The 144,179-nt window shown below is 41.3% G+C and overlaps 1 non-coding gene and 3 pseudogenes across 1 annotated transcript; 2 read left to right on the top strand and 2 right to left on the bottom strand.

Moving 5' to 3' along the window:
- Positions 1-38,471: 38,471 nt before the first annotated feature.
- Positions 38,472-79,447, top strand: LOC120102190 (uncharacterized; annotated as a pseudogene).
- LOC134486526 (ubiquitin-like) lies at positions 66,766-67,383 on the bottom strand (annotated as a pseudogene).
- Positions 79,448-87,002: 7,555 nt separating the features above from the next.
- LOC120102591 (5.8S ribosomal RNA) lies at positions 87,003-87,155 on the top strand. The gene has a single exon (XR_005504226.1). It is a non-coding gene; the product is annotated as a 5.8S ribosomal RNA (ribosomal RNA).
- Positions 87,156-97,515: 10,360 nt separating this feature from the next.
- On the bottom strand, positions 97,516-98,452 carry Ube2v1-ps18 (ubiquitin conjugating enzyme E2 V1, pseudogene 18; annotated as a pseudogene).
- Positions 98,453-144,179: the final 45,727 nt, after the last annotated feature.

The following is a 144,179-nucleotide window of genomic DNA, read 5'->3' as shown; positions in this document are numbered from 1 at the left end:
GTCCTCTGAGAGAGAAGCCATTGCCCTTGGCTGCTCAGCCATCTCTTTGGTCCCAACCATTTTTACATGGGTTGTTCAGTAACATTAATACAGTGTGCAACAGACATTACCACCCTTTCATCTTGACCTAAGATGCTCCTGTTATTACCCCAATCCCAAAACACACTCTCCTATTTTCAGTATCTCCTAAATACTTGAAGTACCTGGTCTGAGTGGGATGGTAGAGCAGTTTACCTTTACAAGATGCTTTTCTTAGCATCTTGTTTTCATGACTATGCTGTTGCACATCCTAAATTTCCTAAGTCTAAATAATATTTCATATGTGTATGTGGCATGTTTTGTTTTTTGATATTATATCAATGTATATTTGGGATTGTTTTCACCTTTTAGCTACTATGAATGCTGCTGTTGGGAATACAGGTGTACAGATAAATGTTTCATTGTGAGCAAGTGGACCATGACATCAGACAGAAGAACTCAGAAGGTTTAGTGATCTCAAACACCATGAATCTCAGAATTGATAATGGTAGGAATGAGGCCATTGCCTGCTCTAGAACATGTAACCAGGACACCACACTGAGAAGACCAGGACTATTAGTCACGTAGGAAAAAAAACCTGGAGTCCTTCCCCATGCAAATAGAGCATCACTAGCTTCTCAAACTGATCCAGTGGGAAGCATCTTCCCTTGGATCCCACTCTACTCCTCCAAAAGTATATTTCCTATTCACATTTAATAAAGTACAGAAGCTATGTTACCTAGAGTAATCTGAGAGTGTCTGTTTTACTGATCTGTAACTCTTGGGAAAGAGCTTTCTCTCCAGAAGCTGTCATCAGAAGCTTTCATCTGGACCTTGGCGCAGCCTCCTGCCATCAGCAAAGCCTACTGCTGCTAATGCCACCCTGGCACTGGCACTGGAACTGCCACAGTAGCAGAGGAGACACAGGACCCTGGCTACCTCTCCTGTATTGTCCTCCCAAACCTCCCCGCTTTCCTTGTGAGAGCTGTTAACACTCTGCCCATTTGCTGCCAGACCAGAGACCCCGGGAATCAACTCAATCCATTTTCACCAAGGGCCACATCTACTTTGAATTTGGGTCTATACTCAGAAGTGGACATAGATAATGTAGTGCTGTAGTAATGATTTGGATTTCTGCCATGCTTTTTCCCACAGTGGGAGCATCATTATATCCTCTCACCTATTTCCTCTCTTGGGAGATGAAAGTAAGAGGATCAGGAATTCTGGCTATTTGTGTTACATAGAGTCTGACTCAAGGGAAAAAAGGGCTGAGGAAAGAGTTAAGTGGTAGAGCACTTGCTTAGGGCACACATGACACTGGATTCAATACTTAGATTATGCCCAACACACTGAACCCCAGTACCCATCTGTTTGGGTGTGAGGAGGCCTCTCCTAGGGGTTTGTATGATTGGTGACTGAGAGCATATTTTCCTGTGCTTATTGGCCATCCATACATCAAACCTGTTAGATTACTTATTCAGTGATGATAAAATTAGTTTTAAGTAGCCTATATCTTTATCTCTTATTGCATATAATTTCACATACTTTCTTCCATTTCGTAAGTTGCCTTTTCACTGCTGTGTGATTTGATGCAGTTTTAACTTAAATATTTATTTTCTTAATGTGTATGAGTGTTGTGGATTAGTTGTAATGCTATTTGTGTTCATTTGGCTCCCAAAAGCACATGGGAACCACATGTCTGCCTGTAAGACTCTGAGGGTCCTTACCCCTAGTACCCTCTGATTGGTAATAAAGTTGCTGGTGACTTGGGCATCACCATTGCCAGGGAAAGAGAAGGTCCTGGCCTGAGAAATGTAGGACAGGGAGACAAAGACACAGAGACACTGACAACATGTAAGAGTTGGAGATCAATGCGCATGAGGGCTGCAGGCCTGGGTCTGTGGCTGCCAGTATTGAAAATAGGCTTCAGTAAAAAATAATTAAAGCATATGGGAGGGGAGACTGTTTTAGTTGCAGGGATGTTTGGATGGGTCCAGACATTTCGATGTTTAAAGTATATTAAATAGAACTCTCTGAGTGTGTGTGTGTGTGTGTGTGTGTGTGTGTCTGTGTCTGTGTCTGTGTCTGTGTCTGTGTCTGTGTCTGTGTCTGTGTGTGTTTCATTTGGCGGGCGGTGAGGATTGTGATTGTTTCCTGTTGTCACCGGCGGCAGCATTTCACTGCTGATATTTATTAATTCAACATACGAATATTTGACTACATGTTTGTATGCTTACAGCATACATGTAGAGGGCAGAAAATGTTGCATATCCTGAAACTGGAGTTACAGATGGTTCCAAGTTGCCTTGTGTGCGCTGGATACTAAACCTTAGTCCTGTGCAAGAGAAGCAAGTGTTCTCAAGTGCTGAACCATCTCTTCAGCTCCAGTTTTTCCTTTTTCTCCCCAAAAGTTTAATTAAGAGTTTTAGTTGGCACACAAAATCATGGGATTTATTCTTGTCATGGACCTCCTTCTGCTTTCATAGTATTACGTCTGAGTATTTTCTAGTTTATCTACTTTGTTGTGAGTATATGTTCATATCATATCCAAGAAATCATTAACAAATCCACTGTCAAAATATTTACCTATTTTCTTTTTCTTGAGTTCAGTAGTTTTGGTCTTATGTTTAAGTCCATTTTAAAATCTATTATGAATTAATATTCATATATAGTGTAAGCTAATGGTCCATCTTCTTTTGCATGTGATATCCCAGTTTCTCTAACTCTCTTCATTTAAAAGACTGTCCCATTGATTTTTTTACAGAGAAGCCCCTTTAAATACAGATGTCCCTGGATTGCACTATACCTTAAGGTCCTCAGTTGTAAGTAACTGCTAAGTAGGAAACTGATGGCTAATGTAAGGGGGAAAGGTACTGAGAAGAGAGATAAGTGTGGGCCCAAACCCAGCTTATCTCTCCTTGTCTAAGAGTGGCCCCAGGTTGCTTTCTCTACATTTGTGGCACATTGTGTGTTATGACATACAACTAAAATGGGCACAACAGTGAACTCATTGTACATTTGTTTTAGTTAACAAATATTTCTTGTAACTATTAAGTGAGGGTAAGGTAGCACTTTGTATCTGTATATGACCACAGCAATGAGACTGAATAAAGTCACTCAAAGCAGTTGCACTTACTTGTTTTTGGTTATTGGATTGTTTGAGATAGGATCTAACTACATAGCTATCTAGCCTCTGTTGGCTTGAACTCAGAATGCTCTTGCCTTAGCTTCTTCCTGTGTTCTGGGATTACAGGTGTGACTTACTGTACCTGGCTTGTTCTTCTTATATCTCCTCCCCACAACACTGCCATTACCATTCCTAGGTAGCCCAAACCAGCTATAACTGTTCAGCCTCAGTCTTCTGAATGTTGAAATGACGGGGGGGGGGCAGGCAAGCTTCAGTTTCTTTCATTAATACTTCATATTTTTAGGAGTTACAAATGCCATTAGCTGTATTTGGGAGCATTTTGTCAGGGTGTGATAAATGAACTCTTCATTATTTATTGTATAAGCAATTTTCTTAGTAAATATGTAAAATGCCACTTTTGCAAAACCTGATTGTTCCTAATGAAAGTTCCTTTGACAAATATTAAAATTAAGAATCAAATGTGGTAGTGTATGCCAAGACCCAGTCTGAGTCAGTAGGATAACTTTGAGTTCTAGGCCATCCTTGGCTATAGAGACCCTATGTCAGAAAAACCAAAAAGTAAGCAAAATTAAGTAAAGCTTAACAATGCCCACATTCCTTCAAAGACAAATTCAAAATTTTCTAACCAAAAAGTCAAACAGTTCCTTTTACACAACTATCAAGTGGGCCCGGATGGTGAAAGTCAGCTACACCCCAAAACTGATAATGCTCCTAGACAGCAGGGAGCAGTTTAAGAGGTCAAAAGCCTCTATTTCCCATTTAGCATTGGCCTCCCCTGTTTCCCTTTTTTCTTCTCTCTAGGATAAGAAAAAGGGAGGTATGTTATCATCAGAAGTGATTTACAGCTAGCCTCTGAATCCAGCAATGACATCATCCTTAGGTAACAAAGACCTGCTTGCTTCTGTTGCCATGGAAACCGCCACACTCTCAAGGCACATGGCTCACTCACATTAAAATTACACACACACACACACACACACACACACACACACACACACACACACACATATTCACACACACACAAATGAGTATTTGCAAACAGATAAGTAAGATAGAGTACACTATTCTTTGTATTATTTTATACTGTCATATGTATTTATAACTATGCTCACATAAAGAAAAACTATTGTAAGTAACTAAACATCATTTAAAAGATGGTAAGAAGTAATACGTATCTATGTAAGCAATGGAAATGGAGAAAAGTACACAATTACAGTGAGAAATTATCTCTTTTTAAATTGTTTTTAATGAGTTTTTAAATAACCATACCACTAACTTTCATTTTAAATCCCCAGGAATTAAATTCCTAAAGCATATTGTACCATAACTAACATGGATAAATCCTACCTCATAGTAACTAGTACTTTTTTAAATAGGCAAAGACATATTTGTATCCATGAAAATACATTGTTTCAGGTAGCACAATTTAAATTTTCAATCTCCTCCGTCCTCTCCAGCCTGTCAACAGCCTTATTTTCAAATGTTTTCCTATTTCCCATCCTTTCCTTTTCACTTCCTCAGTCAGGTTCTTCCAATGAAATTTAGGTCTTATACACAGTATTCCTGCTTAGCATAATCTTCTGTGAATATGTAAGAGATATACTCCTTTCCATGGTCCTTCCTTTTATGTTCATTAATGGACCTGGTGAAATTCAATAAAAACACACTAAGAAGTGAAATAAATGGTATAGTGACTTGTTTTCATATAAATCAAGGATGTAAGTACAAAATATTAATTTTAAATTAATAGGCTAAATAACAGTTTTGTGCTACAACAAATAAAAGCAGTTTTTCAAAAAACAAAACAAAACAAACAAACAAAAAGCAAAGACAGGGTATGTTGCAAAACAAAGCAGATGAGCCCTAAACTATGACATTTAGGAAGCAGATTTCTTTCTGAAAATATTTCTGCCTATAGTAATGGAACCCAGTGACACCATCAATAATGATCCAAGACAAGGAAGGCATCCCACCGACCAGCAGAGCTGATATTCGCTGGCAAACATTTGGAGGATGGCCACACCCTGTTCAACTACAACATCCAGAAAGAGTCCTGGTGCTGCATCTGCACAGTGGCATCATCGAGTCATCCCTTTGTCACCTTGTCCAGAATTGCAATTGTGACAAGATGATCTGCCACAAGTGCTACTCATGCCTGCACACAGTGTAGTCAACTGCTACAAGAAGTTCGGCCACTCCAACAACCTTAGCCGCAAAGAAGAAGGTCAAATAAGGCTGGGGCCATACCTGGCCTGTGACCCTGTGACCAAATAAAATCCATTAACTGGGGCAAAGAGAGAGAGAGAGAGAGAGAGAGAGAAAGAGAGAGAGAGAGAGAGAGAGAGAGAATGAAAAGAAAAATATCAAGCTGGGCACAGGACAAACCCTAGCATTCAGAGACAAAGGGTAGGCACATCTCTGTAAATCTGAAGGCAGCCTGGTCTACAATGTGAGTTCCAGGACAGCCAGGGCTATACAGAAAACCCTGACTCAAAAACAAAACAAAATTTTGACAATTAGCTTTCCTGTGTGAAACCATTATACCTCTTTAGCATATCCAACAAAAATTCATGTATTGGTGGCAAGAAAATACACTGTTAACTATGAATACTCTATGCTGGTACAGCACACGAGACAAACCCACATTTGGAAAACAGCTGTGTAAGAAATATAGTAAGACACACATTTAAACAACTAACATTATTGGATTTTGTACTAAAAACTGAGATCTTACGAGTAAACTGTAGTGGTTTGGCTTGACGCTGCTTGTATATTATTGTTCATATTGGTTCCTCAAGAGGGGTTGACCCCACCCCACAAGCACAGCATCATGCACTTAGGTGATGCTATGTGAACCTTCTCTCCACTTTAATAGGTCAATAAAAGGTTAGAGCCTATGACTGGGTAGTGGATAGGAAAGGTGGGACTGAAGGCTCAGGAGGGGGTGGCAGGTAGAAGGAGAAAAAGAATGAAGGAATAGGAGAGAAGGAAGCCACTATGCACCAGAATCATGTGGCTGGGAGAAACCAGAAGTAATAAGGAGTCTTAGAATTGGGAAATAAGTTAGTATTGTATTAGATATGCCCAATCAAGGCATATAACTTATAATTAAAATATTTGGATTGTGTGTCTTTTACATGGGCTGTTAGGGTTGGAAGTTTTAGTAACAAATTGACAAACCCATGTCTGGCTTAGAACCAAAGTAACCCAATATGGAAATCCACCCCATCCACTGAATATTAACAACTAGGGCTTCACTCTAAAGCTGCTTCAGGGTGGAAATTAAGCATGAGTCTAAAAGGTGTACAGAGAGCTAACTGAGATGCTCCCTGCCCAAGCCCCAAGCAAACCTAGGCAACCAGAGGTACCACACCAGCCCTGAGCTGGGACACAAGGTGGCGCCAATGTCACAACATAGTTGGGGTTTCCTAAGTCTGAGAGAAAAAAAAGGAGGACAGGAAGTCAAGGTTGCCTGAGATGAGGCCTTAGCAACTGAAAATTAGCAACTGAAAACACAGCAGGTATCTTTCCAAAGCTTTCTCACAGATAACAATGCGCTGATCTAGGCAGCTCTCTCCCAAGTCAACCTTCCTGTGCACACTTTGATTTCCAACATCCCTCCACTTCTAAACAGGGCACAGGACACAGGTAGCAAGACCAGCTCTCTCAACTGCTTACACTGCAGGCTGTGTAAGATCAATACACAGGCTGAAGGCTATACAGGACAGGCAAAAGACCTAAAGGGCTCAAAACACAAAAGCCAAGGGTCTTTGTACAGTCAGCCCCTCACTACTAGTGAAAGAACCCGAAAGGACCTTAATGTCCTAAAACAAACACCAGAAGGAAACAAAGATAAAAGAAACCAGACCAAATATAAGAATTAAAATAGTACCACTGCACTCTTTTCCTCCTTCGCTTTTTCCTACATAAGGTGCGATAGAGAATTGAGGAATTTCTTAAGTAGTGAATATGAAAAGCAGTGATTTTGTTTTTAACATTCTTAGCATCTCAGAGTATATATGACCAAAGTCTAAGAAATTAAATTTGCCAAGGTATGTTGAAGAGAATTTTTGCATTTTCTACAGGCTAACACGAAAAGCTGTACCAGGATCAACTCTGACATAACACTTTACCAGGAAAACTTGTAATTATAAACAGTATGATCTACTCTCCTTAAGCAAATATCTTGATTGATTAGTACTTAACGTTAACTCAACGAATAAATAAAATAGTTAGATTCAGTCATCACAGAGACAACAACAGTACAATTAATACAGTGATGAAAATGTAGCTTTACCTTGTGTCTATATAACAAGGAAATATAGTAAGGACTAAAGAGGGCTAATATTGAACATACCTTAAGAGGCATGGACCTGGGCAGGAGAGATAGCTCAGTGGATAAGAGGTCATGAGTTTAATTCCCAACAACCACATGGTGGCTCACAACCATTTGTAAAGGGATCTGATGCCCTATCCTGATGTGTCTGAAGACAGCTACAATGTACTCATGTTAATTGATTAATTAATTAATTAATTAGCCATGGACCCAGAGAAACAAGGTGAAATCATCTAAACCAGTATGAAGACAACCAGGCAATCAAGCACATTCATATATGAAGAGATCTTAAATGACAAATATGTATCTGCCAACTGCACGGGTTAAAAAAAATGACACTGACATACATATTGACAGCAATTTGCTGTCAATTGTGGGCAAACATACACAACTATGACCATCAAGAAGACTCAAAATTAAGAAAAATTTGGGTAGTAATACTCAATAAAGAAAGACAAGTGCTAAAATGATCAGAAAGGAATAAATCTATATTGGGTAAATGAAAACTCAGAAAGAAATTATTTGTATTAAAAAAAATAAAATTAATTAAATAAATAAATAATTGGGGGCCAGAAACAGATGGAACAATCTCACTGGGCAAAAAAAGTAGGTGAATAGGTGTCTTACAGTTTTATTGCTGTGAAGAGACACTGTTACTGAGTCAACTTTGATAAGAAAAACTGACATTGGGCTGGCTTACACTCTCAGAAGTTTAGTCCGTTATCGCCATGGTGGGAAGCATGGCAGCATTTAGGGAGGCATCGTGCTGGAGAAGGAGCTGAGAGTTCTACATCTTCATCTGAAGGCAGGAGCAGGAGACTGTGTCGACACTGGTCATAGCTTGAATATAAAGACCTCACAGCCCACTTTCCCAGTGACCCACTTCCTCCAACATGGCCACACATACTCCAACAAGGCCCCACCTCCTAATAGTGCCACTCCTTATACGACAAGCATTCAAGCAAATGAGCCTATGGTGGTCATTCCTATTCAAATCATCACAGCAGATAAGTCTTCAGACAGGGAGTTCATAGCTAAAACCATATAAAAATTAAAATTTCAAACCCACAAGACAAACTACTCATTCATTCCAGAGACTAGACCCAGGAAGAGTAGATAGAGCTGGTAGAAGACGCAACCAATAAAAAGGAGTAACTAGGTGATACCCTTTCTAGACTGACAATTATGGCCCTTTCCTGACCTTCTTTGACAAATCTAAAAATGTTCTCTGCTATGTATATACCCTTTCTCAAGCAAGAATAAACAGATAATTCTCTAGGAAAACACAAGCATGCACCCCAAAGGACCTCAGGGCCAACCCTAATCCTGAGTTCCTACATGAAGACCCTGAGAGATGAAGTGAAACCTGTGATACTTGTATAGACTCCAAGGTGTTGGAAGCGCCAAAGCTGTGATTTCTGCCAGGGAGAGTTGCTTACATGGGATAGAATCAGCCTGGAAGAGATATATTTTACAGGCAGAAAGATGGAGGGATGGTGCCATCTAAGCCTCTGATATCAGATATTAAGCTAGAGCACTGGTTCTCAACCTTCCTAATGCTGTGACCCTTAAATGCAATTCCTTGTGTTGTGGAGAACCCCAACCATAAAATTATCTTTGTTGCTACTTCATAACTGTAATTTTGCTACTGTCATGAATCATAATGTAAATATATGTTTACAGATGGACGTAGGGAGCCCCTGTAAATGGGCCATGACCCACAGGTGGGAAGTCTGACCTAGGGGACTTGATGTTTACATGCTACCTTATCAGTCTTTCTTCGTCCAGCGTTTTCTGTCTATGCCCCCATTCCTCCTTTTAGGAAATAGTACTATATATTTTTTCCATTGTATGTTGAAATTAATTCACTTTTCAAATTCACAGGGTTTTATTGAGACTGTGGGAGACCATGGGATCTTCTGAAGTAGGATTAAATATACTTCATATTATAACAATGGCCTGTGGAGCCTGGGAGGAAATGTGGTGGTTTGAATGAGAATATCACCCATAGGCTCAAATGTCTGAACCCTGTTGGTGACTTTACAGGCTATACCTTGCTAGGGGCTATCTCTGAGGCTAGTATATAGACTAGCCCCAATTCCTGTTCACTCTCTCTGCTTCATATTTGGGGTTTAACATGTGATCTCTCAGCGCCCTGCCATGATGGTCTCATGGAAGCCCAACAAAAATAAACTCTTCCAAAGACTGACTTTATCATGGTATTTTATTATAGCCACAGAAAAGCAAATAAGTCAGACTATAAGTAATTGAAGATTAAAACAATTTTTCTTAATCTTAAAAAGTTCATGATAAAATTGGGCACAAAACCAGTAAAAAGCACTCAACATCTCTAAGCATTAATATAGATAGCAATTCCTCTAAATATTGCAGTGTCACATCCTCCTGCTTAACAGAACAAACGGTTCCTGCAGCTTCTGGAACAAGGCAGCCAGGTGCTCATCCTACAACCAAGAAAAGACATTCCAATAAACAGTAGGTACAACTCCCTGCCACAAAAATAACTTTAAAGTCCCAGCACACTTACAAATAAAATTTCATGTTTTTTTACACTAGTTTGATTAGTTTGCCTTTTTTTCCTCCATCTTTATTAATTTGTGTATTTCTTATTTACATTTTAATTGTTATTCCCTCTCCTGGTTTCCAGAACAAAATCCCCCTAACCCCTCCCCCTCAACTTTTATATGGGTGTTCCCCTCCCCATCCTCCCCCCATTACGACCCTCCCCCCAACAATCACATTCACTGGGGTTCAGCCTTGGCAGGACTAAGGACTTCCCCTTCCACTGGTGCTCTTACTAGACTATTCATTGCTACCTATGCAGTTGGAGCACAGGGTCAGTCCATGTATATTCTTTGGGTACTGGCTTAGTCCCTGGAAGCTCTCGTTGGTTGGCACTGTTGTTCATATTGGATCTCAAGCCCCTTCAATCTTTTTAAGTCCTTTCTCAGATTCCTTCAATGGGAGTCCCATTCTCAGATCAGTGGTTTGCTGCTGGCATTCGCCTATGTATTTGCTGTATTCTGGGTTTGTCTCTCAGGAGAGATCTACATCCAGTTCCTGTCAGCCTGCACTTCTTTGCTTCAACCATCTTATCAAGTTTGTGGCTGTATATGTATGGGCCACATGTGGGGCAGGCTCTGAATGGGTGTTTCTTCAGTTTCTATTCTCAACTTTGCCTCCCTATTCCCTCCCAAGGGTTGTCTTGTGCCCCTTTTAAGAAGGAGTGAAGCATTCGTATTTTGGTCATCCTTCTTGGGTTTCATGTGTTCTGTGCATCTAGAGTAATTCAAACATTTGGGTTAATATCCACTTATCAATGAGTACATACCATGTGTGTTTTTCTGTGATTGGCTTACCTCACTCAGGATGATATTTTCGAGTTCCATCCATTTGCCTATGAATTTCATAAAGTCATTGTTTTTGATAGCTGAGTAGTATTCCATTGGGTAGATGTACCACATTTTTTGTATCCATTCCTCTGTTGAAGGGCATCTGGGATCTTTCCAGCTTCTGGTTATTATAAATGAGGCTGCTTTAAACAGAGTGGAGGAAGTGTCTTTGTTATATGTTAGGGTCTCTTTTTTGTATCTGCCCACGAGAGGTATAGCTGGGTCCTAAGGTAGTTCAATGTCCAAGTTTCTGAGAAACCTCCAGACTGATTTCCAGAATGGTTGTAACAGTCTGTAATCCCACCAAGAATGGAGGAGTGTTCCTCTTTCTCCACATCCTCACCAGCATTTGCTGTCACCTGAGTTTTTGATCTTAGCCAGTCACTGGTGTGAGGTGGAATCTCAGGGTTGTTTTGATATCATTTCCCTTATGACTAAAGATGTTGAACATTTCTTTAGGTGTTTCCCAGCCATTCAGCATTCCTCAGGTGTGAATTCTTTGTTTAGCTCTGAGCCCTATTTTTTAATATGGTTATTTGTCTCCCTGCAGTCTAATTTCATCAATTCTTTGTATATTTTGGATATAAGCCCTCTATTGGTTGTAGGATTAGTAAAGATCTTTTCCCAATCTGTTGGTTGCCATTTTGTCCTTACAACTTTGTCCTTTGCCTTACAGAGGCTTTGCAGATTTATGAGATCCCATTTGTTGATTCTTGATCTTAGAGCATAAGCTATTGGTATTTTGTTCAGGAAATTTTCTCCAGTGCCCACATGTTCGAGGTATTTCCCCACTCCTTCTTCTATAAGTTTGAGTGTATCTGGTTTGATCCACTTGGACTTAAGCTTTGTACAGGGTGATAAGAATGGATAGATCTACATTCTTCTACATGATTACCTCCCTTTGAACCAGCATCATGTGCTGAAAATGCTATCTTTTTTCCTTGGCTCCATTGTCAAAACTCAAGTGAGCATAGGTGTGTGGGTTCATTTCTGGATCTTCAATTCTATTCCACTGGTCTATCTGTCTGTCTCTATACCAATACCATACAGTTTTTATCACTATTACTCTCTAATACTGTTTGAGTTCAGGGATAATGATTTCCCCGGAAGGCTTTTTATTGTTGAGGATAGTTTTAGCTACCCTGGCTTTTTTGTTATTCCGGACGAATTTGTAAATTGTTCTGTCTAACTCAATGAAGAATTGGCTTGGAATTTTGATGGGGACTGCATTGAATCTGAAGCAGTCATTACAAGTCTCCCAACCAAAAAGAGCCCAGGTCCAGATTGGTTCAGTGCAGAATTCTATCAGACCTTCATAGAAGACCTCATACCAATACTATCCAAACTATTCCATGAAATTGAAACAGATGGAGCACTACCGAATTCCTTCTATGAAGCCACAATTACTCTTATACCTAAACCATACAATGACTCAACAAAAAAAGAGAACTTCAGACCAATTTCCCTTATGAATATCAACAGAAAATAATCAATAAAATTCTTGCTAACCGAATCCAGGAGCATATCAAAACAATCATCCATCATCATCAAGTAGGCTTCATTCCAGCGATTAAGGGATGGTTTAACACACAGAAAACCATCGACGTAATCCACTATATAAACAAACTGAAAGATAAAAACAACATGATTATTTCAGTAGAGGCTGAGAAAGACTTTGACAAAATACAACACCCCTTCATGATAAAGTTCCTGGGAAGAACAGGAATTCAAGGCCCATACCTAAAGATAGTAAAAGCCATATACAGCAAACCAGTAGCTAGTATTAAACTAAATGGAGAGCAACTTGAAGCAATCCCACTAAAATCAGGTACTAGACAAGGCTGCCCACTCTCTCCCTACTTATTCAATATAGTTCTTGAAGTTCTAGCCAGAGCAATCAGACAACAAAAGAGATCAAACGGATACAGATTGGAAAGGAAGAAGTCAAAATATTACGATTTGGAGACGATATGATTGTATACTTAAGTGATCCCAAACGTTCCACCAGAGAACTACTAAACCAGATAAACACCTTCAGCAAAGTGGCTGGGTATAAAATTAACTCAAACAAATCAGTAGCCTTCCTCTACACAAACGAAAAACAAGCAGAGAAAGAAATTAGGGAAATGACACCCTTCATAATTGTCCCAAATAATATAAAATACCTCGGTGTGACTTTAACCATGCAAGAGAAAGACCTATATGATACGAACTTCAAGTCTCTGAAGAAAGAAATTGAAGAAGATCTCAGAAGATGGAAAGATCTCCCAAGTTCATGGATTGGCAAGATTAATACAGTAAAGATTAGTTTGCCTTTAAAGTGAAGCTATAGGTGACAACTCGTGGTATACTTTGTCCAAACTGCAAACAACTTACTTTTACTGATTAGTAAATTTTTTTATATTCTTTGTATTTTTCAAAAATTAGAAACATAAAAAGAAAATGTTTTGCTATATACAGATGATTAACTAACTTTAAAGGTTAGAATTTTTGAGCAGTGAAAATATATTCTACCTGAAGCCATATTATAAACTAAAATGAACAAAAATTATCTGGATATGTAAATACCTTTATTCATTAAAACATAGCCTTTTTCCCAGCCATGATTTTCAGATTTCATCCTCCAACAACACCTCCTCATGGTAGGCAGAGATTCTGTATGGAGAGAAAAAAAATAAGTCAGTTTTATACCATAACCTACTCTTCATTGATAGTTTATCAAGGGAAATGGGAAAATTGAAAACTCAAATGTCCAATTAACAAAAGACAAAAGTATAATCCCAAGTAAACCTTATCAAAATGTGTTCTTTTCAGGTTGCTTTATCAGTGCAGTCTGTCCAGAGAACATCCTCCCTACACTTTTAGTCTCATATTTAAACACTTTCCAACTTTCTACTTGTAAGAGGGGTCAATGGGGAATCTATGCGCTCCTGAATAACACTTAATATCCTCTTTGCATAAAACTTCAATAAATCCAACTGTCACTTACTCGTTACCATTAATTAGTTAAACAATCTATTAAAATATTTCCTTCATCATCTGACCTAAAATGACTCTTAAAGTGTGTCATACAAACAACTCAAGAAAACACACATAGTATCTACTAAGCAAAATGCACCCCCAAGAACTTCATTAAAAGATCTACATAAGGGACTTCTTAGTGTGATAACAAATTTAATACATGAGGTTGAAACAAAATACATTAAGGGAGTATTACTTACTGCAGACCCATGCCAAGATGTGCTCTTGAGAAATGATTACATGCAAGAGATCAGGGGTAAGAAGGTGTGTGGGGGGGTGAGGGCCTGGAGACTGGGTAGAATCAGGCAGACAAGAGCAGAGCCATGAGGGCAGAGAAGGGAAGACAAGGTCAGAGGACAGAAAACACTGGCATTCTTAATGCAACACTTAACTGTACTATACAACACCAAGATTACCAGATCCTGGCATGTCTCAAGCTCCCAGCCTAGGGACTAACTAGTTAAGTCATTGTTGGATCAAAAGAGGCACAAAGTTAAATTTTCCAGGTACAAGTTAGGCCACCACTGTATTAACTTTCATAAATTAATGCAATATTTACATTGCTTTCTGTAATTCTCTAAGATTATATCAAAGACTATTATATGAAGCCTTCACTATCAAATCAAACTAGCTTTGGTAAGATTTGTAAGAATCTTTAATCTTAAAACATATTTTTCCACCCACATGATTCTTAGTTTTTGAAATGCCTTTTGATTTGGTTTCTCTTTCTGACATTTGTATTAACAACATATTATATACATGAAAAATGGCTAAAGACACACGGACGTTTTCAGCTAAGTCCCTAGAGTGAGAAAGACAATTTAAATGTTTTAGGGGCCTATGTAAAAGGCCCTGAAAATAAATTTCTAATTCTGTGGACTTTGCTCTTAAATTTGCTCTAGGCTGGTACCAGGGTGTCCCATGGTGTGTTCCATATCAAGCCCAGAATTGCCAGATGTATCTCATAAATTCTCCTTAAGAGGTTTATTTGCTAGTCTTCATCCCTTAAGAGCAAAAGAAATTCCTATTGCATAATGACTGGTTCAAAGAAACTCTGAATCTATACACGTACTTTTAAGAGCAAATGACTTGAACATTCTGCTAATGTGTATGTGGCAGTCATTAAATGTAACAACATGTAGTCATATGCATGAGAATGTCCTCACAGACACAGATATTTAGAAACTTAGCTGGTGGTGCTGTTTGGAAGGGATTAAGAGGTATGGCCTTGCTGGAAGAAGCATGTCCCAGGAGGGAAGCTTTGAGAGGTAAAGAATGTTGTTTATCCAGTCTGCTCTCTCTGCTTCTGCTCACCACCATGCTTCCCATCAAGATGTCTATTAAACTATAAACAAAGTTACTTTCTCATGGGAAAAGCAACAGGAAGGTCTCTTCCTCAGGTTTGCAGCTTAATTGGCAGAGCACCAGGATTCTTTGCTTGAGAAAGTCTGCTTCCTTGGTCTCAGTTTGCTTAGAATGACAAACACCCTAAGTTGCCTGCAAGCTGGCAAGCTGGGAACAGTGTCCTCTTGCGATTTCTCTACAAATAATAAAATATATCTTCAAACTTAAAGCCAGGTATGGTGTATTACACCTTTAATTTCAGTGTCTGGGAGGTGCAATGAGGAGAATCAGAAGTTCAAGGCCAGCCCTATCTATATAATGAACTCAGGACCAGCCTCAACTACAGAAGCCTAGTCTCAGTTCTTTAAGAAAATGAACAAATAAAAGAAAAATAAATGAGAAATAAAAAATAATAACAATTCATCTGATTATTCATTTAAGAGCACGGTATGCTCACAAAAATTTCTGCTGTGAAAAGCCAGTGAGAAAATCCTTATTGATGGTGTAACAAGGAGGGTATCAAGTCTGACACTGAGAAAGATATGGATATGCATGAGGGGTGCAGCACTCACCTGTCATTGAAGAGGCTGTCAGTTTAGTGTCAATAATTAAGGAAAAACGCAAAACCAAGCAAGCCCCACAAGAAGCTAAAACTGTGTTTTCTATAAAAAATTGTCCCAAGGCAAAGTCACTTCCCAAGTAGTGGAAATTAGTGAAATAAATATCTGAAGAGAATAAAACTTACAAATACCTGCTACTTCTCCCCAATGGGATTCTTTCCTCTCTGAGAATAATCTGTCAACTCCAGCGGAGTGGCTGAAGAGCAGCCATCATTTTAACAAACCCCACATGGAAGGAATGAGAACTGGAGTTGAAGAATCTTCCAAATATACTGATCTCTATATTACCAATAAGAACTGAGGCTGGAGAGAAGTCTCAGTGGGTAAGAGCCCTGACTGCTCTTCCAGAGGTCCTGAGTTCAATTCCCAGCAACCACATGGTAGCTCAGATCAGCTCTGTACTGAGATCTGATGCCCTCTTCTGCTGTGTCTGAAGAGAGTGACAGTGTACTCATATAAATAAGATAAATAAATTAATTTTAAAAAAAGAAATAAGAACAAACTAGAAGTAAACAAATCAAGTTTTCCGCAAATTAAACCCCCGACAACTTCTACTAAAAGGCCAAATACAAGGCAAGTGATACATTTCTCCACACTTGCATTGATACTCATTGCCCTAGTTAGGGTTATTATCACTGTGATGAAACACTGAAGCAAGTTGCAGAGGAAAGAGTGTATTTGCCTTACACTTCCACTTGGCAATCCATCACTGAAGGAACTTGGGACAGGAACCCAAACATGGTAACAACCTAGAAGCAGGAACTGGTACAGTGGTCAACCAGTGGTGCTGCTTACTGGCTTCCTCAGCTTGCTTTCTTATACAGCCCAGCACCAACAGGCCAGGGGTGGCCACACCCACAACAGCCTGAGCCCTCCTGTATTAATCACTGAAATAACACCCTATAAGCTTGATTACAACCTGATCTTATGGGGAAGCATTTTCTCAATTGAGGTTCCCTCCTTTATGATGACTATAGCCTAGATTGAGCTGACATAAACATGGAGAGCATATTCATATGTACATGTTCATATTTCACTGAAACCAACAAGAATCTTGTTTCACATACTCAAATGCTATCATGAAAATATATTAAATTGCCATTAACTGTACATGTGATTGGGTAGCAAAGAGTGTTTCAGTCCAGCTAGGACTACATAATGTTGGGGTAGAAATCTCATTTCACGTCCAGAGAAACCACAATGGGACAACAAGGTTCCATGTGGAAATGTTTAATGAGAGAAGAGTAGAAGAGGAGAGGAGTAAAGACCGGCCATGAGCATGTGGAGGGACGGGGGAAGGATAATGGGGAGAGAAGGGACAAAGGGGAAGAGGGGAAGCATGGCAAGAACAAGAAGCAAGAAAGGAAGAAAGTAAGGGAATGAGGAGGGGACAAGCATCCCCTTTTACAGTGCCAGGCATACCTGGCTGTTACCAAGTAACTGTGGGAGTGGAGCTTAGACAGAAAATTAACATATAGTGAGAACCTGTTTCCAAGAAAAAAAAAACAAAAACAAAAAACAAACAAGGAAAATGAACAAAAAATTTTTTTCCAGGCCTGAAGAGATGCTTCAGTAGAGAAGAGAATATAATACTCTAGCAGAGGATCAGAGATTGGCCAAAGCAAAAACATCTAGCAGCTCACAACCACCTGACTCAGCTCCAAGGGCTCAGACACACTCTCTGGATGCCAGCACCTTCATTCCCATGTGTGTATACCCACCATCACCACCAAGCAGCTACTACATACACATGCATATTATTAAAATAAAATAAAACATTTTTAATAGAAAAACTTCTGAAAATTCAGACTCAAACTCTGAACATATATATCACAAATTCTCTCCTAAAAGTAGTATATGGAAAAACTCCAGCATTTGAACCTAATTGATAGCAACAAGAACCATGTAGTATGTGGAAAATTACTACAAATCATTTATAGGATTATACTCTATGAGGTGTCATGGTATAAAAGCATAAATTTCTGCTAATCCATAACGATCACCAGAAAAGAAATAGTTTATCGATGTCTCTGTGGTCTTATCTATAGAGAGGTTCCCCACTCCACAAGACTTGTCTGTTTATTTAAATAAGACTTTGTCTAAAGGGAAGAGGGCAATGGATTAGGATACAAATAACATGATGAGGCATAGTTCAAAAACTGAGGTTTTTCTTCCTGTTCCAAGCAACTTTTGCAATTACAATGTGTCCTCTTTACTATGTTGACTCATTAGGAAGCAGTGGTTCTGTATTGACAAGTCATCAATTATAAAGCTAGACTTGTAGGTAAAAAACCACCTTGTTTGAGGTGATTGGGTTTCCAAAGCTAATTGTATGGTGTTTGCTCATCTCAGGTGAGCATCAGTGATAAACAGTGTCTAAAATACAATGCACAAAATAAATCAGCCCACAACTTCTCTATATTCTGCAACATTAACAGAGAAACTATCAAATGATGTCAAAAACTTAAGTTTAAAAGTAAATTAGACATGAACTCATAAATCTACAACACATTATGCCCATCATTTGGGGAATGTCCTCAAAACACTTTAGTGATTTATCACAGGATTCTATCCTGCCAGTGCAGAGCAAAAAGCATATTGGAACAGACTTAGAATCCCTTTGAAAACTATACAAAACATAAAGTCACTTAAAGCCAACATCCAACCGCTACAGAGAGACACAACGGAAAGGATTTACTAATGAAAGACCTCAGCTCAGATCTTAGTCAAAGGACTACCACCTTAGCTATTATACAGGGTATATTCAAGACCTGTGAGCCTCAGATCTCTTCACCTATTAACAAGAAATGTGACTGACTAGTGATCAGAAAATCCCCATGTGGGCCATATGTGGATATTAGGTAGAGATGTGACCAGAGTAAAGAGAACTGAACGTAAATATGTCAAGCAAGGAGGGTTCCATTGTTTAATCCTGTCTTTAGAAGTCTTTTCCTTACTTAAGTTTTAGATTTAAGTTCTGAATAGAGTCTCCTCAAGGTTTAAAAGTAAAAGAGTTTTGAACAGATGAGACGGATTTAAACAAGTCAGATAAAAATAGTGTAAAATTCCTCAGTGTAGGGTTGCGTGAGTCCCATGTCCTTTCTGCCACAGGGCAAGGCTACAATAGGCGGGATGTGGGAGATGACTGCACTTACCCCATCGACCAGTGGTTGTATGGGAAGTCAAGGGACACTGCTCTGGGGATGATGAAATGTAGTCTGAGGCACAGGACCACTGGAGCTGCCTGAGGGATTGGGGAGGTTCCTTGGGCCTGCAACAAGGCAGAGGCTGTCTGGTTCTTATGCTCTTAGGCATCCAGGTGCCCCTGAATGCCACAGAAGAGTTGAGAATGGAGTTGGGGCCCATGGAACTGGATCTAGTCCCGGGCTGTAGGGGAAATAAGGGGGCCTCTAGCTGGTCCTTTGAGGAGAGGCTTTGGCTTGGTGAGGGGGTGCTTGGTTTGGCTTGGTTGTGGTGGTTGCTGTGGTTCGGAGAGCAGGGAAGCCTTCTGCAGGAGATTAGATGCTGGCTCTGTAGTCTAAGGCCTTCTCTGTGGCTCGCCACGGCGAATCCCAATAAAATGAGACAGTCCATGGTTTTACGATATTTATCGGCATGGTGAAAAGTGAATGATTAAAACCGTACCCCACTTCTTAGGGTGGACTTGCGATTAAGTACCTTTTGAAGGGTGAAATATCTACGAAGGAAAGGTTATTGGCTAAGCCTCCAGGCCTTTGGTAACTCATTAAAATGGAGATCTGCCTTGAGTCTATGAGACCACAGGCCATGTCCTCTACCTGTGGAGGGACTTGAAGCATTACCCTTCTGTGACTGATGGCCATGAATCTATGAAAGGCTGTGGGCTTGTGATCTGCCTAGTTTCCCAGGAGTCAGGCGAAATGCCTACTGTCTCTTCAGTGTCACCGGGATTTCTAGCCTTAGTTCAACCAGGAACCAGGCTCTCTTTCATGGTACCACACAGTTCTTACGTCTTGTTTTCATATGACTCTATGAAAGTTGCCCAAAGTGCCTCAACCACTGAAAGGTTCTGTAAGCTAAAACTGTAAAGAAATATTAAGGCAAAAATATTAAATGTCAGCCAATCAGTGACTATAAAGTATAACACTGCCCTGTTCCATTCAACATACCAGAACAGTCAGCCAGCTGGCTTCCCTTCAATGGAAGGGGAGTGGTAGAGCAGCATGGATTTAGAATGTTTACAATAGGCTTCTTGACTTACAGGATTACTAAAGCATGTGTCCTTCTTGATGGGCACAGCAATAAGCAGCTCATTCTGGACTTCCATGTACATGTTAAGAGGCCTCTCACACCCCATCAAAAAACTTCCTTTTGTCTCCTTACGTGGGCATTGGTAAGCTTTACTTAATTTTGCTTATTTTTTGGTTTTTCTGACATAGGGTCTCTATAGCCAAGGATGGCCTAGAACTCAAAGTTATCCTACTGACTCAGACTAGGTCTTGGCATACACTACCATATTTGATTCTTAATTTTAATATTTGTCAAAGGAACTATCTTCATTAGGAACAATCAGGTTTTGCAAAAGTGGCATTTTACATATTTACTAAGAAAATTACTTATCCAATAAATAATAAAGAGCTCATTTATCACACCCTGACAAAATGCTCCCAAATACAGCTAATGGCATTTGTAACTCCTAAAGATATGAAGTATTAATGAAAGAAACTGAAGCTTGCCTGCCCGCCCCCCCACACCCCGTAATTTCAACATTCAGAAGACTGAGGCTGAACAGTTATGGCTGGTTTGGGCTACCTAGGAGTGGTAATGGCGGTGTTGTGGGGAGGAGACATAAGAAGAGCAAGCCAGGTACAGTAAGTCACACCTGTAATCCCAAAACACAGGAGGAAGCTAAGGCAAGAGCATTCTGAGTTCAAGCCAACAGAGGCTAGATAGCTATGTAGTTAGATCCTATCTCAAAAAAACCAATAACCAAAACAAGTAAGTGCAGCTGCTTTGAGTGACCTTATTCAGTCTCATTGCTGTGGTCATATACAGATACAAAGTGCTAACTTACCTTCACTTAATAGTTACAAGAAATATTTGTTAACTAAAACAAATGTACAATGAGTTCACTGTTGTGCCCATTTTAGTTGTATGACATAACACATAATGTGCCACAAATGTAGAGAAAGCAACCTGGGGCCACTCTTAGACAAGGAGAGATAAGCTGGGTTTGGGCCCACACTTATCTCTCTTCTCAGTACCTTTCCCCCTTACCTTAGCCATCAGTTTCCTACTTAGGCAGTTACTTACAACTGAGGACCTTAAGGTATAGTGCAATCCAGGGACATCTGTATTTAAAGGGGCTTCTCTGTAAGAAATCAATTGGACAGTCTTTTAAATGAAGAGAATTAGTGAAACTGGGATATCACATGCAAAAGAAGATGGACCATTAGCTTACACTATATATGAATATTAATTCACAATAGATTTTAAAATGGACTTAAACATAACACCAAAACTACTGAACTCAAGAAAAAGAAAATAGGTAAATATTTTGACAGTGGATTTGTTAATGATTTCTTGGATATGATATGAGCATATACTCACAACAAAGTAGATAAACTAGAAAATAGATGTAATACTATGAAAGCAGAAGGGGGTCCATGACTAGAATAAATCCCATGATTTTGTGTGCCAACTAAAACTCTTAATTAAACTTTTGGGGAGAAAAAGGAAAAACTGGAGCTGAAGAGATGGTTCAGTACTTGAGAACACTTGCTTCTCTTGCACAGGACTAAGGTTTAGTATCCAGCGCACACAAGGCAACGTGGAACCATCTGTAACTCCAGTTTCAGGATATGCAACATTTTCTGGCCTCTACAAAACATGTAGTCAAATATTCGTATGTTGAATTAATAAATACCAGCACTCAAATGCTGCCGCCGGTGGCAACAGCACACAATCACAATCCTCACCGCCCGCCAAAATGCTCTGGATTCTCGAATGAAACACACACAGACAGACACAGACACAGACACAGACACAGACACACACACACACACACACACACAAACACACACACACACACACTCAGAGCCTTCTATTTAATGTACTTTAAACATCGAAATGTCTGGACCCATCCAAACATCCCTGCAACTAAAACAGTCTCCCCTCCCATATGCTTTAATTATTTTTTACTGAAGCTTATTTTCAATACTGGCAGCCACAGTCCCAACCCTGCAGCCCTCATGCGCCTTGATCTCCAACTCTTACATGTTGTCAGTGTCTCTGTGTCTTTGTCTCCCTGTCCTACATTTCTCAGGCCAGGACCTTCTCTTTCCCTGGCAATGGTGATTCCTAAGTCCCGCCTCTGTCTCCCTGCCTAGCCATTGGCCACCAGCAACTTTATTACCAATCAGAGACTACTAGGGGTAAGGACCCTCAAAGTCTTACAGGCAGACATGTGGTTCCCATGTGCTTTTGGGAGCCAAATGAACACAAATAGCATTACAACCAATCCACAACACTCATACACATTAAGAAAATAAATATTTAAGTTAAAACTGCATCAAATCACACAGCAGTGAAAAGGCAACTTATGAAATGGACGAAAGTATGTGAAATTATATGCAATAAGCGATAAAGATATAGGCTACTTAAAACTAATTTTATCATCACTGAAAAAGTAATCTAACAGATTTGATGTATGGATGGCCAATAAGCACAGGAAAATATGTTCCCAGTCACCAATCATACAAAACCCCTAGGAGAGGCCTCCTCACACCCAAATGGATACAGGGGTTCAGGGTGTTGGCATAATCTAAGTATTGAATCAAGTGTCATGTGTGCCCTAAGCAAGTGTTCTACCACTTAACTCTATCCTCAGCCCTTTTTTCCCTTGAGTCAGACTCTATGTAACCCAAATAGCCAGAATTCCTGATCCTCTTACTTTCATCTCCCAAGAGAGGAAATAGGTGAGAGGATATAATGATGCTCCCACTGTGGGAAAAAGCATGGCAGAAATCCAAATCATTATTACAGCACTACATCATCTATGTGCACTTCTGAGTATAGACCCAAACTCAAAGTAGATGTGGCCCTTGGTGAAAATGGATTGAGTTGATTCCCGGGGTCTCTGGTCTGGCAGCAAATGGGCAGAGTGTTAACAGCTCTCACAAGGAAAGCGGGGAGGTTTGGGAGGACAATACAGGAGAGGTAGCCAGGGTCCTGTGTCTCCTCTGCTACTGTGGCAGTTCCAGTGCCAGTGCCAGGGTGGCATTAGCAGCAGTAGGCTTTGCTGATGGCAGGAGGCTGCACCAAGGTCCAGATGAAAGCTTCTGATGACAGCTTCTGGAGAGAAAGCTCTTTCCCAAGAGTTACAGATCAGTAAAACAGACACTCTCAGATTACTCTAGGTAACATAGCTTCTGTACTTTATTAAATGTGAATAGGAAATATACTTTTGGAGGAGTAGAATGGGATCCAAGGGAAGATGCTTCCCACTGGATCAGTTTGAGAAGCTAGTGATGCTCTATTTGCATGGGGAAGGACTCCAGGTTTTTTTTCCTACGTGACTAATAGTCCTGGTCTTCTCAGTGTGGTGTCCTGGTTACATGTTCTAGAGCAGGCAATGGCCTCATTCCTACCATTATCAATTCTGAGATTCATGGTGTTTGAGATCACTAAACCTTCTGAGTTCTTCTGTCTGATGTCATGGTCCACTTGCTCATAATGAAACATTTATCTGTACACCTGTATTCCCAACAGCAGCATTCATAGTAGCTAAAAGGTGAAAGCAATCCCAAATATACATTGATATAATATCAAAAAACAAAACATGCCACATACACATATGAAATATTATTTAGACTTAGGAAATTTAGGATGTGCAACAGCATAGTCATGAAAACAAGATGCTAAGAAAAGCATCTTGTAAAGGTAAACTGCTCTACCATCCCACTCAGACCAGATACTTCAAGTATTTAGGAGATACTGAAAATAGGAGAGTGTGTTTTGGGATTGGGATAATAACAGGAGCATCTTAGGTCAAGATGAAAGGGATTTACTGACGAATGGTGGTAATGTCTGTTGCACACTGTATTAATGTTACTGAACAACCCATGTAAAAATGGTTGGGACCAAAGAGATGGCTGAGCAGCCAAGGGCAATGGCTTCTCTCTCAGAGGACTATGGTGGGCTCCACTGGCAGCACCCACATGGTGATTCACAGCTGTCTTTAATCTAGTACTGGGAGTACCCAATGCTGTCTTCTAGCCTCTGTGGTTACCAGGCAAGAATGTGGTCTAGAGACATACAAGCAAGCAAAAATACCTTTACACATAAAACGATAACTAAAAAAGGATCATCAAAATGTTACATTTTTATGTTTTAAGCATTTTAGCACTTCACCACAGTTTTAAATGCTGTATTTAATGGCCTGAAGATAAAAATGTGGATCAGAGAATGGCCACTAAAAGAATACAGAGCATTCAGGAATGCTTAAATAAATGGAATACAAACCCAGAGGTCTAAGAGAATTTTGAGAGAGTCTGTACTGTTATGTCTATCTTCCTTTCACATTTCCTATATCTTTAATAGGGTACAGAGTATGGAACTATGAATTATATTTCCTAGGTGACTATCAAATCAAGAGTGTGCATGTGACTAAGTTCTAGCCAGCAACATATGAACCGAGGCCACAGTCAAAATGTCTGCCATTTCTTTCTTTATGTTTACCCTCCCTAGTACTAAGGATCAAATTCCAATATTTTTAAAGAAAGTTGCTTAATTTAATATCAAGAATGTATGTGTGAAGAGTCAACATCTGGTGTTGAGCATTGTCTTATTTTGGCTCCCCAAAATACCACACTTCCAGGCCTGAGGCTCCTGGAGTCCTTTAATTGAAAATAAAGAGTTGCCATATAAGCAATGACTGGGTAGAAAGACAGAAAGACAGGGCAAGGGTTTGAGAGAGGGGAGAATAAAGAGAATCACCATGATCCATATTTAGAAGGATCAGATTTAAGAGCTGCAAGAGAGATAGCAGCCTACAATATAGGTGGAAGAGAATAGGACCCCATAGGGAAAGTGGAGACTTTCCCAGAATGTAACAGAGCAACAAAGATAAAACACAGATTTAATCATAGATCCCTCCTGGGATACCAGAGGGAAATGTATGCTAGATGTCAGGAGGATTAGAAATGTCCAGCCATTGGGCTTACTCGAGGCATATCAAAATTAACTGATGTGCGTGCATGTGCGTAAGTGTGAGTGTGTGTGTGTGTGTGTGTGCGCGCGCGCGCACGCGCATGTGCATATGCATGTCTGGGCACGTGTGTGCTTAATTCAGAGAAGTCTTGAGCAGTGCTATGACTAACTATGGAGCCAAAGCAGAAAAATGGATTCAATGCTACAGTCTAGTACATTGAGGTCTCAAGGGAGGTGTGCATTAATCTGGATATGGGGCTTCACAGCCCAGTCAGCCACTGCACAGTTTACTCAGTTTCAACTTCTTTTAAAGGCAAAGCAGGATAAAAGTTTCCCACAATTTATAGTTCTCACCAGCTGCTGCTTCCCTACCAATAGCATATCTTGGATCAAAGTGATGCAAACCTCTTTGCAAACTGAGAAACTTGTCAGCAGTCCAACTCTTCGATCTGTTAGATGAGCTGTTGTCTAACTAACCTATAAACAAAGTAACTTTCTCACGAGAGAATGAACATGAAGGCCACGTCCTCAGGTTTGCAGCTTACTTGGCAGTAAGAGTTACCAGAATCCTCTGCTTAAGGAACTGTGCCTCCTCGGTATCTCAGTATGCTTGGAGTGACCAAACCATGCTAGTGTGCCCTGCAGCTGGCAAGCTAGGAGCAGTTGCTTCCTGTCATTTCTCTACAGTAGACTAAAATAGTGTCAAATGAAATCCGTAGAGAATGGCTAGGCAGACAGAGTGACCCGTGGTCCTTAATAGCCAGAAAATGCTGCCCTCTGTGGATTAGCTGCCTACCTTTGGGCCAGCACAGGCAATAGAAAAGTCTCAGTACTTGCATCAGATCCAGTTTTTCCAATCTCTTGGCCTGTGCCCTAGTGAACTTAAGAACACTTAGTAATTTTAGTATTAGTAATTTATTCCACATTTCAGCTACAAAATTGAGATTGTGCCAAACGGGAAAAAATGAAACAAAGTACATAATTAGTAGTCTTAGATGTAAGAATCATGGAGTTAAGAGAATTATATAACCCTTGTCCTATAATTAAACCTGCAAGAAGACCCTCTTGGAAGGGTGGGAGAGTGAATGGACAGGAAACCGGGAAGGGGAATAACATGGAAATGTAAATAAAAAATATACCTAATAAAAAACTAAAAAAAAAAAAAGAAGTTCCTCTTAAACTTGAGTGTGATCAAACAAGACTAAGCCAGAAAGGAACATTCTGTTCAGTTTTATGCTAGACTCAAGAACAATCATATACAATACACGCATCTATCACAGACATTTTTTGTCCTCTCCTGCACACACAGAAAGCCATGGGACCAGAAACTCAGAAAATAAACTTCACTCCAAACACAAGAAACAAATTAAAATAACAACAACAAAAAAGAAACCTGGTTTGGTGGCACACACTTGTGCTGGGGAGACAGAGACTCCATATCCTCCCTAGCCAGATGGCCAAGTCGACCTGTCCTATTTATGGCACCTGAAGAGTAACACCCAAAGTTGTCCGCTGGCCTCCAGACATGCAAGCTCACATATGCAGAGCCACCAGGCCAAAGGAGCCTGTAAAAGGTTTTTCATGAGCCAATAAGATAGCTCAATGGGTAAAGGTTCTTGTGTCGCCAAGCCTGATGTAACCTGGGACCTACACTGAAACCTGACCCCCACCAGATGCTCCTGACCTCCTTGTTTTGTGGTTTGGTCTGTTGCTCTGCATTGTAATGCTAACTGCAGACCCCCAAGGCCTGATTGTACCAGAGACAAGAGTCCACAAGTAACCCAAGTGATGAGATGTGATCTTTTCCCCAAATTATTTCTGATAAGTGAATAAAGATGCCAACAGTCAACAACTGGGCAGAAGACACAGAGTCAGGGTTTAGCATTCCAGGACTTCTGGCATCAGAGAAGAACTATGAGGGGAAAAGAATGTGAAGGGAGGAGGAAGCCTCCATGGGTCAGGTAGGTTGGCTAATTGGAATTAAGAGAAGCCCAGACATAGGAAATTTAATTTTATAGTGGGATTATTGGCTGTGAAACAGACATACCATCAAGAGGATCCATATCTGCCCAGCTCCTTTGCTGATTAATGTAAATATAAAGCTTGTGGGTGTCTTTTATCTAGGAACTAAGTAGTCAGAGGAAGGGGAGAAACCCTGTGTGAGGATTAAACAATTTCTACAACATTCACACATACAAATCCTGCCACACACACACACACACACACACACACACACACACAAATAAAAATAAAAATTGTCACTTTTAAAAGGGGGTAAAGGAACTTGTCATCACCCATGAGGATCCAAGTTCTGTAACTACAATCCATGGGGTAGGAGGATGACATCCCCACTCATTTGTCCTCTGGTCTCCATACACACACAGTAACATGTATACACATATGGACACAGAATACGTTAATGAGTTAATTAATTAATTAATTAAAAGTTTTTCTAATTATCTGCTCTTGGCCACAGCTCACTCTGTCTTTGCTTTTCACAGCTCAACTCCCCACATCTGCCTCCCCTTCTCTCATGCCTGTCATGCTTTCATGTGTGTTTCTCCTCACTTAGTGTCCATGTTTAAATCTATATTCGCATCCTTATAAACTATAGCTCTGGTGATTAGACAGATACTTCCCAGGTTGAAAGAACTTGCTGTGCGATCATGAGGCCTTCAGTCCAAATCACAGCATCCTGCAAACACCAATCACTACAGCTGCCAGGAATCAGACAACATCTTCTTAGGCAAAAATAATGAAATACTGCCAGTAATTTGGATGAACATACACTTATGAATATATGGCAAAATGCAAAACTTTGTCCTTTTAAGATGTAGCCCACAAAAAGAGTGAGTCAAAGGGAAGTAAACATACTGATTTCTTTTATACCATGTGAACCAAACAAGTACTCTTATCTCTACAAATCTGTTCCTTTCTCATAAGCCAAATTTAAACAATGCTTTGGAAAACTATCCACCTGGACCTGGATCATCCTGCTCTGTTGTCTCCATCTTGATTTTCCTCACCTCTCTTTCTCCTCCATCCTTCCTAGAGATTTCCCCACCTGCCCTTCCTTCTCATCCAATGATAGGGTATGCCTTATCCCGGACTAGCCTTGCTCCATAATGGCATCACCTTACACAGAGCAGTGCCACAGATTTCAGCAGAATACAGGAGAGGGATGGACTGGGGAAATAGGATGCTCAATGTTCAACACAATGATGTGAAGGGTCAACATCTAGTCGAAATTCTGTTCTCAGACAGAACAAGGCCTACATTAAACTCCTGGGCTTGGCTATTTCTGTAGATTTCTAATTTCTCAAAGCCTAGCTGAGGAGACACCCATTTAGTTGAATGCTCACCTTGTTCAATCATTAATGTTTAGGAGGGTTTTTTTACCCTTTTACATCAATATGGGAAAGTTCGCCAACAGTAATAATAGTCTTGAATATAAGATCTGTTTGTCAAGTCCATTTTCCTCATGAAGAACTAGTATAAAAATTGAGGACCAGCATGAAGGCTCAGCAAAAGGCTTTTGCCACAAAGCTTGATGATTTGAATTCAATACCTGGATCACATATGGTAGAAGGAGCTACCACCCACAAGTTGGCCTCTGACCTCCGCACCCATACATGTATATACATACATACACACAAAAATGCGATGAAAATTAAAAACGGAAAGCCTAACAAAATTAATTATAATTCAGCCAAGGTACCTTTAGTGCAATCCAAGTTGCTTTATCTTCTGCTGACTTAACAATACAGAGGGGGAATGGAAAGAAATGGCCTATTGTTTTGACTGTGCCTAAAACCTCAAGCATGCCCAAGAGAAGGCAAGCCTGTAGGATGGGCAAGGTCCTAGAGGGATAGTACCAAAATATCATGACACAGTAGAGAACACATGTAGTCAGAAACTACTTAAACAGAATGTGTAAGTCCTCAATACACAGGACACAGTTGATGGTGCTTGGGGTGCAATTCTTCGGGGCCCTGCAGCGTGTAAAATACATGACACTTGTGTTATATAACTGTCTGGGATTCAGTGAATCTATATGCTTCAGTTCTAGCTTTGGATAACCTCAGCGGACCTTTGTGGAGTTTTTTATCAGTAGAGTAGCTCTTTACCTCCTCATAACCTTATTATGCTTTAGGCTTTTATTGTTTTATTTTTCCCTCCCACTATTTAAATTTGACCAGAAGAAAAGGGTTGTGTTGAGGCTAAGTTGGTTGGTCTGGTTTTCTTCTTGGAGGTAGGCTTCTGAACATCGAAATATCTGAATGGACCACCTCACCTCTAGATCCCAATGAGGGCTTTTCAATAGAACCCAACTGAAATTGTCTGATTGTTTCTTCTCATAGATCAGGAAAAAACAACAGTGCCATTTCAGGCCTCTTATAGAGGGAGGGGCATGTGGCTGCCTCAGTATTCTGTTGCTCGTGATTTTTGTAAGAACCGAATTTTTAAAGTCTGTTAATGTTTCACAAAGAAGAAAGCACAGTTTGTGGTATCCTATAATTTTACAGCTTTACATTGTGTGTTTCTTTTAGGAGAAACCCTACCCAGTACAAGCCATCACATGCACAGAATGTCCAATGAGTGGGTTGGTTCTCCACAGTCCTTGGTGTAGTATTTAGTTTAGTCATTTACATTCTTTTGTATATGAACCCCAATAGGCTTATATGTTTGAATACTCAGTCATCAGGGAGTTGAATTATTTGAGAAGGATTAGGAGGTGTGGCCTTTGGGAATAGGCATGGCCTTATTGGTGGAGGCATGTTATTGCAGGAGTGGGTTTAGAGGTTGCAAAGTCCAGTGTATCATTCTTGGATATATTAGGATGTACAGCTCTCAGTTACTGCCCCAGCACCTTCTTATTTGCTTCTGGCCATGATAACGTGTACTGATTTTCTAAAACTGTAAGCAAGCCCCCAATTAAATGTTTTCTTTTACAAGAGTTGCTTTAGTCATGGTATCTCCTCATAGCAATAGAATAGTGACAAACACAGAGTTTATTTGACTTACAATTTCAAGTAACAGTCCATTATTTCAGGAAAATCATAGGAATTGTAGGAATTTGAGGCAGATGGCTGACAAATATTCACAGTCAAGAGTAAAGAGAGCATATCTGCACGGATAGTTACTTAGAAGCTTTTTTTCACCTCTATATATAGTTCAGGGCCCAACCTAGGGAATGGTGCTGCCCATAGTGAACTAGGACTTCTTACTACCTATTCAAACATATGAACCTTTGGCAGCCATTCTCATTCAAGCCACCATAATCCCTTGTTCCCTAAGTTGATTCTTGCCGGGATATGTAATGACAGACAAATAAGACTAGAACAAAAATTGGTACCAAGAGTAAGATAGTCGTTGGGTGCTGAGATTAAAAAAAAAAAATTCAAGATATCTACCACCACCACCACCACCACCACAACCACGAAAACGTGCCTATAGTCCAACATGATCGAAACAATTCCTAAGTAAGACTCTCTTCCCAGGTGATTCTAGATTGTGTAAAAATGACAGTTAAAAATAGCCAACACAATGACCAAAACAAAGAGGAAAAGCAGCCTTAGAATATAGCCCCTTTTTCCATCACTGAGAAAGTGAGAACTCACTACTGCCCAGGATAATCTTGACAATAGTATTTCAGTAGGAAGAGACATGCAGTGTGTGACATGACATTCTACTACCAGTAAACGATACCATCTCAGTGGAACCCACTCTTCATTTAGTATTTTATGTTGTGGTATAATGTGTGATGCTCATTCTCCGAAGAATTCTGAGAACTTTGCAGTAATTCTGTATGGCTTACAATCCCTGTTCCTGCTGCTGGATTAATGAAGCATAGCTATATTTATGGGTGAGGTTGCTTTTCAGGCCATTCAGATTTTCATTTAGCTACTGTTATCTGTTGGAGCATGAGTAAGCCACTTAAAATTTCAAAATCTCAATTTTTTTATCTCATACGATGTGATGAAGATTGCAAATCCATTGCAATGTCTATTATGTAATAAATTTTCAATAAATTATGAGAACATCATCAACAAATCTAGACTGTAAGCTTTTAAAGGGCATTGTGTCATATTTTTTCAGTCTAAAGAATTCAGATATTTAAAGTCCTCTAATTTTATGAGGTATGTCCAGTTGAGCACATATAATTCTAGCTTCATGAAAATCTGGAACACAAGAACTGGCTGGCAGAATTAGAGATTCAGCTGTTGCCCATGTTTTGAGGGAGGTCAGAGGTCAGATAGCGTGGGCTTGAAGTTTGGTTTTCACTCTTGCTGAGTGGGTTCTTGGTTAAGGCAGGTAATCCCTCTACACTCCATTTCTGTATCTGAAAATGAGGCACGATTACCGGATAAACAAAACAGTGGAAAGAGTGCCCAGGCCAAGCCCTGTACGTTATAGATGGCTCAGTTAAGGCTTGCTATTGTTATCATTGACTTCAGGAACATCGTTCTGGCTCAAATACCAAGTTCTAGAGGACGTGCTGGTGGCCAGCAGGTCACATGTAACAATAACAGGTGATTTGATTTGGGGAAAAGCACAGCATATCTAGGCAAACAGCACAAAGAAAGCCAAAGACAACTGGAAACATGGCTGCTTTCACTACCCAGTGGAGACAGCTCACACTGATGTTCTATTTGGGCAGCCATGAGCTCTTTCTGCATCATCAGAAGTACACCAGCATTTATTTACAGAACACTGTGTTAGGGCAACTGGGAAAGTCTTAAAGGAAATGAAAAGTAGAACCTAAGAGAAAGAGAGTCTGGGGAGGGGAAGACTTCTGTGTGGAGGACATAGAGACTGATAGAATATACTTAAGTATAATTTGTGTGTGGGTTTGCTTCTTTTTTTTCTTTGTTTTTTAACTCAAGTCTCATGTATTCCTAGTAACAATCAAGAATGCAGCAAGAATGCAAAGGATCAGGGAGTGGATTATACAGGAGAAAGTGTGGGAGTTAGGAAAGCCATTCTAGTAGTATTTTTTCCTATTCATGTCAGCAAGGGTTTACTGAACATCCCTGTGTAGCACGTCTGTGCTGTGAAAAATAAGATAAAGAGATACTATGCATCTCTGACCACATTCCAATGACTATGCAAAGCCAGCCAGGAATACATTTGTAAAGCTATCTCTTGTCCTGTGATCAGAGAAACAAGCATTCTTAAGTGACTACATAAGGTAGATAAGAGAGGACAGAGACAGAGACAGACAGAGTGGGTCAAAGATATACCATGACATGAAACTATAGTTTACACCCTGGGGCCTTTGAGTATGACAGACCTAACTAGAATACTGGAGAGTTTAGATGAAAGGCTGAGAAACATATGCCCAAGTATTAGGCACGCAGAAAGAGCAGGTTTTTTGGAACATCTGCAGGTGGGAATGGCAAGGAGCAGCATCCGCTGAGGTATACCAGGATCCAGCTGTTTTTGCAGATGGGGTACTGGAGAGAAACAGTTCAGTATTCTGGTGATGTAAGGCTGGAAAGAACAGGATATATCAGAGGAGATACAGAACAGCATTAGCTTTCCAGGAAGGTGGGGAAGCTCCACCCAAGCATGTCAGACAGAGATATACCATAGATTTGTTTAAATTTTATGGACAGTGCAGAGGTAAGTGTAGAGTGTATTAATAAGGCATAGGAATGCCTACACATAAGAAAATCTTATGCCAGCAGCGGTGTGTTTTCTCTCACAGTGAAGGGGTGGTGAGAGGAGGGCAGTGACTGATTCAGGTACTCTGCTCTCTGCAGTTTGGCTTTGTCATGCTTTGCTCTCCTAGAGGCCATTCTGCCATAAGAAGATGATTGGTTGAGCACAGGACCTTGCAATTGTGTTTAATAATACAAGAGTGGGATATAAGCCAACAGTTACTTTATCATCCATCATAAAGGCCCTTCCAGAGACCAACAGCCTCAGTAGATTTCTGCAAGTCAGGTACATACCATCTCCAATGGCCACCTTTGGTTGTAAGAAAAGCTAAGCAAGCAGTAATTCTCCTTGTATAAAAGGTCTTGGTATGGGAAACTGGGAATAAACAACGAATAAGTTAAGCTACCATTTCTTCTACCATAGGGAGCAGGTGAGATACAATGAGGACCTGCAGCAGGCTAATGGTAACAATACATGCCTTTAGAAGAAACGTGGAATTTAGAAATTCTTCTAGTTCTTGATGTGGAGTCTCAGGGGAAACTCAGAAAAAGGCTGGATATAAGTTTAAAAGCCAAAGGCTCAGGGCTGGGTCTGAGACTCTAGCTGTGATGAGGGGCCATTAGAAGAGTCCAGACACTCCAGGATGGCATGGAGCAGAAAGAGAATCAGGTCTCAGAAATGACATGCTTTTAGAGCAGAGGCATAAAACAAAGACCTTAAGGAAGAATATAAGGAGATGCTCAGAGAGGAGAGCCGGGCAGAGAATTTCTAGAAAGAGACTCCAGAAGGGCGAGAAATACCAAAGAGGTCTAAAGGTAAAAGGCTGGAAATTGCATAGAGAATTTTGTCATATGATTTCATAGCTGGTCTCGATCTGAGCCATCTATTGGTGGAAATGGAACAGTCCATTTCCCTGTATTGTAAAGGAAGGCAGCTGGCTTTTTTAAATTCCTTCTCAGCAGAGACTCTAAAAATGCAGAGGAAGGAAATCAATGCAGTAGGAAGTAGAGAAAAACATTAATGGCTTGACTGGGGTATAGTTAGGGATTAGGAGAAAGGCCAATAGAAAGGGAATGGTAGAAGACACAGGAGACACTTGTAGGAATGAGAAAAGGCATTCAGGCATCACCCTTTATCCATGGGTTTGTATTTTATTGCCTTAGTTATTCATGGCCAACTACCTGCAGCCCCCAAACTTCCAGAAATAAATAATGCATAGGTCTTTTTCAGTAAGTCTTATTAAAGCATCTTGTTCCATTCTGTTTTTAAATGCCTCTATGGCTTACTTTTATTATGATTTTTAACTACGTGTAGGTATGTGTTTCTGCATGTCTCTGGTTTCCACATTCCCTAGAGTATGAGACAGTCCTGAGTTGCATGAAGTAGGTGCTCAGTACCAAACTCAGGGGCTCCATGAGAGCAGCAAATTCTTTTAACTGCTGAGCAGTCTCCAGCCCCTTCAGCTGCACCCAATTGACAACTCAATGCTGTCCTAGGGGTGCATAGAAAAAGCCCTAACACTCAGTTTCAGACATCCAGGGGATGTGTTCTGCAATGGAAGAGGTAGCAACTGTAATCATGACTGCAGGACCAATTTTAGTTGTCTGTCAGAATGGGGGCCACCATTCCTAGCTTTGCTGCACACAGAATCTGAACAGTATGAAGCTTTTGAGTCCAAAGAAAAGAAGAGGAAGGCTGTTGGGAAAGAATATGAATGCCCCCCATACCATCTCTGTATTTAAAATTGTAGGAAACCTACATGCTCAGTAACACAGACGACAAGACTGCAAGACTCACAGTCGTTATACACCGTACATCTTACATCAAATACTATCTTGCGCGTGGTATTTCTTAGGCACAACATAATTCCCCGTGAGCCTCAGTCTGAGAAGACGTGCTAATTTGCCCTATTCTATTTTTTCACAGGCCATCACACCAACCTTGGAATATAGTTGGATAGCAAAGTTATGCAAAGAGTCCCTGAGTACTACAAGAGCTGGTCTACACAGAGAGTGTGGTCCTCTGACTTTTCATGGGGCATGCTTGTCTGACAGTCTATGGAGCATATACTTCTGGCCTATCCTTGGGGCATGCTCGTCTGACTCACCATGGAGCATGCTCATCTGACTCACCATTGAGCATGCTCCCCCACCTATGCATAGAATGTGCTCTTGAGAACTTGCATCTATCTGCACACAGAGAACAGATGTGCTTTCATTTTCCTAAGCAAAATAACAGGAAGTATCATCATTCTTGAGGTCACAGTATTCATAACAGGAATGTGTGGAGAGTCAAGTGAGATCTATTGGGAAGCATGGTGTCTGGTTCAGTCCCTATCTTGAGGGAGAAAAAATAATCTCAATTCTCAAATGGTGTCAGTCACCGTAAGGACCCAATCCAAGAGGACTAAACACTTCTGTAGTCCCTTATAATCTGAGCTTGAAAGGGGCCTCTGCCTCTTCAGCCAGCTGGGCAGCTCACAGAAATTCTATCCTTGCAAACGGAGATATAGGTACCAGAGAAGCAGTTCTTCCCTCTGATTAGTGGAACAGCTATGACAGAAATTGCCTTTTCCCAAAGACACAAAGTGACATATTAAAGGAGAAGCCTCTCTTTTGGTGCCATGGAGTCATTTAAAAATAAATGTAGAAACTCCAAAGAATGTCTGTTTAAGCACAGCTGTAATTCAGGGACACAAGACAATTCACTTCAGCCAACTCTGCCGGATTCACTTCTTGATCCTCAGATTATGTAGGAATCAAATCCAGTACTATCTTTACTTTCAAAGTCAGTTTGCCTGTTTTGCTGGTGACTACATGGTATGTTAGAGCCTTGTACTTATGCTTCAGTTTCCAAACCTGATTGTGATCATGGGCCGGTAAGGTTGAGGACCAGGTCATGAAAGCCCTCATAGCTTACCCACCTGGGTAAGCTTGCAGGAATATTGCCAAATGAATGAGAGACTGATGAAAACTGGAGTACAGTAGTGGGTGGGTTGCTAAGCAGCCTGGTAAAGAGGATTACAAATTAGGTCCCATTAGTAGAAAAGGTGGGGTGGACAGTGAGAAAGACCGCTGTTCTGGGCCAGCAAAACTGGGTCCTAGTCCCAGGACGGCTTGCTTGGCTTTACTCACTCAACAAATACTCCTCGAATTTCTAGGCATTTGACAGGCTCAGAATAAGACAACATTTCTTCTCCCAAAACATACTGAAGGTGTCTAATTGGATCACAAGAGAGATATGGGAAGACATTCCACCTTGCTAAGTAAACGTGGGGTATGTGCTGAGCAAGAGGCTTCTAAATCAAGTTGTTGTCCAGGAAAGCATTCTGAAGACTATTGCTTCATGCCTTGAGGGATACAAAGGGTCATTTGTAGACTGGTGGAAAAATTTGCCCACCACAGGGAACGGGACTAGTGTTCTACATCATGAAATGTAGGAGGTGGCATTTGACAGCTGGTAGCATAGCCAGAGGTGAATCTAACCTAAGTTACGTTGGAAAGTAAAAATGCCATTGAGTCAGTACAATTTGCAGTTGAAGGTAGAAGTCTAGAGACAAGACAAAACTGGGTTTAAAGATAAACTTTGACATACACCAGTCACGTGACAGTAATCACTTAAAAAACAAACAAACAAACAAACCAAAAAAAAAATACTCCTCAAGTTTAGTTTCCTTAGGAGAGTGTTCTCCTGATTTGGTTATCTATTTATGTCCAGCAACTCCTCTCAAATGAAATGCCTTAAGACAACACATATTTAGTACTTCTCAGGGTCATTATGAATTAAGAATGTGTTATGGCTTAAATGAGGCCCTTGCTTCAAGGGTCTATCACATGGCTGCAACCAAAGTCAACCATGGTTGTGGTGCTATCTCAAGACTCCAGAAGCTCAATTACAGGTCTCTTGGCAGAGTTTGATTCTTGCTGGCTGGTGACCAGAGGCTCTCTGGAGTTCTTTACTATGTGTTGCCCTCCTAAGGCAGTATATAGCTTCCTCAGAACCAGTGGAGATATGGTGTTGACTGGCAAGACAGAAAGGCCATTGAAGTGAATTCTGATCCCTATGGCCCCATTCTGTTGGTCAGAATTCACAAGCTAGCCTACCTTTCTCAGGTTGGCAGGGGTGGGTTGTTGGAGAGTAGGAGTGCATGGGAGGATGGGCATTTATACAAGAAAGAGAACACTAGGAAATCAAGCTGTGGGGATTCCATCTTTGATTTTGGTTTGCCTCTAATTTGTAGGCTAGACCTCCAGTCAAAGTTAGAGCTATTGTTATGCTGAATGGAGGAATGCTTAGCCAGAGGAGAAATGTTGAGCCAGAGGCAGAATGTACGGTGGGTGGAAGAGTAAATAAGGTTAAATAAATAACTAAGAGTAAATAATTTGGACAAGTCAAATTGCCTCCTGCCTCTGAGACACCATTTTGTCCTCAGCAAAATGTAAATACTTGGTCACAGGGGGGCAAATGAGGCAAAAAAAGTGCAAGCTTCAGTTTGTTTTCAGAGGGAGAAAACAGCTCTCTCCAGCTTGCAGGGACAAACTGCTCTGGGCCTTTTCTGTTGTGTTGATTAGGAGTCTGTCAGTCTGGTATCTTCAAGGATTTTAGTATTTGGCCCCTTGGAGCCAAATATTAAAGAAATATATTAAATAATATATAAATAATTAAGAATTACATGGCTGGGAAAAACACAACGAGAAAGCTGGTTTTGGGAGTCCTTTAAAGTATGTCTAAGGCTTTTTTAAAAACTACCTTTGCTTCTAAGGAGCCCGTGGCGGGTGGGCCTAGCTGAGAGAAAATTGGCTATACGTGGGAAATTTCACGCTCCTGATAATAAAATGGTAATAAAATCTCATCCAGCTCCCGAGGCTTAGAGCAGAGGGGATGTTTATGGTTGAGGGGGTTCCCCAACACAGGTGCACCTCACAGGTTGTGAGGTTTCCAGCCCTACAGGGCAGCTGGGGTTATGGACTCTGTGGCCTCCTGCTAGGGCAGTTCCTTCACTTTGGGAGAAAACACTCAGTTGTCCCGCCCTGGCGCCAGGCAGCTTCACTCCAGGCTCCAATTGAATGGTGTCACACAAAGTGGGATTCACAGTCTGCGCTGGGGTGGTTTGCCCCAGGGAAGTAAACACCTGGGGAGGACAATTCAGAGGGTGGCAGTGTCCTCCCAAAGGTTAGCCAGTGATTGGGGATAGAACTTGGGAGTCAGCCTTTCACAAAGGCAAGCTTCTCAGCAGGAAATGTGGGTGGGGCGGAGCAGTCCCGGGATAGAGACAAAGCTTCTTTGAATCTTTATCAGATGGCCTGGCCTCTTGCGAGAGGGGTACCTGGGACGCCAGGGCAGGGAGAAAACTCCAGTGTGTAATCTCATTACCCTCCCTCGCTCTGCCAACCTAGAGCGCACAGTCGCTTACAGCTTACAGCTGCCCGCGCACCGAGTGTCCCTCCAGCCCAGGAGATCACCTCCTGCAGCGTCATTACCCATACTGGAGAATCGTGGGTAGCCCAGGAGTACTTGGGACAGCCCAGACCAGATCTGGCCAACAGTCTCACCTTGCCAGGCTGGCTGCTCCACCAAACTACAGCAGTCTTAGGAAACCTAATGAGAACCAGTTGATGTGGCCGCTGGCATACTTTCTCAGAGTCGCTGATTGGTCAGTGGCTGAGAGCTGTAGCCAATCAGCGCGGTTTTTGGGCCCGCATTGCGGACCAAAGGTCCCAGTGGGCATCTGGCAGGCACAGTGGCCTGCAGGACTCGAGGTGTGGAGGGCAGAGGCAGGGAGGAATGAGCATGTCTTGGGACCCTACAGCCAGGCGCCATCACCGCCTATCGCTGCTCCTGGTGCTCGTGCTGCTGTCACGAGCTGGGGGTCTGCGTCCTGTGGAGCTCTTTCCTTATGGGGAGTTGTGGGGAGATCGGCTGCCACAGGAGGGCAACGTTGAAAGCTCCCCGGCTGTGAAGCTAGCAGTACCTCTCTGCTTCTACAGTGACCAGTTCAGCAACCTCTATGTAAGTTCAGCTCCCAGAGGTGCATGGCTTGGTGTGGGGTTGTAGTTTCTTCCCAGGGTGTGGAGCAACTAACCTCAACGTTTAACTGTCATCGCCGCTGGGGACCGGGCTTAGCAGTGGCGCTGCAGCTTCTTGATCCCTACTGTGGAGGAATAAGGATCATTTCAAGGGAGAGCTGGAACCGTCCCCCTCTACTTCGACTTCCCAGGCAGGAAGATGAAGTTGAGGCTGCTAGTGCAGTTTGTGTTTAGGGGCGGTGGGAGGCTGTGCACGCAGGCATAGCAATCTAATTAAGGACACGGCGCCCAAGGTGTGCAGTGGTGGAGAAAGATGAGTGGGTTCAAGAGTGGCCGCACCTGTGGGTCGCAGTGCACTTGAGCACTGTCGCCAAAGTTGAGTTTGTTACCCTGAATGTGTCTCTACCTGCAAAGAGGAGGGGGTCTTCTTGACCCGAGTAGAACTCAGACCTTAGGTGCATTCGACTGGTGGTTGCTCACCACCAGTTTGAGCGACCACCGTTTTGCCCTTTAAAAATGTTTATGTGGGGCGGGATTCACGTGCCACTTCATGCAGAGCAGAGAACAACCAGTTTTTTTTTTTTTTTTATCCCACCCTCTGTCGGGTCCTAAAACTCAAGTCATCAGGTTTGACAGCAGAGTGCCCTTACCTGCTGAACTGTCTCACCGCCCTGTGGTCTTATTGTAGGTGGGCACCAATGGCATCATCACCACCCAGGACTTACCCAGGGAGACTTAATATGTCATTGATGATTTACCTACTGACTTACCAACCATCGCCCCATTCCTGGCTGACATCCAATCGAGTCACAGCAGTGGCTGGATCCTGTATGGAGGACACCTCCTGGGCTGTGCTGTGTCTGGCTGCTTGCTACCTGTGCACAGGCTTCCCATTGACCGGGTCCAGCTTCCCCACTACCCACTTCTTCCTGGCCACCTGGGAGCAAGTGGGCGCCTAGGAGGAGGACAGGCTTGGGGCTGCATGGTCTGGAGAGGTAAGTGAGGGGTACCCTGCAGCTGAATAAACAGAAGGGTTGGGCTTGAACAGGAAACTAAGACATTGGCTAAGAGGCATTCCCTTGATTCTGCTCCTCAACAATAAGAAAATCGCTTAGTAAAATGAGGGACTAAGGTGCAGATACCAAAGACTCTGAGGGAACTTAAGGCCCTTTACAGGTTTTTTTTTCTTTTTTCTTTTTTCTTTTTTCTGGAATAACCTTTTGTTGTGGTAATATGGTAGACTCTCCAGCTAGAGCTTCCTCCTGACCCATCTTGATTCAGGGATTCCATTTGGGTAGGTTTCAGTGAGCAAGCGATTTCTCCAGGATAGAAGGCAGAGCATGTATCAGCCTGTGCGCTGGAGGTTAATGTACTAGGGGCATGGCAGGCACAGTGTCTTTCAGAAGAGCAGGGTTCTGGGATCTGATGCAGGAGCACTCAAGGGTAGAGAAGTTGTCCCCTCTGAGGACTGCAATTGGTTCCTGGAAGTAGGCAGCCTTGAACGATTTGAAGTGGGGAGTCTGACGTTTATGTTGTTCCTTTTGTTTTGCTTTTGATCACCCCCCCCCATGCATCTCAGGTTGGCCTCAAACCTCATAATGGAGGATGATCTTGAATCTCTGATCCTTTTGACCTGACTGACCTGTGCTGAGATAGTGGGTGTGCAGCATCACACCCTACCCATTTGATGGGAACTGAACTGAGAGTGCAGGCTGACCAGGCACTCTACTAGCTCAGCCACAGTCTTTCTGGTGACCTTAGTTAGTAAGGGTCGAAGGGCAAACTACTTAGACAACTGTTAAATAGTCTGTTTGTTTACACCATCAGACTTCTCTTTAAATTTTTAAAATTGTGTTTATGCACATGTGTCATATGCCTACAAACCGTTGTATGCAGTGCCCATGGAATACCCTGGACCGGATTACCTGCAGTTGTGAGCTGTCATGTGAGTGCTGGGAAATGAACATGGGTCCTCTGGAGGAAGAGCCAATGATCTCAACCAGGGAGCCATCCCTCTGCTCCCCTCTCCTTACCTTCTTTCAGGAGTGTTTTATACTGTCTTCTCGACACAGTCCCACAGGATAAGTACAGTAATAACTGTTTATATCACAGAAGAGAAAATAATTTCCAAATCTGCCTTAAGTGAGGCAAAGTCACCTTAGAAGACATACTTTTCCCCTTTCTTACACTTTTCATGCAAGACCCATTTTCTGTACACGAATCATATAAGTAGTTACAGTACCAATCGCTGCGCTTTTTCTGAAGACATCTAATAAATAAGGTTAGTGTTTTAGTGTTCATTGTGGCTTTGGTGCTGGGACAGTTCTTGAAGCCATATTCAGAGGAAGTGTGAACTGGAGTGAAGTTGCTGTGAAGGATGCTTCTGATGATAACCTCACTATGAAATTACTGTTCTGTTGCTCCCAAGGAAAATTCAGCTGAATTAGCTAGCCACTGGCAACAGAAAAAACAAACAAACAAACAAACAAAAATTAGAGCAAGAAGCATTTGCACTGAGGCTCCGGGGTCTTGAGGCTGCGGTGGGTCCCAAGTGTTTTAGTGTTTATTTGACGTGAAGGTTACAGCCCCAGAGAGATGAGTTTACTACTTAGGATTCGCATTTCATTAGCAACATTTCATTAGAAACAGTCTTTGACAGTTTCCTTTTGGTGTCCGTGCATGCGGTACCTGTGTCTCTGTGTGTGCCTGCGCATGTGTGCGCATGTGCAGGCACACACAGACATTCATGCATGGCTCACATTTGTGTGGAGATGCATGTGTGTGCAGACCAGAGAAGAACTTTGAGTGTCATTCCTTAGGCACTATCCACCTTTTCAAAATTATTTATTTGTTCTGCATATGTGTGCATGCTTTGACACTGTGGTAGTCACAGCACAACTTCAGAGTCAGCTCTCTGCTAATCCCCCTTGATGGGGTCTGGGAATTGAGCTCTGGTCATCAGGCTTCGGAGGTAAGTGCCTTTAACCTGCTGAGCACTCTATCCAGCTCCCTTTCAAATCATTTTCAGGCACACCTCCCCCTGACCCAGTACTCAGCAGCTAAGCCAGGATTGATTGCTGGGTGACGAGGCTCGAGGAGTTGCCTTCCTTCTTATGGGACTACAGATCTGGGACTGACAGACACCATGACTGTTTTTGTTCAGTGTGTATTCTAGGGATCAAACTCAGGTGCTTATGCTTGAATAGCAACTCCTCACACTGAACCATATTCCCAGCTCTTCCTTCAATTTTGCAGTTCTGGGAGTTGAACACAAGTCCTCATGAAGGTTAGCTAAGTAAGTCCTTCATGAATGAGCAACACCCATAGGCACAGTAATTCTTTCATTACACCTTCCAGGTACTTGTGTAGTCAGGAACAAGGCAGAAAACACTTGCAGCAGTGGTCTTGGAAGACACAAGCCCTCGGTCTTCATTTTCTAAGCTGCAGATTGTGGTAGTGCTGACTTTTTAGGGTTGTCATGAGAATTAACCAAGGCGATGTGTTGTTCCTGCCATGTAACGATCTTGTGGTAGAACTCCTTTATGTAAGGACTTGGTTGCTTTATTTCATTTTATTCTCTCTCTGTGTGTGCATGTATGTGTACGTATATGTTTACATGCTACATGTGAATATGTATGTCTATGTATGGTGTGTGTGTATGTAAATAATCTATGTTTATGCTGTATATGAAATTGTGTGTCTGCATGTTCATGATGTGTATGTATGTCTGCATTTGCACATTATGTGTGTGTTTGTATATGTTTGTGTGTGATGTGTGTGTTTGTGTATGGTATGTGTGTACGATGTGTGTATGTGCATGATGTGTGTGCTTGTGTGTGTCTGTATGGTGTGTTTATATGCATATGGTGTATGCATGTTGTGTGTGACTATGTGGTGTTTGTATGGTATGTGAATACTGCATTGAGGCCACTTGTGTGTGCATGATATTTATGTGGGGTGTGTGTATGGTATGTGTGTAGGACATGTATGGTATGTGTTTTTGTATGATTTATGTGTGCACGTAGCAGGGTGCACATGCAGAGATTGGGAGGAGATCCTCCCAGTACCAGTTCTCTCCTTTTACATGGGTTCCTGAAACTGAACTCGGATTTCAAGGCAAGGGATTTATTTACCTTTCGAGCCTTCTCTGGACCTCTTTATAAGTACTTTTTAAATGGAGGGTTTTCCAAATTACTGTTTTGGGTTTTTTCCCCTTTGTTTTTCTTATCTTTTTCTAGGGGAATTTGGTGGGGAAAATTCTGTAGCTTTCTTGTTTTTTAACTTTTCCAAACATCCATATTGTTCTTCATATATTGCCATAGGCTGAATGGGCTTCAGGACTTGTTCCATTCGATGAGGTTTTGAGCACAAGATGTGTTTTCAATTACTCCTGTGGAAGGCTCTTCTGAATACTTTGAAGACCCTGGAATTGAACTCTTGCTTTGATAGATTTTTTTTTTATTTCTGAGGTAGATTTTGGCACACACGAATCTCCTTTGCCTGGATGATTCTGTGATCTCTACATAGTTTTCTTACATCTGTTATAGTAATATTAATATTAGTCACTGGAAATGATATCAGAGGAATAATATCTTTACAGTGTGAAATATTTCTGCTTTCTTCATTCCCTCCAGGATGTTCACACTGGGTGTGACAGAGTGTTCTACCTGGCATGCAAGAATGGCATGGTGCAACTGCATTACTAAAATGAACAAATGTACATTTAGTTAATCTGAGATTTTTAAATTGTCACTTCATAGAGCAAAGAGGTTATGGCCGGAAGATCTGAGTAATGATGGGTACCATTTTTTGTTGTTGTTGCTGTTGTTAGGGTTGTTGTTGTCCTCATCGTGGTCGTTGTTGCTCTGTGTGTTTTTGGTGTCAGGGGAAGGCTGTTGTGTTCTCACTGGGGAGGAGGGTGTTATCTATAACTGAGTTAGATAGTATGTCGAAGGTTTTTGTTGATGAGGAATTTCCTCTGGGTTGGAAGGACCACAGGAATGGAAAGTGAGTGTGAGTGGTAGGAGAGCTTGCCCTAGTCTGGGCTGCATCCTGGGAGAGGGATGGGAGCGTGGAAGTTGCTTCAGAAAAGGATGGAAACATTGTATCTGTAGCCAGGAAGCAGAGAAAGATGGGTGTTGCTTCTAAGCTTTCTTTCTTCTTTGTATGCAGTGCAAGCCTGAGCCCAGGGAATGGTGGTGTCTATATTTAGGGTGGGTCTTCCCTCCTTAATTAATCTAATCAAGATACTTTATCAGAGACATGCCTGGTGACTGTTTCCTGGATGGTTATAGAGAGCATCACAGCTGGTCCCTGGATGCTTTAACATGGAATGGTGTGTGTTGATTTGGTGCAGAGGTGACAGTTGTTGATCAAGAACTTTGGATTTAGCTGGAGCTTTTAATTTATGGAGCTAGAGTCCACAGGAACAGTACGTGTGTAATTTACCACATGTCAGTGAAGACAGCGAGGATAGAGAATAAGTAGATATATGAAAATGGGTTGAAGAAAACTGCTTAGGTGTCCTTGAAGACTACATATGAAGGAGGATACACTATGCCATCGTGAAAGCATTAGGCGTTCTCTTAAGTCTGCAGTACAGGGGTGAATTTGGAATACCCCAAGCACATCAGTGTCCCCATGGGAATGGGGAAAAAGTAACATACAACCAAAAATCGGAGGCCAGAATCAGTGGCCTTACACTTTCAGAGAATGTGTCCTTAAGGAAGACTGAGCATTGAACTTTGTCCCCCCAGGAAGGAATCACCTCATTTCTTATTTTGTTATCATTTTGGTAAGGCTGAATAGTCAAATCCCTTGTTGTAAAGATATCATTCTGCTGGTTGATGTTTTACCCTTGTTGGATGGTATGTTTGAGAAGCCTTCTGGTTTTCTGTCTGAACAGGAAACTGGAGACCTTGCAGCTGGGCAACACTGACCTGATCCTCTTTGTACTGCTCCCCAACCTGTGGAGAGATCCTCTCCTAGCTGGCACTCTCTCTTTCTCTTTGGGGAGGTTGGGAGGCCATGACTCTTGTACAGGTTTTGGCAGTGCAACTGAGGGCTTACCTTCAGAACCAGTGTGGAGGACTCTTGGAAAACTTGTCTCTGGGAATGTGAGGGCCTTTCCCTTTGGAAAAGAGTCAGACAGAGGGGATCTCTAAGGAGAGGCTCTTCAGGGCCTATGAAGTGGCCTCTTAGTAATTCTGTGTGGAATTCTGTAGCCCTGACAAGGGGTTCATGTGTGGCAGATTTCAAGCAGCTCAACTCTTCCGGAATGTACTTTGGGATCATAAACTATATTAAAAGGAAGTTTTTGTCGTTTTCTCCCCTGTTATTTGCCTCTTTTAGTGGGGATGAGGAAATTAAAAACTCTCCATCTGAAGTGAGTGCTTCGCCAAAAGGTGACACAGAAAAGACATAGAGCAAGTAAGGCACTACATGTGCAGATCTCCAGGTTAAAAGTCAGGATCTCCCATCACAGCCTCCTCACTTCTCCCCAGACCTCCTCCCCACTGCCTTCTGATCTCCACATGTAGACATCCCTTATCATATGGAATTTCTCTATATTTAGAGCCTTGGTTCTCCCTTATCTTGTGAAGCTGACTGTGGCCACCATACCAGGAGATTCCACAGTTGGTTATTTAAGGAGGGATTATTAGTTCGGCTTTTTATCTCCTACTTGAACTTTGTTGTGACTGAAATAAAGCTTTGGCAGCCTCTGGCCCTACCCTGACTGATGATGGATGACGCATGTTCTTCATGTACCTGAGTTGGAAACTTAGAGGTTTTGACCTTTCTGGGGAGGGTCAAGCCCCGCAGATGACATACTTGAGGACTACAGCTGCAACAAATGTAGAATGTGGGGACTGAATTCATGAACTTTTTTTTGAAAAACAAGGAAGGTAAGCAGACTCTTCCATTTAGAGAATACAGAGGAGCTACAGAGTTTTTTTTTCTTGAAACCATATTAATATCTGCATTTCTTTGTCTTATTACCCAAACCTCAAAGCTGTACTTTAGCATTACGTGTCAGAAAGGTAAAAGTAACATTTGAGATGTTCTAGAACAAGGCAGAAAAAAACACAAGGACACATTCGTTCCTTGTATTCAGTTTTGAGGTTCTTGCTGTGTCAGTTTGTCTTGTTTAGCAAAATGAAGAGGTAATGATACCAATAAGTGACTTCTTTTTCTTCTTGTCAACAACCTTCTTTATAAAGCGAGTATTCGTAAGAGAACTGTCTCCCCAGTTCCCTATTAAATTGTAAAGCATATATGATCTAGTGAGAGAAGCCAACTACAGCGTCTAAGCCAGTGGAGCATCCCTTAACTAATTCTTTGGTGGAAGAAGGTGGTAATGGCAGAAAAGGTCCCTTTGAAACTCGGTAAATGAAATATCAGGGAGTAATTGCACAGTCACCCTGGTGTTAATTCAGACTCCAACTCTCATCTAGGTCTGCTTTGGCTCCCACAGTGTTTATCTTCATTCATTGGCTGCCACTGTGATGCTACCCTACCCCACTCTGATGTCCTGGACACTCTCCTTTTTCTGTGGCCTCTGCCACCATGCCTGTCCCCAGTCACTCTCCTAAAATTCCAGTCCTGGCTGTTTCTCTCTCCTATAATTCAGGCTCTTGGGGCATAGTTTTTTGGCTCTGTCCTGACTGCAGCATCAAACATAATGTGGTTTAGAGGGTAGACAACCCCGATGAATTAATATTCAGATGGGTTAGTGAGTGGAGGCCAAAGCCAAACCAGACAACCAACAGGAGCCAAATACATACTGGAAAACCAACATAGTAGGTGCTGAAGGATGGAAGGGGTTCCGCAGGGAATCACAGTCCTCAACCCCCTAAAGGCAGTGCTTGCTGGTAAGGATTTTCTTGGGGCAGGGAAATATGGACACAGCATCAAAGCACTTAGTAGGAGTGGGGACCCTTAAACACTGTGTAGAGGGCTTAGTGGAGCTGAGCCTGGGAAAGGAGATTGGGTCAGAGCAGGTGTCCTGGAATGGCTTGTTTGGTAGAGTTCAGTTGACTGTCTATTGCAGGGTATGAGCTGTTGGGTCTGGCTGGCTTCCACCATTAATCATTGCCTGACCTTAAGCAAGCCCTTGGGTCTCTTTCTTCATCTGCAATGTGACAAGATAGTTCGGGTAGTAAAGAGATTGAAAAGGAAAGGGAGTTTGGCTGTGAAATCAGTAAGGATGCCTTTTGATCAGCTGCTTCCTTACTGAGTGTTGCCTGCAGTAGGCAATGGGTGGATGCATAGATGGATGGATGCATGTCTTGCTGGATGCACGAATGTTGGATTCATGGATGGATGGATGGATGCATTGCTGACTGGCTGGATGTATGCTGGATGAATGCATAGATGGATGGATAGATGCATGCTGGATGGATGCATAGATGGATGGATAGATGCATGCTGGATGGATGCACAGATGGATGGATGGATGGATGCATAGATGGATGGATGCATAGATGGATGGATGCATGGCTTGCTGGATGCATGCTGGATGGATGCATAGATGGATGGATGCATACATGGATGCATAGATGGATGGACATATGGATGTTGGATGCATGGATGGACAGATGGATGCATGGATTGCTAGATGCATGGGTTGGTGCATGCATGGATGCTAATATGATATATGGATGCGAAAGCCATTCAGACACAAAATAAAACCTGAGGGTATAGGAATGAGCAAGTCAATTTTGGTCCTTGTCCAGAACTCTCAAAGAGTTTGGACTGGAGAAGCTTACAACCTTACCACTTTTAAATACACTGTTATAATGTTATTTGTTGAGAATTTCATACATTGATACAGTATATTTCAGTATATCCACTTGAATAATCCCTTGAATACAGAGAAGCCTACTCATGAGTGAGGGGCCACCACTGCAGTATGGTCCACTCACTAGGGACCATACCCCTAAAGAAAACCCTCCCCTAACAGTTCTCAAGTTACAGAATCTTCTCAGCTGCAGGCAGGGGCTTCAGTGCCCTACCACATCCGTGCGGGAATGTTGAGTGGTTTGCTCTTCTGCTGGACACCAACTGTACTGAGTTTGTAAGTTCAACGACCATATCATGAGAACATGTCATTGTTTTGATCCAACTCCTTCCAACCTTTGGCTCTTAAACTCTTTCCACCTCTTTTCTTTCCAATATTCCCTGAGCCTTGAGGTAACTTGATACGGTGGGAGCTTCTGTGGCTGAGCTCTCCACAGAGAGTTCATTCTCAATACTCAGACTAGTTACGAATGAGTATTAACTACCATCCACTGTATGAAGATGCTCCCCCAATGACCACCGAGAGCTGTGTTAATCTTTGAGCTTGTAACTGGTATAGTTTGATACTATATATCCATTTAAGAAAATAGTAGTTATGGTTCACTCCCAGGGCTTATGAGCCTCTCTGCCATGGTTTCCTGACCAGATTTACAATGCCAGGCAAAAGTTTCCTCTTGTAGTGCAGACCTTGAATCCACCCAGAAAATGATTGGTGATCCTCAATGCATTCCTGCCATTTATGGAGCACCCATGACTACATCTTGACAGGGCTTTTGTTATGTAGCCCTGAGTAGTCACAGTGGAGTGAGAATAGTCTGCATAACAACTTCTAGCATCATAAAGCTAGCAGGGGTGGAAGCTTCCTGCTTAAGTACTGTGCAGGCAGGTCTGTGTGATGTCTTCAAGTTCTTTGAACTACTTGTGTGGTGTTATCAACTATAGGATCTTACCATCACATTCTGATGGGTAGCCCTGAGCAATGAGAATTGACAACTCTGGTATCATCTCTGTGACATCCTCGACCAACAACTTGAGAGCAAGGTGTCCTACATCTAGCTCTGGACTTTTTGAGAACTTGTAGCCAATGGAAGGAGAATTAACCACCTTGTAACGTTCCTTGTAAGTTGGCAAGTAGCTTTTCATATGGCTTTTGTATTTTAATGTTCGTGGACCTTTTACCTACTTGTATGTCTGTGTGAGGCTGTCAGAAGTCCTGCAACTGAAGTTACAAGCAGGGGTGAGTTACCATGGGCGAGTAGGTGCTGGGAATTGAACCCAGGACCTCTTGAAGAGCAGCCTGTGCCCTTAACTGTCCGTCTCTCTGGCCCTTCATATGGCTTTTTCAAATATCCTTAGTGTTAGTTAGTTCTTCTTAATCCTCTTCCCTGCCATCTTAAAGATTTTAAACCAGTGTTTCATTTATGCATTATTTAACTATTGATCCAAATTGGTAGAAAAGATTTAAAAAAAAGCATGGTTTACAAAATTATATTTGTAATTTGAAGACAGAATTCTAAAGGCGATTATGTTCAAAACCAACATGGGAAAATCCTAAAAAGGATCTGGCCTCCGCCCCCTTGTTGGAACACCTTACCTGTGTTCTGATTTTCTTCTTTTGTTTATTTCTTTGTTTAAGGGTGTCTGCAATTCCTTTTTGTCCACAGCTGAACACTTCCCAGGCCGTTCTGGCATCCGATGAATGTGATTCCTATGCCCTCTTTCTCTATCCTCCCAATGGTCTTCAGTTTTTGGAACTCACCCCAAAGAATCCTACAGTGTCCAGCCGCAGCTTCCTGCTAAGGTGGGATTCGGCCAAGGGGAAGCAGATGATGTGAAGAGAAAAGCCCTGTATTTCAGCCTGACTAACAGTGAGCAGTCGGTGAAGAATCTCTACCAGTGAGTAATGTGGAGTGTGTGACTGTGCTATGCACTGGAAGGACATTTAGGAGGGACACTATCTCTAGTGGCCAGAAACCATTTGATAATAACCTCTGGTGGCTTCTAAGAAAGTCGCTGGTTGAAAACCAAGAGCTAAGCTGGACCTCTGGAGCTTCAGGCTGTCCAATATTTAAAAGATTCCTTCTTTTTCCTGCACTATCTGTCAGGCATAGAAACCAGAACCAGCAGTGATTATATGTTTTTGCAGAACTACTGGAGCTTGCTGTGAAAAACATTGTTCTTGGGGCTACATAAAAATATCCAGGCATAACTAACTGCCTCAGTGGGCACTTTTCAGGTTAATGATTTCTGGAGAGGAGGCATCATGATTCAGTCTTTCAAACAGGTATTGTTAAGGATTAAATTATGAGTAGTATAATGGGGCGGAGGTAGATGAGTCTTTTATTCATCTCAGGTTTCTTTTGGCACCATCACCAGAAATCATGCTGACTGGTTTACCCACAGCGTTGCCAGAGACAAATCCACTTCTTAGTCTCCCCAGTGGGTTATTCTGCTAGTGGTGCAATAGGTTATTCTGCAGGTGTCTGTCCAGTTGGTGCTCCTAAGAGACTATTGACTTCAGGTGGACACTTTTGTCTTTGTATTTTGCAATACTAGCTTAGCCCACAGTAGTTACGTTGTGGCTTCCCATAGTTGCTTCTCAGTCAAACTAGATCATGAGCAGATAGAGTGACAGAGCAAAAATTTGCCGATCACTTTATCTGCAGAGCATTGTGATAAAACCCTTGCAGATATTATCTTAATTAAAACTTTCTCAACTTGTAGGCGGTAAGTATAACTATCTTCCCAGTTTTACCAATAGTCTTACCAAAATTATGAAAGGTGCTTATGTCAGAAGTAAATGGCCGAGCCATAGTCAATACATCTCTGAAGTATGGATACAGGGGTGATCTCTTATGCAGAGTAGATAGGGTGTTTCTTTCTTGGATTTCACGTTATCTGGTTGTTTGTATTTTGGTTCATTTTATCAGTCACTCCGGTTACACTCACTCTGCCCCTCTCCTGCAATTTTGATATTTCTGGAAAGCATCAAAGGAGGCAGTGAAGAACCGGAGTGAATGGATGATAGTGTGTGTGTGTGTGTGTGTGTGGTGTGTGTGTGTGTGTGTGTGTGCAAGCGCGCTTGCACGTGCGTGCATGTGCATGCATGTGTGTGTGAGCAGGTGTATGAAGGCCTTTATGGCTCTAGTAGGGAAACACAACTTTCTCCTCACATGCTTTTTGCACACACACACACACAGGCACAGACACACGGGCACACACGTGCACACGCACAGCTTCTTATGGCTATGCAGGTACCAATTCTCATTGTAATACTCTGTGATTTTTGGTCCTTCCCAGATGCTGTTGGTGTCCAGGTGCTCTGCCTTTAAAAATCATAGTATTTCAAGCACTCAGCCCTATTTCCAAGGGCTCTACATACAAGTGTCCCCTCCTGTTCTGTGATCCGTACTGAGTCTTGGTTTCCATCTCACCTGCTCTGTAGTGTAGACTCTAGAACAGACTTAGCAGTTGGCCTCTATCCTTTCTCCTCTAACCTCTTACCCTCTAGCTTAAAGACTCTTTCTCCCCAGGTTGTACCTAGAGCCCCTTGGAAGGAGGGCTGAGTGCTTGAAATACTACAATTTTTAAGACACAGGCGTGCGCCAGAAAGGAGCAGCGTGAGACATGACCAGAGTGATTGACAGATTTGGTGTGCCTCACCCTTAATAAAATGAGACAAACTACAGACAATGGAATAACATAAAATGCAAGTCAGAATTATCCTACCACTACTCTGAGTGACAACTCTGCTACCTCCCCTTTCAGCGTGGGCTTTGCCTCCCATTCAGTGTTTCCATACTTAACACTGTCTCTTAGGCTTTTTTTCCTGTCAGTATCGTTGTCTTAAGGGTTGAAACATTGCATCACACATGCCCAGAGGACAACATTTGTAAACTAAAGTAGCTCAGGATCATGGTCCTAGCTCCCTCTGGATGCTTTGCTGTGCCCCTCCAAGGAGAACATTTTCCTAGTCCTGGAATCTCTTCCTCCAACAGAGGTCATACATTATTCATGTTTGCAGGCCTCTTCTGAAACATATGCATATTCAGGTAGGGAAGAGAGTAGTTCCTGGGAGGGATTAGTCACAGGCAGGCCAGCATGTCTGTTCTGTTTTGTGATACAGTTTTTCTTTCTAGGAGACAAATTCAATCTGTGAGCATTCATAAACGACCTCAGTGTGGAGGGTAAATTAACTGTTTAGATTCCCACCAGGCGATGTGGCAAATGCCAGGATATTGATTTATGTCTCATTAGAAGGCATTTATTTTGCTCCACTCTTCCATGTTTTGTATTTTCTTACTCTTTGAAGCTTTGAAGCTGTCCACTTCCAAACTCAAGAGGTTTCCCAGCTGCAATACCCTGCTGTGGGATGGGCTGGGGTTCCAGGGTCTCTTCTTACTGATTGGTTTCAGTTTTTAAAATTACATTACTGTGTGGGAGTTGGGGGTTGGAGCCAGCTGGTGGGGAGGTGTCTGGGTCGGAATCCAGTTTGTCAGAGTTTGTGCTCTCCCCCACCACGTGGATTCTGGGTATAGCTCTAAGCTCTTGTAGGTAAGTGGCTTTCCCTGCTAAGTCATTTTTTCAGCCTGGAGTTTTGTCTTCTGTGGTGTGTTTTATTTGCAACCCTAATTTCTATATGCACCAACTGAGGGCAAGAGTTGAAGCTCTGCTGGTAGAACATTGCCTTGAGGACACAAAGCCCAGAGTTTTGACCTTGGTGCCACACAAACAGGGTTTAGTATCATACCTGGTATCCCAGTGTTTGGGAGGTGCAGGCAGGAGGAATAGAAGCTCAAGGTTATCATCAGCTACATGAGACTGTGTCTCAAAAAATGAAAAGAAACCTTAGCAATTGAATATAACAAATCACAGAAGGGACGAACACTGACCTGATTGGGGAGGAGAGGGTTTATTTGGTTTACTGTCCTGGGTCACACAGTGCATTAGGGGAGCCAAGGCAGGAACTAAAGCAAGACAGGAACCTAGAAGGAGGCAGGAACTGGAGCAGAAGCCATGGAGGAACATTATTATTGGTTGGTTCCTCTGTCTTACTCAGCCTGATTTCTTACACAACCAGAGATGGTACCCTAGGGTGGTATCACCCATAGTGAACTGCTCTTCCTCCCACCAATCATTAACCAAGAAGACGCCCCTCCCCCAGACTTGCCTTCAGGCCTGTGTGATTGAGGCAATCTCTTCTCAGGTCTGCATCAGGGTAGCAGAATCCAGCCAGTACAGCAGAGTATCATGAATACACTTGGGTACAGGTAGTGGCTAGTGGACAGTGCAAAGAATGAAAGAGAGATAGAGAACTGAAGAAAACCTCAACTCTCTTCATTATTGCAGTAGAAACCTAGACTAGAATGATGAATACTTGCCCCAGTGAACAAAGATCTCGTTATATGATTCAGTGAATCTTAATACCTCTTTTTATCCATTCCCTCTTATTCTTGATTGTTGACTTTTGAGGAAATTACATAGTCTGGAATAATTTGAGCTTTAGTATTTCGTGCAAACACAGGATTGATATCATTGGCTAGGTCCCGTTTTCCAGAGTCATTTTTTTCTCCATCTTTATTAAATTGGGTATTTTTTATTTACATTTCAATTGTTATTCCCTTTCCTGGTTTCTAGGCCAACATCCCCCTAACACCTTTCCCCTCCCACTCTATATGTGTGTTCCCCTCCCTATCCTCCCCCCATTACCACCCTCCCCACAACAATAACGATCACTGAAGGTACAGTCTTGGCAGGATGAAGGGCTTCCCCTTCCACTGGTGCCCTTACTAGGCTATTCATTGTTACCTATGCGGTTGGAGCCCAGGGCCAGTCTTTGAGTAGTGACTTAGTCACCTGAAGCTCTGGTTGGTTGGCATTGTTGTTCATATGGGGTTTCAAGCCCCTTCAAGCTCTTTCAGTCCTTTCTCTGATTCCTTCAATGGGGGTCCCATTCTCGGTTCAGTGGTTTGCTGCTGGCCTTCACCTATGCATTTGCCATATTCTGGCTGTGTCACTCAGGAGAGATCTACATCCAGTTCCTGTCAGCCTGTACTTCTTTGTTTCATCCATCTTATCTAGTTCGGTGGGTGTGTATATATGGGCCACATGTGGGGCAGGCTCTGAATGGGCGTTCCTTCATCCTTCCAGAGCCTTCCTAACCCGAGCTTTTTCTTAGGGTTAGGAGTCATCTTACACATGGCTGTCCTCTTCACAGCAAGCGTACCATTGACACTGAGATAGTAGGTGACTGAGCTGGCAAGAGTAGTGCCACATCCCAGCAGAAGATCTTAAGTTTCAGGATAGCTGGGACTATCTGGTGAGACTCCTCTAAGAAAAGAGATTCTTGGGAACTAACAGGGTTTCATGGTCTACTCTACAGAGAAAATGAAGATCTGTTCCCAAATACTGAGCCTCATTTTGATTAATACATTTGTATCTTACCTATGTTGAACTTTTGCTCAAAAATTGTTTTAGACTTGGTCATTAAAAAGTACTGATAGATCTATCATCCTCTGTCATTAATAAATTAGGCCATGTGAATCAGAGTACACAGCGATGTTTGGAAGACAAAGTTTCATGTTACCATGAAATTCTTGCCGTGGCTTTGCCAACTTTTGGCTGTATGATCTGAAGATTAGCTAACCTCTCAAAACCAACTTTTTCCTCACTAAGAACTAGCACAGCTACCACCCCTATCTTGCAGAGCACAGTGAAGACTGATAAGCACTGGTGTAGGCTCGGCTTGTAGAAATCAGTACTATTTAAGTGTTTTAGGAATTTTAAGCTTAAGTAAGCTTGAGTCTGATTTAAGTTTTCATTCACGTCGAGAAAGCATAAAATATTCTTGCATTCCATGTTTGCTCTCAAGACAGCCAGGTTTTTGACAGAATATTTGATTTGGGCTTCTGGAGCAGACATGTAACCTGATGGCTTAGTGTTCCATACACAATGCCAGACAAAAGGCAGCTTATAACAAAGTTCCTGTACGGTATTTATCTCAGTTACTTAGAAGCTTTGCTTCTGTTTGACATAGCATGGAAAGTTTGACTTTGATCGTTAAAGTCTTTTGATTTCAATATGAATTCTGAAGGAGGATGAATGGACTGGTTACAATCCACTCTTTCCTCTGTTCTTAGACTAAGCAACCCTGGGATTCTTGGGGCGTGGGCTTTTCACATCAGCAGCAGGCTGGCCCTCGACAATGTCTGGCCAGTCACGGTCAGAGGTGACCATTCCACAGCCTGCTCCTCAGCGCTGGAGCACTCCTTCAACCATGCTGCAGCCCTGGAGATCTGTACTGAGGACAGTTGCAGTTATCACAAGGAGAATGGAGAGGATGTAGAATACCCACCAATTGAACCGGGGAAGGCCCTGGAAGACCACAGCAGAATCGATGTATTGATGTGTCTTTCAAATCAAAGGATAATTCGAGCTTTGTGGATGTTGGCACCACGTCTCCAGATTCTGATCACGCTTCTCCTTTGCCACACCCAGCACCTGGTAACTGGGCATCCTACCGGGAAACAGAATTGGCTTCTTCAGTCTGTCAAATCAAACAGGGGCCACCTGTGGGAGAGGTAGAGGTCGTGGATTTCAAGGACCCAGCATTGGTTTTGGATCCAATGGGCACCAGAACCCCAGCTCCTCCACAGGCAGATGCAGGCTTTCCTAACTCTCTTGGGAACAGAAACACCAGGTTCTATCCAGAGGCATGGCCAGTGCTTTCACAGCCAGATGTTCCTGTCACTCCTTTGGAAGGTGAAATCCTTCCTAATTACCCCGATTCTGGTACATGCCACCCCTGAGTGGAGGGAGGTATGTGGTAGGACTGGATGACCACGTGAGTTCTAAAGCTCAAGGCAAGTGCATTGAAAAACTGGGCATTTGAGGTTTTGTTTAAAGAAAATATAGCAGAGTTGACAAACTAGATATGGTCATTCACCTGGGCCCATCCCTGTACCGGGCAGGCTGGAACAGGCTGGGGCAGGCTAGGGCAGGCAAGGGCAGGCTGAGACAGAAAGATTGTGTAGGTTCAAGAGTAGCCTGGGCCATATAGAGAATTCTAGGCCAGCCTGGATTATACAGCCAGCTCTCCTCCCAAGTGTAATAAAAATTTTGGTTTGCAAGTTCAGAGAAGGTGAGCCATGTCGAGGCTTCATAGGCATTGCAGGATGGAGGGTACAGCCATTTAGCTTTGTCTGTGGTAGTTAGCTGTGCAGGCTTAGGGAAACATGCTGAAGAGCCTTAGGGAGAGAACATGGTATAGACACCTGTGTCTGCTATTAGTTCTGGTTCTTGTCCCCATTGCTGTGGCCTTCACCTCCCCTGAACCACCTTAACCTGGTTCTGTGACTCACTAGCACTAAAGGTAGCAGGAAGAAGGGAGGGGAATGCCCAGAGGGAACAACTTTTCATCCACCCTGATGGACTGGGAAACTGGTCCTAGATTCATCCTCCCCCACACCTATCTCCCGCTCTCCCTGCTCAATGATCTCTGCCAGGAGGACATGTCAGAGGTCACACCTCTCTCCATAGCATTTCAACTTCACAGTTTTTCTGTCCGTTTATTGACCAAAACATTAACCTAGCAAAGAGGACCTTCTGTTCTGCTGGGACATTTTCTGCAGGTTCAGGAGTTGTTTAGAGAAATAGTTCAGGAGGGAAGAAAACACTTTGTGTTTAACAGAGTATAGAGTAATAGTTAGGGTAGGACCGTTGTTGTCAAGTTTGAAGCTTGTCCATGCTAAGGCAACTTATTTCACCCTCAGGTCTCTGATTTTCATTTACAAACGTATTGCCAGGATTTGTTGTTAGTATATGTTATGTTTTGAGTGCCTGCATTAGTCTGTTCCTCAGAAGACAGTTAAGAGCATCATTATTAATCTTTAGAGGATTTAAAACATAGCAAACTGGAGGATGGGGGTGGGGGAGTGAAAAGCTGGGCTGGAAAACAGAGAAACTGAAAACAGAAAGTCTCATTAAAAAGCTTTTGCCTCCTGTCTCCTTTTCTGCTTGATGAAGTTTGATGAGTATTTGTTTTTGTTAAAGCCAAAGGCATGGATTTCTTTTAAACGTTAGAACTTTCAAATTCTTCTAACAATCTCCTAAAATATTCAGTGTGAGTTCTTTCTATCTAGAGAGATTTAAAGGTACGAATCAAAAGTTTCCTCAAAGGGATTTTGTGTTACAGATGTGCTTTTGAGTGGCCTTTTGTTGGGGGTTGTATTTTCCTGGCCCAGGAAGAGCACACAGTTGTTGGAAAGTGGGTGTATGTACAGTTGTCTGAAACCTGAGGAGCGGGCTATGGCCCAGCACAAAACTGTAAACTGATCTAAAACCTTCAGAGAGTTTTCTTTTGCAATCGGTCATGGTTCTTGAAGCGTGAACTTTGTAGATGATAATGTGTCACAGTGTCAAAGGTTGTGCGTGGTTGTTTAAGAAAGGCCTGAAATGGAACCAGTCACTGGGAACTGAGGGTAACAGCATAACCCAGGAGGGACATGATCTGTGGTGTTTAATCAGCTGCCAAATGTAGTCAGTGCTGACATCTAAATGCTAGAATGTTTATGAAAAAGACATTCAGGGGGAGATTGTCCAACTGGAAGCTTTTAAGTCTTAGAGGAGAAAAATACTTTTAAATTTTATTTAAAAAAATATTTATGTGTGTTCATGTGTACAAGTTCATGTGTGGGAAAGCCTAGCCCTTAAGAAAGAATGTTTGGTGAGCTGTGTGAATCATAGAAACATATAATTGTTATTATTTATGTTCAGAGGAAACACTGGTGTCCCAGAGGTTTATCCAACAGCTGTGGGCTTACTCTGGGCAGCTGTTGAAATGGGGCTGAGACCTTCTAGTACCAGCTCAAGGTAGGAAATGCACAGCTTCTGGTAGTGGATGGACTTGAGTTCCCCCGCAGCTCTGTTGTGTAGTTTGAAGACAGATGCTGTTTGAACCTTATTTTCTGAATAGAGAGCACCCTTCTCAGTAAGTTTTAACTTCCCCTTTAAGCATATAGGATTTGGTTTGCTGAGTCAGGGAATTAGGATTTTGTTAAAGGCTCAGAAATTTCTCTTTTTTTTTAGTATTGTTTTCATTAGGGTGTGTGTGTGTGTGTGTGTGTGTGTGTGTGTGTGTGTGTGTGTGTATGTGTTTGTGTGTGTGTCTGTGCATGCCTGCCTGCCTGCCTGCCTGTGCATATGTATATGTGTTGTATCTGCCCCATAGGAATAGGAATAGGAGAGGTGCTCTGAAGTGGCCCCAGGGCAGCTTATGCAGCATGATGGTATAGACAGGTTCCATGCTGCCACCCTGAGCAGTGTTTCTTTGTCCTGAGAGCTGGCTGCAGCCCTGCTCATATTGGGAGCTTTCAATTCCAGGCTGCAGTAGGTTTTTGGTTGTCACAGCAGAGAGTATCTGCATTCTCACTGCCAGGGAGTAGGACTCCATTTGCAGAGAGAGAGATTCATGGGGAAAGACTGCAGTGCATTTGTTAGTCTCAGTAGACTGAGCAGCTGTGAACTTTCCCTTCACTAAGGCCATCCCTAACTCAAGCCTTGGAAACTGTTCCCTACAGCTTTTACTCTGGACTGAGCTCACCCTCCCTGTTGCCTGCCCTGATCCTCAGCTTCTACCTGGTTCCCAGCAGCTACACAAACAGACCAGTTCTTTCAGTCTGGGGCAGGGATTTTGTTGTAGCTTTCAACCTGGAGTAGCAAGCGCTGCTGAGGTGCTGGGGTCCTCGCAGCTGGGAGAACTGAAGTAGAGGAGGAAGGTGCGGCCCAAGGTCGCAAGCTCTGGGCCAGGGTGTGGTGGTCTCACAGGCGGCCATTTCTGAGCACCATCTCCACTGCTGTTTCTCACCTCCTGGCTTCTGATACTCGCAGGCTGCTTCTGACATTCCCATAGCGACGCAGGATGGGGAGGGTTCTGTGGGCAGCAAGTAGACAGACCACCCAATCTGGATCAGGTGACCCAAGGGTGTCTGTTAGCCCCGCCTCTGTCCTCTCCCCCATGTCCCACCCCCAGACTGCTGCCAAGCCATTCAAGTGGTTCTAGCTGTTGGTGGGGTCCTGCAGCTGTGATAGGCTCCTCCTCTCCGGCCCCTCCTCCCCAACCACCTCTCAGGCCCTCCTTGGATAGCTGTCCTCCTCTGGGACCCTGCACTTGCTCCCAGCCATGGTGGCTAGGCTCACTGCTCTCCTCCTTTACCTCGTTTTCTCCTTGGCCATCCTGGTCCAGACAGGTAAGGTGAGTGAGGGCTGGGGCACCAGGGCACCCCACCCTGGTGCCTGGGGGTCGCTTGTGCATGAGCGACTTTGTCTATACCTGGCTGCCTGAGGTATGGCGTCAGGGTAGGAATAGGGAGACCTGGCTGCTCTGGGCCTAGGGGTAGGGTCTAAGATTTCCTGGAACTGAACCAACTCTGAATTGAAGATGAGGGATGGGACCTTCTTAGGGCTGGTATGAAAACACTAGGATGTTAAAATCCTAGCCATGTATTAGTGATAACAGCTGTCCCCAGTAGTGTACCTTGGGAAAAACCTTGGAAAAAGCAGTCATTTTGAAAATTGACCTTGAGGACACCTGCAGCAAAAACATCTGGAGAGCTTCCCAGGAGACTCTCTGGCCACTTTCATCAGGAACTCGGAGGGTTAGTAGAGAGACAAAGGGAAATTAGGGTGGGGGCGACTTGTACCTCTTAACAGCATCCTGCGTGCTTTTGGTGTCTGTCCCTAAACTTCTAGAGACTCTGGTCATATTTTGTGGAGGAGGTGGACACAGAAATTGTGCTGAATCAAGGGAACACGTTGCTTTCACCTTGTGAAACTCAATTTGTAGACCAGGCCTAAGTGGCTTTTGCAGTTCTCTGGTGGAACTTTTGGGATCACTTAAGTATACTATCATATTGTCTGCAAATCATGATATTTTGACTTCTTCCTTTCCAATCTGTATCCCTTTGATCTCCTTTTGTTGTCTGATTGCTCTGGAACTATATTGAACTCTCAAGAAGTATATTGAATAGGTAGGGAGAGAGTGGGCAGCCTTGTCTAGTCCCCGATTTTAGTGGGATTGCTTCAAGTTGCTCTCCGTTTAGTTTAATACTAGCTACTGGTTTGCTGTATATGGCTTTTACTATCTTTAGGTATGGGCCTTGAATTCCTGTTCTTTCAGGAACTTTATCACGAAGGGGTGTTGTATTTTGTCATAGACTTTCTCAGCCTCTACTGAAATGATCATGTGGTTTTTATCTTTCAGTTTGTTTATATAGTGGATTACGTTGATGGTTTTCTGTGTGTTAAACCATCCCTGCATCCCTGGGATGAAGCCTACTTGATGATGATGGGTGATTGTTTTGTTATGCTCCTGGATTCGGTTTGCAAGAATTTTATTGAGTATTTTCTGTTGATATTCATAAGGGAAATTGGTCTGAAGTTCTCTTTCTTTTTTGGGTCTTTGTATGGTTTAGGAATAAGAGTAATTGTGGCTTCATAGAAGGAATTCGGTAGTGCTCCACCTATTTCAATTTCATGGAATAGTTTGGATAGTATTGGTATGAGGTCTTCTATGAAGGTCTGATAGAATTCTGCACTGAACCAATCTGGACCTGGGCTCTTTTTGGTTGGGAGACTTTTAATGACTGCTTCAGATTCAATGCAATCCCCATCAAAATTCCAAGCCAATTCTTCATAGAGTTAGACAGAACAACTTGCAAATTCGTCCGGAATAACAAAAAACCCCGGGTAGCTAAAACTATCCTCAACAATAAAAAGACTTCCGGGGAAATCACTATCCCTGAACTCAAGCAGTGTTACAGAGCAATAGTGATAAAAACTGTATGGTATTGGTGTAGAGACAGACAGATAGACCGGTGGAATAGAATTGAAGACCCAGAAATGAACCCACACAGCTATGGTCACTTAAGTTTTGACAAAGGAGCCAAGGAAAAAAGATAGCATTTTCAGAAAATGGTGCTGGTTCAAATGGAGGTAAGCATGTAGAAGAATGCAGATCTGTCCATTCTTATCAACCTGTACAAAGCTTAAGTCCAAGTGCATCAAGGGCCGCCGCATCAAACCAGATACACTCCAACTTATAGAAGAAGAAGTGGGGAAAAACCTCGAACACATAGGCACTGGAGAAAATTTCTTGAAGAAAACACCAATAGCTTATGCTCTAAGATCAAGAATCAACAAATGGGATCTCAAAAATCTGCAAAGCTTCTATAAGGCAAAGAACACAGTTGTAAGGACAAAATGGCAACCAACAGATTGGGAAAAGATCTTTACTAATCCTACAACCAATAGAGGGCTTATATCCAAAATATACAAAGAACTCATGAAATTAGACTGCAGGGAGACAAATAACCGTATTAAAAAATAGGGCTCAGACGTAAACAAAGAATTCACAACTGAGGAATGCCGAATGACTGAGACACACCTAAAGAAATGTTCAACATCTTTAGTCATAAGGGAAATGAAATCAAAACAACCCTGAGATTCCACCTCACACCAGTGACTGGCTAAGATCAAAAACTCAGGTGACTCAGATGCTGGCGAGAATGTGGAGAAAGAGGAACACTCCTCCATTGTCGGTGGGATTGCAGACTGGTACAACCATTCTGGAAATCAGTCTGGAGGTTCCTCATAAAATTAGACATTGAACTACCTGTGGACCCAGCTCTACCTCTCTTGGGCAGATACCCAAAAGATACCCTAACATATAACAAAGACACTTGCTCCACTCTGTTCAAAGCAGCCTTATTTATAATAGCCAGAAGCTGGAAAGAACCCAGATGCCCTTCAACAGAGGAATGGATACAAAAAAAGTGGTACATCTACACAATGGAATATTACTCAGCTATCAAAAACAATGACTTTATGAAATTCATAGGCAAATGGATGGAACTGGAAAATATCATCCTGAGTGAGGTAAGCCAATCACAGAAAAACACACATGGTAGGCACTCATTGATAAGTGGACATTAGCCCAAATGCTTGAATTACCCTAGATGCACAGAACACAAGAACCCCAAGAAGGATGACCAAAATACGAATGCATCATTCCTTCTTAAAAGGGGAATAAGAATACCCTTGGGAGGGAGTAGGGAGGCAAAATTTAGAACAGAGGCAGAAGGAACACCCATTCAAAGCCTGCCCCACATGTGGCCCATACATATACAGCCACCAAACTAGATAAGATGGATGAAACAAAGAAGTGCAAGCTGACAGGAACCGAATGTAGATCTCTGCTGAGAGACACACCCAGAATACAGCAAATACATAGGCAAATGCCAGCAGCAAACCACTGAACTGAGAATGGGATCCCCATTGAAGGAATCTTAGAAAAGACTTAAAACTCTTGAAGGGGCTTGAGATCCCATATGAACAACAATTCCAACCAACCAGAGCTTCCAGGGACTAAGCCAGTACCCAAAGAGTATACATGGACTGACCCTGTGCTCCAACTGCATAGGTAGCACCAGTGGAAGGGGAAGCCCTTGGTCCTGACAAGGCTGAATCCCCAGTGAATGTGATTGTTGGGGGGAGGGTCGTAATGGGGGGAGGATGGGGAGGGAAACACCCATAATGAAAGTGAGGGGGAGGGGTTAGGGGGATTTTGTCCTGGAAACTGGGAAAGGGAATAACAATTGAAATGTAATAAGAAATACCCAAGTTAATAAAGATGGAGAAAAAGAAGCAAACTAATCAAAACAGTGTAAAATACATGAAATTGTATTTGTAAGTGTATTGGTATTTTAAAGTTATTTTTGTGGCAGGGAGCTGTACCTGCTGTTTATTGGAATGTCTTTTCTTGGTTGTAGGATGAGCACCTGGCTGCCTTGTTCCAGAAGCTGGAGGAATCTGTTTGTTCTGGTAAGCAGGAGGATGGGACACAGCAATATTTAGGGGAATTGCTATCTGTATTAATGGTTAGAGATGTTGAGTGCTTTTTACTGGTTTTGTGCCCAATTATCATGAACTTTTTAAGATTAAGAAAAAATTGTTTTAATCTTCAATTACTTATAGCCTGACTTATTTGCTTTTCTGTTGCTATAATGAAATACCATGACCAAGTCAGTTTATGGAAGAGTTTATTTTGGTTGGGCTTCCATGAGACCATCATGGCAGGGCGCTGAGAGATCACATGTTAAACCCCAAATATGAAGCAGAGAGAGTGAACAGGAATTGGGGCTAGTCAATATATACTAGCCTCAGAGCTAGCCCCTAGCAAGGTATAGCCTGTAAAGTCACCACCAGGGTTCAGACATTTGAGCCTATGGGAGATATTCTCATTCAAACCACCACATTTCCCTCCCAGGCTCCAAAGGCCATTGTTATAATGCAAAGTATATTTAATCCTACTTCAGAAGTCCCCATGGTCTCCCACAGTCTCGATAAAACCCTGTGAATTTGAAAACTGAATTAATTTCAACAAACAATGGAAAAGATATATATTACTATTTCCTAAAAGGAGGAATGGGGGCATAGTCAGAAAACGCTGGACCAAGCAAGACTGATAAGGCAGCATGTAAACATCAAGTCCCCTAGGTCAGACTTCCCACCTGTGGGTCATGGCCCATTTACAGTGGCTCCCTAAGTCCATCTGTAAACATATGTTTACATTATGATTCATGACAGTAGCAAAATTACAGTTATGAAGTAGCAACAAATATAATTTTATGGTTGGGGTTCACCACAACACAAGGAATTGTATTGAAGGGTCACAGCATTAGGAAGGTTGAGATCCAGGGCTCTAGCTTAATATCTGATATCAGAGGCTTATATGGCACCATCCCTCCATCTTTCTGCTTATAAAATATATCTCTTCCAGGCTGGTTCTATCCCATGTAAGCAACTCTCCCTGGCAGAAATCACAGCTTTGGCGCTTCCAACACCTTGGAGTCTGTACAAGTATCCCAGGCTTCACTTCATCTCTCAGGGTCTTCATGCAGGAACTCAGGATTAGGGTTGGCCCTGAGGTCCTTTGGGGTGCATGCTTGTGTTTTCCTAGAGAAAGATCTGTTTTTCTTGCTTGTGAAAGGGTACATTCATAGCAGAGAATATTTTTAGATTTGTAAAAGAAGGTCAGGAAAGGGCCATAATTGTCAGTCTAGAAAGGGTATCACCGAGTTACTCCTTTGTGTTGGTTGCCTCTTCTACCAGCTCTATCTACTCTTCCTGGGTCTAGTCTCTGGAATGAATGAGTAGTTTGCCTTGTGGGTTGGTGAAGATATCTGGAAATTTTAATTTTTATATAGTTTTAGCTATGAACTCCCTGTCTGAAGACTTATCTGCTGTGGTGATTTGAATAGGAATGACCACCATAGACTCATATGCTTGAATGCTTGTCGTATAAGGAGTGGCACTATTAGGAGGTGGGGCCTTGTTGGAGTATGTGTGGCCATGTTGGAGGAAGTGGGTCACTGGGAAAGTGGGCTGTGAAGTCTTTATATTCAAGCTATGACCAGTGTCGACACAGTCTTCTGCTCCTGCCTTCAGATGAAGATGTAGAACTCTCAGCTCCTTATCCAGCACGATGCCTCCCTAAATGCTGCCGTGCTTCCCGCCATGGCGATAACGGACTAAAGTTCTGAGAGTGTAAGCCAGCCCAATGTCAGTTTTCCTTATCAAAGTTGACTCAGTAACAGCGTCTCTTCACAGCAATAAAACTGTAAGACACCTACTCACCTACTTTTTTTTGCCCAGTGAGATTGTTCCATCAGTTTCTGGCCCCCAATTATTTATTTATTTATTTAATTTTATTTTCTTTTTTTTATTCCAAATAATTTCTTTCTGAGCTTTCATTTACCCAATCTAGATTTATTCCTTTCTGATCATTTTAGCACTTGTCTTTCTTTATTGAGTGTTACTACCCAAATTTTTCTTAATTTTGAGTCTTCTTGATGGTCATAGTTGTGTATGTTTGCCCACAATTGACAGCAAATTGCTGTCAATATGTATGTCAGTGTCATTTTTTTTAACCCGTGCAGTTGACAGATACATATTTGTCATTTGAGATCTCTTCATATATCACTGTGCTTGATTGCCTGGTTGTCTTCATACTGGTTTAGATGATTTCACCTTGTTTCTCTGGGTCCATGGCTAATTAATTAATTAATTAGTTAATTAATCAATTAACATGAGTACACTGTAGCTGTCTTCAGACACATCAGGATAGGGCATCAGATCCCATTACAGATGGTTGTGAGCCACCGTGTGGTTGTTGGGAATTGAACTCAGGACCTCTTATCCACTGAGCTCTCTCTCCTGCCCAGATCCATGCCTCTTAAGGTATGTGCAATATTAGCCCTCTTTAGTCCTTATTATAGTTCCTTGTTATATAGACATAAGGTAGAGTTACATTTTCATTACTGTATTAATTGTACTGTTGTTGTCTCTGTGATGACTGAATTTAACTATTTTATCTTTTCGTTGAGTTAAAGTTAAGTACTAATAAATCAATATATTTGATTAACGAGAGCAGATCACACTGTTTATAATTACAAGTTTTGCTGGTAAAGTGTTACGTCAGAGTGGATTCTGGTACAGCTTTTAGTGTTAGCCTGTTGAAAATGCAAAAATTTTCTTCAACATACCTTGGCAAATTTAATTTCTTAGACTTTGGTCATACATACTCTGAGAAGCTAAGAATGTTAAAAACAAAATCACTGCTTTTTATATTCACTACTTAAGAAACTCCTCAATTCTCTATCGCACCTTATGTAGGAAAAAGCGAAGGAGGAAAAGAGTGCAGTGGTACTATTTTAATTCTTATATTTGGTCTGAAGTTTCTTTTATCTTTGTTTCCTTCTGGTGTTTGATTTAGGACATTAAGGTCCTTTAAGGTTCTTTCACTAGTAGTGAGGGGCTGACTGTACAAAGACCCTTGGCTTTTGTGTTTTGAGCCCTTTAGGTCTTTTGACTGTCCTGTATAGCCTTCAGCCTGTGTATTGATCTTACACAGCCTGCAGTGTAAGCAGTTGAGATAGCTGGTCTTGCTACCTGTGTCCTGTGCCCTGTTTAGAAGTGGAGGGATGTTGGAAATTCAAAGTGTGCATGGGAAGGTTGACTTGGGAGAGAGCTGCCTCGATCAGCGCATTGTTATCTGTGAGAAAGCTTTGGAAAGATACCTGCTGTGTTTTCAGTTGCTAATTTTCAGTTGTGAAGGCCTCATCTCAGGCAACCTTGACTTCCTGTCCTTTTTTTTCTCTCAGATTCAGGAAACCCCAACTATGTTGTGGTATTGGCGCCACCTTGTGTCCCAGCTCAGGGCTGTTGTGTCACCTCTGGTTGCCTAGGTTTGCTTGGGGCTTGGGCAGGGAGCATCTCAGTTAGCTCTCTGTACACCCTTTAGATTCATGCTTAATTTCCACCCTGAAGCCGCTTTAGAGTGAAGCCCTAGTTGTTAATATTCAGTGGTTGGGGGTGGATTTCCGTATCGGGTTACGTTGGTTCTAAACCAGACATGGCTTTGTCAATTTGTTACTAAAATTTCCAACCCTAATAGCCCATGTAAAGGACACACAATCCAAATATTTTAATAATAAGTTATATGCCTAGATTGGGCATATCTAATACAATACTAACTTATTTCCCAATTCTAAGACTCCTTATTACTTCTGGTTTCTCCCAGCCACAGGATTCTGGTGCATAGTGGCTTCCTTCACTCCTCTTCCTTCATTCTTTTTCTCCTTCTACCTGCCACCCCCTCCTGAGCCTACAGTCCCACCTTTCGTATCCACTACCCAATCATAGGCTCTAACCTTTTATTGACCTATTAAAGTGGAGAGAAGGTTCACATAGCATCACCTAAGTACATGATGCTCTGCTTGTGGGGTGGGAGCAACCTCTCTTGAGGAACCAATATGAACAATAATATACAAGCAGCATCAAGCCAAACCACTACAGTTTACTCGTAAGATCTCAGTTTTTAGTACAAAATCCAATAATGTTAGTTGTTTAAATGTGTGTCTTACTATATTTCTTACACAGCTGTTTTCCAAATGTGGGTTTGTCTGGTGTTCTGTACCAGCATAGAGTATTCATCATTAACAGTGTATTTTCTTGCCACCAATACATGAATTTTTGTTGGATATGCTAAATAGTCATAATGGTTTTACACAGGAAAGCTAATTGTCAGGATTTTGTTTTGTTTTTGAGTCAGGGTTTTCTGTATAGCCCTGGCTGTCCTGGAACTCACTTTGTAGACCAGGCTGCCTTCAGACTTACAGAGATGTGCCTGCCCTCTGTCTCTGAATGCTAGGGTTTAAGTCCTGTGCCCAGCTTGATATTTTTCTTTGTCATTCTCTCTCTCCCTCTCTCTCTCTCTCTCTTTTTCTTTGCCCAAGTCAATGGATTTTATTTGGTCACAGGGTCACAGGCCAGGTATGGCCCCAGCCTTATTTGACCTTCTTTGGGGCTCAGGTTGTTGCAGTGGCCGAACTTCTTGTAGCAGTTGACTACACTGTGTGCAGGCATGAGTAGCACTTGTGGCAGATCATCTTGTCACAATTGTAATTCTGGACAAGGTGACAAAGGGATGACTCGATGATGCCACTGTGCAGACGCAGCACCAGGTAGAAGGTAGACTCTTTCTGGATGTTGTAGTTGGACAGGGTGTGGCCATCCTCCAAATGTTTGCCAGCGAATATCAGCTCTGCTGGTCGGTGGGATGCCTTCCTTGTCTTGGATCATTATTGATGGTGTCACTGGGCTCAATCTCAAGAGTAATGGTCTTGCCCATTAGGGTCTTCATGAAGATCTGCATGCTGGCATCTCCTACTTGGCCTCCTTGTTGAAGAGAAAGAGTGGTTTGGGGCTTTTGGGTTTTTTTGTTTGTTTGTTTTGTTTTTTCTTTTTAATACTTAGATCATTTTGTTGACTTCTTGGTGTTTGTTGAGGGCTGGTATGATTTGCATTTTAAATATATTTACCTGGATCTTCACTGCTTGCTCTGTCTTAACAGGCAGGTGTACTTTGATTTGGGACTGAATAGACTTTTTTTTAATTGTTTCCAGTCTGTGTTCTTCTTTCACTGGCCTTTTATGAGTCAGTTTTTCACAGAATTGGCTGTCACAGTGCACGAAAGATTCGGCCAGAGCTTGAGACAGGTAGAAATGAGTGGCAGTTTTAGTACCTGTACCATCATATTTTGGAACACCAGGGGGATTATTAGAAGTAATGTTATTATAAAGTAGTCTTATCCTAATAATCCTTATTAACAATCTCTAGTTATTGTAAGTTAGTAATTTTCCTTATGAGATAATATTTACTTTCATCTCCATAAATATAATTGTCATGGGGCACAAATAGTAACAGCTAATAATGAAAGAACAATTCCCTGTGTATATAGACTTTGTTTTTTTGTGAACTACTTTTTGAAATATGTCAAATTATAACAGCAGTATTGTTGGTATCAGGAATTGCCTTGAGCAGCGACACCATTTGGTAACTGTTGACATGGAAACAGCCCTACTTTCCCAGTATTCCTTTGGTCCAAATCCCAACTCCACGTGGGAGTAGTTATGTCATATTCCAAATGAAAGGCAGACTTCTTCTGCCCTCATGCTCTCTCTTCTCTTCATTCTTTTCTCTTCTTTCTCTCGCCCCTTTCCCTTGTCTTGTTCTCCCATTAAATCTCACTAAGTGGAACTGTTTTAGTTTTGTGTGCTCTATTTTGATGGGTGTGGTGGGTACTTTATTACAAAGAGATTTCAATAACAACAAGTATGATAATTTAAGAGCTTGGAAATCAGACTGACTGGAAATAAATTCCAATTTGGGCACTCACCAGCTGTTGAACTTATATTACTAATATAAAAGTTGTGGGTGATAGTAATTTTTCCCTATAGTGTTGTGAGAATTAATCTAACTCCTTGTAATCCTCTTGTGTTTTATTACTTATCAACAACATTGGGTAGTAGTAGCCATTGTAATTGTTTCATTAAATAAAATTTGTAGAGTTGTGCAGAATGGAGTTTATCAAAGCTAAATAGGTGAAACTACACATAACTAAATTGTATAATAAGATTTATCTTATAAAATTATAATCTTAAAGGAAGAAGGGTAGAATGTAGAATAGGAAATAATGCTATGCTATTGTTAGAAATGATTTAACATTCTATCAGAAAACTGAAGAAATGGAAATTCATCTATTAAGGTGGTGTACAGTCCATAATATATTCTACATTATATTAACATTATTCTTAAATGTGATTTTTTAAAATTGACTAAATATGTTTTTAATGAGAAGAATTAGTTTGAGTTTGAATGCTCTTTTTTCCGTTTAGGCAATATGTCAGTATTGAGGGCACCCAGACATCAGAGCTCTGGAAGGCATGTTGATGCTGTTTTCTTCTTTGTCTCCTGGGTGTAAGAAGTATAACAGATCTTAAAGATCTGTATTCTTGTTTGTTTAAAAAATTGATACATAAGAGAGAGAGTGTGTGTGTGTGTGTATGTGTCTGTATGTGTGTGTCTGTGTGTCTGTGTGTGTATCTGAAATGATAACAATATATTCTTTGGAAAGAATTTTGTTTTTTCTCAATTAAATTTATTCATTTGTTCTAATTGGCTACCCTTTATTATCACAGGTATAGGGAAATTAGAACACTACTACTTTAGTGTACGTTGAAATATACAGAGAAGAGTATGTTAAATTGAGGACTCTGTTATCTCACATAGATGAGAGTTTCTGGATATTTTCTATATCTTTTTATTGCTCATTAAGGGGAATTTTCTGCTATACTGTGTCTTCATACTTTCTCTTCTGTTCAAATAACTCTCCTCCCTTAATGTAGGTAAACATACTAACTTCTGGGTTTTGGATAATTCTGTATCGTTGAGTTGAGTCAACTGGGCAGTCTGTTTTGCAAATGAAATTTCAGGTTTATGTGTGTACTACTTACTAGTATTAGAAGCACTTATTTAGCATTTTTCTTTAGTTCTTTCTGGACAAGATAGCTACATTTGCACTTTCGTTTGAAAGTCAGTTTTTCTCTTATGTGAAAATACTAGAAAATTCTAGATTCCCAACAAGCCTTTATTTTTGTTCTAGGTAGTTTTGACTCAGCTCTGAAAGGGATTTTTTTGAATGCAAAGGAATTGATTTTAGGCTAGGGACACTTACCTTCTGGTCTATTGTTCTTTTGTCTGGCTTATGTAGTGAGGCAGGAGAGCTTGTGTGTTATATGTCTCTTTGTTCTGAGCCCCCTGCTCTCTAAATCTATTCATACCTACTTATACCAGAATTACAAAAGTCTGATTGTAGTTTTTTGTCTCATTTTCTTCTCCTACCATCTGAACCTGGTATCCGATTTGCCTGTTTTTCATTGTAATAAATCAAAGGCTACAGAATACTGACTCTGCTGCTGTTAAATTGAGTCAGTTCATCAGAGCCATGTTTGGTGGAGCAAGCTTTTAATCATAGCAGGTGCACCTCTATGAGTTCCCGGACAGCCTGTTCTACATACAACACCTTTTCATCCTGATGCTAACACCCTGCTGGAGTGGCATTATTACCAGAATAAACTGAAAGGAAAAGCAGGTGCACATAAGTTCTTTAAAGCAATAGTCCTCCCCTGGATGGTCTCTGAATGTTGGTGCTGCTGTTGGTGCGTTAGAAGTAAAAGTAGAATTGGAATAATTAGCTCTTCGAAGGCTTTAAGAATGCTAGTGACTGTAGAGAGAGTATCTTGGGTATTTGTATGCATATATCACCTTTCAGTTAAAAAAAATTATGGCCTATAGGAAAGGATAGAATAGAAGGTGGGACATCCGGGAGGCAGAAAGAATTCTGGGATAGAGCCAGGTCGGAGAGATTTGCCCTGGAAAATGTGACCAGACAGACTCGTGGTTCCTGAGCACAGGTAATGAGCCACATGGCGGAATGTAGATTTGAGTAAGTGGGTTAGAATTTGTCAGAGAAGAGTCTAGCTCTATGGCCAAGATATTTGTTAATATATTTTGAGTCTCCGTCTTATTTCTGGGAGCATGGGGCTGGGAGGAAGAACCAGGTCCAAACTTCTACAAGTGACAACATGAATCCAAACAAAATCTAAATCTGAGCAATGACCAGTGTATAGTTTTGATTTCTGGAACTGGAGGATGATGTTCACCTGGAACTCAGTCCCAACTTAGGTTGGGAGTGATAGCATGATGTTTTCATATTAACTAGATGAGCTATTAGCGATGTGGCTTATGTCACCGTGCAGACACTGAAGTTTATGTTTTTCAGTATTTTTTAGAACTTAAAAGCAGACACCATGGTACCTAACCTCGGCTTTCAGGAGATGACACCAAGAGAACAGAACTTTCAAGGGAAGGCTGCAGAGCAGGGAACCCCGACTCAAGGAAGGACACAACCACTATTGTAACCAGAGTCTAAATGCCTCATTTGAGTGAGTTGGTTTCTTAATAAAAATATTTCCATAACCGTCTTGGAAAATTAGTCTCTTTACAATCACAAGATCTTCATTTGTTTTACTACACTGCATTACAGTTCCAAAGAAATTGGCAAGTCTTTCCCATTTGTTTCCTTGTAGAATAAATTGTAAAACCACAATATTAAAAAAAAAATCATTGTTTTAGGAACACATTAACGAGGAGAAAGACATATAGCACAGTAGAAAGGGTCTAGATTTTGGTTTTATCCCAGTTACTTCTGTTTCCTGTTTTGTCAGATTTAAAAAAAACAATGGTTATTTTAGAAATGACCCTGTTGAGGCAAAACAGAATCTGGCCATCTGGATTTCTTTTCAGGAATTAGTCTTTCTTAGTTGCCATCATCTGCTTACACGGAGCAATGGGAAGGGTGATTGTAGACACACATTTAAAATTTATATGAGTATCAGTTTTTCAAGTTTTCTAGGGCTCTTATTAGCTGTTAAATGTTTTCAGAAAATTTTGAGATTAGTGATTTGTGTCAGTAGATCTTGGGATAACTTCTTGAGCTTGTTGAGTCTTTGTTTCATTGCTTGTGGTCAGTTTCTTCAGCATACTTGTGTACCATGTTGCTTTTTCTTTCTGAATTTCCTTCTTCATATTATTAAATAGATAAAAATTTAAGTTCTAGAAACAAGGGACGTGTAACTGAAGGAAGTACACAGTACGTGTCCCATGCTGAACACTAAGAAAATACTTAGTGAACATCTGTCAAAATGAGGGAAAAAAAACTGTTGTGCATGTTTGGTGGTGTTTCTAAGTTCTTTTGTTGCTCAGTCTGGTGGGTAGACTCCAAGTCAGCTGCTTGTTTTAGTAGTCTCCATCTAGATTTTGACCTGGGTAGGTGCTTGTTCTTTGAAAATTGCAGGAAACTAATCTTTTGTCTTGCTTTCCATCACTGGCTGGCCAAGCATGGTTTTGCAGCAGAATATTTTCTTTGCTTACTTAATTAGCTGCATCTTATTAGCCACTGGATTTTTAAAATATTTAGCATCCTTTTATAATTCATATCTTTTTCATTTCTTTTGGATGGGCCACCAGAAGTCAAATATTAGAGGAAATGTTTAAGTTCCACAAAATGAAATATTCCTTTCCTTTAAAAAAGTGGTCATAATACCTTGATACTATATTCTTGTTTTAACTTTATGACATTCATTTTTGTATCTTAAGGTCTTTGACCCATTTGGAGCCTGTAAAAGTATTTGCTAGATATAGAAGGACTAGATTGTCTTTTACTAAATTGACAGCCAAACCTGTGCCTAAAACTGCTTTTCCAATGCCTTTCTTCTACTTTTTTTCCAATATCACATTCTCTGAGTCATTATTAGACATTGCACAAAAATTAAATGTACTAAGAGTCATTTTAGAAGTTAGTATCTTTGACTTCTACACATTAGCTCTATAAAAATTAGGTCTAATATTGACTTGCATTGTTAGATGAAGCATCTTTCGTGTTTTTTGGAAACTGATTTCTTGTTCCTTATATTAAGAAATTAGGTCAATGTAACCAGAGCATTTGATCCATCTGTGACTTCCTTTGTGTGCTGTTTCCTGAATCATCTCTTTGATGATTCTGTTTAGAGCTATTTAATCTCTGCACATGTTTGGGGCCTTTTACAAACCCCTCCTGGATTCCGAGGATGCAGATGTTTTCTACCCTGTTAGCAACTTTACTTTTCATTCTACAGGAGCAACAATTTAAATTCTATTAGTCACAGACTGACTCTCAGTGATTACTCTTTCACAATTTTGTGTCCTGGTCTCTGATTTCTCCAACTATTCCTCCACATCCTTTCTCCATGTGCTTGTCTAGTTTGCCCTCCAGAGAGGACCGTGTATCCTTGCATTTCCACGAATCTCACAAAAAGTAGCTTACTCTGCGTGTGGAGAGACCCATGCACTCTGCTGCACTGTGGAGCAGGTCAGCTAGCCCAGTGAAGAGGAACACTCTGGTGTTGCCTCTCAGGCCATGACAGTGGGGGTGCATGACCCACACTCAGTGGTCAAAGATGAACTTTGCATAATTTCCAAGTGAGATTCTTATTTTAAAAATCTTTAAAATATAAAGGTTATGTAACTTCCTTTTAAAGCTTAATTCATGGTTGTAACTTTGGAATATAATATATCATGGCTGTTGTCTTTGTTTAGTGGTATTTTCTGTTGGTTTGTTATTGATGACCCTTAAATTCTTGCAGATTAAATAGTGGACTGTTGTGAAAACACTGGATAATCTGATCAGTTTGTCTTGAGTTTGTAAGAATGTGACATGTACTTACATTTTACCAGAAGCCATAGCTATGGGTGCTAGGATCTGAAAATATCTGTATGGGCTGAGTATTAGGTAAAGATGCTGATGGTTATTGGGCAGATAAGGAAAAGTTATTGGTGGGGTTGGCGTGGTGCTGCTTGTATTTAAATGCTCCCTACCCACTGGCTCCCAAGATCTGGAAGCCCTGAGGAGCAGATCCTCAAGTACCCCAAGTGATGCTTTGTAAACTTTGCTTCTTAGATTAACTCATGAAAAATGGATAGAGTCTGTGATTAGGCAATAGAAGAAGAAAGGTGGGACTTGAGGATGGAGTGGAGGGTCTCAAGAGGGAGGAGAAGGGGGAACAAGAGAGGAGACCAAGGGAGGAGGAAGCCACCATGTGAGGAGATGGACCCTGAGCATATGGCCTGGAAAAACAGCAAGTAACAAGGGACATTATGGCATGGAAATAGGTTAGTATAGCTGTAAACCTGCCCAATTAGGCTTATGACTTGTAAATAAAGTACCTGGATTGTGTGTCTTTTATTTGGACTAGTTAGAGTGTTTAATTCCTTTTGTAATTGGTGCCCTTGACCCTGAGATTAAGTCTCATGCTCTACTGAAATGAAGTTAGATATTGTACTGTGTATTTCTGGTGGTGCAATAACTTTGCTGTTTTTCATAGAGCATTGAGGTATTTCAATATGTGTGAAAAAGAGGCAGTGAGTAGTTTTTTAAACTCTGTGCTACTGCAGTGTACACAGAATAGCTTTGTTTGGAATTAGCTAAAGTGATAGATTTGGGTCTTGCTTTACTAACAGTGTTGTTTGCAGCAGAAAAAGTTCTATAAAAGCACATATCATGCTTAACCTAATAGTACTATCCACAGCAATGATCAATTTCTTTACTCATCCATTATTAATTGACTTCTTTATGGTTCAGGTGCGGGGCACATTTATACATCTGAGTGAGATTGCAAATTTGGTTTGCATATTACAAATGCTGGTAAGCTGTTTTTCTATCGATACTGGAATTATGATCTGTAAAGCAGCTACTACTGACAAAAATTGAGCTCAGGTTTTTTAGTTGAAGGTGCACTTGTTTCATGACAAGTAGAAAATAATGCTGTTAGACTGTTTTTACCTGTGCGTAAAAGAAAAACTTTAATGTTTAAGATAAAGTGTCATTATAGTATATAAAAATGTTTATATAATGTGCATATCTTTGTGTGTGTGTGTGTGTGTGTGTGTGTGCCTGCGTGTGTGCACACATGTGGGTATGGATGTAGTGTATAGATGAGATCATCAAGCTACACTGACTTAGTTTCTGGATATGGGAAACAGGAAACCAAACTTTCTAAAAATGATTAGTACGTTTTTGTTTAATCAAATGGCTGGCAGAAACTTGAAATTTCTTTAACATATTTGTTGTAAGTGCTATAGAAAGTTCTTTTAGGAAAGAAAAAATAACCATTCCAAGAAACTTCTTTTCTGTTTTTCCTGTTATAGTGAACTGCATAGTTCTCCTAAGCAAGGAGGTGGACTTCATCCTCCTTACCACTTTCACCCTTGCCTACCCCAGGGACTGTCTGACAAGGTAACAGAATGGATTACATTTATTAAAACATGATACCGTGATTTTATTGTGACGCGTTTTTGTCTGAACACTGCTGAAAAATAAAAAATCAATTTTAATAGTTTTTGTACTAAGTATAGAAATAACGGCCATTCGTGCAGGTGTTTGGAACCTAAATATTTGCACCTGAAAATAAAAGAAACCATATTTCCTAAATAAAATTTAAGGAAAAGATATTGTAACATAATGATTAAATCTTATTTTAATGCAGACCTAATATCAGATTCATCAGTGAGTAAGAATCCCGATTCTACGCAAAGAAATTGAATTGATTCTGTTTTTTTCAAGAGATGAAATTGCTTCTTGTGGCTATTAAGGCAGGTATGGAGAAGCTAAGTGAGTTCTATTTCTTAATGGATAGTTGATTTTTTTTATATTTTTAGAAAGATTAAGCCTAGAAGGTCAGTTCTACAATTTCCACATATGAAATATGTATTACAAAGGAAATATTTTAGTCTGAGTCCTTCATCTATACTACCATGTAAAGAATTTTAAATAACATAATAGTCCCTAGTGATCCTCTAGTGAAAAACAAAATAATAATAATAATAATAATAATAGGCATTGTCATGTTTAACTTCTGTGAGGTATAAAATGATAAGAAATTGAAAGCTACATTTTTCTTTTTCTTTTTCTTTGTCTTTTTTTATTTGAATGGCATTGGCGGGGCCTTATTTGTCAGTCTTTACAAATAAGAAAAACTCGCCTCACAACTATTCATAACTGCCCTTCTGGTCAGTCCGTCTGTTCACGGACACAGTTACATACATTCAAGAAAACACACAGAAAATTAAGCTGAAACTCGATTTCCTTCTAAATTAAAAGTAAATTATTTTCTACCATTGCTGATGACCAATGATGGCATCTGTGTGGTGGGTAAAATGAAGCAGGCAGCCTTCCGATGGGTTCAGTGCTTAAAGCTATTGATGGGGGCGGATCCAGACACCTATGGGGATGCTGCCACAGGCAGCCAGCGACTAGAGATGTTACTCAACAGACAGTTTTCTGAGGGAGCAAAGCTTAAGTTACTGGGGGGTTTGCACTCTCTATGATCAGCGAAAAACCTATGAACTCTTAACTCCTTGGGGTCAGTGAGAAAGACCAGGGAAGAGAGAAAATTCACAAACACACACACACACAGACACACACACACACAGACACACACACACACACACACACACACACACACACACACACACACACACACACACACACACACAGAGTTGATGGTAGAAGGAACAGTGTTCCAGCTCATCATACACAAGCCTTAACAGATACACATAGTTGATGGATGCCCTAACCCTTGTGCTTTATTCTTTGTTCCATCACTTATATATCCCAGCCAAATCTTTCAAGCATCATTAAATTGCAATGTAATTGTTTTAGTTTTCTTCTAGACAAAGACAGGAGTAATTATTTCATTATTTATCCTTAAAAAGTATTCTTAAAAGACTCACAGATCTAACCACTTATATAAAAATCAGTCATATCTACTTTAAATCCTCAGAATGAGTATCTACTCAAGAGCAATTCTTAATAAATCTCATCAGGAAGCTGAGGGCAAAAATGTGTATAAGGAATCAATTGTTAATGCCAGATATGTTGGCCAGTGAGTGATTTGAGGTACCTTAGAATTTTCCCATAATTCTTAGATTATGAGGAACATGCTGGCAGTGAACAGAGCAGAACTCCATAACAGCACAACAGCATCAAGTCCTCAGGACACATAGCTCTCAGGACACATAGTCCTTGGAGCTGTCACACTGAGTCACACCCACACGACTGTGGTAATCGGGGTGGGGGGGTACATACTAGATCCTATCTCCATTTTAAACTTGATATGTTTTATTTTATTTACATGAAAAATGCATGAAGCTTGGGATTTGCTTCTCAATAACTTAAGAGGTTTCTTATTTGTTTGTGGTTCTCTGTGGTGATGTGAATGTTAGGAAAATCCCAGAAGCCACTGAGTACTAACAGAGTATTATTTATTCTTCTGCTCTTAGCAAGAGGGCAAGAAACACCTGTAGCTGTTTCTTAAGCAGGAATATGTTCAGTGAATTTCGTTAGTGTTTTACAGTTTTCATGGCACACATTCCTTTGTCATATTAATTTCAAGTATTTTGTTGTTGTTTTGTTTTGTTTTAGTTTCTTGAGAATAGTATTGTCCCTTGCTTTCTGTGTTTGTCTTTTGTATATTAAAAAGGATACTGATTCCTGTGCTTTAACTCTGTGTTTTTCAAATTTATCCATATTTATCATCCCTAGGAGTTTTTTCTTATGATTTAGTTTTTATGTATAGAATCTTAAAACCTGAAAATAAACATATATTGATTTCTTCCCTTCTCATTTGTATTTGCTTCATTACCTTGACTTGTTTAATTACTTGACCTAACACTGTAAGCAGTATGTTGAGAAGTGAGAAGAGTGAACATCCTTGTCTTGGTCCTGATTCCAACACAAGTACTTTGAATTATTCTCTCTTTTGGATGACTTTTGCTGTATATTGCCTTTATCAAGTTGAGATAAATCCCTTGTATCCCTATTCTCTGCAAGACTTTCCTCACAAATGGAGGCTGTATTTTATCAAAGGTCTTTTATGTATGCCATAGGGTGGTACTTGTACTTATGTGGTAGATTATGTTAAATCTCATGTATTGACGCTTTCCTCCATCTCTGGGATGAAGTTGCCTTAAACCTGATGAGAAATCTGTTTGTGTTACTGCATTTGGTTTACATGTATTTTATTAATGCCTTGTGCACCTATGGTCATCAGAGATGTTGGTGTATGACTTTCTTTTCCGGTTGTTTAGATTCAGCATCAGGATTAGACTCCCAGTAAATGTTTTCTACCTGTTTTTGGAATATCTTACCTTTTCAGCTTTGAGAATGTGGTGGCCGCCATTTTCATACTTTCCTTCCTCTACCTTTATATCGGCTAAAATAGGATTCTGGAAGTAATATTGATTTATTGTCAATACAGATTACAATACTGTGCACACTCAAAAGGTATACTTCTTGGTTCTGAACCATGTATGATCTTGGTTCCATTACTATAGGCAGAAATATTGTCAGAACAAAATCTGCTTCCTAAATGTCATAGTTTAGGGCTCACCTGCTTTGTTTTGCAACATACCCTATTTTTGCTTTTTGTTTGTTTGTTTAGTTTTGTTTTTTGAAAAATTGCTTTTATTTGTTGTAGCACAAAACTGTTATTTAGACTATTAATTTAAAATTAATATTTTGTACTTACATCCTTGATTTATATGAAAACAAGTCACTATACCATTTATTTCACTTCTTAGTGTGTTTTTGTTGAATTTCACCAGGTCCATTAATGAACATAAGAGGAAGGACCATGGAAAGGAGTATATCTCTTACATATTCACAGAAGATTATGCCAAGCAGGAATACTGCGTATAAGACCTAAATTTCATTGGAAGAACCTGACTGAGGAAGTGAAAAGGAAAGGATGGGAAATAGGAAAACATTTGAAAATAAGGCTGTTGACAGGCTGGAGAAGAAGGAGGAGATTGAAAATTTAAATTGTGCTACCTGAAACTGTGTATTTTCATGGATACAAATATGTCTTTGCCTATTTAAAAACTACTAGTTACTATGAAGTAGGATTTATCCATGTCAGTTATGGTACAATATGCTTTAGGAATTTAATTCCTGGGGACTTAAATTGAAAGTTAGTGGTATGGTTATTTAAAAACTCATTAAAAACAATTTAAAGAGATAATTTCACACTGTAATTGTGCACTTTTCTCCATTTCCATTGCTTATATAGATATGTATTACGTCTTACCATCTTTTAAATGATGTTTAGTTACTTATAATAGTTTTTCTTTATGTGAGCATAGTCACAAATACATATGATAGTCTAAAATAATACAAAGAATAGTGTACTCTAACTTACTTATCTGTTTGTAAATACTCATTTGTGTGTGTATGTGTTTATGTATATATGTGTATATATATGTATATATATGTATATGTATGAGTATATATGTATACTAGATAAGATGGATGAAGTTATAAAATGCATCTTGAAAGGAATCGGATATAGATCTCTCCTGAGAGACACATCCAGAGCATGTCCAATACAGAAGTCAATGCTATCAGCAAACCACTGATCTGAGAACAACACCCTTGGAGGGAATTAGAAAAAATATTGAAACAGTTGAAGGAGGATGCAACCCCATCAAAACAACAATGCCAACCAAACAGAGCTTCCAGGGCCTAAACCACTTCCGAAAGACTATACATGGAATAATCCAGGACTCCAACCGCATATATAGCAGAGAATAGACTTGTTGGGGCACCAGGGGAAGGGGAAGCCCCTGGTCTTGCCAAGGTTTGACCACCAGTGCAGGGGAATATGGGGGAGGGGGGATAAACTGGATGTATAGGGGGAATACCTGTATAGGGGAGGGGGATGGGAGGGAATGGGGGCTTATATACAGGAAATTGGGAAGGGGAATATTGTTTGAAATGTAAGTAAAGAAATATATCTAATAAAAAATTTTAAAAATTAAAATTTAGGAACCAAGAAGATATCAATGCCAGTTCTAGCTATAATGTTTAGGTCCTGAGATGGAGAAGGGGAGTTAACAAAAGTGAAGACACTGACCACCTTTTGATTTTCAGGCAAGTGGCCACAAATAACTTGAGCCTTCTATATTTATACAATGACAATTGTGCTTACCCAAGCAGTGATATCATTGCTTACATTATTAAAAGAAATCATAATATCCACATTTCAAAAGCTCTATCTTTACACAAATCCCCCAATAGTTCCCCTTCCTCCTTCTCCCATTCCTTGAATCAGTCACCACCTAAACTTATTTTGCATTAAAAAGCACAATTTCAGCAAGACAAAAGAGATGTCTGGCCAGGCTTGTCCTGTAAACATGAAGACATACCAGTCTGGTAGCAAACATGGTTACATAGTTATGCATGGTGAGAGGCCTAATTGAACATTTGTTGGTAAACTATACCTAGTTATATCCTATCATAATTCCCTTTTAATTGCAGACAGACAAGTTCATTTTACAAAGCACATCTTCTAGACATCTTTCTAATATATAGATCTTTGTAAGATGTAATCATTCTAAGAGCCATTTTCAAGTCTCTATCAATCCAACATAATCTCTGCATTTTCCATGTCTCTACTGATCAGATATAGCTTCTTAAAAACAGTTTTGTAAGCAGGACCTACCTCTCTCCACAACTGACACAGACTTGCTCAGTGTGACTGGGTACTTCTCTAAAGATATGATTATAAGTCTCAAATTCCCAGGATTTATGGTAACATCTGGAGGATTGATAGATACAAAAAAAGGTGGCGAACATTTTATCCCTTGAAAGAGTTTTCAGAAAAATGTAGAATCATCCACAGTGTAAGTCAGTGTGACTCCAGATGGCCTTGTCCATGACTGATGAAGTGATACAATTTTGATAATGACTATATGCAGTACAATGAAGAAATGGAGAGCTTGTAGGGCATGCAAACTTGGTACTAAATATAAAGGCCACCAAATTTACCTTGTCAACTGAGAAGTGGTTTCTATGGAATTGCCACAGTAGAATCCTGTCACTGAAGCACTCATATGCTATTCCTTGCAGCAGCTACATGGCCACTGCCAGAAAGAGGTAGCAACTCTGCTAAATTATTTCTGATACATGCATGAGGATCTGAGTGCAGTCTCCAGAGAACATGTAAAAAGTCATGGGACTGTGTTCCAAGCTAATCATCCTGGTGCCTGTGAAATGGAGAAGAAAGAAACCCTGTGGCTTGACAGAGCCCCAGTCTAGCTATATTGGTAATTCCATGGTCAGCTTGAGACCATGTCAGAAAATCAATACAGTAGAGAGTGACTGAGAATGATATCCATTGACCTTTGACCTCCTTATTCACACCTGTGGACATGCACCTGCAGACATATGTACCCCCACATAAACATGTACACACAAAGTACTGCGACCTTATAAGCAGACTCAAGCCTCTTTAGAAAGTTTCATGCCATTTTTTACCCTGCAACATCTCTCATACAGCACACTGTTCCTTATTGTTTGCACTTTATCTTTTTTTAGTTTTAGATATATTATGCCCATTGTCTATCATAATGAATTTCATCTTTAAAAATAACCTCAGAATCATTATATTCATTCAGCCTCCTTGTCTTTAGGCAACAGAAATCATTTTTTTAACTTATTTTTACAGGAGACTGGAGAGATGATGGAGAAGGTAAGAACATGTACTACTTTTGAAGAAGACCCATGTTAGATTCAAAGAACAAGATGACTCATAATCACTGGTAATTTCAGTTTCAGGGACCTAATACTCTTCCTTTTCTAGTCTCCACAGGCAACCCTAGACATGCAAATACTCACACATAATTTAATAAAGACACAGCCCCCACATACACACGTTTACAATTTAATTCATTTTCTGGCCTTATTTTTTTTTTACTAGGACAAAGAGGGTAAAATTATACAATCTACTTCAAATTTCTGAAGGGGAACATTTTGCCTTCTTGATAGGAGACAAACCCCTCCAGATTTAGAGGCATCTAAATTCAAGTTGACACAAGTGTCCATCATATACATTAATGTGCCTTTTGCATTGTCTTTTACTTTTCCATAATGGGTATTGCTTACAATTGTGTTGCTGCAGATTTGGTTTTACCACAGGCTTCTTTGATGCTCTGAGCTGCTTTGATTTTAATTTCTGCTCCTCTCTCAATTAGCTTCTCACCCTACATTGTTATTCTATCTTATCACTCATTTTATAAAATCCATGCTCCAAAAATTTGAAGAAGATAACAATGGCTGCTTAAAGTGTACCTCTTTTCCTTATAGTCACTCTATTGAAAAACATAGACTTTTGCCTTTAATTGTTGTTTTGTTTCTTTGACACAGGCTTTTTCCTTGAGTACAATAATATTGTTTTACTCTTTTAAATTTATCCTTTCCAAGTAAGACAATAGAAAACTTGTGGGGGTGCTTTGTAAATGAATATGAGGATGATCCCTCTTGTCTATATTTTGATGTCTTCTACATTTGAAAAATGAGTGCTGATTCAGCAACTAAATCCTACACAGGCAACCACTGTGGAGAGTCCAGTGGAAGTATTCCAGGACTCCTGATGGATGTCAGCTCCCCTTGGACTCATACACTTGACATTTTTAACTAATATATTACCCTAAACCCAGGTTTTGGGGTATTTTCTTTCATCCTCTACCTCATATCTCAGAAAGAATGAAGAATATCATATTGGAACAAGGTCACTTGATTCTATTTCACGATGTGACTAAGAAACCTGGAATCTCCTAGTAGTATTCCTGGTTTGGTTATAAAGGAGAACATTTTGTTTTATTTCTCTAGTTACATATAGTACATTTCAGTGTAGATGCCTATTCCTCCACCATGCAAGGAAAGGTCCCTATAAATCTAAGTGATACAAATACAAGTGCTATTGTCTGGTCACCCTGGTTACACAATACCACTGTGGAAAAGTCTCTGGAATCTACATGCCCCATATTTAAGTTTTTTGATTCATCAATCTGAGTAATACATGTTCATGAGTCTGAACTTATAGTATCCAGGAGTTGTTTAGCTTATCTCTGCAAGACCAAGTTGCCTTCATAGGAACTATATATGTATTCTTCTTTTAATTCTCAATAGTATGTTCTGTTGCTGTGTAATACTATGCAGAAATTCCATGTATGTAATTTTTTTCTTGCTTCAGAAAGGGGTGAAACAGAACACACATATGTATAGGGATACTTTCTCTAAGTCTGAGTATGTATCAGCTTTACAGAATTCTTACCATATCTCACGTCAACCTATTTCCTTACTTTAATTTATGCATATATTTTAAGTCCTATATTTATAGAATTCTAATTTTCTGATTCTTTTAGTTGAGTATTTGCTTGTTTCTGCATGTGATTGCACACATGTGGATGACGGAGTCCAATTTATGGCATTCATTTCCTCCTTCCATTGTGTATGTCCCAAGGACCAAACCAAGGTTAACTGCCCTGGCAACAAATATCTTTACCTACTGAGCTATTTCACTCTTCCTAGTATGTTCATAATTTATTGTTCCAAGCCGAATTGCTATCCCATGCCAAAAAAGGAATGTTTTCATACTGGTGTGTGCTACAATCTAAAACATTTCTTTAGATTACGACATTGTCCTCTTTAATACCCTATTATGATACATATAATATCTGTGGGCATGCAGAAACACATATACACACATAATTTCACTGACATACACTGTCGGTGCCCAATGCCAGCACCGACACGGTACCGATAATCGGGTGAAAACCTGCGGGATTAAAGAAACACACACACACAGGTTATTATTAGCCATTCTTTTGTAAAATTTTTAATGATATCACTACAATACATAAGCTTAGAGATATACACCCACAAACTCTCACCTACAAACTATATAAGAAGGTTTTTTATCAACGTGATATAAAACTAGAGATAACTTGGAAGAAGAAATCTTAACTGAGAAAAAACTCTTCATAAGATTGTCCAATAAAAAAGCCTGTGGGCACTTTCTTGATCAATAATTTTGTTGGAGGGCCCAGCTCACTGTAGGTTGTCCCACTCCTGGGCTTATTGTTCTAGCTTTTATAAAAACACAGGCTGAGCAAGCCATAAATATAGACCAATAAACAATCTTCTTCCCATGTCTCTCTAACATTTCCTGCCTGCTTAATCACTGGGATATCTTCCCACCCTACCTGATGCAACTAGGATTTGTTTTAGTGATTTTGTGTTTTGGACTGATGGCTGCTAATGGGATCATAAAATAAGACTCAAGTTGAATCTTTCAACCTTCTAGAAAATGTGTACAATAATTTTATTCTAATACCCTCATCTTTGAGACACAGGACATCATATATGACAGGTCAGAAAGTTTCTGCCATAAATATAGGCATCCTAAAAGGTTAATTCTTTACAACCAATAGGTCCAGGTAAGAACTAGGTAGATAAATATTAGCAAAATGATTGTACATTGTAAGGTTAGTTTATATAAGGAAGTAGCCATGTTTGAAAGTGTCATATAATTGAGGGCCTGATAAAGTAGTAATTCAAAGAAAAAAGTGGCAGAATGTATCACAGATAAAATATGCCCAATTCACATGAGAACAGCTTAGGAATCAGAGAATACACAAGAGTAGAGAAAGAGAGAAAAAATAGACAAAAGAAAGACAGAGAGAAGTAGAGCAAGAAAGAGAAGTTGTGCTGTGTGGCATGTGTTTACGGAAGCTTTCTGGACATGATTTTACAGATTCAGGTTCTGAGAGAACAAACTATTCACTGGGGAAAACAGAAAAAGCTGGAGAATTAGAAGGATCCAGAAGATTGTAACACATTGTCCAAGTTAATGTGAGTCCAAGCAGAACAACTCATGAAGATGCCAAGAGAAACCATATTGAATCAGTCAGCTTGGAAGGTTGGATTACATGGAGGCTAGAAGGTCCTAGTTATTAGGTCTATAAATAGTTGAACAGAGGGAAAAAATACTCTGGCCTCAGCCTAAAGGACGTATTTGCATTGCTTGGGTAAGACTCTTATCTCATCACTTTATCTAAGAAAAGAAAAGTGACATTCACTTAGAAAGAATACAGACAGAGACGGAGACAGACAGACAGACACACACACATACACAGAGACACACAAACACACAAACATACAAACATAGAGCGGTGTGGGGAGAGAGGGGAGAAGAGAGGGAGGGAAGAAGGGAGAATGCTTGCAGTCAACCATTGAGCTGAGAACAAGGTTCCAAAAAGTGGAGTTAGAGAAAGAACTGAAGTAGTTGAAGGGGTTTGCCACCCCATAAAAAGAACAATATCAACCAACCAAACCCCTGCCCTCGATCTTCCATGGACTAAACAACCATCCAAAGAATACACAAGGATGAGCCTATGGCTCCATCTGCATATGAAGCAGAGGATATCCTTTTCAGGCACCGATGGGAGCAAATGCCCAAGGCTTGATGCCCCAGTGTAGGGAACTGTCAGAATGGGCAGGTTGGAAGGAGTGAGTGGGTGAGTGAGGAACTGCCCTCAGAACAGGAGGCATGAGGGGACATAATAGCCGGTTTCTAGAGGGCAAATCAGGAAAATCATATTTAAAATGTGAATTAAAAAATCCCCTCCCCCAATGAAAGGAAAAGAAAGAGAAATGGAGAAAGAAAACGAAAAACAAATGGGGGTACATAACTAAACAGATGCCAACTGGTGATGCGGCGGTGTTATTCCCAAGATAGTCAAGCAGCTTCTGGGAAACCAAAGTCTTTGGGTTCCGGGGGGAGTATGGTTGCAAAGCTGAAACTTAACGGAATTGACTGAAGGGCATGACCAGGAGTGGAGCCTGCAGCTTAATTTCACTCAACACAGGAATCCTAACCAGGCCTGGACACAGACAGGATTGATAGATTGATAGCTCTTTCTCGATTCTGTGGGTGGTGGTGCATGGCCATTCTTAGATGGTGGAGCGATAGATATGTCTGGTTAATTCCAATAACGAACTAGACTCTGGCATGCTAACTAGTTACACGACCCCCTGAGAGGTCGGCGTCCCCCAACTTCTTAGAGGGACAAGTGGCATTCAGCCACCGGAGGTTGAGCAATAACAGGTCTGTGATGCCCTTAGATGTCTGGGGCTGCATTAGCGCCACACTGACTGGCTCAGTGTGTGCCTACCCTACAAAGGCAGGCGCGGGTAACCCACTGAACCTCATTCGTGATGGACATCGGGGATTGCATTTATTCTCCATGAACGAGGAATTCCCAGTAAGTGCCGGTCATAAGCCCTGCCCTTTGTACACACCACCCTTCCCTACTACAGATTGAATGGTTTATTGAGGCCTGATCAGCCCATGGCCCTGTCGGAGGGCTGAGAAGAAGGTCGAACTTGACTATCTAGAGGAAGTAAAAATCATAACAAGGTTTCTGTAGGTGAACCGGTGGAAGGATCATTAATGGAGAAGGCCGAGGGGGTGTCTGGTCCTTTCTCGGGCCTGTGTAAGTCCCTCCTCTCACCGGGAGACGCGTCCCCGGGTCCCGGTCGCATTCGTGGCATGTGCCGTGGCCGCCGGCCAAGTGAGCATTTCGGGAAAGCCGGGGGTCGTTAAGGAGAGGTGTGGGGAGGGTGTCATGTATGGTCCGTTGAGGGACCTCCTCAATTCTCTCTCTCTCCCTTGCTCTTCTGCCTATGTCCTTGCCTCCGTGCACCTGCCTCTGCCTCCACCACTGCTGCCTCCGCCGCCGGCACCTCCCTTGCCTGCTGGCCAGCCAAGGCCCTCGGCATACCGAGGTCATTCTGCCTCTTTCTGAACCGGCTCATGATCTCATCTCGTGTGCACGGGGGGTGGGGGGTGGGGGGTGGGGGGGTGGGGGGCGCAGTACACGGTGGCCGGGACCCGCTCCCTCTCCTCATGGCACCTGCCCCACCTCTGCCACAGCTCTCCCGCTCTGAAGGTGCCGGGGTGTCTCTGTCGCATGCAGGGGGTGCCTGTGCCACGGGTGGGCTCTCGCAGCCCGCCCCGCCTTCTGGGCCTCGCGTGTCCGCCCCGCTCCTGTCCGGGTACCTAGCTGTCCTGTTCCGGCGCGAAAGTTTAAAGACCCCAGGGGAGGGGGTCGCCCTACTGCCCATCGGTAGTCCGCAGGAGGGATTCCCGTTTCCTCCCTCCACCTGGTGCTCCCTGAGACTCAGCGGGCCCCCTCCGGCCGCCGGCCCTTCCAGAGGCGGTGGTCGGGGGGCCGTGTCGCGGTCCCCCTCTGGGCGCCCGTGGGGTCCGGGCCCGAGAGCCCGACTTGTCCGCCCATTGGCTGGCCGCTGCCGGGTGCTGGGTTCACGGCGTCCCTTGTCCTGTGTGTCCCTCCTTTCCGTTCCCGACCCTGTCTTTTTTTTTCACATGTATTCTTTAGTTTCCCACTGGCCGGCCTGAGGTGGAGCCACCTCGCCGTTGGCCCCTCTCTTCCGGTTCAGCAGGGGGTGCGGGGGAGCTGGTGCTCTTGTTAGCACCCATACGAGTCCGCTCACACCCCAGATACCGATACAACTCTTAGCGGTGGATCACTTGGCCTATGCGTCGATGAAGAACGCAGCTAGCTGCGAGAATTAATGTGAATTGCAGGACACGTTGATCATGGACACTATGAACGCACTTGAGGCCCCGGGTTCCTCCTGGGGCTACACCTGTCTGAGAGGCCTTTGAGGATCAATCGCTGCCACGCCCCCTGTAGTTTCGTTGCCTTGGTGGGGGGCGTCGCGCGGCTGGGACTCTGCTCGCAGGGCCTCTCCCCTCGGCCCTCCGTCTCCTGAAGTTCAGACTGGGTGGCGTCTGGCGGTCGTCCACGCCCGGTGGGTCTGCGTGGGCCTAGATCTCCCTGTCCACCGGCGCCGCGGGCTGGCCACCCTTCTCGTGGCTCATTCCTGCTCATTCCGGCGCTCTCGCTCCCGTCCTCGCCTGCTCTCCCCATCGTGGGGACACATCAGCGGGGGCTGGTCAGGTGCCTGGGCGCGAGAGGGGCCATGTTGCCCGGGTCGGTCATCCCGCCTCCTGTCTGGTGGGAGGCGGGCCCCGCCCACTGGGTCCGTGCATTTGCCGCTGCCACGCACCCACCATTGCCCTGCCAGAGTCGGATTGGGGATGGGGGATAACGCACCCGCCGGGGCTGGTCTCAGGTACCTCTCCTCCCCCCCTCCCTCTTGTGGGGCCCGTCCGCTCGGGCGCCAGCTGGCGTGACGCTGCGGCGTCCGTGCGCTGACGGGACTTGTCCCCGGGATGTGGGAGCTGGCCGGGGTAGAGAGGTCGCAGGCCCCGGCCTGGGACCCCGGCACCCTCATGCTCTCCTCTCCGTCCGTCCGCCCGCGGCCACGCGCGCCCTCCTTTCCTCCTTCCCCTCTCAACCGCGACCTCAGATCAGACGTGGCGACCCGCTGAATTTAAGCATATTACTCAGCAGAGGAAAAGAAACTAACCAGGATTCCCTCAGTAATAGCGAGTGAACAGGGAAGAGCCCAGTGCCGAATCCCCGTCGCGTGCCGTGGCGCGTGAAATGTGGCGTATGGAAGACCCACTCCCCGGCAGTGCTCGTGGGGGCCCAAGTCCATCTGATCAAGGTCGAGCCCTTGGATGGTGTGAGGCCGGTAGCGGGCCCAGGTTTGCCGGGCCCAGATCTTCCTGGAGTCGGGTTGCTTGGGAATGCAGCCCAAAGTGGGTGGTAAACTCCATTTAAGGCCAAATACCGGCACGAGACCGAAAGCCAACAAGTACAGTAAGGAAAAGTTGAAAAGAACTTTGAAGAGAGTTCAAGAGGGCGTGAAACCGTTAAGAGGTAAACAGGTGTGGTCAGCGCAGTCCGCCCAGAGGATTCAACCCAGAGACGGGCATTCGGCTGTGTGGGTGATCCCGGCGGATCTTTCCCACTTCCCGTTCCTCCCGACCCCTCCACCTGCGCGTTTTTCTCCCCCCCGCCAAGCGTCCTGCCGTCGCTGTCCCCGTTCCTCCCAACAGGGTGGTCGGCGGGCGCTCAGGCGGCGGGCGCGGGTGCGCAGGTGCTGCCGGGGGGGGGGGGGGTGGGATTGGTGGGTGACCGCCCCTCCCCCCATGTTCGGCGACGGGCCGCAGCCAGGCGCCCTTCCACCAAGGCGGTGTGCCTAAACCGGCTAAGGGACCGCTGGGAAGGCCCTACGGGGAAGGTGACTGGGGGGGAGGGTGGTGCGGCGCGGTATCACCTGGGGGCCCCAGACCACCCTGTCCCGAGTGTTACAGCACCTCCTCTCCATACAGAAGACACTGACAGACAGACTGACACACACACACACACACACACACACACACACACACACACACACACACAAATACATATTTAAGTATTTAAAATGATGTTTAAAAAAAACAGTCTTCCTGTTTAAAGGGAAGTTGGCTGACAGAACGTTTTTGTGGTTTTTTTATCCTCTTTTTTACCAAATAGGAGGTAGATCTGTTGGCCCTTTTATTAAAAGCCAAAGTATTAAGTTTCAACTTTTCCCATTATGTTCCTTTCACGAAAACCAGGGAGTGTTGTTTCTTTGGCTTTTCCTTTTTGAAACAAAATGAAAGGAGCTCTACCAGTTGGCCTAGTTTCCCTGTTCCTTTTCCCTCTTCCACGGTATGCTCGATGAAATGAAGTAAATAAATGAAGATTCTAGTTATTTATTTGTTTGGGAGACCCGAACCCTCTCTCAAGAGATACTTCCATCTCCCCCCTCCACACACACAAGGCCTCCTCCCTGTATGTGGGGGAAGGGGGAGGGGTGGACAGGAGCTAGCTGAGAGGGGGTGGGGTGGGGTGGGGTGGGGCTGGAGAATATGCATGTCCCTGAAGGACTGTCCCAGCTGCTGCCCTAGCATGCTTTGCTTCAGCGCTGAGCCAGGCGGTGCCTCTTTAGGGGGGGCAAGTTTTCTGCCTGAAATCAGTGAGTGATGATTTCAGTGTGAATGTCTGACCCTTGCTGTCCTTTAGTGCTCTGGCTAATGACAAATGACTGAAGAAAACCTTAGTTAGACTCACACCCAGCTGTTTGGAAATGGTAATGGAATTGATAGCACACCCTCAGGGAAAGAGGAAGACTCCCTTTGCTCACTCCCAGCCTCGCCCTGCCAGCTCTGGATTTCTAAGTAAGGCTGAATCTGGACCATATTTACAAGATTTGGCATTTCTGATTCATGTTTAATGTTTAGTTAAATAAAGCTTGTGAAGGGCTGGAGAGATGGCTCCGAGGTTAAGAGCACTCACTGCTCTGTTCTTCCAGAGGTCCTGAGTTTCATTCCACAGAAACCATATAGTGGCTCACAACCTTCTGCAAAGGGATATCCCATGTACTCTACTGCCGTGTGTATATGAAAAGGGCTTTAGTATACCCATATAAATGAAAATAAATAAATAAACCTTTAAAAGAATGAAACAAAATGAAGCTTGCAAAGAAATTGAGCATCTTAAAAATGCCAGGCACGTCTATCCACTCCTTTTATTTTATTTCGTGTGTGTAAAACATAACCACAGAGGTGGTTTCCCTTTTATTAATCTCGATAGCACAATTGGGACAGAAGTGCAAACTATCATCTACCTATCTGGGAGTGGAGTGGTTGGATACAGGGAGATGGAACATTTGTAGTTAGTAAAGTTCTGCTGTCGGTTTTTTTTTCCTTTCCTTTTTGGATAGATATCGGTAGCTTTTTTTTTTTTTTTAAAGTACAAATTTTGTTTTCTGTGCGACATTCTGATCATAGTTTCCCATCGCAGAGCTCTTGCCAGATCCTTCCTCCCCATCCACCACCCTGTTCTACCCCAGGCCTGCCCTTATATGTGGTTGATGCATACCCAGGTGAATCTCCATTGGAGAAAGCACAATATTCCCATCTCCTATGACTGTCAATGGCAGATGACTTAAATGCCAGTGACTTCAGATTTGACTCCATTTTTCCCTTGGAGAACTGGGTTTGGATCTGTTGAACAAAGGCAGGCCCTGGGTTTTGAAACAAACAAACAAACAAACAAACAAACAAACACGCCAAAAAATATTTAAAGAAGGCAACAACTGCCTGCACGCCAAGACACTGTTGACTCCTCTTTGGAGCTAGTAAGATGTGAAACTTGCTTAATAAAGTAGAATCCACACAGCACAAAGGGAACACTTTAACAAATTATGAGGAAGAGAGAGAGGAGAGAGAGAGAGAGAGAGAGAGAGAGAGAGAGAGAGAGAGAGAGAGAGAGAGATCTGTTTATCTCCCTCCTCTAGTTTTTCAGACTAGAGATTTCATCTTCCTCTGTCTCTGGTGCTGGTGGCTTTACTACTGGTTTGGGGGGATTTGGATAGGGATATGAAGAAAAAAAGTCTTGAGTGCTGATTTTAAACTCTCTCTCTCTCTCTCTCTCTCTCTCTCTCTCTCTCTAGAGCACTCTCTCTCCCTCTGCCCCTCTCCCTCTCCTTCTCCCTCTCCCTCTCTCTCTCTCTATCTACACACACACACACACACACACACGCGCGCACACACACACACACACACACACACACACACACACACACACACCTACACACTTCCTAGGATGAAAGAAAAAAATGAAAAGGAAGGCACCCATGGTGATGCATGAGTTTGATCTCACTTTGGTCTCAGCACTGGAGAGGAAGATAGGAAGGCCTATCTAGATGCAATGTGAAGAAGGCCTATGTCAGATTAGTTAATGGCTAGGTAACTGTTACCTAGCTAGTCTGCCATTTTGTTGCAGTTACTAATATTATAAGGACACTTTCTCATTAGTTGTTTCTGCTGTTACTGCCGGAATTCATTACATATCCTGTTAGGTTCTTCTGTGTGATAACACACTCAGAAACCATACACTGTAGAAGTCAGTCTAACTGCTTTCTTTGTTGTCTAGTTACCCGCAATATTCTTGGACCTGAACCGAACACCCAGCAGCATTTCCCAAAACCATCCATGTATAAGCTTTTATAAGCTGGACCACCAACTCTAGAGCGACAGTGCAGACAGAGACTATTTGGAACCGGACTTCCAGTTTGACTTTTTGTTTGTGTTTTTGTTTTTTTTCTCCTGTCCTGTCCTGTTCTGTCTTGTCCATCCTGTCTGTCTGTCTGTCTCTCTGTCTCTCTGTCTTTCTGTCAGTAAATCCACACATATAGTTCTTTCCACGTCTTATATTTCAAAACAAATAATGCTTGTTGTGCTTCTCATTTCATTCAATGGTACTACTCTCTAGATCAGAGGAGCCCCCTTACAATTCTCCACAGGTAGTGATGACTGGGGTGTTCAGTGCGACTAAGCAGGAGTTATATGGTTGCTGCCATTATGCTTGATCTTACCCAAGGTAGGGTTTCGGGGCATGGTTGCCAAGATGGCTAACAACAGACAGTGATTGAAGCGATGGAACAATAACCTACAATTCTCCCTCTCTGTCACTGTTTCTCTGTCACTCTCTGTCTCTCTTCCCTCCTTCCCTCCCTCCTCTCTCAGACCTGAATGAACATTGGAACTAAAGTAAATGTACAGTGAAAAGAAGCCAGGTGCGGTGCTGCATGTCTTTTATTGCATCACTTGAGTGGTGGAGGTGGGTAGAACCCTGTGAGCAGGCTGCAGACCTGATCCAGGTACTGATTTCCAGGGCTTATGTGCAAAGACCCCTGACTCAACTAAAGAAATGAAGAGGAAATTAAAGAAACAGATACAATTAACTTGGAATAAACCAAACAAACTAAGGAAAAGGAAAAGCAGTATTGGGGTGGCCTGGCTTACAGAGGAGGGGCAAACATTTATTTGCCAGTGCCTCCTCAGTTGAATACACACACACACACACACACACACACACACACACACACACAGAGAGAGAGAGAGAGAGAGAGAGAGAGAGAGAGAGAGAGAGAGAGAGAGAGAGAGCAATCAATCTGTTAATCTGTTTGTCTCCCTCCCCTAGTTTTTCAGACAGGGTTTCTCTATGAATTCCTTGGTAGACTGATGGCTCAGAGGGCAAAGCTGCTGTCTGTTAAAGGTCAAGGGAAAACATGAAGGCCTAGATGCAATGTGTAGGCCTGAGGGAACTGTTAAGGCCTAGATGCCCTGTGAAGGAGGCCTACATCATGTATACATATATACACACATATTCATATATATGAATATGTATGTGAATGTGTATACACTCAGGTATCCTTTATTTTATTAGCTTATTTTGAATATAATTTCCATGCTAATGAAAAAGAGGAAATTTTCTTTGGCATCGGATTCTTCTTGAACAAAAAATGGATATAAATAATCACATATTCAGATGTTATGTCTAATATTGAGAAGATATGGTGTTAATCCATCATAGTCCATGTGTGAACACAAAACAGCATTAGTAAGAAATTTGGCAAGTGGATTTTAAAAACTTATATAGGGTTATTAAGAGCAGTGGTAACATTTTTTAACTTGATATTTTATATATTTACACTGCAAATGTTATTCCCTTGCCCAGTTACCCACTCTCCCACAACCCATCCCCTGCTTCCATGAGGATGCTTTTCCTCCCATCCACCCACTCGCACCTCAATAGCATACCATTCCCCTGCACTGGAGAAAGGAACATTCATAGGACCAAGGGCTTCTCCTCCTATTGATGCCAGACAATGCCATCCTCTGCTCCATATGCAACTGAAGCATTAGGCTTTTTCATGAGTACTATTTGGTTAGTAGTTTAATCCCTGGGAGCACTGGTGAGTCTAGTTGGTTGATATTGTTGTTCTTCCTATGGGTTTGCAAGCCATTTCAGTCTTCCTTCACTCCTTCATTGGAGTCCCTATGGAGTCCGATGGTTAGCTTCAAGCATGCTTGTCTATATCAGTGAGGTTCTGGCAGCAAGGAGACATCCACATCAAGCTCCCATCAATAAGGACTTCTTGGCATCAGCAATACTGACTAGGTTTGGTGGCTGCATATGTGATAGATCCCCAGATGGGGCAGCATCTAGATGGCCTTTCCTTGAGTCTCTGCTCCACTCTGTGTCCCGATATTCCCCTCCCTCTTGAGTATTTTGTTCCCCCTTCTAGGAAGGACTGAAGTGTACACATTTTGTTCTTCCTCCTTCTTGAGCATCATATGGTCTATGAATTGTATCTTGGGTATTCCAAGCTTTGGACTAGTATCTACTAACTGTGTTAATTCACTCAGGATGGTATTTCCTAGTTCTATCCATTTGCCTAGGAATTTCATGAAGTCATTGTTTTGGAAAGTTGAGTAGTACTTCATGGTGTAAATATGCCACATTTTCTGTATCCATTCCTCTGTTGAAGGACATCTGGGTTCCAGCTTCTGGCTGGAGGGCCTTTGCACTAGAACTCTTCCAGTCTGATGTCTCTCAGACATGCTCAAAAGTTTTTGTTCTGGGTGATTCTACAATCCCATAAATCTGGATATAATATTTTGTGTAAAATTACGAAAGCATTTAATTAAATTAACTATAGCAAAAGTTAAAACTATGGATAAACTCTCTTCCAGCTTAATCTTTTCTTGGTTATTATCAGTATCTAAGATACATACTGGGTGACAACAGCAAATTAAGAATTATCCTGCAGTCCCTTAACCATTCTCTATGTATCTGTGGTGTTGTGTGTTGTAAGAATGTTGGTGGATGTGAGTGTGTGGTGCATGCCTGTAAGTGTGTGGCTTCACCCATCTGTGCATGTGTTTTTGGAGTTCTGAGAAGGATTTCAAGCGTCTTCTTTAGTGCTGTTCACTGTTCTTGACATAAGTTCTCTTGTTGAACTAGAAATTCAGTGTGGGATTGGAGAACTGGTCAGCGAGGCCTCAGGATTCAGAGGTAATAGTTATGTGTAGCTATCCCCTATGCCTGGCATTATGTATACATGCTGAATATTCACACCCAGGTCCATATGTTTCTACCCTCTGAGCAATTTCCCAGTCCTAGAGGGATGAATGTTTGCTTAAGATTTGATAACAGACCTGAATTGTTTTCTTTTTTTGCTTTTGTTTGTAATTTTCCATAGGTAACAAGCAGGTGGATATTATAAAAGACACCTGAATAGAGCAGAAAATAAAAATAGGAGTAGATGCATTTCAAGGGATTCTATAAAACCGTATTTTGCATACTTACCTTGTGAAGCACAGTTGATATTTTGAGGTTTGCCTGTTATATAAACAGCATAGTTTGATATAAGGACAGTTTAGACTCTTTAAATAGAAAAGAATAAGAGAGATACATATCTTGAAATAGTATAGAGAATGTGATACTTTATCACATGAGAATTAAAACTGAGCCACATAGCCTTCAGCAGAGGAAATGAGGGAGAAGTGTGTATATACCTTTTGCAGCACAGTCTCTGGAATAAAACAAACAGGGACATTTAAATAAATATATAGCAGTATTTAAGACTTCATTTCTCTTCCAATATTTGCAATTACATAGTCAAACATTATATCTTGGAGTCATAGATCACTGTGCTATCTAGGATTGCACGATGAGGATGGCATAGTGGCAGCATAGCAAAATAACTGATAGGAAAAGCAGAGCAGTCAGAGGATTCATTCATATGAATTGCATTTCCTCCCTGCTGGGAACTAAACAACAATGGGTGAAACTGTAAAAGTACCTCTGTAGTAATTTGGTGTCTTGGGATTATGTTCACAGGATATACAGCTGGAGCACATGGTGTTCAATTTATTTTTTGTTTGTCTGATTTGAATGTGATTGCTGTTAGTAAACATTTTTGTGATGATTGCTTGAAATTTATTTGCTCTTTATTAGAAATAGTAGAATCATATTTATAATTTGCAGTCCTGGGTACAGGTGGTTGTACATGGGGAACAACTAAGTCAGCAAATGATTAAGTCAGACTTTAAGTAAAATAACTTATGCATTATTTTACTAACACAAGTTTAATTTTATATCTCAAATATTATTTTCTATTGCATACATAGATGAATTTTAGTTATTAACATTTGGTTGATCAATTAGTTCCTTGTTTATTAAATTGTAAATTTATACTTTCGTGTTGAAACTAAGTTCTGTAAAGTTTGCATACATAATTTTCATAGTTATTCAGTTGATATCACGTGATTCGTAAAATTCTTTCTCTTCAAATAACTACAACATAGATTTTGATTAGTTTAATGAACAAAGACTATTAAATGCACCTGTAGAAATTATTGATTTGAATATTGATTTGAATAACTACAGAGAATAATTTGATATTAAATACTCTGTAGGAGTGTGGGACTGCATTTTAACTATCTGAATTATGCTGTTTCAAGGTTATGTTAAATGACTTTTTTTATAGATATGTACAGTATTAACATGACTTATATTCAAATCATTGTTCTTTGTCCTTCATTTTCTTTTTGACTTTTTTTAGTTTTTCATATTAAAAGTGGTTTTAAATATTTGCTTCATGCATCTGTACATGTGTGCACAAATGAGTACAGGTACTTGCAAAATGTAGGAGAGGGTACCCAATTTCCAGAGCTCAATTGACAAGTAGTAATGACCCAGCAAGTATAGATACTGGACACTGAACTTAGGTTCTCTACTAGAGACCAAGGAAAACCCATGAGCCTTTTCTATAGGTCCTGATTTTAATTTTTGTTAAGGGTTTAGTTCTGTGTACCTTTCTTATTCACGAAAACAACTTTGTCGAATTTGATACAAACAATTTTGTGTAAATATTCATCTTTAATTAATTGGGATTCAAAAATTTGGACTGTATTTCCTATTGATTTTAGTAAGATGATATCATACTGATATATACTATCAGAAAATCCTGCATGAAGTCACCATGACTGAAAATAGGAATAGAGAAGGCTTAAAAAATTGTACTTCATTAAAGGTTGACATGTCCACCATTCCTCTCATTAAAGTAAGCTCATATGTGGGAAAAGATACTTCAAATCAATCAGTTGAGGATTTGCGTTATTCTTATACTATCAACTCAGCTCATTTACATTCTACCACTGTGAGCAAATTCCCTCCCCAGGTGACTGCCATGTGGTTATTATCATTGTCTTTTTGAATTTTGCTGTACATATGGTTAGTTTGAAAAATTTGAAACTTAATGAGGCTTGAATGGACTAAGAAAGAATCACCAGTGTTTCATTTGCTCAGTCTTTTTTTTTTCCTTTGCAACACCTCCAATTGCCTTTATTTCAGTATGCATCCACATTTCAACATTTAGTGGTCCTGAACAGAGTGGGGAGCTTGTCAATGAGCCAGGAGCCAGGCCCACCTATCTGCAAACGATCTGTGAACATGGTGACACAGAGCTCCTCTGGGTCCCTCCCCAGGGTCTGAGGAGCAACACTGAAACCCGAGTTGGCAGAGTCAGGGCCTCATGCTTCATCTGTCAGACTCCACTCCAGACCCGATGGGTGGTCACGGTGACTGAGAGCCCTGTTGAAACCTCTTCATCGTGTAAAAACAAAGCAATTATGAAAAAAGGAACCAACTCAGAACCTGTGCACCGAGGACTCTCCACATGGCCTTTCTCTAGGCATATATCCAAGGACCCTGAGTGGTGGCCCGTCTGAGTCGCCCTGTGACTGCTCTGTTCACCTCTAGACCTGAGCTCAAAACTCAAGAGCTGATGGTGGTGGCAGGGCCTCGGACCCAGAGCTCCCTTCCCAGGCTGGTGGCAGGTGAACAAGTGTGGTCCAGAGCTAAGGGAGGGAGGCCAGGCTTTTTCAACCTCATCTGATGGCTTCTGGCCACAGCAATTGTTGGGTGGTGATGGGCAACAAGGGACTTGAGGAGGGGAAAGCAGCACCTCTTGATAAAGGTGGGGAGACTGGAAGCTCTGAATTCCTCACCCGCAGCCAGTTTCAGGGGAGGGGAGGTTACAATTTAAGCTTTGACCAAGGGTGGGAGTGGAGGAGTGGGGCCATGGCTTGGATGGGGCAATCACTTAAGACTTAAGAAAGCATGGGTACAGCCAGAGCACCCCAAGCCTAGTGGTGATCAGTCCCACAGCTGCTACCTGAAACCTCCCCATCTATTCTATGGGCCACCACACAGTTGTGGCAGAGGGCGGGGCGGGCAAAGGCATACCCAGGCCAAGTGCCAGCAGCAGGTGATTGTGTGAGACGTGTCTGTCCACAGTTGCGTTAGCTGTGCCCACCACTCCCAAAGGAAACCGATTTCAACACACCTTATTGATCCCATAAGTTCAACCAGGCAGACAGCAGTTATACTCGACAGATGATGTTACACAGCACAACTTAGGTATTTCAAATGGACAAGAAGTTAGTATCAGAGCAGTGTCTCAGAATGAAGTCTAAATGGGGCTTCCTCTCCAGTACTTTGAGGTCTACAGATGGATCTAGAAAATTCACTACTATGGAAAATGAAGACTTGGGTTGGATGGGGAAGGGAGGCCGGGGCCTTGGTGACTAATGGCTGTAACACTGTCCTTCTGGTGGCTGTGGCAGCTTCATGTTCTCTTTTGACATCATCAAGTGCCTCAGTTCCTGCAGGATGACTTTGAGGCTGTGGGAATTCTGTCACTTTGCCAGCACTGCCATGGCTCGTGGATCCACCACTCCATTGGAACTGCTCACGCCGTTCATATTGACTCTTGTTACAAATCTCACAGACTGGGATGCTTCTGGATACTAGAGTGGCCCACACTCTATCTTAAGGCTGCATATTCGGTTTTCATAAATTGTTCGTGGAGGCCCAATTATCATGCCTGTCTATCTTGTGAGTGTCATGTCCTCATCATCCTCCAGACCCTAGCTAACTGTGCTGTCGCCTACTCCTTTCTGGCCTTCTTCCAGCTCTTCCAACAGTCAGAAATCTCGAAGGACTTTTACTCCCGAGCCTGTGGTGGCTGCCATCTTGCGTTGCTATCGCTCGAAGTCAGTCCTTCCTTTCTTCCTCTACCCCTATGTCCCTAGCTCCTTCCCTCTCTCTCTCTCTCTCTCTCTCTCTCTCTCTCTCTCTCTCTCTCTCTCTCTCTCTCTCTCTCTCTCTTTTTACCACAGGGTCTCATAAAACCCAGACTTGCCTGAAGCTCACTATATATCCAGTGATGACTTTGAATGTCTGATATTCACCAATAAATTGTAGATACGAACAACCATGCCTGATCTTGTACAGTTTTGGAACTCATCCAAGGGTGTCTTACATACTGGCATGTAGCCTGTCAATTGAGCAACTTACCAAATCTCTTCCTGTTTCTTCCTTGTTCCCTTCCTTCCTTCCTTCCTTCCTTCCATGCTTTCTTTCTTCCCTTCTTTTATTTTCCTTCTGTTCTTTCTGTTCATGCATTTTGTTTTCATTTTGATTTTGAAGTTAAAAGCTATTACTCAAGTTTTCACTTCTTGAAACCAGAAAGCATGAGCTGTAGAGCATTTAGACTTTCATATGTAGGAATCATTGTGTACCTATAGCAAAAACTTTATACATTAAAGGTGACAGAAGCATTATTGTCTCAAAGTACTGGCTCTGTTCTTCAATTATTGTTAGAAACTTTTATTATTATTAATAGTCCACATAATCTAATATGTATACTATAAACATCTGCATTTTGAAAATGACAAAGGGGTATAAATTACATTTTCAATGCAGTAACACAGAAACAACCATTTTTCTAATATTCTCATTCTAGAGTTAATATTTTATCTATCATGCAAATGTATTTTAGAGAAATTCATTAAGGATTCTCCTCTTGCTTAATTGTAGGTGACATTATCAAAACTTCTGTGAAAAAAGGAATTCCAATGTGATTGTACTTAATATCTTAAAGTTGAAATTGGTACAAAAAACAACACTAGGGTGAATTTTTTTTATAACTTCTGATTTCTTTGAATAGGCATGGGATTAGACATGGCTTGTGTCATTCTTAGAAGTTCTTACAAGAAAGTAACAGGAGAATTCTTTTGGAGCTTCCATAATTCGTGTCATTATTTGAAGAAGATGCTTATCAGTTTTATCTGAGGTTACTGTCTAGGTGAGTTGTTTCCAGGATGTTTTCATCTTATTACAAGAAGTCACAGAGAGCAAGGTGACAAAGAAACTTTATTCAAAAGCAAAGTGAGAAACACTGGTATTCAGTGTAGCTTTAATTTGTGGACCTCTTGAGAAGGAGGAATTGTTTACTCAGAGTTCAGTGTCGATATTTCTGTTTTGATTGGCTTTTTTTTTGATTAGGCAAGCCTTAATTAACTGTGAACATCAGTTACCATGATGCATTTGATTTAATCAAATGCATATTCATTATCACTAGGTATATGACATTAAACAGGATGTTTCCCTTGAAAGTTGTTCCAGAGGATTCAATACGACTTACTGAGTATATATTCTAAACTGTCTCAGGCCAGTTGAAACAGATTTCTCCCTCCAGTATCTGGATATGCTCTTGAATACTTTTGAATGGAAGTTGATCATGAAAGAGAAGTTTATAAACAATGTTATGTGCAGGGAGTCTTAGTCCATTGTTTGATACGTATACAGCTTCATGCAGGTGAGATGAGGTGAGCAACTTCATTGTTAGGTATATTTCTGGAAGGTAGATTTTTATGCAGCCTAAGTCAAGTGAAGACCCAGGTTGAAGTGCTTTTCCCATACCTATATGCCTCATTCAAGGAATTTTAGTGCTTTTGCTTGTATCATTACGTAGGCTACAGTACAGCTCACTGTTTCTTTGATGTTTGCTCAGACTCAGCTCAGTCAGTGAGTGCATCTCAGTAGCTGTTGTACTTATTTGGCTCTTGTTCTTTGTCTTCCAATTTAATGGTGACTTCTTCAAGGATCAAACAATTTGGTCATTCTATGAATATTAATATAACTAGTCATAAGCCCTTATCAAATGATATCCAAGTCTCCTATGCTGACATAAAATGGAATTGTCACTCCAGAGGCTTGCTGAGCTTCAATATGAACTTCTAACTTCATGATGAGTAAATAACCTTCATCAATTGCTTATAAGAAATTCATTTAAATTTTGACTATTATGTTGGGCCAGCAAGAGGGAAAAAGGACTTGCAGAACAAGCTTAACACCCTCACTTTAAACATAGGAATCCATAGATAATGACCCATTACAGAAATTGGCCATCTGGCATATAAACATGCTGTGGAATCAGAAGACCTACATGAACACACACACATGCAGCACACACACACACACACACCCCAAAAATAATAAACTAATGTTTTTTTTAAATTTTCTAATATTAATATGTCATGCCCTTTCTTTATTCTGACAACTGATTTATTTTACATATGTGGATTCATGGTTCACAAAATAGTATTCATGATCAATGGCAATTATAAAGGTCAAGTGGACATTTTCATGAGTTCAAGGTTATAAATTTTGAATTTAATATTCCTCAGTACATGACCACCAAGAATTAGTGTGTGTGATATGGTGTGCATGTGTGTGTGTGTGTCTGTCTGTTTGTCTATGCCTTCATGCCTATGTGTTCAAGCAGAAGACAGAGAAATAAATAGTAACCTCTTTTATAACTTTCTACACAATTTTCTCAATTCAAAGCCTTTCACTTATACTGATGCTGTCTTGCTGTGCACAAGCTCCAGAAATTCTTTTCCTGTCATCATAGCACTGGAGTTATAGCTGTATACAACCATGACTGTTTTAAAGTATGGGCACAGAAATTTGAATTCTCTTCTTTCTGCAGCAAATTCTTTCCCACACTAGGTTATCTCTTATCATCACTTCTGAGTAATTCTGAAGACTGCTGTTTTCACTCTCTGTAAACTTGGTAAATTATATTTGCAGTCAGGATTTGGAATTTCTAAGGTCTGATAATAAAACCTACCCCATGTCGACTAAGAGCTTTTAGAATGTGGCCATTTCTATTTACTTTTCATAATTTCAAATGTCTCCTCCTAAACAGAAATCAATGTTTTGATAATCATAATCTAGAATGTTTCCAACTGATTTAAAATGTTACTTCAAATTGTTAATTCATTTCTTTTTTTTTGTATCATGACATGATTTGGGCTTCTGGAAATAGTAAGTTCAAGCAGAAATAAAAGTTTAGACATACTGTATCTACACAGCTAAGGCTTAAACAGCCAACAAGCATTTCTCTAACTGACATGTTTACAAAGGTGTCCTGTGAAAAAATAAACTAAAAAGTCAGAAATTTTGCTAGTTCAACACTCTGGGTACAAGTAGTTGAAATGACTGATCTTCTCTGTCAGACTGAGGATTTCCTCCCGATGCACTGCAGTGTCAGCAATCAATGTTGTCTCTTTTCTCTTGATCCATCTGACTAATTCCAGATACCTGATCTAACTGAAGCGGTGATTTGAAATATTACTGCATTCACTGGCCATTTCAGTATAGAAAGAACTGGAAATGATATCTAAAAGGAGAAGACCAAACTGAGCAAAGCATACTCTAGCTAATGCTGCAAGGTAACATGGTGATCAACATAGTTGGTTCCTGACAGACCTGTGTTTCATCTGTGGATGTCTAAAAGATATAACACTGTGAAAATCTACTTATTCTTAGAGATGTAACATTCCTCTTCTGTTTATTGTGAGGAGAAAATTAAATTTATCATGCAATAGTTGTAGTGGGAACTATGTCAAACTAATAACCATACATGATAGCAGTTGTTATTTGGACTCTCTTCTTTATATTATTATTATTTTTTTTTTTATTAACTTGATTATTTCTTATATACATTTCGAGTGTTATTCCCTTTCCCGGTTTCCGGGCAAACATCCCCCTCCCCCCTCCCCTTCCTTATGGGTGTTCCCCTCCCAACCCTCCCCCCATTGCTGCCCTCCCCCCATGGACTAGTTCACTGGGGGTTCAGTCTTAGCAGGACCCAGGGCTTCCCCTTCCACTGGTGCTCTTACTAGGATATTCATTGCTACCTATGGGGTCAGAGTCCAGGGTCAGTCCATGTATAGTCTTTAGGTAGTGGCTTAGTCCCTGGAAGCTCTGGTTGCTTGGCATTGTTGTACTTTTGGGGTCTCGAGCCCCTTCAAGCTCTTCCAGTTCTTTCTCTGATTCCTTCAATAGGGGACCTATTCTCAGTTCAGTGGTTTGCTGCTGGCATTCGCCTCTGTATTTGCTGTATTCTAGCTGTGTCTCTCAGGAGCGATCTACTTCCGGCTCCTGTCGGTCTGCACTTCTTTGCTTCATCCATCTTGTCTAATTGGGTGGCTGTATATGTATGGGCCACATGTGGGGCAGGCTCTGAATGGGTGTTCCTTCAGTCTCTGTTTTAATCTTTGCCTCTCCCTTCCCTGCCAAGGGTATTCTTTTTCCTCATTTAAAGAAGGAGTGAAGCATTCACATTTTGATCATCCGTCTTGAGTTTCGTTTGTTCTAGGGATCTAGGGTAATTCAAGCATTTGGGCTAATAGCCACTTATCAATGAGTGCATACCATGTATGTCTTTCTGTGTTTGGGTTAGCTCACTCAGGATGATATTTTCCAGTTCCAACCATTTGCCTACGAATTTCATAAACTCGTTGTTTTTGATAGCTGAGTAATATTCCATTGTGTAGATGTACCACATTTTCTGTATCCATTCCTCTGTTGAAGGGCATCTGGGTTCTTTCCAGTTTCTGGCTATTATAAATAAGGCTGTGATGAACATAGTGGAGCACGTGTCTCTTTTATATGTTGAGGCATCTTTTGCGTATATGCCCAAGAGAGGTATAGCTGGATCCTCAGGCAGTTCAATGTCCAATTTTCTGAGGAACCTCCAGACTGATTTCCAGAATGGTTGTACCAGTCTGCAATCCCACCAACAATGGAGGAGTGTTCCTCTTTCTCCACATCCTCGCCAGCATCTGCTGTCACCTGAGTTTTTGATCTTAGCCAATCGCACTGGTGTGAGGCGAAATCTCAGGGTTGTTTTGACTTGCATTTCCCTTATGACTAAAGATGTTGAACATTTCTATAGGTGTTTCTCAGCCATTCGGCATTCCTCAGCTGTGAGTTCTTTGTTTAGCTCTGAACCCCATTTTTTAATAGGGTTATTTGTTTCCCTGCGGTCTAACTTCTTGAGTTCTTTGTATATTTTGGATATAAGGCCTCTATCTGTTGTAGGATTGGTAAAGATCTTTTCCTAATCTGTTGGTTGCCGTTTTGTCCTAACCACAGTGTCCTTTGCCTTACAGAAGTTTTGCAGTTTTATGAGATCCCATTTGTCGATTCTTGATCTTAGAGCATAAGCCATTGGTGTTTTGTTCAGGAAATTTTTTCCAGTGCCCATGTGTTCCAGATGTTTCCCTAGTTTTTCTTCTACTAGTTTGAGTGTGTCTGGTTTGATGTGGAGGTCCTTGATCCACTTGGACTTAAGCTTTGTACAGGGTGATAAGCATGGATCGATCTGCATTCTTCTACATGTTGACCTCCAGTTGAACCAGCACCATTTGCTGAAAACGCTATCTTTTTTCCATTGGATGGTTTTGGCTCCTTTGTCAAAAATCAAGTGACCATAGGTGTGTGGGTTCATTTCTGGGTCTTCAATTCTATTCCATTGGTCTATCTCTCTGTCTCTGTACCAATACCATGCAGTTTTTATCACTATTGCTCTGTAATACTGCTTGAGTTCAGGGATAGTGATTCCCCCTGAAGTCCTTTTATTGTTGAGGATAGCTTTAGCTATCCTGGGTTTTTTGTTATTCCAGATGAATTTGCAAATTGTTCTGTCTAACTCTTTGAAGAATTGGATTGGTATTTTGATGGGGATTGCATTGAATCTGTACATTGCTATTGGTAAAATGGCCATTTTTACTATATTAATCCTGCCAATCCATGAGCATGGGAGATCTTTCCATCTTCTGAGGTTTTCTTCAATTTCTTTCCTCAGTGTTTTGAAGTTCTTATTGTACAGATCTTTTACTTGCTTGGTTAAAGTCACACCGAGGTACTTTATATTATTTCGGTCTATTATGAAGGGTCTTGTTTCCCTAATTTCTTTCTCGGCTTGTTTCTCTTTTGTATAGAGGAAGGCAACTGATGTATTTGAGTTAATTTTATACCCAGCCACTTTGCTGAAGTTGTTTATCAGCTTTAGTAGTTCTCTGGTGGAACTTTTGGGATCACTTAAATATACTATCATATCATCTGCAAATAGTGATATTTTGACCTCTTCTTTTCTGATCTGTATCCCCTTGATCTCCTTTTGTTGCCTGATTGCTCTGGCTAGAACATCAAGAACTATATTGAATAAGTAGGGAGAGAGTGGGCAGCCTTGTCTAGTCCCTGATTTTAGTGGGATTGCTTCAAGTTTCTCTCCATTTAGTTTAATGTTAGCAACTGGTTTGCTGTATATGGCTTTTACTATGTTTAGGTATGGGCCTTGAATTCCTATTCTTTCCAGGACTTTTATCATGAAGGGGTGTTGAATTTTGTCAAATCCTTTCTCAGCATCTAATGAAATGATCATGTGGTTCTGTTCTTTCAGTTTGTTTATATAATGGATCACGTTGATGGTTTTCCATATATTAAACCATCCCTGCATGCCTGGGATGAAGCCTACTTGATCATGGTGGATGATTGTTTTGATGTGCTCTTGGATTCGGTTTGCCAGAATTTTATTGAGTATTTTTGCGTCGATATTCATAAGGGAAATTGGTCTGAAGTTCTCTTTCTTTGTTGTGTCTTTGTGTGGTTTAGGTATAAAAGTAATTGTGGCTTCGTAGAAGGAATTCGGTAGTGCTCCATCTGTTTCAATTTTGTGGAATAGTTTGGATAATATTGGTATGAGGTCTTCTATGAAGGTTTGATAGAATTCTGCACTAAACCCGTCTGGACCTCGGCTCTTTTTGGTTGGGAGACCTTTAATGACTGCTTCTATTTCCTTAGGAGTTATGGGGTTGTTTAACTGGTTTATCTGTTCCTGATTTAACTTCGATACCTGGTATCTGTCTAGGAAATTGTCCATTTCCTGAAGATTTTCAAATTTTGTTGAATATAGGTTTTTATAGTAAGATGTGATGATTTTTTGAATTTCCTCTGAATCTGTAGTTATGTCTCCCTTTTCATTTCTGATTTTGTTAATTTGGACGCACTCCCTGTGTCCTCTCGTTAGTCTGGCTAAGGGTTTATCTATCTTGTTGATTTTCTCAAAGAACCAACTTTTGGTTCTGTTGATTCTTTCTATGGTCCTTTTTGTTTCTACTTGGTTGATTTCAGCTCTGAGTTTGATTATTTCCTGCCTTCTACTCCTCCTGGGTGTATTTGCTTCTTTTTGTTCTAGAGCTTTTAGGTGTGCTGTCAAGCTGCTGACATATGCTCTTTCCTGTTTCTTTCTGCAGGCACTCAGCGCTATGACTTTTCCTCTTAGCACAGCTTTCATTATGTCCCATAAGTTTGAGTATGTTCTATCTTCATTTTCATTAAATTCTAAAAAGTTTTTAATTTCTTTTTTTATTTCTTCCTTTACCAGGTTATCATTGAGTAGAGCATTGTTCAATTTCCACGTATATGTGGGTATTATTCCCTCATTGTTATTGAAGACCAGTTTTGGCCGTGGTGGTCCGATAGCACGCATGGGATTATTTCTATCTTTCTGTACCTGTTGAGGCCCGTTTTTTGACCAATTATATGGTCAATTTTGGAGAAAGTACCATGAGGAGCTGAGAAGAAGGTATATCCTTTTGCTTTAGGATAGAATGTTCTATAAATATCCGTTAAGTCCATTTGGCTCATGACTTCTCTTAGTCTGTCGACATCACTGTTTAATTTCTGTTTCCATGATCTGTCCATTGATGAGAGTGGGGTGTTGAAATCTCCCACAATTATTGTGTGAGGTGCAATGTGTGTTTTGAGCTTTAGTAAGGTTTCTTTTACGTATGTTGGTGCCCTTGTATTTGGGGCATAGATATTTAGGATTGAGAGTTCATCTTGGTGGATTTTTCCTTTGATGAATATGAAGTGTCCTTCCTTATCTTTTTCGATGACTTTTAGTTGGAAATTGATTTTATTTGATATTAGAATGGCTACTCCAGCTTGCTTCTTCTGACCATTTGCTTGGAAATTTGTTTTCCAGCCTTTCACTCTGAGGTAGTGTCTGTCTTTGTCTCTGAGGTGTGTTTCCTGTAGGCAGCAGAATGTAGGGTCCTCGTTGCGTATCCAGTTTGTTAATCTATGTCTTTTTATTGGGGAGTTGAGGCCATTGATATTGAGAGATATTAAGGAATAGTGATTATGCTTCCCGTTATATTCATATTTGGATGTGAGGTTATGTTTGTGTGCTTTCATTCTCTTTGTTTTGTTGCCAAGACGATTAGTTTCTTGCTTCTTCTAGGGTATAGCTTGCCTCCTTATGTTGGGCTTTACCATTTATTATCCTTTGTAGTGCTGGATTTGTAGAAAGATATTGTGTAAATTTGGTTTTGTCATGGAATATCTTGGTTTCTCCATCAATGTTAATTGAGAGTTTTGCTGGATACAGTAACCTGGGCTGGCATTTGTGTTCTCTTAGGGTCTGTATGACATCAGTCCAGGATCTTCTGGCCTTCATAGTTTCTGGCGAGAAGTCTGGTGTGATTCTGATAGGTCTGCCTTTATATGTTACTTGACCTTTTTCCCTTACTGCTTTTAATATTCTTTCTTTATTTTGTGCGTTTGGTGTTTTGACAATTATGTGACGGGAGGTGTTTCTTTTCTGGTCCAATCTATTTGGAGTTCTGTAGGCTTCTTGTATGTCTATGGGTATCTCTTTTTTTAGGTTAGGGAAGTTTTCTTCTATGATTTTGTTGAAGATATTTACTGGTCCTTTGAGCTGGGAGTCTTCACTCTCTTCTATACCTATTATCCTTAGGTTTGATCTTCTCATTGAGTCCTGGATTTCCTGTATGTTTTGGACCAGTAGCTTTTTCCGCTTTACATTATCTTTGACAGTTGAGTCAATGATTTCTATGGAATCTTCTGCTCCTGAGAGTCTCTCTTCCATCTCTTGTATTCTGTTGGTGAAGCTTGTATCTACAGCTCCTTGTCTCTTCTTTTGGTTTTCTATATCCAGGGTTGTTTCCATGTGTTCTTTCTTGATTGCTTCTATTTCCATTTTTAATTCCTTCAACTGTTTGATTGTGTTTTCCTGGAATTCTTTCAGGGATTTTTGTGATTCCTCTCTGTAGGCTTCTACTTGTTTATTAATGTTTTCCTGTGTTTCCCTAAGTGTGTTCATGTCTTTCTTGAAGTCCTCCAGCATCATGGTCAAGTATGATTTTGAAACTAGATCTTGCTTTTCTGGTGTGTTTGGATATTACATGTTTGTTTTGGTGGGAGAATTGGGCTCCGATGATGGCATGTAGTCTTGGTTTCTGTTGCTTGGGTTCCTGCGCTTGCCTCTCGCCATCAGATTATCTCTAGTGTTACTTTGTTCTGCTATTTCTGACAGTGGCTAGACTGTCCTATAAGCCTGTGTGTCAGGAGTGCTGTAGACCTGTTTTCCTCTCTTTCAGTCAGTTATGGGGACAGAGTGTTCTGCTTTCGGGCGTGTAGTTTTTCCTCTCTACAGGTCTTCAGCTGTTCCTGTGGGCCTGTGTCTTGAGTTCACCAGGCAGCTTTCTTGCAGCAGAAAATTTGGTCTTACCTGTGGTCCCGAGGCTCAAGTTCGCTCGTGGGGTGCTGCCCAGGGGCTCTCTGCAGCGGCAGCAACCAGGAAGACCTGTGCCGCCCCTTCCGGGAGCTTCAGTGCACCAGGGTTCCAGATGGTCTTTGGCTTTTTCCTCTGGCGTCCGAGATGTGTGTGCAGAGAGCAGTCTGTTCTGGTTTCCCAGGCTTGTCTGCCTCTCTGAAGGTTTAGCTCTCCCTCCCATGGGATTTGGGTGCAGAGAACTGTTTATCCGGTCTGTTTCTTTCAGGTTCCGGTGGTGTCTCAGGCAGGTGTCCTGCCGCTCCTGGGCCCTCCCCCACGGGAGCCCAGAGGCCTTATACAGTTTCCTCTTGGGCCAGGGATGTGGGCAGGGGTGAGCAGTGTTGGTGGTCTCTTCTGCTCTGCAGCCTCAGGAGTGCCCACCTGACCAGGCGGTTGGGTCTCTCTCTCATCAGGTCTGGGAGCAGAGAGCTGCTGCGGGCCGGGATCCGCGGGTGTGGACTCTCTTCTTGATGCTGTTCTTTCACAGCAAGTCTGTTATCAATTAGTATTCAAAATATAACTGAAAAGAATGGCTCTACTGAAAACAGTTGCTTATCTAAAACCTAATAGAATAAATATTCTATGAAACACCACATGACTTTTCCTCTTCTTCTCCTTCTTCCTCTTCCTCTTCCACATCTTCTTCTTCTTCCTCTTCCTCTAACTCTTCCTCTTCCTCTTCCTCCTCTTCTTCTTCTTTTTCTTCTCCTCCTCCTTATTCATTCTTCTTCTTCCTCCGCCACCCTCCTCCCCTCCTCCTCTTCTTGCTCTCTCTCTCTCTCTCTCTCTCTCTCTCTCTCCCTCTCTCTCTCTCTCTCTCTCACACACACACACATACACACACACACACACACACTTGCCCTTTCTTAGAAGATCTAGGGTAAGGCAAGCCTCAAATTCCTTATGTATGATAAAATCTTATCCTGATACCTGGGATGAACAGCTCAAGTCATTATATCTGGTAAAGTTATAGAAGAATGTATATCAGTGCCTTGTACATGCTAGGGATGCATTGTTCTGAAGTTTATCTCCAGCCCCCATCCACTTCCTAAAGCACATTTTCTAGCTTTAAATTGTTGAGGCAGCATCTCATGAACATTATGTTGGTTTTAATTTTACTGTGTAATTGAAAATGACCTTGAATTTCTGTTCTTTGCGTCCCTACTTCTCGAATGCTGGAAGTACAGCTGTGTGCTGCCACACTGAGTTTTTTCTTTCTTCCTTGCCAGAAAAATAATAATGAACAATTCATCTAATGTACAAGACATGTGGAGGAGGAGCTGTGACTCAAGATATTTGAGACACACACACACACACACACACACAAACACACGCACGCACGCACGCGCACACATTCATATCACAGCTTTGTCTATTTGTTCAATTTTCACAGGTAAAGACACTGTATGTCATGTACAAAATCCCCATGCAAATTAATTTTAGCTAACAAACCAGTCAAGCATTTTGCTCCTTCCCTTTCTAATTTGTTTGGCATGCTAATCACTATACCACACCTCCTTGACAACTGTTTTGTCTTGCAAATTCACAAATGCACACTCAGTGTAATGGCAGTTGACCAGGAGAGATTTTGCTAAAGTGTGTGTTGTTTTGCTATATCCAGGTTCCTTTAATTAAAATTTCAGACCTATGATATATCCTTATGGAAAGCTGCACTTTGTTTACACTGAAAATACTATCTTTTAGAAATATTAAGGGTTGATGCTGAAAAGATGGTTTAGTCAACAAAGGGCTTGCCATACTACATCAAGACCTGAGTTTGAGCACCAGAAACCATGTGCTGCAGCTTGATTTCTATTACTAGGATAAAACATCATAACCAATTACAACTTAATACAGAAACACTTTGTCTTAAGATTAGATCATCATAAGGGAAAGTGAAGGCAGAAACTTGAAGATAGAAACCAAAGCTGCCACGAAGAAACACTGCTTAATTCTTTGTTATCCGTGTCATTCTCATCCTGCTATCTTCTCCAACCCAAAACAAACTGCCAAGGTGAGGCCCCACAATATTCCTAACTCCAATACTCATTCTTTACAAGGAAAAGGCCCAGGAACCAGTCTTTTGGAAACATTTTTGTCAGAATCCATAGTAGGAGGTATGCTTCAGATTATAGTCTGCAACAGTTTTGCTTTATAGGCGAAGCCCAAGAGAATTCATTTTAGGAAAGATTCCTGATATTAATATATGTTTCTTGTTATTATTAAACATATATAGCAATCATTAAGTACTAGCCCACCCCTTTTGAGCAGATAGCTGCAGATCTATGAAGATGTACTCTCTTGCAGTGATGCTATATAGACAAATAGATGACTTCTTAATTCTTAAGGATGATCCTACAAGAATTACTGAAATATCAGTGATTATTAAGCTCTCTTAATAGTAGTACTGCTAGTAGATCCCTTTCTGATAGTCAAAACTGCAATGAGAATTCTGTCAGTCTCCCATGTGTCATCAAGTAATTGATTCTTAGACAGTAACCATACTTTCTATTACTCAGAACACATTCCAAGAGATTGTCAAAACAATTAACTAAGGTCACGTAAAGGGAACTAACAATTTATTATAGGTAAAAGAAGATAAAATATTGTCTGGGTTAATCTATACAAAACTTCACTAATAGCTTAGTTATGGTTTTCAACTCTCTACGAACCTGTGAAGATGTGACAGGTGGTGGATGTTTAACTAGATAATTACTCCTAATGGCTATGCATGTAAACACTCTCAGTTGTAAACTTCTATGTCATTTATGATTTGCTTTTATGTGTGAATGTGTGGTGAACTTTTTAACATGTGATCATGTATTCTGAAAATTGTATATGTACTGAGGACAAAAAGATGAGAAAGAGAATTTTTCCCTTTTCCCATTCAGGATCTTTCTGCTTTCCCCCTTAGATAGCTTTCATAAGAAATGTTTTACAACTTAGTAATAAATATTATAATCACTTCTCAAAGTACCCTCCTTTTCCTGTAACTTCTGACTAGCTGGTGGGAAGTTCGATCTGTGCAGTTCCTGCTGAGATAGCACAAAGTCTACTTACTTAATCCTTTGCTGTTTTAGGAAGAGGTGTTAAGTGCCAGAAACTTGCAGTTTCTAGGCAGTTCAGCTACAGTAGCAAGGTAATTTAGTCTCAGATAAGTAAATTTTTTTTATTATTACACAGCAACCCTAAAAATGTCATAAGACAAAGTCTTATCCCTGTATCTTGTAAGGAACAGTCGTATCCTCTCCCGATGCTCTTTCCTTTCTGTGCCTTATGAAAAACTGACAAGAAAGAAGACCCTGCCAAAGTTGGCACTGGGCACATTTTTTTTTCAGTTGAAGATTCCTCTTCCCAAATGACCCTAGTTTGTTTCACGTTGACAAAAGAAAGTAGTCAAGCAGTATGCAATGTAAAAAGGAGGACAACTAAAAAATTTCTAATTCTACCAGTGAGAAAATAAGGAAGTTAAGCAGAAATAGCTCTTGTGTGCTAGGAATAGTCAGGTTAACCAATTTTCAAGATACAGCTTCTGTTATGAAAACTTATCTCAAGAAGAAGATATTTAAAGGAGATAAAGAGGAACCTTAATAAGAGGATTAAAGGGGGACAGGGATGAGGTGGTAGGCTATTATAGGGACTACTGTGACAGACAAGTAACTATAAACACCCCTTGAATATACATTTGGGACACTACCACTGTAGAACCTTCCTAAGCTACACACACACACACACACACACACACACACACACACATACACACACACACACACACACACACACACACACATTATATGAAAGGAAGATAGATGGAGTCATCAAGATGAAGTTCTAAAAAGATATTATATGTCACCATGTAAAACGTTCGGCCAGGAATACCTTGCATTGATGAAATCATTGATGAAAGACGATACCATAGATCACCCCTCCCATCACAGGCCATTCTTCTGGGTATTATTTACTCTCTATAACATGATCATAAATGTATAGTGCTGAGGATAACATACAATGTCAAACATGGAGAAGTAGAGCCAGAGCCCAGATAAATGTTTCATTCCTACTGACTAGAGTTTATGATGCTGGAAGGGAAAAAATATTTAGATATAAGCCCTATAATCTATAACAGTCAGTTGGTTAAAAAATGTACTCACTTAATAGTGGTATAAATGTGTGAATAAACAACCTCTTTTCTTTTACATTGTATTTGAGCCCCACTCTGTGAGACAGAATTCATATCTGACACTGATAAAGTAGCCACAAACCTGATAATATATATGTATATGTATATGTGTATATACATATTTATATATATGAGTGTGTTTGTCTGTGTGTATTTTCACATACATTTAGAGAAAAGCAATAATTTTATTATTCTAAAGGAACATAGCAATAAAATGAATGGCTCCTGCTAATGTACTGTTGTTATAGGTGTAGATGAGTGCCATGTTCTGCCTTCGTAAGAGAAGCTTTCTTTCAGTTGAAGGGAACTAATATAGAGTTCGGATAGTGATGGAATTTTGAGCTCTCCATCATAAGTGAGATTTTTTTATCATACCCCTTACCTAAAATATCAGGCATCTGTATGGAAGAGGAGGCAGAAAGAATGAAAGAGCCAGAGGTAGGTGATGACTTCAAAGAAACCGTATTTTCAAAACATAATCATACAGATACACATATGAAGTCATAGGAACTCTGACAGCTTGCACAAGTTCTGAGCAAGCTCAAACCAGATTAAAAAGCTAGCACTGAGAAGGAAACATATATACAAAGTCTCATCCCCAGGCAAGAAGCTGTTGGTGATTGAAACTTGCTGACAAAGCGAAAACCAATTTTCTCCAAAGGAGTATGATGGTATACCAACTTCACTCACTAGAAAGGAAAAAAAAAACCATGCCCTGGAGTGTTGGGCAGCACTTATTGCCTCTACAATTCTTTATGTGTCACTGTGTATACCTTGTCTTATTTTGTTTGTTTGGGTATTATTTTGTCTTATTACTTTTGTGTTTATTTTTAATTGATTTTTGGGTAGGCTTTATATTCTTAAGAAAGGGAAAGATAGAGTTCTAGAAAAAGCATAAACACGGATTTGTAGATAGGTTTGGAGTATTTGTGTAGATTTCAATGAGAAGAAAAATATAACCAAAATGTATTTTCTGTAATTTTATTTTTTAATTAAAGAAGTAAAACTTTAAATAGATAAATAACAAATAAGGTAGGAAAGAAATGAAGAAGACTTTGGATGGCCACCTCTAGTTTCTACAGTCACGTATGCCAAAAGGAATGCACACTAAGTAAACACTAAATTTCTATAAATAACAGTGGATAATAAAAACACTACACTCACAAAAATAGAAAAAAATTAGGGTTTATCAAGTAACAAGGAGAAAGTATCATTTTATTGCAACAAAAATTTACTTAAAAATATGATAGTTTAATCTTGTATGTTTTAGAAAAGTTGGAAGGCATAAAAGGTCTGACTTTTCAGGCCTTTTTTGGTTTTAGAAAAGAGTTTAGTTTAAGAAACACGTCTATCTGCAGCATGGTCTTTATACTGGAAGAACAAATTCTTATTTTATTCTTTTCATGGCTATTTATACTCATCACGGTGATTAATTTTGTTGTCAACTTGACAGGATCTAAAATCACCTAGGAGACAAACTTCAGGAAATATCTGTAATGTGGGTTCTGAATTTAATTGATTAATGGGGAAAGACTCCACCTATGTATAGGCAACATCAGCATTCACCTCTTTCTATTTGCTGACAATAGAGGGTGGGTTACTAGCTGTGTATTATTACTTTTCCTGTGCACTGTATCATGAACTCTAATCTCAAATAAGCCATTTATTTGTAAGTAGTCTTTTTCAGATATTTTGGCATAAGAACAGGCAAAGGAAAAAAGATATTTCATGTGTAATTTGTCATAATTATACAGGTAGGATGTTAGAAAGAAAAGTGGTCCTTTGTCCTCATGTCCAAGGATAGTGGCAAGCTGGATCCTTAGATAATCCCAATCTGGTCCTAACAAATATTCCTTGGCCATAAGGTAAAAACTATGTTTAATCTATTTCTAGATTATATTTGATATTAAAAACTATATTGGACCCAAAGATAAGTTTACATACATCTATTTCTTGCCCTTGGTTTTATCTTCTCTGTAAAGTATGGCATGGGTATGCCTGAATATGTTTCCTCCTTATGTGGTAGAATCTTTAAATAGAAGAACCTAGCTTTATGATAACACATACTGCTCTTCTCTTTTTATCTTTATTAACTTGAGTACTTCTTATTTACATTTCGATTGTTATTCCCCTTGCCGGTTTCTGGGTCCAAATCCCCCTAACCCCTCCCCACCCCTTATATATGGGCTTCCCTCCCCATCCTCCCCCCAGGACCACCCTCCCCCCACAATCACGTTCACTGGGAGTTCAGTCTTGGCAGGACCAAGGGCTTCCCCTTCCACTGGTGCTCTTACTAGGCTATTCATTGCTACCTATGAGGTGGGAGCCCAGGGTCAATTCATGTATAGTCTTAGGGTAATGGCTTAGTCCCTGGAAGCTCTGGTTGGTTGGCATTGTTGTTCATATGGGGTCATGAGCCCCTTCAAGCTCTTCCTGTCCTTTCTCTGATTCCTTCAACGGGGGTCCTGTTCTCAGTTCAGTGGTTTGCTGCTGGCATTCGCCTATGTATTTGCTGTATCTGGGTGTGTCTCTCAGGAGAGATCTACATCCGGTTCCTGTCAGCCTCCACTTCTTTGCGTCATCCATCTTATCTAATTGGGTGGCTGTATATGTATGGGCCACATGTGGGGCAGGCTCTGTATGGGTGTTCCTTCTGCCTCTGTTCTAAATTTTGCCTCCCTATTCCCTCCCAAGGGTATTCTTGTTCCCCTTTTAAAGAAGGAGTGAACAAATACTGCTCTTATTTTGTGTGTGTGTGTGTGTGTGTGTGTCTGTGTGTGTGTGTGTGTGTGTGTGTGTGTGTGTGTGTGATATACATGATAATGTATGGGTATGTTTGCTGACAGAGGGGAGAGGAAGACATAATGCATCTATCTCTACCATTCTTTCTTTTTCCCATGATACAGGGATACTCTGTCCCAACTTTTACAGACATATTAATAAATCTTTTTCCGTAGCTACTCAATTTGAACACATTGCTTGTACGGGAATTTCCCTTAATTAATTGATTGGCTAATAAAGTTGAAAAGAAGCCAATCATTGAATGAGAAGGAGGAGGTGAGTCTTCCAGGTCCTAGAAAGGAAAAGGGGACTAAGGAAGAAGAAACAGGCTTTAAACAGGGAGGCAAGAGGGAGAGGAGGAAGGATATAGACTGGGAACTGTTAGCCCTGGTAGCAGCCTCCACCACAAGAATTTCTAACATAGAATAATTGGTGAGTTTAGAAGGATAGATTTCACACCTAGTGGTTGTGTCATCTGTTTATTTTAAACAAAGAGTACTGGTGTTTTCCATTCTAAGTGACCTAGATGAGCATGAGGGAAAGTACATAGCCAGGCGGCATTCAGCTAGGGTTTTGAATGGAAAGACTGTACAAAAGTCCAAGATCCAGAGGAGTGGAAACCACTGGAGAGCCCAGGCTGGCAAGAATGTCCCCAGAACTGACTATGGGGTGGTGAATTGGCAAGAGAATGATCTTGGTGATTAGGAGAGGTAGAGCTGGCATTTGTGAGTGAGGCGTTGGCTAGGAAAAACACACAGTCATGGATCTCAGACTCTGTACCAGGATAGGAACAGACACCGCCAATGCCAATACATAGCTGACTTTAGCATGGGTTCATTTTTAAAGCTACATGGCTATAATAACTCATAACATCCAAAGCGTGTGAATAGTCCAATGGACATAGTAAGGTTTTTCAAAATTTGTCTTAACATGTGTACCTCAGCTATACTATAAAGAGTGTGTAAAAACAAATCTAGCTATAATCCCAGTAAGGAAAATATATATTATTTATTTGTTTTGATGAGCATTCATTTTTTTCTATGTCTTTTACATGTTTTGGTATGTCTTGACAGAAATTCATATTAAAAAATGTTCATACAACAACTTTTGGTCTCAATTTCTCTTCTAGTTTTCTTTATGTGCTATGAAAAACATTAGAACTAAAAGCAACTTGGGAGAGAAAGAGTATATTTAGCTTACACATTTAAGACAAACCCCATCATTTAGGGAAAGGTTGAAGTGGGCTCTTAAAACAGTAACAATGGAGGCAGGCTGCTTGGGGACTCAATCTGGTTTGCTCAGGCTCATACCTAACAACATTATAATACATCATGAGTGAACCTTCAGAGGGATTGGTGTCACCAATAATAGACTGAGTCTTTCTAAATCAATTAGCAAAGCAGTCTCTTACAGACAGGATGTTGAAGACAGATTATTTCATTGAGATATCTTTTTTGGATGAATCTAGGTCATGTCAAATTGACAAGGCTAGGGAGGTCATATACTTCCTCTATGTCCACGAATGTACACTCATCTGTTTTATAAATGGTAGGATTTTTCAGGAATACATGTTTAATAAATTTAGAAGAAAACTATGAATAACTTTATAGAACTGTTAACCTACTTAGAAAATCTCATCATTAGCAATTTTCTGAAGAACCAACACAAGACAAGGGAATTATGGCATTTGAACACACACACACACACACACACACACACACGCACACACACGCACACACACACACACATGACTTGATAATAAAGAGACAAAGTTCTGATTTTTCTCTAAGAAGACACCACTGGATTATATAGAGCTGATTATTATATTTTATAAGCACAGTCAAATAAATTGGTTTTCCTGAAACTCATAAAGTTACAGTCTGAAGATCCTATCTGACATCAGTGTTGTTAGTGAGCTAATGATCATTAAGCCAATTTCAGCAATTATAATATTTGAGATTTCAGAGTACTCAGGATATGTACCAGAGACAAAAATAAGTTTAATTTATTTAATATTTGTATGAAACAAGTTTTAAAAAGTTTTATTTTTTTTACATTTATGGATACATATATATGGATGTGGACAGATGAGAGCCGTTGCTGAAAAAGTTCAAAAGTAGGCATTGGATTTTTCACAGTTGAAGTTACAAACTGTTGCTATCCACTAAGTGTGTTTGCTACAAACTGAACTAGAGCCCAGTGAAAAGCTGCAAGCACTGTCAACTACCAAGTGATCTCTCCACTTCTTATATAGTATACTTTCAATTATGACCTGAGGCATTATTAAATCTTTCACTGAAAATAGCATGAGCATCTTTCTTACCAGAGGAATCTTTGCTTAAATTTGTTTTTGATAAACTGTGTAAGAAAAGTTATTAACGTTTACACAGTCCCCAAAATAGCCGAAAAGAAACAACACAAGAAAGAGCTTAAACACCATGCATGTGCGCACATGCAAACACAGACACACCCTGTTTCCCTCCCTTATACATTCAACCAATGTTGTGTTGAGACCATTGAGTGCAATCATTGATTGTAAAGTTTAAATTCACAGAGGATGGAAGGAAGATGGAGGAAGACAAAGATGATCCAGATTCTGTGTGGCATTAAATAGCCCACAGGTAGCTATGAATATCTTATAAGGGATGGATAATTACAGGATAATTTGTCTTATCTAGTTCCAGAGGGAGAAGACTTCATCATGGCTAGGAAGTATCAAAGCACGACGAAAAGCTGCAAGATCACATCTTGTAACAGAAATCCAGAGCAGACAGAGAGAACCAGATGTAAGCTGCCTCAGGCTCCTGTCACCATAGTCAGAGCTGCTCTGACTGCCCTGCCTTCCCCTCCTCCATGAGTCCTGTGTCCTAACTGGCCACTACAAACAAACCATGGATAAGTTGATTTAGTCGAATATGTTGTCACAGCAATGAGAAGAATAACGAATACCATCATCTCCCTGAAACGAGAAGTGCTGGCCACCTCAACAGATTGCTAACTTTTCACAAAGCATTCATTCACAAGAAAGAAGTGAGTCTCTGGTATCATCAAAAGACCAAAGCTGTTAAAAGTCACTATTTGTGCAGTTTCCAGGGATGACAAGTTCAGGTTGAAAAGAGAGCATCAAAGTTATTCAAAAGCTCTTAATGTTGCACAAAGCCGTTTTCACTACAAAGCCTTAATTAAAAGGCGCCCCTTAATTATTTATGTGCCACCCAGTGCTTCCAATGATTTCCCTAGAAGTGGCAGCTAACCTTCTGCAGAGTAGGGAGCATTGCATACAGTGACTCTGTGACATTCATTCAGACTACTCCCTGTTTCTTCCAGTCTGCCTTCAACTGCAGAGAAAGCTGAGAGCTCATGAGGACTCTGATGAGATTAAGAGCTACGAAAGTGCTGGTATTTGGGGATACTCATTTAAGGCCCAGAGAAATGTAAAACTCTAAGGTTTTTGTTTATTTGTATTGTTTTCTTTTTGTTTTTTGATGTTTTAAAAAGTCAGCTCACAGGAGAACAATCAGGCTGAGACTCGAACAGATTTTAAAGAACTAATAACATCCCTGATGAAAGAAAAGTGATCAAGTTATCTAATGCAGCCTCCTGGTGAGCAGACTGACTCTGAGGTTGCAGGAGCAACTGTCTGGCAAACTCCAGCCCTGGGCAGGTGAGCTAAGAACACTTGAGAGAGAAGGATCCCAATCTGGGCCATCTCCATAGTCTCCAAAGCAAAGAGCAAGGATTCATGGGATTCTTATATTCCAAGCTCTTGGAGGGTGGAAGCAGGAGGAGCAAAGTGCTCAAGGTCATCTTTGGCTACATCAGTGTGTTTGAGGCCAGGCTGAGCTTTGTAACACCTTATCTCAGAAAGCAAACATGCAAAGGAAAATCACAGAAAACAAACAAATGAGCCGCATAGGCACTCACAACACCTCCAGCATCCTGACAGGACAGGAGAAATGAGCCGCATAGACACTCACAACTCCTCCAGCATCCTGACAGAATGGGAGAAATGTCTTTCCACTTGGACATCTATGGCAGGAAAGATACAGGCCATGAACTTTCACATTTTGATGTGCAGAGGGAAAAATTGAGGATGTATCCTGGTGTCCACGAAGCAGGTCAGCCAACATCTGTGCAGCTGCTGGTGGGAGGTGGTGGGAGAAGGCATTGTGGGAAGCTCTGTGACCAGTGAGACTCAGGATAGGAAAACATCCAGTCTGTTAAACTGAATTTTGGATTCACAAATCGGAGTCAAAAAAAAAAAAAAAAAAGGAAAAGGAAAAAAGAAAAAAAAGAGGTCAGGTTCAGGGCTTTTGGTTTCAGTGATTTGAGTGCGTTCCTTGATCCATTTGGAGTTGAGTTGTGTTCAGGGTGAGAGATATGGATCTATTTTCATTTCTCTGTATGCTGCTATTCACACCATCTGTCAGTCAAGATGCTGACCTTTTCCCCAGTGTGTAATTTTGTTTGCTTTGTGAAAAACAAGGTGTTTTTACCTGTATGGAATTACATCTGGATCTGAGTCTTCAATTCTATACATTGACCAATGTGTCTATTATTTCAATAATATGCTGTTTTTTATTACTGTAAGCTTTTTAATACAACTTGAAATCTGGGTAAAAAAGTTTAAATCCACTGTAATGACATGTATTCTGTGTTTTTCTACAGTTTACCATACAAAGTTATCCCTTCAACCATTTCCATGGACATAAATATCAATAATTTATCAATTAAATTCAAATACATTCATTTAATCAATTTCAGGTTAGTCTACCAAATCAACTACAAGACCTCAATTCAAATATGAGGGATGATTCTACTACAAAAATCATAACTTTTGACAACTTATGGCCTCTATAATTTATTATTTGAGTATGTGCTTAGACAATATACCCTGTAAACTTAGCTTGGCTTAAAACTCATGAACAATATAGTGTAGCAGTTTGATCCAGTTCTTCCACACAGCGCCATGCTCCGAGAACTAAGACTCAGACTCAAGATATATTTACAAATACCTTGACTATATAGTGAGGCTCTTCTCTAACTAGATCACAATTTAGAATAACTGACTTATTTTAACCTACATTCTGTAACATGCCCACTTAACCATGTTCAGGTACTATGTGTCTCTCTCCTCACGTCTTCCAAGGTGAATCTCCTGCCGCATTCTATCTCAGAATTATGATTTCTCCCAGATTTCCCACTTCTTATTTACCACCTAAATAATAAGCCGTCAGATTTATTATTAACAAGTGCCATAGTCATTTCGATATTAGATATTCTCTCAATAATCCCCCTTTGAAATACAATAAATGTCTCTTTTTCAAATATAAATTGAATAAAATTATAAAAATTATAATAGTTATAAGGTGTGATATATATTTACAATGTCAAGTCCATAGTATGTGGTAATTAAGAAAAATATCCTACTATTTATCCTGTCCTGGTGAGTTCAGAGTTCTGGTTCTAAATCACATTTTATCCTAACTTGCATTAACAACCTAAAACCATCTTTTTAGGTCTAATAAATCCTCTTAAATATACAACTTAAGCTTTTATTGAGACTATGATTATCTTGTATTCAACCCCAAAAGACAACTAAGAAGAAATATTTCCTGATTAAGTAGGAAGTGCAGACAAACACTTTCAAAGTTTTAAAAATGGCAGACAGTTGGCTGTCGAGACTACTTCAAAGTATTCTAAGACATTGGAGCACTGTCTTCAGCTCTCTTGTTCAAAGTATCTGACAAACCTTATGTGGAGAAGGAATTACTAAGGATTTGCTTACCCTGTATTGGCAAAGCTTGGCAATCAAGTTCAATGCATTTGTTTTCATTTTGTTTTGTTTTCTTTTCTGGATGGCATTCTGTCTGCCGATTAAGTTAGGGCACTTTCTTTGCCCAGAGGCTAGCTTGCCACAAATGAAGACAGCTCTAAATGGAGTTTCTTTGGAGCTCATCATCTTCTTCTTCTAAGTTCAATGAGGTATAGCTGGGATCTGATATGTTTTGAAAGACCCTCAGACCGAGGAGACTCTTGCTCCAATCCTGAGGATACCCACCACCCCACAAACATGTGGGACTCAGTCTTGATGGAAAAACAAGAGGTTTACTTTGGATACCAGTGCACTGGGGCTTGACACGGTCCTCACACAGGAGGAATGTGAAGAGCCCAGACCAGCAGAAATATACAGCTTATACAATCATTTAAGGTTACACAGTTTCATTAGCTCAGCTATTGTGGTGCCAAGGATATCTGACTAGGCAGATGTTCTGGTTCTGGAGTTTCTGAGAAAGGGATGCAACCATATCAATACAGCCATTTCAGTACCAAGGATGTCTGACTTGATATATGTTTTTCCATCCTGCGGTTCCCAGGACAAAGACCAAGGATATCTGACTTGGCAGATGTTTCTCACCTGGTGTTCCCAGGACAAGGCTATAGCTATGTCAGCACAACTATGTCAGTACCAAGGACATCTAACTTGTTATATGTTTTTCATCCTGCAGCACAATCTATAGTGGTCAGTCAGCTTCCCGGAGATGTTTCTTGCCTTGTAATTGCCCTGCAGTAAATATGATCTATACCATCTGTTTTATGATTGGGTAACTTCCAAAAGAGTGGGTGGGAATGTGCTTTCTGTACTTTCTGGTCTATTGTCTAACATCTAGGGTCTAAGCAAGGTACAGCTTTAAAGATTCTCATTCTTAACAAATGGCTGCACCTGATCCTTTCTTATCACCCTGTACAAAGCTTAAGTCCAAGTGGATCAAGGACCTCCACATCAAACCAGATACACTCAAACTAATAGAAGAAAAAGTGGGGAAAAATCTTGAACACATGGGCACTGGAGAAGATTTCCTGAATAAAACACCAATGGCTTATGCTCTAAGATCAAGAATCGAAAAATGGGATCTAATAAAACTGCAAGGCTTCTGTAAGGCAAAGGACAGTGTTGTAAGGACAAAAATTCAACCAACACATAGGGAAAATATGTATACCAATCCTACAACCGGTAGAGGGCTTATATCCAAAACATACAAAGAACTCAAGAAGTTAGACCACAGGGAGACAAATAACCCTATTAAAAAATGGGGTTCAGAGCTAAACAAAGAATTCACAGCTGAGGAATGCCGAATGAATGAGAAACACCTAAAGAAATGTTCAACATCTTTAGTCATAAGGGAAATGCAAATCAAAACAACCCTGAGATTCCACCTCACACCAGTGAGAATGGCGAAGATCAAAAACTCAAGTGAGAGCAGATGCTGGAAAGGGTGTGGAGGAAGAGGAACACTCCTCCATTGTTGGTGGGATTGCAGACTGGTACAACCATTTGGAGATCAGTCTGGAGGTTCCTCAGAAAATTGGAAACTACCTGAGGACCCAACTATACCTCTCTTGGGCATGTACCCAAAAGATGCCCCAACATATAACAAAGACATGTGCTCCACTATATTCATAGCAGCCTTATTTATTATAACCAGAAGCTGGAAAGAACCCAGATGCCCTTCCGCAGACGAATGGATATAGAAAATGTGGGATATCTACACAATGGAATACTACTCAGCTATTAAAAACAATGACTTTACGAAATTCATAGCAAAGGGATGGAACTGGAAAATATCATCCTGAGTGAGGTACCCCACTCACAGAAAAACACACATGGTATGTACTCATTGATAAGTCAATATCAGCCCAAATGCTCGAATTACCCTAGATGCACAGAAGACATGAATTCAAGAAGGATGGCCAAATGCGAATACTTCACTCCTTAAAAGGGGAACAAGAATACCCTTGGCAGGCAAAGTTTAGAATAGAGACTGAAGGAACACCCATTCTGAGCCTGCCCCACATGTTGCCCATACATATACAGCCACCAAACTAGATAAGATGGATGAGGCAAAGAAGTGCAGACTGACAGGAACCGGACGTACATCTCTCCTGAGGGACACAGCAATAGTATGGCAAATACATAGGCGAATGTCAGCAGCAAACCACTGAACTGAGAACGGGACCCCCATTGAAGGAATCAGAGAAAGGACTGGAAGAGCTTGAAGGGGCTCGTGACCCCATATGAACAACAATGCCAACCAGAGCTTCCAGGGACTAAGCCACTACCCAAAGACTATACATGGACTGAACCTGGCCTCCAACCGCATAGGTAGCAATGAATAGACTTGTAAGAGCACCAGTGGAAGGGGAAGCCCTTGGTCCTGCCAAGATAGAACCCACAGGTAAAGTGATTGTTGGGGGGGTGGTACAGGCTGGGAGATGGGGAGGGGAACACCCATATAGAAGGGAATTAGGAGGAGTTGGGGGATGTTGGCCCAGAAACCAGGAAAGGGAATGACAATTGAAATGTAAATAAGAAATACCCAAGTTAATAAAGATGGAGAGAAAAAAAAAAAAAGAAATGGCTACACTAATATCAAACAGGTATCTTTCAGTTTCAATATCAACAAAGTTCTTAAATTAATAAAATTATGTTTAAATGCCATATTCTCTGAGTGTTTGGTACTTTTGAAGGACTTCTATTTATAGCCTATTTCAACAATGAAACATTGTTAGGCCTTTTTATAAAGGCTTAACCTGTAGGATTGTAAACTTTATCTGGAATAGGCTTCATGCCATAATGCCCATGAAATTGTATTTTAATGAATCTCTATTGCTAAGCATCATCAGTTTTAATCTGTAAAGGTGTATCTAAGATAGCCTTCATTTCTAATAAATGTGTAATCTCAGCATTATCCTCCTCAGAACTGAAGGCAGAAAGCCATTGTAACATTTACCAATGTTACACTGTATCAAATTTTCCAAATAAAATTAAAACACAACGTATTGTATGGCATTGCTTTTATTTAGGATTAATAAGCAGAATCTGTATTCTTATTTCAATATATTATATGCCTATGAGCTGCCATCCTAATTTCTCAAGCTCCTGTGGAACCATTCTAACTGGAACTACATTTTTTGATTTTACTATAGTAAATTACAGATTGTATTCTTCTGAGGGTTTCCTGTTTTGATTTAAAGATGCTTTCAACCTCTGTTTTATGACCTTTAATCTAGTATTTAATTTCTCAATCTCCCACATCTTCCTTATTCTGATTTCTCCCAAGGAGGACATAGAGAACTATAATGATTGAAATATAGCCATTTGCATGCTTGTAAACAAAGCAAGATCATATGAAATCCAGATACCCTGTGTCATTGCACTTTCCCTCATCCCAAATATAGAAAACATTTTTTGTTTTTAATCTCAAAACATCTCTCAAAGGACTTTGTTTTACCAATTTTAAGTTTAATGCCCTACAAGTTTAGCTGCCTATGGTTTTTATTTTGTGTATTGTGTTGTTTTTATCCCAGCACTAGTTTTGTAATGGCAGACCCGGCCAAGCCTTTTCAACCCTCTATGTTTCTGATCTGCCTAGGCTTCATGGCTACAGGACAAACTCTCTTCAGCACGTTTTCAAACTTGCTGGGAGAAGTTGTAGCTATTGTGCCCTCAGGCTTTGGCCACTTTTACTTCTTTTTTAAATAGAATAGGCTTCTTTTCCAGCTAACCTGAAACCTGCCCCAACCTCATCCTACCCCCTGCCTTAAGCTTGGGTTCTAATTGCTATAAATTGAGTGTCACTATATAGTAATTTGTCCCGTGCTACGTCTCGCCAGCAGAAAGGACGCGGCACACACAGGATCCTACTGCAGAAAAGCTTTAATGCGTCTTGAGAGGGAGAGCATAAGCTTACAATGCGGAGACGCCAAGTGAGGAATAACCGTCCCTTATATAGGAAACTATCCTCGCCTAGGACATGTCACTCTCTGACTGGTCGCTGCCAATTATGCCAGATGACATACCAAAACGTACATGTCCCTTTGAGTACGGAAGTTACCAGGCGCCTGCGTATTGCCCTTTTTACTAGGTGCGTTCTGCTGGATGCCGGTGCCATCTTCTTTTTTTTTTTTTTTTTTGTTTTGTTTTGTTTTGTTTTGTTTTGTTTTTTATTAACTTGAGTATTTCCTATATACATTTCGAGTGTTATTCCCTTTCCCGGTATCCGGGCAAACATCCCCCTCCCCCCTCCCCTTCCTTATGGGTGTTCCCCTCCCAACCCTCCCCCCATTGCCGCCCTCCCCCCACCAGTCTAGTTCACTGGGGGGTTCAGTCTTAGCAGGACCCAGGGCTTCCCGTTCCACTGGTGCTCTTACTAGGATATTCATTGCTACCTATGAGGTCAGAGTCCAGGGTCAGTCCATGTATAGTCTTTAGGTAGTGGCTTAGTCCCTGGAAGCTATGGTTGCTTGGCATTGTTGTACATATGGGGTCTCGAGCCCCTTCAAGCTCTTCCAGTTCTTTCTCTGATTCCTTCAACGGAGGACCTATTCTCAGTTCAGTGGTTTGCTGCTGGCATTCGCCTCTGTATTTGCTGTATTCTGGCTGTGCCTCTCAGGAGCGATCTACATCCGGCTCCTGTCAGTCTGCACTTCTTTGCTTCATCCATCTTGGCTGTATATGTATGGGCCACATGTGGGGCAGGCTCTGAATGTGTGTTCCTTCAGTCTCTGTTTTAATCTTTGCCTCTCTCTTCCCTGCCAAGGGTATTCTTGTTCCCCTTTTAAAGAAGGAGTGAAGCATTCACATTTTGATCATCCGTCTTGAGTTCCATTTGTTCTAGGCATCTAGGGTAATTCAAGCATTTGGGCTAATAGCCACTTATCAATGAGTGCATACCATGTATGTCTATCTGTGATTGGGTTAGCTCACTCAGGATTCTGTTTTCCAGTTCCAACCATTTGCCTACAAATTTCATAAACTCGTTGTTTTTGATAGCTGAGTAATATTCCATTGTGTAGATGTACCACATTTTCTGTATCCATTCCTCTGTTGAAGGGCATCTGGGTTCTTTCCAGCTTCTGGCTATTATAAATAAGGCTGCAATGAACATAGTGGAGCACGTGTCTTTTTTATATGTTGGGGCATCTTTTGGGTATATGCCCAAGAGAGGTATAGCTGGATCCTCAGGCAGTTCAATGTCCAATTTTCTGAGGATCCTCCAGACTGATATCCAGAATGGTTGTACCAGTTTGCAATCCCACCAACAATGGAGGAGTGTTCCTCTTTCTCCACATCCTCGCCAGCATCTGTTGTCCCCTAAGTTTTTGACCTTAGCCATTCTCACTGGTGTGAGGTGAAATCTCAGGGTTGTTTTGATTTGCATTTCGCTTGTTACTAAAGATGTTGAACATTTCTTTAGGTGTCTCTCAGCCATTCGGCAAACCTCAGCTGTGAATTCTTTGTTTAGCTCTGAACCCCATTTTTTAATAGGGTTATTTGTTTCCCTGTGGTCTAACTTCTTGAGTTCTTTGTATATTTTGGATATAAGGCCTCTATCTGTTGTAGGATTGGTAAAGATCTTTTCACAATCTGTTGGTTGCCGTTTTGTCCTAACCACAGTGTCCTTTGCCTTACAGAAGCTTTGCAGTTTTATGAGATCCCATTTGTCGATTCTTGATCTTAGAGCGTAAGCCATTGGTGTTTTGTTCAGGAAATTTGTTCCAGTGTCCATGTGTTCCAGATGCTTCCCTAGTTTTTCTTCTATTAGTTTGAGTGTGTCTGCTTTGATGTGGAGGTCTTTGATCCACTTGGACTTAAGCTTTGTACAGGGTGATAAGCATGGATCGATCTGCATTCTTCTACATGTTCACCTCCAGTTGAACCATCACCATTTGCTGAAAATTCTATCTTTTTTCCATTGGATGGTTTTGGCTCCTTTGTCAAAAATCAAGTGACCATAGGTGTGTGGGTTCATTTCTGGGTCTTCAATTCTATTCCATTGGTCTATCTGTCTGTCTCTGTACCAATACCATGCAGTATTTATCACTATTGCTCTGTAATACTGCTTGAGTTCAGGGATAGTGATTCCCCCTGAAGTCCTTTTATTGTTGAGGATAGCTTTAGCTATCCTGGGTTTTTTGTTATTCCAGATGAATTTGCAAATTGTTCTGTCTAACTCTTTGAAGAATTGGATTGGTATTTTGATGGGGATTGCATTGAATCTGTAGATTGCTTTTGGTAAAATGTCCATTTTTACTATATTAATCCTGCCAATCCATGAGCATGGGAGATCTTTCCATCTTCTGAGGTCGTCTTCAATTTCCTTCTTCAGTGTCTTGAAGTTCGTATTGTACAGATCTTTTACTTGCTTTGTTAAAGTAACACCGAGGTACTTTATATTATTTGGATCTACTATGAAGGGTGTCGTTTCCCTAATTTCTTTCTCAGCTTGTTTCTCTTTTGTATAGAGGAAGGCAACTGATTTATTTGAGTTAATTTTATACCCAGCCACTTTGCTGAAGTTGTTTATCAGCTTTAGTAGTTCTCTGGTGGAACTTTTGGGATCACTTAAATATACTATCATATCATCTGCAAATAGTGATATTTTGACTTCTTCTTTTCCGATCTGTATCCCCTTGACATTCTTTTGTTGTCTGATTGCTCTGGCTAGAACTTCAAGAACTATATTGAATAAGTAGGCAGAGAGTGGGCAGCCTTGTCTAGTCCCTGAGTTTAGTGGGATTGCTTCAAGTTTCTCTCCATTTAGTTTAATGTTAGCAACTGGTTTGCTGTATATAGCTTTTACTATGTTCAGGTATGGGCCTTGAATTCCTATTCTTTCCAGGACTTTTATCATAAAGGGGTGTTGAATTTTGTCAAATGCTTTCTCAGCGTCTAATGAAATGATCATGTGGTTTTGTTCTTTCAGTTTGTTTATATAATGGATCACGTTGATGGTTTTCCGTATATTAAACCATCCCTGCATGCCTGGGATGAAGCCTACTTGATCATGGTGGATGACTGTTTTGATGTGCTCTTGGATTCGGTTTGCCAGAATTTTGTTGACTATTTTTGTGTCGATATTCATAAGGGAAATTGGTCTGAAGTTCTCTTTCTTTGTTGTGTCTTTGTGTGGTTTAGGTATAAGAGTAATTGTGGCTTCGTAGAAGGTATTCGGTAGTGATCCATCTGTTTCAATTTTGTGGAATAGTTTGGATAATATTGGTATGAGGTCTTCTATGAAGGATTGATAGAGTTCTGCACTAAACCCGTCTGGACCTGGGCTCTTTTTGGTTGGGAGACCTTTAATGACTGCTTCTATTTCCTTAGGAGTTATGGGGTTGTTTAACTGGTTTATCTGTTCCTGATGTAACTTCGGTACCTGGTATCTGTCTAGGAAATTTTCCATTTCCTGAAGATTTTCAAGTTTTGTTGAATATAGGTTTTTATAGTAAGATCTGATGATTTTTTGAATTTCCTCTGAATCTGTAGTTATGTCTCCCTTTTCATTTCTGATTTTGTTAATTTGGACGCACTCTCTGTGTCCTCTTGTTAGTCTGGCTAAGGGTTTATCTATCTTGTTGATTTTCTCAAAGAACCAACTTTTGGTTCTGTTGATTCTTTCTATGGTCCTTTTTGTTTCTACTTGTTTGACTTCAGCTCTGAGTTTGATTATTTCCTGCCTTCTACTCCTCCTGGGTGTATTTGCTTCTTTTTGTTCTAGAGCTTTTAGGTGTGCTGTCAAGCTGCTGACATATGCTCTTTCCTGTTTCTTTCTGCAGGCACTCAGCGCTATGAGATTTCCTCTTAGCACAGCTTTCATTATGTCCCATAAGTTTGGGTGTGTTGTACCTTCATTTTCATTAAATTCTAAAAAGTTTTTAATTTCTTTTTTTATTTCTTCCTTGACCAGGTTATCATTGAGTAGAGCATTGTTCAATTTCCAAGTATATGTGGGCATTCTTCCTTGATTGTTATTGAAGACCAGTTTTAGGCCGTGGTGGTCCGATAGCACGCATGGGATTATTTCTATCTTTCTGTACCTGTTGAGGCCCGTTTTTTGACCAATTATATGGTCAATTTTGGAGAAAGTACCATGAGGAGCTGAGAAGAAGGTATATCCTTTTGCTTTAGGATAGAATGTTCTATAAATATCTGTTAAGTCCATTTGGCTCATGACTTCTCTTAGTCTGTCTACATCTCTGTTTAATTTCTGTTGTCATGATCTGTCCATTGATGAGAGTGGGGTGTTGAAATCTCCTACTATTATTGTGTGAGGTGCAATGTGTGTTTTGAGCTTTAGTAAGGTTTCTTTTACGTATGTACTTGCCCTTGTATTTGGGGCATAGATATTTAGGATTGAGAGTTCATCTTGGTGGATTTTTCCTTTGATGAATATGAAGTGTCCTTCCTTATCTTTTTTGATGACTTTTAGTTGAAAATTGATTTTATTTGATATTAGAATGGCTTCTCCAGCTTGCTTCTTCTGACCATTTGCTTGGAAAATTGTTTTCCAGCCTTTCACTCTGAGGTAATGTCTGTCTTTGTCTCTGAGGTGTGCTTCCTGTAGGCAGCAGAATGCAGGGTCCTCGTTGCGTATCCAGTTTGTTAATCTATGTCTTTTTATTGGGGAGTTGAGGCCATTGATGTTGAGAGATATTAAGGAATAGTGATTATTGCTTCCTGTTATATTCATATTTGGATGTGAGGTTATGTTTGTGTGCTTTCATTCTCTTTGTTTTGTTGCCAAGACGATTAGTTTCTTGCTTCTTCTAGGGTATAGCTTGCCTCCTTATGTTGGGCTTTACCATTTATTATCCTTTGTAGTGCTGGATTTGTAGAAAGATATTGTGTAAATTTGGTTTTGTCATGGAATATCTTGGTTTCTCCATCTATGTTAATTGAGAGTTTTGCAGGATACAGTAACCTGGGCTGGCATTTGTGTTCTCTTAGGGTCTGTATGTCATCAGTCCAGGATCTGCTGGCCTTTATAGTTTCTGGCGAGAAGTCTGGTGTGATTCTGATAGGTCTGCCTTTATATGTTACTTGACCTTTTTCCCTTACTGCTTTTAATATTCTTTCTTTATTTTGTGCGTTTGGTGTTTTGACTATTATGTGACGGGAGGTGTTTCTTTTCTGGTCCAATCTATTTGGAGTTCTGTAGGCTTCTTGTATGCCTATGGGTATCTCTTTTTTTAGGTTAGGGAAGTTTTCTTCTATGATTTTGTTGAAGATATTTACTGGTCCTTTGAGCTGGGAGTCTTCACTCTCTTCCATACCTATTATCCTTAGGTTTGATCTTCTCATTGAGTCGTGGATTTCCTGTATGTTTTGGACCAGTAGCTTTTTCCGCTTTACATTATCTTTGACAGTTGAGTCAATGATTTCTATGGAATCTTCTGCTCCTGAGATTCTCTCTTCCATCTCTTGTATTCTGTTGGTGAAGCTTGTATCTACAGCTCCTTGTCTCTTCTTTTGGTTTTCTATATCCAGGGTTGTTTCCATGTGTTCTTTCTTGATTGCTTCTATTTCCATTTTTAATTCCTTCAACTGTTTGATTGTGTTTTCCTGGAATTCTTTCAGGGATTTTTGCGATTCTTCTCTGTAGGCTTCTACTTGTTTATTAATGTTTTCCTGTGTTTCCCTAAGGGAGTTCTTCACGTCTTTCTTGAAGTCCTCCAGCATCATGATCAAATATGATTTTGAAACTAGATCTTGCTTGTCTGGTGTGTTTGGATATTCCATGTTTGTTTTGGTGGGAGAATTGGGCTCCGATGATGGCATGTAGTCTTGGTTTCTGTTGCTTGGGTTCCTGCGCTTGCCTCTCGCCATCAGATTATCTCTAGTGTTACTTTGTTCTGCTATTTCTGACAGTGGCTAGACTGTCCTATAAGCCTGTGTGTCAGGAGTGCTGTAGACCTGTTTTCCTCTCTTTCAGTCAGTTATGGGGACAGAGTGTTCTGCTTTCGGGCGTGTAGTTTTTCCTCTCTACAGGTCTTCAGCTGTTCCTGTGGGCCTGTGTCTTGAGTTCACCAGGCAGCTTTCTTGCAGCAGAAAAGTTGGTCTTACCTGTGGTCCCGAGGCTCAAGTTCACTCGTGGGGTGCTGCCCACGGGCTCTCTGTGGCGGCAGCAACCAGGAAGATATGCGCTGCCCCTTCTGGGAGCTTCAGTGCACCAGGGTTCCAGATGGCCTTTGGTGTTTTCCTCTGGCGTCTGAGATGTATGTACAGAGAGCAGTCTCTTCTGGTTTCCCAGGCTTGTCTGCCTCTCTGAAGGTTTAGCTCTCCCTCCCACGGGATTTGAGTGCAGAGAACTGTTTATCCGGTCTGTTTCCTTCAGGTTCTGGCGGTGTCTCAGGCAGGTGTCCTGCCGCTCCTGGGCCCTCCCCCACGGGAGCCCAGAGGCCTTATACAGTTTCCTCTTGGGCCAGGGATGTGGGCAGGGGTGGGCAGTTTTGGTGGTCTCTTCCACTCTGCATCCTCAGGAGTGCCCACCTGACCAGGCGGTGAGGTCTCTTTCCCACGGGGTCTGGGAGCAGAGAGCTGCTGCGGGCCGGGCGGTTCCATCTTGTAATGTAGTATGTGAGGACAGCTCCTCACATATGTGAGGACAGCTCCTCGGACAGCTCCTCACATCTCCCCCTTTTCTGTTTTTTTTTTTTTTTTAAGCAAACAGGACACCCAGATATAGGAGGGCGAAGACAGACGTCATATCCTCGTACAAAGTTGGCGAACCTGTACAAGAGAGATACCCTTAGGCTGTTGTTGGGACCCAGGGCACTCCCAACCCGTCGCACTGCCATTTTTCGAGGGAGGGAAAACTGGGGCAGAAACCATCATGTAATATGACATGCCTTCCAGGGAGCGTATTTGGTAGAACTTCCCTGTGCGATGCTAAGCTCGTCACCCCTCATGGGCTGCTCAAGCCGGACACTCTAATCCTGTGCAATGAACCGAGGTTCTAGGAGTGCAAATGCTGTCCAGCCGGCGACCTGTTGCTTGAGCATGGTCAACCAGATATCGGCTGACGCTCCTTGCACAAGGGCTACAAGCGCCTGGGCGATCACTACTTTGTCCTTTCTTGTTTGAGATCTCAATTTGCAAAGCAACCAGAAGAGTAATACTAATCCACAGCAGAGGATCACTCCAAAAAGTCCCACTCCCACCCATTCCTTGAAATAAGAGACTGCTGAGGTGATCCAGGACGACAATCCCTCCGTCAAAGACAGGTCCAGTCGGGTAGAATTTACTTGAATGATGGTCGCTCTCAGCTCCCGAAGTGTCTGCTCAAACTCCGAGGTCCAATTCTGTAACAGATGCTGTGAAAGACTCTTAGACAGATTAGCAGCTCGGGTAAATTTGTCATATTATATGGAGGTGACACAAAGGCCTGGGAGTTTTTGCTTACAGCCAAGCTGGGCCAGTTGCCATAGAATGTCTAATTGCTCTCGGACCAGGTCTATACGTTGGTTGACAAGCATAAGGCCTCCCTATATCTGAGTATTGGCCGAGGCCTGTCTGTCCCGAGCCACAGAGACGGTGGCCGATAAATCATTGATAGTTTGGGTTGTACTGTATTTGACAAGGCCAATGCCGAGGCAGTAACCGAGGCAGCGACTGCTGTCGTAGCAATAATGCCAGCAATATTGCAGAAGTACCAAAATCTCTTTTTCCTCTAAATAAGGTCATGGTCCCCGAGGTATCAACAGGGATCGGGATAAAGCGAGGCATGCGGGTAACTACTGCGATATTTTATATGAGTAGCTGTCCAGACAGAGGCAGCAGGTTTGATGTTCCCCATCCAGGAAAATGACAACCGTCCCTTTTCGCCCTTTCCTCCAAGTAGCATCGCCATGGGCGTAAGATCAGTGCAGCTACCATTAACGCAATGTAAGGCCACCACCATAGAGAACTGTGGCGTTAGCCACAATGTCCTCCTCACCAGTTCCCCATGTGACCTCCCTTAACCAAGCAGAAGATTGATTACATAACATAATGCAAGGGAGATCAAAAGATGTTTTGTTGAATATGCCAAAACAAAGGCTGCCCTTAAGGGGAATAGTCCTATTTTCTTTTAGTCGTTCAACCTGTAGGTAAATAGGCCAACCCTAAATCCCTGTTAGTGGTACATCACCGGCATCGGGAGTGGAAAGGTTGACATTATTCCCCATCGTAGCTCGCCATGCACTGTTGCTGGCATCCATGGAAGAATAGTGAGGAGGTGCAGGAGTCCCAGTCCCTTCTTGATCACTTGCTGTGATGCTCCGAGTAAGTCGTCCTGGGATCCATATGGGATTTTCATTGTCCTGTGGAAAAACACAGACAGCTCCCCTGGATCTTATTAAAACAGGATCCGGGCCTTTCCATTCATTTGTTAATACATCCTTCCATTTGACTAATTCTTTTGTCCTCTTGGGCTCTGAGCAATGTCGCTCAGCCGCTGTTTGTCCAGCTTCATCAAGATTTAAAAAATTTAAGGTAAAAAGGGCCAGAGCAGTGGCCACTCGGGGTGTTGGGGGGAGTTCTATCATAATTTCCCTTCTTTGTTTTATTAAATATGATTTGAGCGTCCGATGAGCACGCTCTATGATTCCCTGTCCTTGAGGGTTGTAGGGCAGGCCCGTCAGGTGGGTAACCTGCATCTGAGCACAAAACTGACGGAATTTTTGAGATGTGTAGGCGGGGCCATTGTCAGTTTTTACACATTTTGGCTTTCCCCAAGCACTCCATGCTTCAAGGCAGTGCTGAATGACATGTGTTGTTTTTTCTCCTGTAAGTGGGGTGGCATGTAGAATGCCACAACATGTGTCTATAGATACATGCACATACTGTAATTTTCCAAAAGTAGAATTATGAGTAACATCCATTTGCCAGATTTGCAATGGCTGTATTCCTCTTGGGTTGACCCTGATGTGAGGAACTGGGAGGAACTGGCAGCACTGTTGGCATTGGGTGACTATATCACATGCCTCTTTTCTAGTTATAGAGAAGAGGCGGCGTAAAGTTTCTGAGGTGACATGGAAATTGCCATGAAAGGCTTTAGCTGCCTCTAAAGGAGAGGCCAGGGCCACAGCTATCATTTTTGTGGCTTTGTCAGCCAAATCATTCTCTGAACTCATTGGGCCAGGGAGTCCAGAATGGGCCCGTATATAAGTAATGTACACAGGGAATCTTCTATTTAATAGGGTAATTTGGATTTTTCAGAAAATATCTGCCACCTTACTACTGGTTTTAATTATACTGGCGGTTTCAAGAATACTAACAGCACTAGCTCGGCCTCCTCCTCCGAGTCTAAGGTTTTATTTTCAGACCTTTCAGAACTGTCGAGGTTCAGCGCTTCTAGCTCTTTCACAGGGTATAGGCTGGCTCCCCCTCCTGGTTTATGAGTAGAGGAGGAAGTGCTGGAATCTGAAAATTTCAACGCTCCCTTGTCTGCGGACTTACCGGGAGGGCCCTTTTTCTTTCTTAGGATGTCTTTTTTCTTGCGCGCACCCAACCTCTCACTACGTTCGGTTTCTGACAGACTTTCCCGGACTACCTTGAGAGTGGCCTGTCCTTCTACTACTGCTGCCTTACACGTTTCATCCTTTAAACAATTCTTAACCAGCTTCCATATAGCTTTGGTCCCTAGGCGCAGATCCTCTTCCGCCAATTTTCTGTCAAGGTCTTTTCCAAGTTTGTTCCAAGGGGCAATCGTAAACGAGCCTGAACAGGCAAACCAAGGCGCCACCCTCTCCACCTCCTTCACAAAGTTTTTAAGTGTTCTTCCTCCAATTTTGATGTTTCTCTGCTTTAACACTGTTTCCAAGGCCGTGACCACAGACTGTGAGGATCCCATGATGGGCCAGGAATGCCGGCAGCTTATCTAAGTCCGTCTGACAAGGCGTGAGGTGAAAGTGTAGAGACAGACACGCTGCTCTCTTATGTACGGGAGTCTTACATGCGCCTCCCCGGACGGTGCCGCATATCTATGTCGGCCTTATCGCCTCCTTGTTCCTCAACAGTCAAAATCGAAGGTAAAAGGGAGCTGCGCGAAGCTCACTTATATACGAGAGACTGAGACGCGCCTTCAGCTGCTGTGATCGTCCTTTTTTTTTTTTATTATTAACTTGAGTATTTCTTATATACATTTCGAGTGTTATTCCCTTTCCCAGTTTCCGGGCAAACATCCCCCTCCCCCCTCCCCTTTCTTATCGGTGTTCCCCTCCCCACCCTACCCCCATTGTCCCCCTCCCCCCAACAGTCTAGTTCACTGGGGGTTCAGTCATAGCAGGACCCAGGGCTTCCCCTTCCACTGGTGCTCTTACTAGGATATTCATTGCTACCTATGAGGTCAGAGTCCAGGGTCAGTCCATGTATAGTATTTAGGTAGTGGCTTAGTCCCTGGAAGCTATGGTTGCTTGGCATTGTTGTACATATGGGGTCTCGAACCCCTTCAAGCTCTTCCAGTTCTTTCTCTGATTCCTTCAACGGGGGTCCTATTCTCAGTTCAGTGGTTTGCTGCTGGTATTCGCCTCTGTATTTGCTGTATTCTGGCTGTGTCCCTCAGGAGCGACCTACATCCGGCTCCTGTCGATCTGCACTTCTTTGCTTCATCCATCTTGTCTAATTGGATGGCTGTATATGCATGGGCCACATGTGGGGCAGACTCTGAATGGGTGTTCCTTCAGTCTCTGTTTTAATCTTTGCCTCTCTCTTCCCTGCCAAGGGTATTCTTGTTCCCCTTTTAAAGAAGGAGTGAACCATTCACATTTTGATCATCTGTCTTGAGTTTCATTTGTTCTAGGCATTTAGGGTAATTCAAGCATTTGGGCTAATAGCCACTTGTCAGTGAGTGCATACCATGTATGTCTTTCTGTGATTGGGTTAGCTCACTCAGGATGATATTTTCCAGTTCCAGCCATTTGCCTACGAATTACATAAAGTCGTTGTTTTTGATAGCTGAGTAATATTCCATTATGTAGATGTACCACATTTTCTGTATCCATTCCTCTGTTGAAGGGCATCTGGGTTCTTTCCAGCTTCTGGCTATTATAAATAAGGCTGCAATGAACATAGTGGAGCACGTGTCTTTTTTATATGTTGGGGCATCTTTTGGGTATATGCCCAAGAGAGGAATAGCTGGATCCTCAGGCAGTTCAAATTCCAATTTTCTGAGGATCCTCCAGACTGATTTCCAGAATGGTTGTACCAGTTTGCAATCCCACCAACAATGGAGGAGTGTTCCTCTTTCTCCACATCCTCGCCAGCATCCGTTGTCCCCTGAGTTTTTGATCTTAGCCATTCTCACTGGTGTGAGGTGAAATCTCAGGGTTGTTTTGATTTGCATTTCCCTTATGACTAAAGATGTTGAACATTTCTTTAGGTGTTTCTCAGCCATTCGGCATTCCTCAGCTGTGAATTCTTTGTTTAGCTCTGAGCCCCATTTTTTAATAGGGTTATTTGTTTCCCTGTGGTCTAACTTCTTGAGTTTTTTGTATATTTTGGATATAAGGCCTCTATCTGTTGTAGGATTGGTAAAGATCTTTTCCCAATCTGTTGGTTGCCGTTTTGTCCTAACCACAGTGTCCTTTGCCTTACAGAAGCTTTGCAGTTTTATGAGATCCCATTTGTCAATTCTTGATCTTAGAGCGTAAGCGATTGGTGTTTTGTTCAGGAAATTTGTTCCAGTGCCCATGTGTTCCAGATGCTTCCCTAGTTTTTCTTCTATTAGTTTGAGTGTGTCTGCTTTGATGTGGAGGTCCTTGATCCACTTGGACTTAAGCTTTGTACAGGGTGATAAGCATGGATCGATCTGCATTCTTCTACATGTTGACCTCCAGTTGAACCAGCACCATTTGCTGAAAATGCTATCTTTTTTCCATTGGATGGTTTTGGCTCCTTTGTCAAAAATCAAGTGACCATAGGTGTGTGGGTTCATTTCTGGGTCTTCAATTCTATTCCATTGGTCTATCTGTCTGTCTCTGTACCAATACCATGCAGTTTTTATCACTATTGCTCTGTAATACTGCTTGAGTTCAGGGATAGTGATTCCTCCTGAAGTCCTTTCATTGTTGAGGATAGCTTTAGCTATCCTGGGTATTTTGTTATTCCAGATGAATTTGCAAATTGTTCTGTCTAACTCTTTGAAGAATTGGATTGGTATTTTGATGGGGATTGCATTGAATCTGTAGATTGCTTTTGGTAAAATGGCCATTTTTACTATATTAATCCTGCCAATCCATGAGCATGGGAGATCTTTCCATCTTCTGAGGTCTTCTTCAATTTCCTTCTTCAGTGTCTTGAATTCTTATTGTACAGATCTTTTACTTGCTTGGTTAAAGTCACTCCGAGGTACTTTATATTATTTGGGTCTATTATGAAGGGTGTCGTTTCCCTAATTTCTTTCTCGGCTTGTTTCTCTTTTGTATAGAGGATGGCAACTGATTTATTTGAGTTAATTTTATACCCAGCCACTTTGCTGAAGTTGTTTATCAGCTTTAGTAGTTCTCTGGTGGAACTTTTGGGATCACTTAAATATACTATCATATCATCTGCAAATAGTGATATTTTGACTTCTTCTTTTCCGATCTGTATCCCCTTGACATTCTTTTGTTGTCTGATTGCTCTGGCTAGAACTTCATAGAACCTCAAGAACTATATTGAATAAGTAAGGAGAGAGTGGGCAGCCTTGTCTAGTCCCTGATTTTAGTGGGATTGCTTCAAGTTTCTCTCCATTTAGTTTAATGTTAGCAACTGGTTTGCTGTATATGTCTTTTACCATGTTCAGGTATGGGCCTTGAATTCCTATTCTTTCCAGGACTTTTATCATGAAGGGGTGTTGAATTTTGTCAAATGCTTTCTCAGCATCTAATGAAATGATCATGTGGTTCTGTTCTTTCAGTTTGTTTATATAATGGATCACGTTGATGGTTTTCCGTATATTAAACCATCCCTGCATGCCTGGGATGAAGCCTACTTGATCATGGTGGATGATTGTTTTGATGTGCTCTTGGATTCGGTTTGCCAGAATTTTGTTGACTATTTTTGCGTCGATATTCATAAGGGAAATTGGTCTGAAGTTCTCTTTCTTTGTTGTGTCTTTGTGTGGTTTAGGTATAAGAGTAATTGTGGCTTCATAGAAGGTATTCGGTAGTGATCCATCTGTTTCAATTTTGTGGAATAGTTTGGATAATATTGGTATGATGTCTTCTAGGAAGGTTTGATAGAATTCTGCACTAAAGCCGTCTGGACCTGGGCTCTTTTTGGTTGGGAGACCTTTAATGACTGCTTCTATTTCCTTAGGAGTTATGGGGTTGTTTAACTGGTTTATCTGTTCCTGATGTAACTTCGGTACCTGGTATCTGTCTAGGAAATTGTCCATTTCCTGAAGATTTTCAAGTTTTGTTGAATATAGGTTTTTGTAGTAAGATCTGATGATTTTTTGAATTTCCTCTGAATCTGTTGTTATGTCTCCCTTTTCATTTCTGATTTTGTTAATTTGGACGCACTCTCTGTGTCCTCTCGTTAGTCTGGCTAAGGGTTTATCTATCTTGTTGATTTTCTCAAAGAACCAACGTTTGGTTCTGTTGATTCTTTCTATGGTCCTTTTTGTTTCTACTTGGTTGATTTCAGCTCTGAGTTTGATTATTTCCTGCCTTCTACTCCTCCTGGGTGTATTTGCTTCTTTTTGTTCTAGATCTTTTAGGTGTGCTGTCAAGCTGCTGACATATGCTCTTTCCTGTTTCTTTCTGCAGGCACTCAGCGCTATGAGTTTTCCTCCTAGCACAGCTTTCATTATGTCCCATAAGTTTGGGTATGTTGTACCTTCATTTTCATTAAATTCTAAAAAGTTTTTAATTTCTTTCTTTATTTCTTCCTTGACCAGGTTATCATTGAGTAGAGCATTGTTCAATTTCCAAGTATATGTGGACATTCTTCCTTGATTGTTATTGAAGACCAGTTTTAGGCCGTGGTGGTCCGATAGCACGCATGGGATTATTTCTATCTTTCTGTACCTGTTGAGGCCCGTTTTTTGACCAATTATATGGTCAATTTTGGAGAAAGTACCATGAGGAGCTGAGAAGAAGGTATATCCTTTTGCTTTAGGATAGAATGTTCTATAAATATCCGTTAAGTCCATTTGGCTCATGACTTCTCTTAGTCTGTCGACATCACTGTTTAATTTCTGTTTCCATGATCTGTCCATTGATGAGAGTGGGGTGTTGAAATCTCCCACTATTATTGTGTGAGGTCCAATGTGTGTTTTGAGATTTAGTAAGGTTTCTTTTACATATGTAGGTGCCCTTGTATTTGGGGCATAGATATTTAGGATTGAGAGTCCATCTTGGTGGATTTTTCCTTTGATGAATATGAAGTGTCCTTCCTTATCTTTTTTGATGACTTTTAGTTGAAAATTGATTTTATTTGATATTAGAATGGCTACTCCAGCTTGCTTCTTCTGACCATTTGCTTGGAAAGTTGTTTTCCAGTCTTTCACTCTGAGGTAGTGTCTGTCTTTGTCTCTGAGGTGTGTTTCCTGTAGGCAGCAGAATGCAGGGTCCTCGTTGCGTATCCAGTTTGTTAATCTATTTCTTTTTATTGGGGAGTTGAGGCCATTGATGTTGAGAGATATTAAGGAATAGTGGTTATTGCTTCCTGTTATATTCATATTTGGATGTGAGGTTATGTTTGTGTGCTTTCATTCTCTTTGTTTTGTTGCCAAGACGATTAGTTTTTTGCTTCTTCTAGGGTATAGCTTGCCTCCTTATGTTGGGCTTTACCATTTATTATCCTTTGTAGTGCTGGATTTGTAGAAAGATATTGTGTAAATTTGGTTTTGTCATGGAATATCTTGGTTTCTCCATCTATGTTAATTGAGAGTTTTGCAGGATACAGTAACCTGGGCTGGCATTTGTGTTCTCTTAGGGTCTGTATGACATCAGTCCAGGATCTTTGGCCTTCATAGTTTCTGGCGAGAAGTCTGGTGTGATTCTGATAGGTCTGCCTTTATATGTTACTTGACCTTTTTCCCTTACTGCTTTTAATATTCTTTCTTTATTTTGTGCATTTGGTGTTTTGACTATTATGTGACGGGAGGTGTTTCTTTTCTGGTCCAATATATTTGGAGTTCTGTAGGCATCTTGTATGCCTATGGGTATCTCTTTTTTTAGGTTAGGGAAATTTTCTTCTATGATTTTGTTGAAGATATTTACTGGTCCTTTGAGCTGGGAGTCTTCACTCTCTTTCATACCTATTATCCTTAGGTTTGATCTTCTCATTGAGTCCTGGATTTCCTGTAGGTTTTGGACCAGTAGCTTTTTCCGCTTTACATTATCTTTGACAGTTGAGTCAATGATTTCTATGGAATCTTCTGCTCCTGAGATTCTCTCTTCCATCTCTTGAATTCTGTTGGTGAGGCTTGTATCTACAGCTCCTTGTCTCTTCTTTTGGTTTTCTATATCCAGGGTTGTTTCCATGTGTTCTTTCTTGATTGCTTCTATTTCCATTTTTAATTCCTTCAACTGTTTGATTGTGTTTTCCTGGAATTCTTTCAGGGATTTTTGCGATTCTTCTCTGTAGGCTTCTACTTGTTTATTAGTGTTTTCCTGTGTTTCCCTAAGTGTGTTCATGTCTTTCTTGAAGTCCTCCAGCATCATGGTCAAGTATGATTTTGAAACTAGATCTTGCTTTTCTGGTGTGTTTGGATATTCCATGTTTGTTTTGGTGGGAGAATTGGGCTCCGATGGTGGCATGTAGTCTTGGTTTCTGTTGCTTGGGTTCCTGCGCTTGCCTCTCGCCATCAGATTATCTCTAGTGTTACTTTGTTCTGCTATTTCTGACAGTGGCTAGACTGTCCTATAAGCCTGTGTGTCAGGAGTGCTGTAGACCTGTTTTCCTCTCTTTCAGTCAGTTATGGGGACAGAGTGTTCTGCTTTCGGGCGTGTAGTTTTTCCTCTCTACAGGTCTTCAGCTGTTCCTGTGGGCCTGTGTCTTGTGTTCACCAGGCAGCTTTCTTGCAGCAGAAAAGTTGGTCTTACCTGTGGTCCCGAGGCTCAAGTTCGCTCGTGGGGTGCTGCCCAGGGGCTCTCTGCAGCGGCAGCAACTAGGAAGACCTGTGCCGCCCATTCCGGGAGCTTCAGTGCACCAGGGTTCCAGATGGCCTTTGGTGTTTTCCTCTGGCGTCCGAGATGTATGTACAGAGAGCAGTCTCTTCTGGTTTCCCAGGCTTGTCTGCCTCTCTGAAGGTTCAGCTCTCCCTCTCACGGGATTTGGGTGCAAAGAACTGTTTATCCGGTCTATTTCCCTCAGGTTCCGGCGGTGTCTCAGGCAGGGGTCCTGCCGCTCCTGGGTCCTCCCCCACGGGAGCCCAGAGGCCTTATACAGTTTCCTCTTGGGCCAGGGATGTGGGCAGGGGTGGGCAGTGTTGGTGGTCTCTTCCGCTCTGCAGCCTCAGGAGTGCCCACCTAATCAGGCGGTGAGGTCTCTTTCCCACAGGGTCTGGGAGCAGAGAGCTGCTGCGGGCCGGGATCCGCGGGCGTGGGACCTCTGGCAAACACAGGACGTGCCCGGTCCTAGATGAACTCTGCCTCTGTGTGTCCCGATCTCACCAGGCAGCTCTCTTGCAGCAGACAAGTTGGTCTTACCTGTGGTCCCGAGGCTCAAGTTTGCTGGCAGGGTGCTGCCCAAGGGCTCTCTCGTGATCGTCCTTTTAACATCGAAAACGGTGAAAACAGAACATAAAGAGTAGGGTGGCTCCCAGGACAAATACTATAGCCTCAACAAATCCTTCCCAAGGCGGTGACAACCCCAGACCAAAGTCCAAGAGAGGGCTGCCTCTCTGAATGTATCTATCTCCAGTTCTGAATCCTCCTTGTCGCCAAGGGATATCCGAAGGTGCTGACGATGGCGAGGTCTTTCCCGGGTTTTTGGCACCAGATGTCCCACGCTACGTCTCGCCAGCAGGAACGACGCGGCACACACAGGATCCTACTGCAGAAAAGCTTTAATGCGTCTTGAGAGGGAGAGCATAAGCTTACAATGCGGAGACGCTGAGTGAGGAATAACCGTCCCTTATATAGGAAACTATCCTCGCCTAGGACATGTCACTCTCTGACTGGTCGCTGCCAATTATGCCAGATGACATACCAAAATGTACATGTCCCTTTGAGTAGGGAAGTTACCAGGCGCCTGCGTATTGCCCTTTTTACTAGGTGCGTTCTGCCGGATGCCGGTGCCATCTTGTAATGGAGTATGTGAGGACAGCTCCTCACATATGTGAGGACAGCTCCTCGGACAGCTCCTCACATCTGTGAGGACAGCTCCTCGGACAGTTCCTCACAGTAATTAAGATAGGCTTCCTTTTGTCTGCCCTCTTCAAAAGCAGAGGCATTGCTCTGGCTCCACACAGGGGGTCATGGGGTGGAGGAAGAGAATACTAACTGCTTTGACTCTGTTCAGGGACAGGAGAGTACAGGATTTGATGAGCAGAGATGGGGGCAGGTGTCCTGTGTTTCTTTACTAGACAAGATGAAAACTTGAGTTCAAAGCCTACATTAAATCAGACACCATCATACTCATGCCTATAACAATAATGCTAAGATAAATAGGAGGTAGAGAGAAGAGAATCTAATTTCAAGTTTACTGGTTAGCTGGCCTGTAGCAAATCTGCCTCAAATACCAAAGAAATCAGTGTCCACATCTGAGGTCATTCTGTTATCTCAACATGTACACTTGCATGCATGTGAAAGAATAAAAAATGCAGCCAAAAAGTCAGAAGCTTAAAAATGCTACCTCACCCCTAAGGAGCCATAAATACCTCAAATTCCAGCTCTCTGCCTGTAAGTAAGAGGTCACATTTCTTGAGCCTGCTCTCCCAGGATCCAGATAAAAGGGCTTAAGGCCCTTAGATAGGTGATCCTATCTAAGAGAAGAGGAGGCTTCTTCCAGGAACCAGCTGAAAATAAAGTTAGACTACAATCTCAAAAGCAATCTTGAGAGATGGGAAGCTTCTCCTCGTGATTTTTCACTGGTATTCTCCACATTTTCCAATGACACCATCCCTGCCCCCTTGGGTTGTGACTTCTTCCTTTAAATAACCCTTCTCCCAGCTACTGGGGGTTGAACTCCTGTGCCCCTGCGTGGGATATGAGTCTCGACCCCAGTGCATTGGTTCCTATTGATAAGCCTTTTGTGATTAAAGCAAAGACAGTCTTGTGTGAGTTCTTGGGGAATTGTGTCATCCCGAGACTTGAGTGAGGGTCTCCCATACAACAGAAATACACACACACACACACACACACACACACACACACACACACACACACGAATACTTTTAAGAAGAAAGAAAAGGGCAGATCTAATAAAATAAGAAAATACAGTAAAACTAGAAATAGATGAAAAGAAATTAGCTATTGTTGGTGAGCATCTTGATGGGAATGAATGAGTTAGTTAACTGATCCCTATACACTGTACCATAGATGTTTGGGCCACCACAGAAAAGAAAATGAATCCTACAACATTTAAGAACTTGTATTTGAACATAAAAATTTATTGCAGGAGATAGAATAGTCATAACATTCTTTTTTAAATGTTTTGATATACTTTATTATGACAAATTAGAGAGATAAGAACTTAGAAATGGATTAACACAAAATCAATTCCTTGTTAATATAAACAAAGAAATTTTGTTTGATTTAACTTCTAGTGAATGTAGGCTCTTATTACTGTTACATTTCAAAAAATCTAAGGCTCCAGGTGAAATTCAAAGTGTTCATGTACTTTAAAAACTTCTAAATTTATTTTAATTGTTTAAACCTTGACATTTTAAGATGGCCTTCTCTTTCTAACCTTAACTTTGTGAGACTTAAAATTCTGAAAACTAATTCATATGAAGAAATGTTGTCTATACAATTTACCAGATCAGGAATGTTGATTGATTTTAAAATTTCAAATGTGGCAATCATGAACACTGGACTGAGAGAATGGGTTTTTAAACAAACAAATCATGTGGTACTAGCTTAATTGAGTTGGAGAGTCAGCTCTGACAGAGACAATCGAATTGTCAGCCACTGAGTATGAAAGACCCCCAGAGTGGGGAGACCCTCACTCAAGTAAGGAGACCTTTACTAGGTCAGGATCTAAGGGCCTTATCTTTCAGCCATTTTATCTAGGTTCTGGGAGAGGCATGCTCAAGAAATGTGACCTTCTACCTATTACAGGTGGAGAGCAGGGTCTGGAATTTGAGGTATTTAGGGATTCTTAGGGGTGAGATAGCATTTCTAAACTTCTGACTTTTTGCCTGTATTTTTTATTCTTTCAGTAAACAGAAAGTCT

The sequence above is a fragment of the Rattus norvegicus genome, chromosome 4 (assembly GCF_036323735.1).
Source record: "Rattus norvegicus strain BN/NHsdMcwi chromosome 4, GRCr8, whole genome shotgun sequence".
NCBI lineage: Eukaryota > Metazoa > Chordata > Mammalia > Rodentia > Muridae > Rattus > Rattus norvegicus.
This window is presented reverse-complemented; position numbering and strand designations above follow the sequence as displayed.